The 144,179-nt window shown below is 38.0% G+C and overlaps 1 protein-coding gene, 3 non-coding genes and 3 pseudogenes across 4 annotated transcripts; 2 read left to right on the forward strand and 5 right to left on the reverse strand.

Annotated features, from left to right (window-relative positions):
• Nucleotides 1-42,956: 42,956 nt before the first annotated feature.
• LOC107791902 (YTH domain-containing protein ECT4) lies at nt 42,957-47,883 on the reverse strand. The gene is made up of 9 exons (XR_012704836.1): nt 47,637-47,883; nt 46,869-46,945; nt 46,637-46,778; nt 46,287-46,357; nt 45,541-46,124; nt 44,775-45,365; nt 44,469-44,681; nt 44,146-44,292; nt 42,957-43,767 (listed from the first exon to the last, which is right to left on the reverse strand). It is a non-coding gene; the product is annotated as a YTH domain-containing protein ECT4 (transcript).
• A 1,285-nt stretch (nt 47,884-49,168) lies between these two features.
• TRNAN-GUU (transfer RNA asparagine (anticodon GUU)) lies at nt 49,169-49,240 on the reverse strand. The gene has a single exon. It is a non-coding gene; the product is annotated as a tRNA-Asn (tRNA).
• A 356-nt stretch (nt 49,241-49,596) lies between these two features.
• On the forward strand, nt 49,597-50,465 carry LOC142175829 (putative protein TIC 214 N-terminal part; annotated as a pseudogene).
• A 7,315-nt stretch (nt 50,466-57,780) lies between these two features.
• On the reverse strand, nt 57,781-62,733 carry LOC142176337 (YTH domain-containing protein ECT4-like). Its single transcript, XM_075243526.1, has 9 exons — nt 62,462-62,733; nt 61,694-61,770; nt 61,462-61,603; nt 61,112-61,182; nt 60,365-60,949; nt 59,599-60,189; nt 59,293-59,505; nt 58,970-59,116; nt 57,781-58,591 (listed from the first exon to the last, which is right to left on the reverse strand). Exons 1-9 carry the CDS (start codon nt 62,487-62,489, stop codon nt 58,328-58,330), a joined length of 2,118 nt encoding a protein of 705 aa, XP_075099627.1. The 5' UTR covers nt 62,490-62,733; the 3' UTR covers nt 57,781-58,327.
• A 1,264-nt stretch (nt 62,734-63,997) lies between these two features.
• TRNAN-GUU (transfer RNA asparagine (anticodon GUU)) lies at nt 63,998-64,069 on the reverse strand. Its single transcript has one exon. It is a non-coding gene; the product is annotated as a tRNA-Asn (tRNA).
• Nucleotides 64,070-64,425: 356 nt separating this feature from the next.
• On the forward strand, nt 64,426-65,131 carry LOC142175830 (putative protein TIC 214 N-terminal part; annotated as a pseudogene).
• An 8,329-nt stretch (nt 65,132-73,460) lies between these two features.
• Nucleotides 73,461-78,350, reverse strand: LOC142176338 (YTH domain-containing protein ECT4-like; annotated as a pseudogene).
• Between the last annotated feature and the right edge of the window lie 65,829 nt (nt 78,351-144,179).

Consider the following 144,179-nt stretch of genomic DNA (forward strand, 5'->3'; position numbering starts at 1 on the left):
CTTTGTCCCGAATAACTTCGTTCCTAATCTTATCTCTCATGGTATGTCCACACATCCATCTCAGCTTCCTCATTTCTGCTACTTTCATCCTCTGAACATGGGAGTTCTTGACTGGCCATCATGATTTAAGAGTAAGTTCTACAGAGTGATGGTTAGACCTACTATGTTGTATGGTGGTTAGACCTACTATGTTCTAAAGTATTCATGTTCAATTACCTAATAAGTTTCTCATTCTCAATGTAATCATCCAAATAAAATATTCAAGTAATGAAATCATTATCAAGAAAATACAACAAAGACATAAATAAGGCCAATAAGAAGTAGCAATAGTAAAACTATGTCCAAATATAAAGTATTTTAACAATAAATTAGTAATTAGTATTGGATGTATGAGATAATGTCTAATGGGTAGGGTATTGGACTTATTACTATTGGTATATGGATAATGGACGAAATATAAAGTATAAAAATTACGGATTTTCGGATATCCACAAATCTGAAGTACCAAATTCAATATCCAATCCGAAATCCAAAACAATTAAAAATTAAATCCGCAATCCAATCCGTAATAAAAAATCCAAACCAAAAAATTCGAATTTCGGGTTTGCCCAAACTATGCCCACCCCTAAGTTTCACATTGTTTACTGTATTTAAGAGCAGCACAATCTGGATATTGTTTTCTTGCTCTCGATCATATTCATGTTGCTTAATTATCCGTTAAGGATGTATGTGTGAAGTTGTCTCCAGAGAAAAAGAACTAGGGGTGTCAAATGGACGGGTTGAGCCGATTTTGGGCGAGTCAAAACGGGTTGAGTCAATAATTGGACGAGTGAAAAATTATTTGGGCTAAGATGGACTGAATCAAGATGAGCTAAAATTTGGGTCATAACCCAACCCACCTAACTCTTATCAAAATTTTACTTAATATGTGTTGTTTTATTATAAATTATATAATTACTAAATATAACTTTTCTTTTTTTTTGTTTTGTTATGGTCATATATAACATATCAAACAAAATTTTTTTTATGTCTAAACGATTTTGGAAAAGTTACTCATAGATTAATTTGGACAAAATCAACACAACTTTAAATGAGTTGAGATGAGTTGGTTAAGCTGGGCTAAGTTCAATAAATGGACGGGTCAATAATCAACCCAACCTTGAGCGAGTTGGGCAGGTCATTTGATCTTGGGCCAACTTTGATGACCCTAAAAAGAACAAACATCTAGAGTCTCGACAAGTTCATTGTAAATTCGGATGATGGAGTGATGACGAGCGGGTTAGGCTAAGGTATAATAAAGTTTGGTTGGGTTTGGCTTGACACGATGTTGTTAAATGTTTGGCAAAACTCGGGCTCGGCACTAGGTAAATTTGAAAAAATTGCATGGGGCACCCTATTTGGTCGCCCCTTTTTAACTTATAACCATTTTTGTTTTTCCTTTTGCATCCGTACCCATTTTTTTGTTAAAAGTATTTTAAAAAGATGATATAGCCCTTCTTTAATAAAAGACTATTGACAAATTGCACGACAAAAATTTAAGCATGTTTAGGCTGAAGTTTTAGGAAATAAACTAAAAAATTTCAGCTTGTTTAGACTGAAGTTTCAGATAAAACTCAGGACAAAACTGTAGACTGCGTTACAAAACTTTAGCATGTTTTGGTATGAAATTTTAACAAATGAACTAAATAACTTCAGCATGCATTAGCAAAAACTCTTTAGAAAATCACATACTGCAAGACAAAAACTTAAGCATGTTTAGTATGAAGTTTTAGCAATGAACTAAATAACTTAAGCATGTTTAGTCTGAACTTTTAGCAAATGAACTAAATAGCTTAAGCATGTTTAGTATGAAGTTTTAGCAAATGAACTAAATAACTTCAGCATGTTTAGACTGAAGTTTCGGATAAAATTCATGACAAAACTGTAGACTGCAGGATAAATAACTTCAGCATGCATTAGCAGGAAGTTTTAGCTTCAATGTGAAACAACTTCATGGTATATTAGCATGAAGTTTTAGCTTCAACATGAAACAACTTCATGCTACATTAGCATGAAGTTTTAGCTTCAAGGTAAAACAATTTCATGCAAGTGTGATTCTGAAGATGAATCTGGACAAACTTCTGATTTTTTTATAAAGTTGCTGAGAGGAGGGGAGGAGATCGTTTTATATCTTTTGTCAGGGGTGTAATTGTCATATTATTATAATTTTTTTGTGAGATGGTTACAGAATCAATAATTTTAAAAAATAGGGTACATGTTAAAAGGTGGTACAAATATAGGGTACGCCTGCAAATTCCCCGGTAAATTTGATAAGCTTGACTGGGCTTGGCTCAGCTCACCATCCAGGTCAGGCCTAGTCCTAGTAGCGCTTCTTGCACGTTTTATTATTTTTCTTTAGTTAGATAGATCAAACTATAAGACCCTTTATAAAAGGTTAATTGAAGGTTGGGGATGGTTTGTTGGGTGAAATTCAAAAATAGCCAGATTTACAAGTGGTAATTGAAAAATAGTCACAGTTTCAAAAGTAATCGTAATTTAGTCACATTTTATGTAAAGATCAATTTGAACGAAAACACTGTACAAAATTCAGAAAATATTCCAGTATAATATACTGGATTTCCATCATAATATACCGGACTTCCAGCATAATATATTGGATTTCCAGCATAATATACTGGTCCAACGTAATATGCTGGAAGTTGATACACAGGTGCTCCAATCTCCAATATATTATGCTGAAACTTTTCGTGTGTTGGAGTTCCAACATAATATACTGAAAGTTCATACACATGTGTACCAATCTCTAATATATTATGCTGGAACTTTCCGTATTGCAGTAAAATAATGGATATTTTTCAATGACTTTGCAAACACAGGCTATTTTTCAATTACCAATTCGAAACTGACTAGCCTGTGCTATTTTTACTGGTTTATTGGTACCATTTAATGTTTACCGGATTAATCAATATTTATATCTTCTAATGCAGCAATAAGATCTTATTTGTAATAATTGATTTTATTGGTTGGGATTTTATTTGTAACTATTTTGTGTTAAATGTATTAACATCTGATAAATGTTTTATCGTTCAACACTCAAAAGATCGGTATTCAAAGTAATATTTGGCACATTATTATGTCTAGATAGTTAACTTATATTATACATTTTTAAATATTTAATAAAAGTTTTAATGCATTTTCTGTAACTTCGTATATTTTAATTTATCTTCAATCTTCTTATATTTTTAAAAGATATTCGAATTCAAAATACTTGTTGTATACGGTCAAAATCGGTTTTCGACCTTCGAACAATTAGTCAAGATTGGAGCGTAATGAACCGAAGGCCATCTTCATAATATCGATATGAGATCCGAAGCCAGGTTACCAAGCTCAAGTTTCGAGGAACAAGTAAATACCGAGCTCGATTCCAAATCGAACTATGATTTGAGGCGGTGTTATCGAGCTTAAGAGTCAGAGACCGACCAATTCCGAGCCAAAGTCAATACCGGGCCCCAAGTCAATATCGAGCTCTAAACCTGGAAATCGATCAATACCAAGTCCGATCAAGATCGAGCCAAGAGACAAGAGCCGTTACAGCTGCACTAAGGGAGAGAATCTCGGCGGAAATTAGGGAAAAGCTAATCTATCATGGGATCCTCACTATGTATTTTTAATTATATCTAAAGTAACATCCCTCCACTATAAGAGAGATAGTTATTATTTCTAATGGAGGGAACATTGAAGGCATTCTTATACTTTTATATTATTCACAGAGAAAATATACTGATATTGATATAGAGATTATCCTTTTTGGGCTTAGTACATTGATTTATCTTGCTTGTTCATAAACATCTTCCACTCAGTTTGGTTTGTATTTCATTCCTTATACATTCAATACTCAATATATTGCTACTTATTTTTCTGATTTGTGCCAAGTTATACCACGTACTCTTAGAACTACGTATAAATTCAACTTTATCCGTTTTTCGGGTAAACACTTGTGTTCTTCAAATTAAGTCTCAAATCTCATCAAATGATAGATAAAACAACTTGATAAACGAGTCTTTAATGTGCTGCTTAGACAAATTCAGTCATACTGCCACGAAGATCTAAATCGTACATTCATGAAGAATTAAATTTATGAAAAATTAACCCAAATAACCGCTACTTAACCTAATAATAGTCGGTGAAGGTAAAATAGATGCATAATTTATGCATTATATATATGAGCAGAAAAAATAACTATAAATATGGTTAGCTCTTTGCGTAAAGATCCCATTTATGAACAATCAAGAGGAAGTCCTGACATGTACTATTAGACTTAATACTGGCGAGAATTTGATTATATTTATAGGTTATGCAAAGAGAACGACTGCTTTAAGAGACTACTTTGTGAAAATCTCATAACACTGGCAGTAATTAGGGGTGTACAAAAAAAATCGATAAATCACACCAAATTGATAATTCGAGTCAAATCAAAAATAAAACTCGATTGTGGTTTGGTATTGAAAAAAAAAACCCGACCATAATTGATTTGACTTGGTTTTAACTAAAAAAGTCAAACCGAAACCAAACCAACTCGATAATACATTTATACAATTTTTAAAAATATTTTATACATATAAAAATTTACTGTAATGTAATTTATAAATATTTCTTAAACTTTTTCACAGTTTTTATCCTTTAACGTATTATTTTAAGTTTGGAATTAACATTCTTGAATGGTAAATAAATTTTATAGTCCATAAATGTAGTAACGCAAACAAATTTCAAATCAATACTAATGCTAATAAAAGATATTCAATTCAGCACTAGGAATGCTGATAGTATTGGATATCTATTTTTTAGTTTTAGATTGGTTTATAATGAAAATGCATACTTAGTTTATCCTTTTTTTAGTGCTTAATTATGTAATTAATAGTACTTATTAGCTATATTTAAATGACCTATATAGTATTTTTTAGATTATGTTAATTTTTATTATGGCTTATTACTTAGTAATATTTGATTTATGCAATTTTATTATCTTTGTTATTGAATATTTTAGTATAATGCTATGACTTATCTCATATAATTGTGTTATTTTCTTGAAAAATATATTATATAGTTGTATCTTACTAGGACTAAAGAAATATTTAGAGCACAAGTTACATACTTTGTGTTATGAAGACTTTACCGGAAAGAATCTGAAAACGCGGAAAAAAAAAATCGAAAAACCCGACTTTGTTGGTTTGATTTGATTTATAAATTTAAAAACCCTACACCATTGTGTTTGATTTGGTAATTGAAAAATTCGAACCAACCCGATCTATGTACACCCCTAGCAGGAACTCTTCCGCTTGGTGTGTGACATGCGATTTCAACTGTGTCACTGGAGCACAAGAAAAAGGAGAAGCACTTCCTTTCATCAATTGTATTATGGACAGTGACCTTATTGACTTGGATTTCCTAGCTCAAAATTCACTTAGATTTGAAAGAAATTGGATAGAGTCCTGGTTAATCATCACTGGACGGATGTTTACCCGTAAAAACGATACGGTTAAATTTGTTATGTGGTTTATGAACAAACGAACTGATTTGATCCAAAAATGATAAGAAATAAGATTAAAGATGATATTTAGCAATCGAAATTGAAAGAGATGACAAGCCTGACTCCGAGCGCAATGCCTCCGAGGGCAAAGGTGAGAGCAATGATAAAGAACAAGTAAAGTTATTTAATTGAGAGCAAAAGTAAAATACAACGTATGTTTGCCAAGAATTTTCATGTCTTACAATGGCTACTTAGCCTGCTATTTATAGCTATAACTAGGGAAACAAGATCCTAGGATCAAGCTTCTCTTAAATGATAACAAAAGTGTCATTGATGAATATGTAACGGCAACCATGAATGCAAATATTCTTTGCAACGATTGCTCATTTAATGTTGGAGAATATTCTTTTATTGAATGCTATCCGATGACAAATACTCGATCGGATCCCGTATAACGACCCGATCAGTCGTTTTGTATAAATGCGCCATGTTACCCCTTTTATTGATTCACACACGTGTGTTTATGATTTTATGATTTGCAGGGTTGGTTAGTTTTGTTTCGGGAAGCTTTCGGGTTGATTTGGTCCCTTTATTCTTGACTTAGAAGTTTAAATTAGAAAATATTGACCAAACTTTGATTTTGGTAAAAACGATCCCGGAACTATGTTTTTATGTCCCCGATAGCTTCGTATCGTGATTTCGGACTTTGATGTATGCCCGAAATTGATTTTGGAAGTCCGTAGGTTGATTTATGTTGATTTATCAAAATTTGGAAATTTGAAGTTGAAAAGTTTGACTGTAGGTCGACTTTTAGCTATTGAGCTCGGAATTTGATTTTGGAACTTGGAATAGGTCCGCTATGGTATTTAAAACTTGTCTGCAAAATTTGATGTCGCTTGGAGTTGATTTGATAGGGTTCAGAAGGTTAGTTGTAATTCTAGAAGTTCTTAATTTTTTTTTAAAAAATTCATGCGTTTTAGAATTCAATTCGTAGTTTTAGATATTATTTTTGTATATTGATTGCGCAAGCGAGTTCGTATGATATTTTTAGACTTGTGTGGATGTTTGGTTTTGAGCCTCGAGGGCTCGGATGAGTTTCAGACATGTTCCGGAGTGTTTTGGATAGAAGTTGGCAAGAATCTGGTGTCTGGTGCTCTGGTGTCACAAATGCGAATACAAGTCTCGCATTTACGAAGGTGGCAGAGGAGGGGTAGTTGTCGCAAATGCGACCTACCCTTCGCATTTGCGAAGTCCACAGGAATATAGCACAACTCGCATTTGGAAACAATTGTTCGCTTTTGCGATGACCCTCCAATTCGCAATTGCGAAACTTTCATTGAAATTACGATGTTGACTTGAGTTGTCAGGGTTCGTAAATGTGAGCCCTGGTCCGCAATTGCGTGGGTTCGCAAATGCGAATCCTGTGTCGGAAACGCAACATCTGCAGCTGGTTAAAGGGCTGGGACACGGGATTTTTGAACTCATTCTCTCATTTTTGAACCCTAGACTCGGTAGGAGGCGATTTGGAAAAGGAATTTTCACCTACAAACCGTGGGCAAGTGATTCTAATCCATTTCTAATCATATTCCATCAATATATCTTAGATTTTAACATCAAAATCATGTGAAACTTTGTGAAACTTTGTCAAGCTTTTTAAAAATAAGAAATTGAGTTTTGAGAGTCGATTTGGACTCGAATTTTGAAACTAATCACATATATGAACTCGTGGGGTCATGGGTAGACAAAATCTACCATTGGACCCAGGTTTTTACCACGCGAGCCCCAGGCTGACTTTTGTTGACTTTTTGAGAAAAGTATAAAAATCTTAATTTTATCTATTCCAATTGAATTTCCTAGCATTGTTTGATGATATTAAGTCGATTTTGGTTAAATTTGAGCCTCGTGGAGGCAGATTTTAAGGAAAAAACTATTTTCGAGTGTTGAATTGGCCTAGTTGAGGTAAGTGTCTTGTCTAACTTCGTGTGGGAGAACTACCCCTTAGGATTGTTATTGTTTGATTCAATTGTGCTAAGTGAAATACGTGTACGCAAGGTGACGAGTGGGTACACGGGTTGTACGTGACATTTGACTGGTATAGGCTACTTAGACTATTTTCACGCTTTAATTGAATGCCATATCATGTTTTAATTCTCTTAGTCAATCTATTCTTACTTGTGTTAGTCTATCCTTACATTCTTTAAATGATTTCGTTAATACTTGTTCTACCTCCTAATTGGTAATTTGCTCTCGTGCTTTAGCTGAATTGTTGTCTCTTATAGTGTTACATATTATCCCGTCATTGTTAATTGTAATTATTTGAAGTCATTATACATGTTATCTCTTTTATTATTGATTATCATTAATTGAAGTTATTGTTCATGTTACCTCTTTCATTGTTGATTACCGTTAATTGAAGTTATTATTCATGTTATATCTTTCGTTATTAGGGGAACTACGTGAAGCCACGCGATGTCATAAGGTGGGCTAAAATGGATATAGCTATTTCGGAAAAACTATTTTCAAAACTTATTTCAAATATAAGGCTCACACGACGGTATAAGGAAAGAAAGTGATTGAAATTGAGAAATGTGAATACGAGACGGTACTTTGGTTATAATTTTTGATTTTACGAGGCGGTACTTCGGTTTTGATTTCATTATACACGAGGCAGTACCTCGTTGTGATTCTTGTTGTTATTCATGTTTCAAAGAGTTTTGGTGGGAATACTTCTTGTTGTTTCCTTCTTTATTGTTCTAGCAGTTTTTGTCCGTACATAATCACTGTAGCCCCTTTAGTTGATTCTTTTATGCTATTTCCATTGTTAATTTCCGGTACTAGTTCATGCTATTATCTTGTTTTGTATCAGTTATGCCTTTACTTTTCATTACATATCCATATTACATTTTCATACTGCTTATATATATCCTAGTAAGTATCTTGGCCTGGCCTCGTCACTACTCTATTGAGGTTAGGCTTGATACTTACTGGGTACCATTGTGGTGTCCGATTAAGTGATTTTTCCAGACATGCACCTACCTTAGTTTATACAGTTAGAGAGTGAGTCCGTCGATTTATCGAGGCGCTCAACTATGGTATTAGATTCAGCATGGCTAGAGAGTTGGTGACAAATACTCCATATCAGCAGATGGTTGACATTGCATGGAGGTTGGAGGATATGCGGGGCCGTGAGAGAGATGATAGGGAGTCCAAGAGGCCTCATGGTACGGGAGGATTTAGTGGTGTTCACGTTGTAGCTACAACCCGTCATGGTAGAGGCTACGTGAGCCATCCAGTTCATTCAACACTTCTAGCTTCTAGTGGTGCTCCAGTTGTTCTGAGGTCTCAGGTTGTACACTTTGCTCAGCCACATTCTCGTGCACCTCCTGCACGGTTCCTTCAGCGGTCAGTCCAACCGACTAGGCCCGAGCCAGTCCCAGCAGCGACACCCACTGAGAGCTTGCTTTGAGTATGGTGATACTGGCAACATGGTTAGAGACTGTCGCAGACTCAGGAGGGGTGCGCCTCCACATGCCAGTCAGGCTCCGTGAATTCAGTTAGGTCCACAGACTTCTCAGGCCATGATTGCTGCCCCAGTTGCCGCTCCACCCGCACAACCATCTAGGGGTGGGGGAAAGGCGGGTAGAAGTCGCCCTAGAGGGGGAGGCCAGTCCAGATTCTATGCTTTTCCGAGTAGGACAGAGGCAATTTCTTCAGACAAAATCATTACAGGTATGGTTCCGATTTTCCATAGAGATGCATCAGTCTTATTTGATCCGGGATCCACTTATTCATATGTATAATCGTACTTTGATCTGTATTTGGATATATCTCGTGATTCTTTAAGTTTTCCTGTTTATGTGTCCACGCTTGTGGGAGATTCTATTGTTGTGGACCACGTGTATTAGTCGTGTTTAATTGTTATTGATGGTTTTGACATCAGAGTTGATCTATTATTCCTTAGTTTGGTAGACTTTGATGTTATCTTGGGCATGGACTGGTTGTCGCCCTATCATGCTATTCTAGATTATCATGCCAAGACTGTGACGTTGGCCATGCCAGGTCTGCCACTATTAGAGTGGAGGGGTGCATTAGATTATGTTACTAGCAGAGTTGTATCATTTCTAAAGGCTCGGCGGATGGTTGAAAAGGGGTGTGATGCTTATCTAGCGTTTCTGAGGGATGTCAGTGCTGATACTCCCACCGTTGAGTCATTTTCGGTAGTGAGAGACTTTCTAGATGTATTTCCAGTGGATCTTCTAGGCATGCCGCCCGACAAGGATATCGATTTTGGTATTGACTTGTTGCTGGGAACTAAGCCCATTTCTATTCCACCATATCGTATGGCCCCAGCGGAGCTGAAGGAGTTAAATGAGCAGTTGCAAGAGTTGCTTGATAAAGGTTTCATTCGGCCTAGTGTGTCATCGTGGGGTGCTTCGGTCCTGTTTGTGAAGAAAATAGATGGTTCTATGCGCATGTATATTGATTATCGGTAGTTGAACAAGGTTACAGTGAATAGAAAGTATCTATTTCCACACATTGATGACTTATTTGATAAGCTACAAGGTGACAGAGTGTTCTCAAAGATTGATTTGCGGTCAGGTTATCATCAGCTGATGATTTGGGATCCCGATATTCCGAAGACTGCCTTTAGGATTCGCTATGGTCACTACGAGTTCCTCGTGATGTCATTTAGGCTGACTGACACCTCAACAACATTTATGCACATGATGGATAGTGTGTTCCAGCCTTATCTTGATTCATTCGTCATTGTATTTATTGACGACATCCTGGTGTACTCCCGCAGTCGTGAAGATCATGTGCAGCACTTGGGGATCGTGCCCCACACTTTGAGAGAAACAAAGTAATATGCAAAATTGTCAAAGTGTAACTTTTGGCTTGATTCGATTGCGTTTTTGGGTCATGTGGTGTCGAGTGAGGGGATCAAAGTAGATCCGAAGAAGATTGGGGTAGTGCAGAATTGGCCCAGACCGTCTGCAACCACTAAGATTCATAGTTTTCTTGGTTTGGCTGGGTATTATCGTCGTTTCGTAGAGGGCTTCTCATCTATTGCTGTACCTATGACCAGATTGACCCAGACGGATGCTCCTTTCAGATGGTCCGAGGAGTGTGAGGCGAGCTTTCAAAAGCTCAAGACTACTTTGACTACAGCCCCAGTGTTGGTGTTGCCTACGGGCTCAGGGTCTTATACTGTGTATTGTGATGCATCACATGTTGGCCTTGAAGCGGTGTTGATGTAAGACGACAAGGTGATTGCCTATGCATCTCAACAGCTAAAGACCCATGAGAAGAATTATCCTGTCCACGACTTGGAGTTGGCAACCATTGTTCATGCATTGAAGATCTGGTTGCATTATTTGTACGATGTTCTTTGTGAGGTCTTTACCGAACACTGGAGTCTACAACATCTGTTCAAACAGAAAGATCTTAACTTGCATCAGCGGAGGTGGTTAGAGTTACTTAAGGACTATGATATCACCATTCTATATCATTTTGGGAAGGCCAATGTAGTGGTCGATGCCTTGAGCTGAAAGGCGGAGAGTTTGGGTAGTTTAGCATATCTACCGTCAGTAGAGAGGCCATTAGCGTTGGATGTTCAGGCCTTATCCAACCCGTTTGTTAGATTGGATGTGTCAGAGCCCATTTAAGTTCTTGCCTTCATGGTTTCTCGGTCTTCTCTATATGACCGTATCAGAGGGCGTCAGTATGATGACCCCTACTTGCTTGTCCTAAAGGACACGGTCCAGCATGGTGATGCCAAGGAGGTTATTATCGGAGATGACGGTGTGTTACGGATGCAGGGACAGTTATGTGCGCCTAATGTGGATGGGTTGCATGATTTGATTCTCCAGGAGGCCCACAATTCGCAGTACTCAATTTATCTGGGTGCTGCTAAGATGTATCAGGACTTGAGGTAGCACTATTGGTGGAGAAGGATGAAGAAAGACATAGTGGAGTATGTAGTTCGGTGCCTAAATTGTCAGTAGGTGAAGTATGAGCATCAACGACCGAGTGGTTTGCTTCAGCGGCTTGAGATTCCCGAGTGAAAATGTGAGCGTGTCACCGTGGACTTCATTGTTGGGCTCCCACGGACTCAGAAGAAATTTGACACGATATGGGTGATTGTGGACATGGTGACCAAGTCAGCTCATTTCATTCCAGTAGTAACTACCTATTCTTTAGAGCAGCTGACTTAGGTTTATATCTGTGAGATTTTCTGACTTCATGGCATACCGGTATCCATCATCTTTGATCGGGGTACGCAGTTCACATCATATTTCTGGAAAGCTGTACAGCATGAGCTAGGCATACAGGTTGAGTTGAGTACAATATTTCACCCTCAAACGGACATACAGTTCGAGCGCACTATTCAGATATTAGAGGACATGCTTCGCATCTGTGTTATGGATTTCGGGGGTGCTTTGGATCAAATCTTGTCATTTGCGAAGTTTACGTACAACAATAGCTACCCGCCGAGTATTCAAATGGCCCTGTATGAAGCTCTTTATGGGAGACGGTGTCGTTCTTTAGTTAGGTGGTTTGAGTCGGGAGAGGCTAAGTTATTAGGCACAAATCTAGTTCGAGATGCTTTGGAGAAGGTTAAGATGATCTAGGATCGGCTTTGTACAACCCAATCTAGACAGAAGAGTTATATGGATCAGAAGGTTCGCGATGTTGCATTCATGGTTGGTGAGCGACTCTTGCTTCGTGTTTCACCCATGAAGGGTGTGATGAGGTTTGGGAAGAAGAGTGTGATGAGTTTCGGGCCTTTTGAGATCCTTGAGAGGATTGGAGAGGTGGTCTACAAGCTTGCCTTGCCACCTAGTTTATCTGCGGTTCATCTGGTGTTCCATGTCTCTATGCTCCGGAAGTATTATGGTGATCCGTCTCATGTTCTAGACTTCAGAACAGTCCAATTGGACGAGAATTTGACTTTTACTGAAGAGCATGTGGCTATTTTGGACAGACTGGTCCAGAAGTTGAGATCAAAGGATATTGCTTCAGTAAAGGTTCAATGGAAGGGTCATCTGGTCGAGGAGGCGACATGGGATACTGAGCACGACATGCAGAGTCATTATCCTCATCTATTTACCATTTCAGGTACGTCCTTATACCCATTTGAGGACGAATGTTTATTTTAAGAGGGGGAGAATGTAATGACACGATTGGTCGTTTTGTGTAATTGCTCCCCGTTACCCCTTTTATTGCTTCACACACGTGTGTTTATGATTTTATGACTTGCAGGGTTGGTTAGTTTCATTCCGGGAAGCTTTCGGGTTGATTTGGACCCTTGATTCTTGACTTAGAAGTTTAAATTAAAAAATATTGATCAAGCTTTGACTTTTGTAAAACTGACCCCGTAACTATGTTTTTATGGATCCTATAGCTTCATATCTTGATTTCGGACTAGGATGTATGCTCAAAATTGATTTTGGAAGTCCGTAAGTTGATTTATGTTGATTTACCAAAATTTGGCAATTTGAAATTGAAAAGTTTGACCGTAGGTTGACTTTTAGTTATCGAGCTCGGAATTAGATTTTGGGACTTGGAATAGTTCTGTTAAGGTATTTAGAACTTGTCTCCAAAATTTGGTGTCGTTTGGAGTTGATTTGATGGGATTCTGATGTTTAGTTGTAATTATAGAAGTTCTTAAAAATTTATTTGAAATTTATGCATTTTAGAGTTCAATTCGTAGTTTAGATGTTATTTTGCTGTTTTAATTGCGCGAGCGAGTTTGTATGATGGTTTTAGACTTCTCTGGATGTTTGGTTTGGAGCCCCGAGGGCTCGGATGAGTTTCGAACATGTTCCAGAGTATTTTGGACAGAAGTTGGCTAGAATCTGGTGTCTGGTGCTCTGGTGTCGCAAATTTGAACACTAGGCTCGCATTTGCGATGATGACAGAGGAAGGACAATTGTTTCAAATGCGACCTACCCTTTGCATTTGCGAAGTCCACATGATTATAGCACAGTTCGCATTTGCGAACAATTGTTCGCTTTTGCGATGGCCCTCCAGTTTGCAATAGCGATGCTTTCATCGCAATTGCGATGTTGACTTGAGCTATCAGGGTTCGCAAATACGAGCCCTATTCCGCAATTGCAAGGGTTCGCAAATGTGAACCCTGTTGATCTCGTCCAATTTGACTCCTTTATTTGAGGATATGAAAATGGTCGATGCAATAGTAATACCCAACAAGGCGTCGGGGTCGATTTTCCACAGGGAGCTATGAATGGGTTTTAGGGATATATATTATAGTGTATGAGCTTGAATTATCTCAAATCGCACTTCCACAAACTTGGGTTGTTTCTAGGTCTAATTTAAACTAAGATTACAAACTAAGAATTTAAACTAGGAAAGTGTTTTTGGTTGTTTTTCAAATGATATAAAAGGCCTAGGGCTATGACCTTCACCTAGGTGTTCGTCTAATGGATTGTAAACTTTAATTGTTTGTTTTATTGGTCGGGGTGTATTATAGCTATCAACACCCAAGTACCCACTCAATACCTCTCGGTCAGAGAGTAATTTTTCCCAATTTGGCTTTCTCAAGTCCAAATGGGTATTGAACAAAACAGTTGATGATAAGCTCAAGTCGGGTTTTACTATCTCTAGGTTTAACCCTTTAATTGGGCTTATCAATCTTTCGTTTGACCCAATTTCTTGCTAACCAAGTTTTTCTAGACTAAGTCTCTCTTTCTCAAGTAGAGACCAAGTCAAATAAACTCAGAGAAATTTTGACGCAGTTTGGGTCATTGTGGAAAGGTTGACCAAGTCAGCACATTTTATTCCAGTGGTAGTTACCTATTCTTCAGAGCGGTTAGCTAAAATTTACATTTGTAAGATTGTCCGCCTTCACGATGTGCCCGTGTCTATCATTTCTTATCGAGGTACGCAGTTCACTTCGCACTTCTGGAGGGTTGTACAGCGTGGGTTAGGCACGTAGGTTGAGTTGAGTACATCATTTCATCCACAGACAGACGGACAGTCAGAGCACACTATTCAGATATTGGAAGATATACTTCGCGCTTGCGTTATAGACTTTGGAGGTTCTTGGGATCAATTCTTGCCACTTGCGGAGTTTGCCTATAATAATAGCTACCAGTCGAGCATCCAGATGGCTCCGTATGAAGCATTGTACGGGAGGCGATAGCGTTCGCCAGTTGGCTGGTTTGAACCGGGAGAGGCTCGGTTGTTGGGTACCGATTGGGTACAGGATGCCTTGGATAAGGTCAAGGTTATTCAGGATCGACTTCGCACAGCTCAATCTAGGCAAAAGAGTTATGCCTACCGTAAAGTTCGTGATATTGCATTCATGGTTGGAGAAAGAGTATTGCTCTAGGTTTCACCTATGAAAGGTGTAATGAGGTTCGGAAAGAAGGGCAAGTTGATCCCTAGGTATATAGGAACCTTCTAAATTCTTGAAAGGGTGGGCGAAGTAGCCTACAGGCTTGCAATACCACCTAGTTTATCAGAGGTTCATCCAGTGTTCTGTGTCTATGCTCCGCGAATATCATGGTGATCCGTCCCATGTGTTAGATTTCAGCTTAGTCCAATTGGACAAGGATTTGACTTACGAAGAGGAACCGGTAGCTATTCTAACCCGGCAGGTCCGACAGTTGAGGTCTAAGAGGTATCCTTCAGTTCGGGTACAATGGAGAGGTCAATCGATTGAGATAGCTACCTGGGAGTCCGAGTCGTACATGCGGAGTAAATATCCACACCTTTTTGCCAGCTCACGTACTTTTCTAATTCCATTCGAGGACGAACGTTTGTTTTAGAGGTGGAGAATGTGATGACCCAAACCGTCATCTTTAAATTTAATAATTAATTATGTGTTCTAAGACCTCAAAAAGAACTATTTATCATTTCTCGACTTGCGTGCACAGTCCGTATAATTTTTCAGAAAGTTTTTATGTGAAAAATAAATTAAATTGTGAAATAGAGCTCTAAAACTCAATTGGGTTGACATTGGTCAATATTTTGAGCAAATAGACTCGGATCAGTATTTTGACATTTCCAATAGGTCCGTATCGTGATTTGAGACTTGGGCGTATGCCCAAAATTTAATTTGGAGGTCCCTAGCTTGAATTATCGCTAGTTGACGAAAACTAGAAGCCTACAGGCTTAAAGATTACAAAGTTTGACCACAAATTGACTTTTATTGATATCGGGGTCGGATTCGAGTTCTAAAAATTTTCATAGGTCCGTTATGTCTTTTATGACTTGTGTGCAAAATTTGAGGTCAATCGGACTTGAATTGATAGGTTCCGCATCGTTTGTAGAAATCGGAAGTTTCAAAGTTCATTAGGCTTGAATCTATGTGTGATTTGTGTTTTTTTGTAGTTTGATATAATTTGAGGTTTCGACTAAGTTCGTATGATGTTTTAGTACTTGTTTGTGTATTTGGTTGAGGTCCCGGGGGCCTCAGGTGAGTTTCAGATGGTTAACGGATTGAATTTTGGACTTGGAACTCTGATGGAATTTTTCTGATGCATTGTCTGGTTTCTTTCTTCACGTTCACGATAGAAGTCTCGCGTTCGCGAAGAGGAACCGGAGGCAGGAAAAATTTACTCTTCATGTTTGCAAAGAGGGGACCACGTTCGCGAAGGGGTAGAGGGCAGTGTTTATCGCTAATGCGTGGGAACGTTCGCTTTCTCGTAGAAGGGCGACGCCTGGCCGGGCACCAGGCGATAAGGCTTCGCGTTCGTGTACGGGAGACCGCGTTCGCGAAAGCCAAGTTTGGCAAGGCATCGTGTTCGCGAGACTGACCTCGCGTTCGCGAAGAAGAAATCTGGGGCAGCACAAAAATGTACTTCGCGAACGCGAACGCGAAGAAGAAATTCATGGACAGCAGAACTTAAGTTCTGGAAATGGGATTTCGTCCCATTTTTCATTATTCAAGATTATGAGCTCGGATAAGGCGATTTTTAGTCGATTTTTACGGGAAAAAACAATGGGGTAAGTGTTCCTTATCCTATATTGATTATATTTCATGATTCCATAGTCATTTATATCATGAATCCATTTTATGGAAGAAAAATCGTATTTTTATAAAATCTTTCAAAAATGTAAAATGATGATTTGAAGGCCAATCCGATGTTGGAATTAGATAATTTTTGTATGGTTGAAATCGTATCGTAACGGGTGTTTGGATTTCGTGAGTTTTTTGGGATTCGATACGTGGGTCTGTTATTTGTTAAAATAAATTTCGGATTTAATCCGGAAAATTAGTAAATTTATTTGGAATTAATTCCTACGATTTGTATTGAGTATATTGAATTGTTTATGACTAGATTTGAGGATTTAGGACACGAATTTGCGAGGCAAAGGTTTATTGGATTCTTGAATTTGGTTGCAAAGCGAGGTAAGTGTCGTGGTTGACCTTGACTTGAGAGAATAGAACCCTTAAATTATTTACTATGCGAATTTCATGTGTAACGATATATAGGCAAGGTGACGAGTGCCTATACTTTGTCAAATTAATTGGTTGCTTAATTATTTAAAACATCTTAAATTGTTTAAGACACGAATTAATTGTTATAATAATTATTTCTCTCATAATTCTTGTCAAATATTAATTCTTGAATTCCTGCAATAATTGTTACATGATTATTTGATTTATGTGTCTTAATTGCTACTTGACATTTAGCATATTAAATATTAAACTGCCTATTTTCTCCCTGATTTCCATAATTAATTGCTACTTATCATTGTTGTTTCATAAATAAATTATAATTATTGTATGTCTTGACGCTTAACAGTTTCTCATTGAACGTGGTATTTATTAGAGTATTTTTATTACATTTAAGAGTTGTTAAAATATATTGGGGGATCGGGTTGCACGCCGCAACGGAAATAAAAATAAATATATTGGGGAATCGGGTTGCACACCGCAACAGATTTATTTAAAGTTTATATTGGGGGATCGGGTTGCACGCCGCAATGGAAACAAGTTGAGGAATTGTGACAGCTGAATTATTATTATTATTATTATTATTATTATTATTATTATTATTATTATTATTATTATTATTATTATTATTATTATTATTATTATTATTATTATTATTATTATTATTATTATTATTATTATTATTATTATTATTATTATTATTATTATTATTATTATTATTATTATTATTATTATTATTATTATTATTATTATTATTATTATTATTATTATTATTATTATTATTATTGTGTACAGGTTAATATAAGCGACCTTTCTTAGCCTCATCACTACTTCATCGAGGTTAGGCTCGGCATTTACCAGTACATGGGGTCGGTTGTACTAATACTACACTCTGCATTTCTTGTGCAGATTTCGGAGTTGGTCCAAGCGAAGTACTATAGACTTGCTCGGATTTCAGTTACCCAGAGGAGACTTGAGGTATAACTGCACAACGTCCATAGTTCTGAAGTCCCCGTCTACTTTATTTTAGCTGTGTATTTTCTTTCAGACAACTTTATTTTATTCAGACCCTTATTGTATTATTCTAGAAGCTCGTGCACTTGTGACTCCAGTTCTGGGATAATATTTAGACATCGCGATTAATATGGATTATTCACTATTATTTCAGACCTTATTTGCGCATTTGTTTCTTTGTTATTAATTAATTTAAAACTTTGTTAAAATGGTTAATTATATTCTAACGTTGGCTTGCCTAGCAAGTGAAATGTTAGGCGCCATCACGGTCTCGAAGGTGGGAATTTCGGGTCGTGACAGTTGGTATCCGAGCATTAGGTTACATAGGTCTCACGAGTCACGAGCAAACTTAGTAGAGTCTGAAGGATCGGTACAGAGATGTCTGTACTTATCTTCCAGAGGCTACAGAGTTTAGGGATAATTCCACTTCTTTCATTTCTTATCGTGCGACATTGATTTATCTTGAAACATATATCTCATATTCTTTTTTATCCACTCGTGTATGACATTGCGCACTCAGTATCAGTTGTGTGTCGACGGTTCGTGATGCCTCAGATGGACTACGAGGAAGCCAGAGATCCTCAAACACTGCCTCAATGTGTGATTCCGACTGAAGATGTAGACGTATTGAGTGATCACCCAATGAATCATGTGGGGGGGTGCAACGAACTTTGGCATCTGGTTGATTTATATGAGTTGTGAAGGTTAATATTGTGGATCATCGGATGTGGTGAACTATGACTTTGTACCGAGTGGGGGAGTCTACTATCAATGGATGGATTGTGGGGTCATGTGTTATATCAGTTTTGGCCTGAAATGTATATATGTGGTACTGAAAGGTTCCTTAAAAATTTACACATGTTTAAGGCCTAAGATTTTGTAGAGGATAAGGTTGGGACTTGCGGTATGTCCGCCTACTTAATAATCATATACTTCAGTACCAAAGGAGTTAGTGAAACAACTTTAAATTTACAGAAGGTCTACTCAGCGTGGACATCATGGTTGCGGATTTTGGGGTGCTTCAGAGGAAGTACAGTAGTTGACGAGATTCTGGACTATGTGGTTCGTGCCAAGATTTGTCTGTATGGAGCTCTATTTTTGTGACCGTTGTGTATAAATAGGGGTAAGGGTTATCCCAAAGAAGAATCGAAGAGTATGTTAAGAAATGGGTCAGCTCAACAGTATTGAGTCAGCATAACAAAAGAAGAAATTGGCCTTGGGAGAGATAATTCTCCACAGGTGTTCGTGGCAAGCCTATGAAGATGGTAGACTAGCCAATGCAACACCGCCCACTTGGCTTAGTTTTCAGAAATGCTTTTGAAAGAGTTTGTTTCCCGGACTATCCGTAATGTGTGGTGCATAGGGTTTGAACGGTTGCATCATGTCACCATGACGGTGTCAGAATATGCCATCAGGTTCAATAAGTTAGCCCGTCATATTCCTACTTTTCTTCCTACAGTCAGAGAGCGAGTCCACAGACTCATTAAAGGACTCAATTATGATCATAAAATTTTGTATGACTCGGGAGCTACAGGCTGATACTTCATTTCATATAGTGGTAGAAATTGCCAAGATATTAGAACGTGTTCGGGGTGAGGAAAAAGGAAACTAAGGAGACTAAGATGTCTCGAGGTTCTAGGGGATTCAGTGGATTCTACTCTGCGAGTGTAAATCATTATGGCAGGGGCTCGGGAAGTCGGCCAGCCCAATCCGCACATCGAATTAATCGGGGTGCTCTAGTAAGTTCTTTTAATACATCACAGACATGAGTTTCCTACAATGGTTATTCAAGTTATCTGGCATAGACTCAGTATGAGCAGTCAAACCCGCAAATGGGTTGTTATGAATGCGGTGATACTAGGCACATCATGAGAAAATTATCCCAGACTTGGGAGAGACATATTTCATCAAAGCACTCAGGCTACGTGCCCCATTGCAGTTACTACACCACCCACACGACCAGTTAGGGGTGGAGGACAGGCAGGTAAAAGGCGTCCTAGAGGTGGAGGCCAAGCCGTTGATATATTTGTTTTATGGTGCGGCGGAGGTCGCTACATCAGATGGTGTCGTTATAGGTACGACCTCGATTTAATTTAAAGGAATAATTTCCATAACTTGATTCGGTTCTGAGTATCGATATGAGTCCTCCTATTGTGATCCACTTATGAGTGAGCTTCGTAATTCTATAATCTACTTATGTGTTTACTCATGTTGGGAAATTCTATGGAGATAACTACGCCTATCATTCCGTGTTAATCACTAATAAGAGCTGTGAGGCTAAAGGTGGCTTTCTGTTACTCATTTCGGTAAGTTTTGATGTAATTTTTGGATAATTAATTACAAATTGTGAATTATATGCCCTACCGGTGTGGGGTTTATTATGTGTTGTGATTTTGTGTAACCGAAATTATTTAAAAGGAGAAAATAGAAAATTTCGATTGGCACGATGTGCATATTACTTGTGATTTAGAACTAAGGATGAGATCCTCGCATTTTAATATAAATTGATATGTTTAAACCGGGCTACGAGCTGCGGTGGAAGTTATATAAGGACGAGATCCTTGTGAGGAAAATTCTTGTATTTAAGTTCTCCCTTGTGAAATTAAATTTGTACTATAGTATTAATAGGGAGTCATGCCTGATAGGCTTATTTGAAAATTCTTGTATGAAATTCTCTGTGCATACTTGCCAAATTCGCGTTGTAATTATTGATTTTTAACCTACGAGGTAGGTGCCCGCCCAGGTGGCGTTAAATGTGACTCGTTAATTCAGATAAATAATTATGAGTTCTTCATACCTTGCATCTCGTTATTAGTATTGTGAAGGTTTGAAACGAGATTTTTGTTAACATGAAGTTAATTGACGATTCTATAATTAATTATGAACAACTATTAAGACTAGATTGACCTAGAAGGATGTCCCATTTAGATGGTCAAACGAGTGTGAGTTGAGCTTTCGGAAGCTCAAGACCTCTTTGACTACATCGCCAATGTTGGTATTACCCACAGGTTCAGGATCTTATATGGTGTATTGTGATGCACCTCGCGTTGGGCTTGGTACAGTATTGATGCAAAATGGCAGGGTAATTGCATATGCGTCACGGCGGTTGAAAGTTCACAAGAAGAATTATACTGTTCATGACTTAGAATTGGCAGTCATTGTTCATACACTAAAAATTTGGAGGCATTACCTTTACGGTGTCTCGTGTGAGGTAATTACTGATCATCGTAGCTTACAATATATGTTCAAACAAAATGATCTCAATTTGAGACAGAGAAGATGGTTGGAGCTGTTGAAGGACTATGATATCATTATTTTGTATCACCACGGAAAGGACAATGTGGTGGCAGAAGCTTTGAGTAGAAAGGTTGTGAGTATGGGCAGTCTTGCATATATTCCGGTTGGTGAGAGGCCGTTAGCTGCAAATGTTCAGACTTTGGCTAATCAATTCGTGAGATTAGATATTTCAGAACCCAGTCGGGTTTTAGCTTGCACAGTCGCTCGGTCTTCTTTATATGAGCGCATCAGAGAGCGACAATATGATGATCCTCATTTACTTGTCCTTAAGGACACGGTGCGGTACGATGATGCCAAACAGGTTGTTGTGGGGGAAGATGGAGTTCTGTGAATGCAGGGTTGTATTTTTGTGCCTAATTTGGTGGGCTTCGTGAATTTATTTTGGAAGAGGCCCACAGTTCCAGGTATTCTATTTATCCAGGTGTCGCCAAAATATATCAAGATTTGCGGCAACATTATTGTTGGAGGACAATGAAGAAGGATATAGTTGCATATGTAGCTCGGTGTCTGAATTGTCAACAAGTTAAGTACGAGCATCAGAGACCTGGTAGTTTGCTTCAGAATTTAGAAATTCCTGAGTGGAAGTGGGAGTGTATCACTATGGATTTTGTTGTTGGGCTTCCACGGACTCAGAGAAAATTCGACGAATTTTGGGTCATTGTGAACAGGTTGACCAAGTCAGCACATTTCATTCTAGTGGCAGTTACCTATTCTTCAGAGCGGTTAGCTGAAATTTACATTCGTGAGATTGTCCGCCTTCACGGTGTGCCCGTGTCTATAATTTCTGATCGAGGTACGCAGCTCACTTCGCACTTCTGGAGGGCTATACAACGTGAGTTAGGCACGTAGGTTGAGTTGAGTACATCATTTCATCCACAGACAGACGGACAGTCAGAGCACACTATTCAGATATTGGAAGATATACTTCACGCTTGTGTTATAGACTTTGGAGGTCCTTGGGATCAATTCTTGCCACTTGCGGAGTTTGCCTATAATAATAGCTACCAGTCGAGCATTCAGATGGCTCTGTATGAAGCATTGTACGGGAGACGATGTCGTTCGCCAGTTGGCTAGTTTGAACCGGGAGAGGCTCGGTTGTTGGGTACCGATTTGGTACAGGATGCCTTGGATAAGGTTAAGGTTATTCAGGATCGACTTCGCACAGCTCAGTCTAGGAAAAAGAGTTATGCCGATCGTAAAGTTCATGATATTGCATTCATGGTTGGAGAAAGAGTATTGCTCCGGGTTTCACCTATGAAAGATGTAATGAGGTTCGGAAAGAAGGGCAAGTTGAGCCCTAGGTATATAGGACCCTTCGAAATTCTTGAGAGGGTGGGCAAAGTAGCCTACATTCTTGCAATACCACCTCGTTTATCAGCGGTTCATCCGGTGTTCCATGTGTCTATACTCCGGAAATATTATGGTGATCCGTCTCATGTTCTAGACTTTAGAAAAGTCCAATTGGACAAATTTGACTTACGAAGAGGAACTTGTAGCTACTCTAACCCGTCAGGTCTGACAGTTGACGTCTAAGAGTTATCCTTCAGTTCGGATGCAATGGAGAGGTCAATCGATTGAGACAACTACCTGGGAGTCCGATTCGGACATACAGAGTAAATATCCATACCTTTTTACCAGCTCGGGTACTTTTCTAATTCCGTTCGAGGACGAACGTTTGTTTTAGAGGTGGAGAATATGATGACCCAAACAGTCATCTTTAAATTTAATAATTAATTCTGTGTTCTAAGACCTCGAAAAGCACTATATATGATTCCTCGAATTGCATGCGCAGTCCGTATAATTTTCTGAAAAGTTTTTATGTGAAAATTGATTAAAATGTGAAATAGAGCTTTAAAACTCAATTGGGTTGACTTTGGTCAACATTTTGAGCAAACGGACTAGGATCAGTGTTTTGATAGTTCCGGTAGGTCCGTATCGTGATTTGGGACTTGGGAGTATGCCCAAAATTTAATTTGGAGGTCCCTAGCTTGAATTATCGCCAGTTGACGAAAACTAGAAGCCTAAAGGCTTAAAGATTACAAAGTTTGACCACAAATTGACTTTTATTGATATCAGTGTCGGATTCAAGTTCTGAAAATTTTCATAGATCCGTTATATTATTTATGACTTGTGTGCAAAATTTGAGATCAATCGGACTTGATTTGATAGGTTCCGTGTCGTTTGTAGAAATCGGAAGTTTCAAAGTTCATTAGGCTTGAATCTATGTGTGATTCGTATTTTTTGTGTTGTTTGATATAATTTGAGGTTTTGACTAAGTTCGTATGATGTTTTAGGACTTGATTTTGTATTTGGTTGAGGTCCCGGGGGCTTCGGGTGAGTTTCAGATGGTTAACGGGTTGAATTTTGGACTTGGAACTCTGCTGGAATTTTTCTAATGCATTGTCTGGTTTCCTTCTTCGTGTTCGCGATAGAGGTCTCGCGTTCGCGAAGAGAACTGGAGCCAGGAAAAATTTAATCTTCGCGTTCGCGAAGAGGGGACCGCGTTCGTGAAGGGGTATAGGGCAGTGTTCATCGCGAACGCGTGGGAGCGTTCACGTTCGCATAGAAGGGCGACGCCTGGCCGGGCACTAGGCGATAAGGCTTCGCGTTCGCGTAGGGGAGACCACGTTCGCGAAGGCCAAGTTTGGAAAGGCATCGCGTTCGCGAGACTGACCTCGCGTTCGCGAAGAAGAAATCTGGGGCAGCACAAAAATGTACTTCGCAAACGCGAAGAAGAAATTCCTGGATAGCAGAACTTAAGTTCTGGAAATGGGATTTCGTCCCATTTTTCATTATTCAAGATTTTGAGCTCGGGTAAGGCGATGTTTTGGCGATTTTTACAGGAAAACATTGGGTTAAGTATTCCTTATCCTATATTGATTATATTTCATGATTCCATATTCATTTACATCATGAATCCGTATATTTATGGAAGAAAAATCAGATTTTTATAAAATCTTCCAAAAATATAAAATGAAGATTTGAAAGCCAATCCGATGTCGGAATTCGATAATTTTTGTATGGTTGAACTCGTATCGGAACGGGTGTTCGGATTTCGTGAGTTTTTCCGGGATTCAAGACGTGGGTTTCACTGTTGATTTTTTAAAATAAATTTTGGATTTTAATCCGAAAAATTAATAAATTCATACGGAATTAATTCCTACGATCTGTATTGAGTATATTGAATTATTTATGACTAGATTTGACAATTTCGGACATGAATTCATGAGGCAAAGGTTTATTAGATTCTTGAATTTGGTTGCAAAGCGAGGTAAGTGTCGTGGTTAACCTTGAATTGAGGGAATAGAACCCTTGAATTATTTACTACGTGAATTTCATGTGTAACGATGTATATTCAAGGTGACGAATGCCTATACTTTGTCAAATTAATTGGTTGCTTAATTATTTAAAATATCTTAAATTATTTAAGACACGAATTAATTGTTATAATAATTGTTTCTCTCATAATTCTTGCCAAATATTAATTCTTGAATTCCTGCAATAATTGTTACGTGCTTATTTGATTTATGTGTCTTAATTGCTACTTGATATTTAGCATATTAAATATTAAACTGCCTATTTTCTCCCTGATTTCCACAATTAATTGCTACTTGTCATTGTTGTTTCATAAATAAATTATAATTATTGTATGCCTTGATGCTTAACAGTTTCTCATTGAATGTGGTATTTATTGGAGTATATTTATTACATTTAAGAGTTGTTAAAATATATTGGGGGATCGGGTTGCACGCCGCAACGAAAATAAAAATAAATATATTGGGGGATCGAGTTGCACGCCACAACAGATTTATTTAAAGTTTATATTTGGGGATCAGATTGCACGCCGCAATGGAAACAAGTTGAGGAATTGTAACTGCTGAATTGACTTTAATTATTGATATTATTTACTAGTCTTACTACTATTCTCGTTATTATTATTATTATTATTATTATTATTATTATTATTATTATTATTATTATTATTATTATTATTATTATTATTATTATTATTATTATTATTATTGTGTACAGGTTAATGTAAGCGACCTGCCTTAGCCTCGTCACTACTTCGTCGAGGTTAGGCTCGGCACTTACTAGTACATGGGGTCGGTTGTACTGATACTACACTCTGCACTTCTTGTGCAGATTTCAGAGTTGGTCCCAGCGACGTACTATAGACTTGCTCGGATTTCAGTTACCTAGAGGAGACTTGAGGTATAACTGCACAACGTCCGCAGTTCTGAAGTCCCCGTCTACTTTATTTTACCTGTGTATTTTCTTTCAGACAACTTTATTTTATTCAGACCCTTATTGTATTATTCTAGAAGCTCGTGCACTTGTGACTCCAGTTCTGGGATGGTATTTAGACATCGCGATTATTATGGATTATTTACTATTATTTTAGACTTTATTTTCGCATTTGTTTCTTTGTTATTAATTAATTTAAAACTTTGTTAAAATGGTTAATTATATTCTAGCATTGGCTTGCCTAGCAAGTAAAATGTTAGGCGCCATCACGGTCCCGTAGGTGGAAATTTCGGGTTGTGACATAAACCCATATTGATAATTAAAATGATGAAATCAATATTCAAAAAGCTCAAAATAGCAAAAACTGCTAAAAAGAGTAAAAGAAACGTCTACTATAGCTGCTGATGTCAAAACTTGACCTAAAAAAGTAAAACTCTTCAATTTATACGGTGCTGAAATTTTAGGACAAAAATGCCCTTTCAGAGGTTCAATCATATCACTCCTTGAGTTGGATTTTATCTTGGGGGCTCATTTTCCACTATTCCTGCAATGAAGCATATTTCATCAGTTTTCGAGAACACAATTAAATATTTTTGGACTAAAACGAAAGCAAAAAGGTGCTAATAAGTAGTCAAAATCGCCCACTTATCACCTGTGTCGCAAATGCGACATCTACAGCTGGTTAAAGGGCTGAGAGACGGGATTTTTGAATTCATTATCTTATTTTTTAACTCTAAACTCGGTAGGAGGCGATTTGGAGAGGAGTTTTTCACCTACAAACCACGGGTAAGTGATTCTAATCCATTTCTAATCATATTCCATCAACAAATCTTAGATTTTAACATCAAAATCATGTGAATCAAAGTGAAAATTTATTAAACTTTGTCAAGTTTTTGAAAAAATAAGAAATTGAATTTTGAGAGTCGATTTGGACTCGGATTTTAAAACTAATCACATATATGAACTCGTGGGGTCATGGGTAGAACAGAATCTACCATTGGACCCAGGTTTTTACCACTCGGGCCCCGAATTGACTTTCGTTGACTTTTTAAGAAAAATATAAAGATCTTAGCTTTATCTATTGCAATTTAATTCTCTACCATTGTTTGATGATATTAAGTCGATTTTGGTTAGATTTGAGCCGTATGGAGGCGTATTTTAAGGAAAAAGCTATTTTCAAGTGTTAAATTGGCCTAGTTGAGGTAAGTGTCTTGCCTAACTTCATGTGAGGGAACTACCCGTTAGGATTGTTATTGTTTGATTCAATTGTGCTAAGTGAAATCCGTGTACGCAAGGTGACGAGTGGGTACACTGGTTGTACGTGACATTTGACCGATTTAGGCTACTTAGACTATTTCCATGCTTTAATTGAATTCCATATCATGTTCTAATTCTCTTTGTCAATCTATTCTTACTTGTGTTAGTCTATCCTTACATGCCTTAAATTATTTTGTTAATACTTGTTCTACCTCTTAATTGAAAATTTGTTCTCATTCTTTAGTTGAATTGTTATCTCTTCTATTGTTACATGTTATCTTGTCATTGTTGAATATCATTATTTGAAGTCATTATACATGTTGTCTCTTTTATTATTGAATATCATTAATAGAAGTTATTGTTCCTCTTACCTCTTTCATTGTTGATTACCGTTAATTGAAGTTATTGTTCATGTTATCTCTGTTGTTGTTGAATTTCATTATTTGAAGTTATTGCTATACGTTATCTTTTTCATTGTGAATTATTCTTAACATCGTGGTTATATATTGTCTCTCATTGTTGAATTATTGGTGATGAGGTAGTGAAAGCCGTTATCACGTTGAGGTGAAATTGTTATTGTTGAAACATCTCCCTTTTGAGCATTTTACATTCATTGTTGTTGTTGATATTCTTTAACCCGTTGTGGTGGAGCCGTGGGCCATTGTTGTGGAAATATTGATATTGTAGATTGTTGGAAAATTATAATATATGGGCACATGTGGTGCGAGTTGTTATTATAATGTGATATTGACGCGCCTGCGGTGGTATAAGCCTTGGGGTTGTTGTGCATGCGGCTGTATAAGGTGGGACTAATGTGCGTGTTGCTTGTAGGGAAACTACGTGAAGCCACGCATGGTCATAAGGTGAGATAAAGTGCGTGTAGTTATTTCGAGAAAACTGTTTTCAAAACCTATTTCAAATGTAAGGCTCAAGCAGCGGTATAAAGAAAGATTGAGATTGAAATTGAGAAATGTGAATAAGAGGCGATACCTCGGTTGTAATTCTTGATTATACGAGGTTGTACTTCGGTTTTGATTTCATTATACACGAAGCGGTACCTCGTTGTGATTCTTGCTGCTATTCATGTTGCAAAGAGTTTTGGTGGGAATACTTCTTGTTGTTTCCTTCTTTATTGTTCTAGCAGATGTTGTCCGTACATGATCACGGTAGCCCCTTTAGTTGCTTCTTTTATGCTAGTTCCATTGTTGATTTACGGTACTAGTTCATGCTATTATCTTGTTTCGTATCAGTTATTCCTTTATTTTCCATTACATACCCGCATTACATTTTCATACTACTTATTTATATCCTAGTAGGTGTCTTGACCTAGTCTCGTCACTACTCTATTGAGGTTAGGTTTGATACTTACTGGGTACCGTTGTAGTGTATTCATACTACGCTTCTGCATATTTTTTTGTGCAGATCCCAGTACTTCTGCTCGTTCCGGTCATTAGAGATTATTTGTAGCTGCTTCTTGGGAGACTTCAAGGTATACCTGCTCCATGCCCGCAGGCCTCGGAATCACCTTCTCTTTTATTTTGTTTGTTGTTGTATTTCTTTCAGACAGTGATGTAGTAGTTATACTAGATTTACTCTATAGATCTAATGACTTAGTTCCACCAATTTTTGGGGAGCGTACTGTTTAGATTATATTTTGTATCGGAAGGTTATATCCATATTCAACTTTGTTTTAGTATTTTGTTAAATTGTTTCTGCCAAGTTATTATTATTTGCTTGGCTTACCTAGTCGTAGACACTAGGTGCCATCACGATATCCTATGGAGAGAAATTGGGGTGGTGACATCTGGTTGACTACGCTCCCTTCAGGATTTACCCGACGTCGATTGCAATTGTTTTATTCGGTATTGATTGTTACTACTTGCCTTTTACCTATCTTCGGTTTCACATGTCATTATACCATTGGACCATTTATTATAAACCAATTATACCCCATACAAATAGTCCTCCTGCTTTCCGGTGACATATCTTTGTGCTACCAGGAAGTTGGTGAAGATTCCTTTGTTGGCGAAAAAGTTCTTGAACAGTCTCTGACACTTGAAAGGGCGCACGTCTTCTCTCATTTAATTCTCTGAACACGTGTTGCCCCACGATTCAGGAAATAATTTCGCTGATTTTCGAGGTAATCATGACCACAATTCTTTCCGTATAACTTCACTTCTACTCATTATTTTACTTCTTTACTTCTAAAATTTTCGTAAGTCTTTCTTTTTCTTTACTCTCACTCTGCACCTGCTTAGAAAACTTTCCACCTTCTCCAACTCCCTTAGCAGAAAGTTTTACTGACCTTTTATTCTCATGGCTTCATTCGCTACACTTTTTGGAAACTTATGTCTTCTCTTCGGTGGAGGACCAAAGAAGAACATGGATAAAGAAGCCGATGTTGATTCTGAACCTCCCACTGTAAGCACCATTATACCAAAACATGTCAATACTTCTAATGACTTCCAAGAGAAAGCCCCTTCTGCGTCTTTACAGACTTAGATTGTTAGTAGGTATCCCTCCTCCATTCGCCCTCTAGTATCCCAACTATGAAGGAGGACTGCAACTGCACTAATCTTGAAATCCTCGCTTCTGATATAATAGAGCGAGTTACCTTCACCAAGGAGGGTTTTACGTATATCTATATATATCTCTTTACCTTGGTTCCATTCTCCCTGAGGTCGAATGAGGGGCTCGACCCTGTAATTTTGGAGTTTTGTCACCGATATCGGGTCTACTTAGCACAAGTAGGCCCATCTATATGGAAAACAGTGTCTTGCCTTCGCCAATTATACACAGAGATCGGGGAAACCCTAACCCTTGCACACATGATATATCTTTACTCTCCCAAAACTTTCTGTGGGGGAGAAATAAACTTCAGCAAACGTGGCCACCACGCTTTTCTCACTAGTGTGGATAATGACAATGATCACGGGTGGATGAAGAAATTTTTCATCATCACTACTAGGGACATCATCCCGACCACAACTCTGTCTTTTCCTGAATCGTGGAATTACTTTCGTAAGTTTTTGATTTATTCATTTTCTTCCTTTGTAATAAGATTACTTTCTGTTGTTTCTGACCCTTTTGTTTCTTTTGTTCAGCTACCAAGTGGGAACCACCACTGTTTTTTAAGGCCTGGACCAGTAGGTTCAGAAAATTTTAGAAATTATGACACCAGAATTCTGCCGGTGTAAGAAAATAGCCCTCAAATATGGGTGGAAGGCCAAGAATCATGGTAAACCGAGCCCTTATTCTTTTTATCTTGTATGAATGTAGGTAAGTTCATCAAAAAGTTGCTAACTCTGCCCTTTGCTTGCTTTAGGACTTCCGTAGGACACTGTCATCTGTCCCGAGGTTGACGTTTTAGCTAACCCCGAAGAGGCCAGAAGGGTGTTGCAAAGTGCCCTTTCTTGAAGCATTTCTCGCGGATCTGCTTCCTGTGAGGGTGCCTCATCTCGGAGTCCCCATCCCGAGAACAAACAACCAAAAAGGCGATGTTCTTCCTCAGTTGGGACTCAAAATAAGAAATTAAAGAAAGCAACAACCGAGCCGGCCACAGTGGTTGTTGTGGATGATGGGGAAGCCAGTGATGAAGTGGCTCCCCTTCAAAGGAGAAAAACATCTTCATCAACTCAACCGGATGCTTAGCCGGGAAGGATTCAAAACATGACCGCATAAGAGATCCAAGCATTTTGGGGTGAGCTGGAACTAGTAGATAATGCTGATTATCGCTTTCCAGCCCCCATTGTTGTCTCTGGTCTAAAGAGTTTGGACCCTCGGCCTCTTTTGCCTCCAACCACCGAGCAAGAAATAATCAGCGCTTCCTCTACCACAGCTGCTTCTCATCCTTCCACACCAACAACTTCGTGCCCATCAACACCAGTTGGTCCTTCGCCACCAGTACCAACTACATCTCCTCCACCAGCAACAGATGGACGAGAAAGGGGTGCTTCTCCTCCTCGGTCGCCCGACCACAGGAATTTGGGGCATAATTATTCAACCTCTTCCCTAGATCCTTGAGGGAGGAGAAGTGACACTCTTTCGGTTTCGAAAGAGTGCCATCTTTTATCCAAGCTGGTGGAGCTTGCGAATTATGGCGTTGGCTTCAGAGAAAGATTGGAATAAATTGCGCTCTCTTTCTGGGGAGTGCTTGATGAACAATGCCATGCACAGCGCGGCGCAGGTACCATACTTGTTTTTTTATATCTTCTTTTTAATTTTCATGTTGCAATAAAAAACCTAACTTCAATATTCTTTCCCATAGGCCAACTTTCTTGCTTCTGAAGGCCTGCAGAGATTGATCATGGATAAGCAAGAATTTGATGCTGAGCGGGATCAACTGTTGGCCTAAAGGAACTAACGTGCTAAACGCCTCCCGGTGTTGGAGGCAAAAGCTACTAAGGCGGGCAAGCTTAAAGCCTGATTGCAGAAAAGTGAACAAGATAAGATGGCCCACAACTAAGAAGCCACTCAATTACATGAACAACTTTAAGAGGCTAAGGCTACGTGGGCCGAGCTCCATGATGTTGTGCTTGCTTCTGCCGAGCGCGAGTCTGCCTTCGAGGAAAAAATAAATAATTTGAAGGCAGACTTAAGCTCCAAAACCGAGGAAGCCAATGCTGCCGAGGAGAAGAGGGCCCAAATAGAGGAGGGGATAAAGAGCTCGATGGACCTAAACTGGCTTCATTCGGCTACGAATGTTGAGCGCGATGCTTGCCTTAGTGCCCTGAGATCTGAGAGGGACAACCTCCAGGCAAAAATTGAAAAACTTCACCCAAAGCTCATGGACCAAGATGATTCCCTCGTATTTGAGAAGACTTATGCAATATATCATATGAGGAGGAAGACCTTGGAAGAGGTCAAAGTGGGAATCACTAATATAAATGATTGTATTTCCAGGCCCGAGAACTGGAGTTGTATGCTCGTGAACGCCTAGGACCTTATACCACTGCTCCCGGGAAACCTTTCATGAATGTTGCTCATGCCTCACGTTCGCGAAGCACAAAACGTCATTGCCCAAAGAATAATCTTCGTGTTCGTGGAACCTATCTCGCGAACACAAAACACAAGGATGCCAACCCTCCGCGAATGCAACATTGACTTCGCAAACGCGAAGGCAACTCCACCAGCTCCCAGCTTCCTAACGCGAACGCGACAACCTTATTGCAAACGCAAAGAGGAAAAGTGCCCAACCCAACAAGCACCCTTCGCGAACGCGGTCCCTCACCTGGGAACGCGAAGAAAAAATATTTTCCGGTCCATTCCTTATTCGAAAACGCGATGATTCCCCACGAACGCGATTCACAGCTGACACCAGCAAAAACCATAAATGCATACATGAGAGAAATGGTCTGAAATCATCTCGAAACTCACATAAGCCCTTTGGGACCCCATCTGAACATACCAACAAGTCTCAAATCATAGAATGGACCTACTCGAGGCATCGAATCACACATAACAATATCAAAACCACGAATTGCACATCAATTCAAGCTTAATGAACCATTTCAAAATTCAAAATTCTAAACTTACGCCGAACACGTCAAAACAAGTCAGAATGACTCCAAATTTTGCACACAAGTCATAATTCACCATACAAACCTATTCCAAGGCTCAAAATCCTAAACGGGCATTATTAAGCTCAAAGTCAACTATGGGTCAAACCTATCAACTCTCCAAACCTTCAAACTTCTAACTTTCGGCAATTAGCCTCAAAATCATCTAGGAACACCGGAATTCAAATTCAGGCATACACCCAAGTCCATAATCACCATCCGAACCCAACAAAACCATCAAAATTCCAATCTGAAGTCAAATATAAAAAAGGCAAATTTGGTTAACTCTTCCAACTTAAAGCTTCTAAATTGAGGTTCATTCTTTCAAATCAATCCCATCGAAAACTCAAACCGACCATACATGCAAGTCATAATACATCATATGAATTTTTTCAAGACCTCAAACCGCTGAACAGAATACTAATGCTCAAAACGACCGATCGGGTTATTATAAAAAATCAACCCCAGGTATGCATCTCGGAACCCGAGAAAACTCAGAAATTCCGAACATTCATTCCAATAAGAGTTCAAATATATGTGTTTCATCCAAATCTGACCTCAAATCGAACCCCAAATCACCCATTTTCACTCTGCAAAAACCATGGCACCCCCCCCCCAGTTTCTTATTTAAATTACATAATCTAGGTGTAATAATCCATAACATCAAAATTAAGTAAAGATTACTTCAATTAGTAGAAATCACCTCTAAACGAGCTCCAAAACTCCAAATAATGAAAAATAACCAAACCCTCGAATTACGTATTCTGCCCCAATATCTGTAGAAAACCCATCGCAGATGCAGGAGTCACTTAACTCACATCTATCCATTTTTGCGGACTTCTCATCACAATATGCGCATCAGCTTGGAAGTACCTTCGCACCTGTGACAGCGCATCTGCGGTCCTACCTCATCCAGCCTAACTTTGCTTGTGCGGCCCCAGGTCCGCTTCTTCGGACTCGCACCTGTAACAAATAACCTTGCAGGTGCGATAACACCAGAACAAGACTGCCAAACAACATGGAAATGATTTGAAACTCATCTAAAACACACCCGAGACCCACGGGACCTCGTCTAAGCACACCAACCAGTCCTAGAATACAACATGGACCTATTAGAGGCCTCAAATCACACAAAATTATACGAATTATACCTCGATTTAAGCCTAAGGAACTAATCAACTTTCAACTTTCCAAAACGCAGGCCGAACCATGTCTAATCAACTCGGAATGACCTCAAATCTTGCGCACAAGTCCCAAATGACATAACGAACTAAATCCTTCTCTCAAAACAACAATACGAACCTCATATCAACAAAGTCAACTCTCGGTCAAATCTATGAACCTTCCAAACTTTTAAATTGTCAACTTGCGCCAAATAGAACCAAATCAACCTAGGAATCTCCAAATCCAAATGCGGGAATACGCCTAAGTCCAAAATCACCATACGAACATATTGGAACCATCAAACCACCATTCAGAGGTCTTTTACACACGAGTCAAACCTTGGTCAACTCTTACAACTTAAGCCTTCAACCATGGGTCTAAGTGTTCCAAATCACTCCAAAACCTTCCCGAAATCAAACCAACCACATACGGGGAACATAAAATAGGGGAAACATGCTAAAATACACAAAACGATCGGCCGGGTCGTTACATTCTCCCCCTCTCAAACAAACATTCATCCTCGAATAAGTTTAGAGCCATACCTGAAATGCCGAAAAGGTGAGGATATCTGCTCCGCATATGATGCTCTGTTTCCCAAGTCGCCTACTCAACCGGTTGACCCTTCCACTGAACCTACACCGATGCAATATTCTTCGACCTCAACTTACAAACCTGCCTATCCAAAATGACCAATGGCTCCTCATCATAAGTCAAATCGTTGTCCAACTGCATCGAATGGAAATCTAACCATGTAACGGATCCTCATAGTACTTCTGAAGCATAAAAACATGAAATACAGGATGAACTCCCGACAAGCTAGATGGAAAAGCAAGTCTGTAATCCACCTCACAAACCCTTTCCAAGCCTCAAAAGGACCAATATACCGAGGGATAAACATGTCCTTCTTCCCGAACCTCACCACACCCTTCATGGGAAAAACTCTTAGTAGAACCCTCTCACCCACTATGAATGCCACATCATGAGCCTTCCTATCATCATAAATCTTTTGCCTGGACTGTGTTGTACGAAGATACTCTAAAATAAATTTCACATTCTCCAAAGTATTATGAACTAGATTAGCGCCAACAACCTAGCCTCCCAAAGCTCAAACCAACCAACCGTAGAATGACATTGCCTTCTATATAAGGCCTAGTACAGAGCTATCTGGATGCTTGACTAAAAGTTGTTATTGTAGGTGAACTCTACTAACAGAAAAAATTGATCCCACTGACCCCCAAACTCAATGACAAAGGTTCGCAACATGTCCTCCAAGATCTGAATAATACGCTCGGACTGCCCGTCCGTCTGGGGATGGAATGTCGTACTCAGCTCGACCTGTGTGACCAACTCACGCTGCACTGCTCTCCAAAAATGCGATGTAAACTTATTGCCTCGATCAAAAATAATAAAAGCAGGCACACCATGAAGGCAAACAATCGCTCTAAGATAAATCTGAACTAACTGCTCTGAAATATAGGTAGTCATGACTAGAATAAAGCGTGCAGACTTGGTCTGTCTGTCCATAATGACCCACACAACATATAATCACCTCAAGTTCTATGGCAGCCCAACCACAAAATCCATAGTGATACGCTCCAACTTCCACTTTGGTATATCTAGCCTCTGAAGCAAACCACCAGGTCACTGATGCTCATACTTAACCTGTTGATGGTTCAAACACCGTGCAACATACTCAACATCATCCTTCTTCATCCTCCGCCACTAATAGTGTTGCCTCAAATCAAGTTACATCTTTGTGGCACCCGAATAAAAGGAATACCGCGAACTATAGGCCTCGTCAAGAAACAAAACTCTCAAGCCATCCACATTAGGAACACAGATCTGACCCTGAAGCCTCAATGCCCCATCATCACCAATAGTCACCTCATTGGCATAATTGTGCTACAACGTGTCCCTAAGGACAAGTAAGTGGGGATTATCATACTATCGTGCCTTGATGCGCTCAAACAAGGACGATCGTGATACAACACAAGCAAGAACCCTACTAGGCTCCAAAATATCAAACCTCACGAACATGTTGGCGAAAGCCTGAATATCCAAAACTAACGGACTCTCCCTAGCTGGAATGAAAGCACGACTCCCCACGCTCTCCACCGTCCTACTCAAGATGTCGACCACCACATTGGCCTTACATAGTGACAAAGAATAGAGATATCATAGTCTTTCAATAGTTGCAAGTACCTTTTTTGCCTCAAGTTCAAATCCTTATGCTTGAATAGATGTTTGAGACTCTGATGATCTGTATATACCTCACAAGACACGCCATAAATATAATGCCTTCAAATCTTGAGCACGTGAACAATGGATGCTAACTCCTAATCGTGCACTGATATTTCTTCTCATGGGGCTTCAACTGACGTGATGCGTAGGCAATCACTCTACCATCCTACATCAACACAGACCCAATTCCAACCCGTGAAGCATCATAATAGAATGTATAAGAACCCGATCCCAAAGGCAAAACCAAAACTAGAGTTGTATTCAAGGCGGTCTTGAGCTTCTGAAAGCTCTTCTCACACTCATCAGACCACCTGAATGGGGCACATTTCTAAGACAACCTAGTTGGTGAGGCTACAATAAATGAAAACCCCTCCACAAAACGGCAATAATATCGAGTCAACCTTAGAAAACTCCGGATCTCTATAACGGTAGAAGGTCAGGGCTAACTCTGAAATGCCTCAATCTTCTTTGGATCCACAATCCACTCACTAGACACCACGTGACCCAAGAATGCCATCGAGTCTAACCAAAACTCACACTTGGAGAATTTAGCATATAGCTTCTTCTCCTTTAAGGTATGGAGCACGATCCTCAAATGTTGCTCATGCTTCTCCTGACTGTGAGAATACACTAATATGTTATCAATAAATATAATGATGATGGAATCTAGATAAGGCTAAAATGCATTATTTATCAAGTGCATGAAAATATTTGGGCATTGGTCAGCCCAAATGACATCACCAAGAACTCATAATGCCCAGAACGGTTCTTGAAAGTCGTCTTAGGAATATCTGAAGCCCTGATCTTCAACTGATGGTACTCCGATTTCAAGTCAATATTCGAGAATACCCTAGCACCTTGAAGCTGGTCAAATAAATCATCAATACATGGCAGTGGATACTTGTTCTTGATAGTAACCTTGTTCAACTGCCTATAGTCGATGCGCATCCTTATAGAACCATATTTCTTCTTCACCAATAGTATCGGTGCACCCCAAAGCGACACACTAGGCCTAATGAAACCCTTATCAAGCAATTCCTATAATTGTTCCTTCAATTACATCAACTCCGATGGTGCCATGCGATATGGTGGAATAGAGATGGTTTGAGTACCCGACACCAAATCAATATCAAAATTAATATCCTTGTCGGGTGGCATGCCCGACAAGTTTGCAAGAAACACATCTGAACTCCCCCACTACTGGAACTGACTCAACAGTAGGAGTATCAGCACTAACATCTCTCACAAAGGCCAAATATGCCAAACACCCCTTCTCAACCATCCGTTGAGCCTTCAAGAATGAAATCACTCTACTAGGAGTGCGACCAAGAGAACTTATCCACTCCAGCCTCTGCAACCCCGACATAGCCAACATCATGATCTTAGCATGACAATCAAGAAGTACAAAAATAACATATCTATACGCAAAATCACCTCAAAGTCAACCATACTAAGCAATAAACGATCAACACTAGTCTCATAACCCCAATGGTAACCACACAACACCGATATACATGATCCACCATAATAAAATCACCAACCAGTGTAGATACATGAACAAGAATATCAAGAGAATCACGAGGTATATCCAAATAACGAGAAAAATATGATGACACATAAGAATAAGTAGAACCAGGGTCAAATAACACTAGCGCATCCATGTGGCACACTGAAACAATACATGTGATCACGGCATCGGAAGCAACTATCTCTGGCCTCACTGGAAATGCATAGCAACGGGCCTATCCACCACCTGACCGACCTTACCATCTAGGGAGACCTCAAATCGACTGACCCCCCCCCCCCCAACTGGTTGAGCAGATGATGTAGATAGTGGTACTAAAACCATAGATTGTGTTCTATGATGTGGGACACCACTCAGAATTATGGGGAAATCAATCTTGAGATGACTCAAGTCTCCACACTCGAAACAACCCCTCCTCTGACGAGGTTGTTGACCGTGCGACTGACCCTGATAATCCGAATACCTGCCTATGGAACCCTGAGAAGATTAAGCACGGTAAGAACTCTATGCTGGCATTGCACTAAATGATGACTAAAATGGGCGAGTACAGTATGAATTGTGGATAATTGACGAACTATAGGGAATCTAACGAGTTGCCTGAGTGGGCCTAAAAGGACGGCCTCTGCCATGACTGGCCTCCAAACGAGGCACCACCAAAACCACCTAAACCACGGGGCCTCTTGGACTTCATCTCCTCTCACTCAAGTCCACAAACATGCTCCAAGCGTCTAGAAATCTCAAACACCTAGTCAAATCTAGCATCAATCTCGGCCTCTCGGGCCATACCATATCGAAGTCCATCGTAGAGGCCATCAATGAATCTCTTGATCCTCTCCCTTTTGGTATGGACCAAAAATACTGCATGACATGCCAACTTTGTGAATCTTATCTCATACTGGGTAACAGTCAAGGCCTCCTGACGTAGATGCTCAAACTCCCTACGCAGCTCCTCTCTGTGAGTCTGTGGGATAAACTTCTCTAAGAAGGGCCATGTAAGTGGTTCTACGCCAGCTGGTCTGCCTGACTCATAGGTCTGCCACCACATGTAGGCTGGCTCCATCAGCTGAAAAGTAGGAAAGTCAACTCTATTGGAATCCATAAGCCCCGCTATGTGAAAAATCTGATGACACTGATCAAGAAAACGTTTAGCATGCTCTGACTCTCCTATATTGAACTGGGGTGATGAAGCCTCTGGAATCGCTTTAACCTCTTCTACTCTTCATCAATCAAAGATGGTCCAACCACGGCATGTGCTGAAATAACTGGCTATACTGGCAAAACCCCCAGTGTTTGATAACCCTGAGCTAGTTGCTCCGGTGTACGGGCGACAGGAGTTGGAGCTCCTCCCCCGGTTTGTGAGGTAGCTAGTGCAACTGGTATCATACCTGCCTTAGCCAATCTTGTATACACACTCAAGGTCTGGGCCACAGTCTCCTAAAGACCATTTATAGCAATAGGTACCATCGGTGTCTGAGCTGGTCTAACCGGCTCAACAATATCCGGTAGTGTGTACGTAAAACATACCTCTACCCTGAGAAGGTAGCGAGGCTATTTCTGGAAGAACCTCGGTTCGAGAGGATGAATAGAAACAATCAAATAATAACAACAATATCCAAAAAATGATAACAACAATGTAAGAACTAGAAAAAAATAGATGAAGAAAAGAAATAGCACCAAGTAGCAACCACAACAAAATACTAAAAAATTGAAGCGGAAGATAGTAAGAAATAGTCGTAATATTAGCAATCTAGGAACAATGACAAAATACTACTAGACTAGCCCTAAAAAACCCGGTAAGGATTAGTAAAATACTTGACTACCTGCTACCCTTCTACCATAATTCTCGACCTCTACACCCTCCTTTTAAGGGTCATATCCTCGGTGAGCTGAAGTCGCGTCATGTCTTGCCTAATCACCTCTCCTCAATACTTCTTACGCCTCCCTCTACCTCTTCTCGTACCCGCCAAAGTCAACCATGGAGGCCACACCCACATTTGCTTGAATATCCTCATTCCTATCCTTATCCAACCTAGTGTACCCGCACATCTATCTCAACATCCTCATTTCAGCTACGTTGATCTTCTGGATGAGGGAGTTCTTGACTGGCCAAGACTCAGTCCCATACAGCATAGTCCGTCTAACCACCACTTTGTCGAACTTACCTTTTAGTTTTGGTGGTACATTCTTGTCACACAATAAGCCGGATGCTAGCCTTCATTTCATCCATTCCGCCCCAATGCGGTATGTGACATCCTCGTCAATTTCCCCATTCCCTTGAATAACTGACCCAAGATACTTGAAACTTTCTCTTTTGAGGATGGCTTGTGAGTCAAGCCTCACGTCAATTCAATAACGTTAAATAAAACCATAGGAACCAACCCCAAACAATAAAGTTTTGATCTTGATACAAATACACAAAGTCAATCAAAACGTTAACCCCGGGCTCGTACCTAAATCCAAAAAAATCATAAATTTCGAATATCTATTTCAATACGAGTCCAAATATACGTGTTTCATCTAAATTTGACCTCAAATCGATCCCCAAATTACCAATTTTCACTCTCCAAAAACCATAGCAAAACCCCCCAAAATTTCTCCTTTAAATTACATAATCTAGGTGTAATAATCTATGGGGAAACAATATCTAACATCAAAATCAAATAGTGATTACATAAACTTTAATTAGTAGTGAAAAACTCTTCAAATATCGCCTCTAGATGAGATCGAAAACTCCAAATAATAAAAAATAACCAAACCCTCGAAATAAGTATTCTGCCCAGAAGTCTTCATATTTGTGGACCAATATCCCGCTTTTACGGTACCGAATCTACAAAAAAACCAATCGCAGATGCGGGAGTCACTTAACTCTCGTTCATCCGCTTCTACAGACTTCTCATCGCAGATGTGCATTTGCTTATGCGAAAGTACCTTCGCACATGCGATAGCGCACCTGCGATAGCGCATCTGTGCTCCATGAGCTGCATCTGCGGTTCGTGCCTCATCCAGCTTAACTTCGCTTCTGCGGCCTTAGGTCCGCTTCTACGGACTCACACCTGCGGCAAAAACCTCACAGGTGCGCTAACACCAGAACAAGACTACCAAATAACATGAAAATAATTCGAAACTCATCCGAAACACACCCGAGACCCCCGGGACTCCGTTCAAGCATACCAACCAGTACTAAAATACAACACGGACCTACTCAAGGCCTTAAATCACATAAAATAATATCAAAACCACGAATTATACCTCGATTCAAGCCTAAGGAACTAACCAACTTCCAGCTTTCAAAAATTCATGTTGAACGCGTGTAATCAACTCGGAATGACCTCAACTATTGCGCACAAGTCCCAAATGACATAACGAACCTATTCCAACTTCCGAAACAACAACACGAATCCAATATCAATAAAGTCAACTCTCAGACACTTTCAAATTGTCAACTTTTGCCAAATAAAACCAAATCAACCTAGGAACATCCAAATCCAAATCTTGACATACACCTCGGTCCAAAATCATCATACGAACCTATTGGGACCATCAAAATACAATTCCGGGCTAATTTACATACGAGTCAAATCTTGGTCAACTCTTACAATTTAAGCCTCAAATCATGAAACTAAGTGTTCCAATTCACTCCCAAACCTTCCTGAACCAAATCAACCATCCTCGCAAGTCATATAGCACTAAATACACATACGGGGAGCATCAAATAGGGAAACAGGGTTAAAATACATAGAACGACCAGTCAGGTCGTTACAGTGGTGCTCCTTTCTCTGCTACTGCTTAGGATTTTTTCTTATTCTTATTCTTCTTAATTGTAAAATAATTTTGTTAGATTTGTTGTTATTTAATAAATTGATGATTGGGGTTTGTTCTTTATGATACTTGGAGGTTATGTTTCAAATTTGAGCTCATTTGGAGTAGATTTAGGTGTTGAATTATGTGTTGGTTTGTTAAAATTTGAAGAACAACTTTCTGTTTTTAGTCAATTTGCACTTTAAGCCTATTTGGCCTTAAGTGCATGAAAACATTGGTTGTACTTCAAACCTATTTTGCCTTAAGTGCATCGTAAGTGCAATTTTTTCACTTCAGACCTATTTGGCCTTAAGTCCATGAAAATATTTGTTGCGCTTCAGACCTATTTGGCCTTAAGTGCATCTTAAGTGCAAGTTTTGTACTTTAGACTTAATTGGCCTAAAGTGCATTGTACTTCAGACTAAATTTTATTTTCCTCAAATTCAGACTCGAAGTTTGAAGTTGATCCAAAAATAGGTAGACTTGTAATTTTTGTGCAAAGTGGGTATAACTTCAATGGTGATCTCAAAATTGGGTAGATGCAACTGCCCCTTTATAATGAGTGCCTTGTATTGGGCTTAAAAAGAGCTAGTAAAAGAGAGTGGCTCGCGCACGTTAGAAATAGGGCCAAAGGCAAAACTTATGGATTTTCCTACCATGCGCGCGAGATACACTTGAGGCTTAATCCAAATCTAGTTTTATAAAATTATTTTTAATATTTTTCAGCCTATCAGAAAATTATTCAAATACATACTTACGACAATATATCCCCCCTTGAGATTAAATGTGCCTTAATTCCAGAATTGTCACTGTTGGCTCTTTATGAGAATTAATCGGGCTTATAACATTTAGATTTTCTCCACTCCTATATATATATATATGAGAGATACAATTTCGTTCCTATGAGCGATATACAAACGCAAAAAAATCAATCCTCTTTTTCTTTTGTTATTTTTCTTGTTCCTCTCAATTAATTTCTGGGCAATTATATTTTTGTAAACTCCAAACGTGCAGCCACTCGATCTCAGCTATTTGCACCCTAGTCAAAACAGTAGCTTATCACGACACAATATTATATTCGATAAATTATTTTTGTTCTCCTTGTTCTTTGTCAATATTGTCGTATTTTTCAACAACTAAGATTATCTAAAAAAACAAAAGATTACCTTAAACTGGACACTCTTTACATAACAGTTATTGTATTAGGCCTTATAATATTCATCGCATTAACAATTCCTATATAGTTAATCTGTGAACTAAACGATCTTCGACGGAGCTTTGGACTTGAAGCACATTGAAAAGATTAGTTTAAGCCTACTTGATGTCTTAACCAAATAATTATGCATAATTCATGATATTTATAAATATTTCAAGAATTCATTGTCGAAGGGATTAAAGTTTTAAGTAGTAGTAAGGTGATATAAAATGGGACCTGAAAAATCACTTTTTAGCTTTCGTCCCTAATGTTTTGTCCAAATTTACTACGGAACATGAAAAACTTTATCCATCGTTAAGAAAAAATATCATTTTACCTTCGACTCCTAATAAAGCTCCAACCTGAAAATAATTTTATATTGAAATTTGAGTCGTAAAGTTCACCTTTTTCCTATTGAAACTAAAACAAGTACAAATAGAAAATCTAATATGTAAGAGTATGAACTAACTCTACACGAAGGAAAGAAGTTGAGCAATCACGGTAGTACAAGTTAAATATGGACCTTTTCATTTGTTTCATGTGTCCAGATATTACTTCAATTTTAAGGAAGAAAGACAACTATCCACGGCCGATAATTGGACAATGCGAATTTAAATGAGAGCAACAGCAACAATAACCTGATTGAGTTGCTCTGAATCACACTAAACATGAAATACCAAATTGTCGTTAAAAAAAACATAAAATTGGGAAAAATCGCTGCCAAATGCTTCTTGAATTAACTATATTGCAATGCATTCCCACCTCGCTTATAGCTCTTTCATTAGTACAAAAAAGCAATGTTGGGAACTGCTGCAACAGATTGATCTAGATTTACAAGATAGGATTGGGAGCCAAACTAATAATAACAAGAACCCCACCCTTTAAAACCCAAATAACTTTTAAAAAAAGGGGAAAATTGACCAAAATAAGCCACAAGACGAAAACAAAATTATAAAAAAAATTATCCTAAAACCCAAAGCAAGGTATGAAACCTGTCAGAAGCTAAAACCTGAGGGAAAATGGAGCTTCCATACTTCCTGAACTCTTAGAAACAGATTGAACTAGCCTTGCCACTATTGATTTATCTCCGGGGATTTCTTAATGCAAGAACCAACTCCAAATGCAGCTAGGATAAAAGGGGCAGTCCAATGGTTATGAGATCTAACCAAGCACTGGCGTGCATATCATGTAGTCAACAAGCTCCAATTTAGGGCTTCTTTAACCACAGACCTCCCCCTTCATTAGGTGAAGCTAGCATCCATTAGCAACTCCTTTTGCTATCCCTTTAGCTACAGGTTTCTTTTCCGCTACAGTGACTGATTTAGCACCCTTCATATCATCTCCCTTTGTAACTGATCCATTTTCTGTAAGCTTCACCTCCCCATTAGTCGGAGCAGCGGGTAAACTTTCCTTGTTCAAACCAGCAGGAACTTCTGAAGGTTTCTGGGACTTAGGTTCCACTTTCGTGTTTTCTTTCTTCTTCTCTTCAGTAGCTTTGCCTTCCCATACCTGCGACTGAGACAACCAAAGAAAACAACCATAATTAACTACCAAGTCGAAGATTATTATTATTATGAAGACATCGACCACTGCTAAATACACTAGTGAAAGCACCTCTTCTTGTTCCTTTTTTTAAAAAAAGTTCATTTAATAGGCAGAAATTTAGTAATCTCAATTTATATGAACTCATCTGACTGGACACGGAGTTCAAGAAAAGAGAGAAGACTTTTAAACTTGTGGTGTAAAATGAAGCACATATATTTTGTGTGGCTATAAATCATTGCATAAAGGTTAAATTGTTACAAATAGGTAAAGGAGTCGTTCTTTTTGGCACGGACTAAAAAGGAAATAGGTTCACATAAATTGAAACGGAGGGAGTACATAATAAGCTACCTGCTTCTGGAATAGCTGCTGCTTGACCTTCTTTTCCTGAATTCTCTTCTGACGATCCTCATAGAAGTCAAAATCATCAAGGATGCACTGTTTGCTAATATGATCCTTAAATATCTTAATCACCTGTAGGCCCTGCTCTATTTTGACCTGTACAAAGCAATGAAACTGTTGGTAAAAACCATCTTTTGGAATTGGTGAAACGGTTGGTAAAAACAGTAATCGACAATTATATGAAGGTCAAACGAGCCAAGACAGACTACACAGGATCACCCAAAAATCACTACTCTTCTATCTTGTTCATAATATTAAAACACGCGGCGTACCTCCTGAGTATCTCTACTGTTGGTAACAGGCTTGTTTTCGTTGTTCCCCAGCGTGATGTTTTTCAACAAGCTGTTTGGTACATCCTTCACAATGTGCCACTTTACAGGAAAGCAGCCGATCCACTTGTCTTGCTGCCAATACTCCAAACTCTTGTTGAAATCAACTGGTCCTACCATCTCTGCAACACCAACAAACTGACCACTTGTATTCACCTGGATAAAAAGACCATAAATAACCAATCAAAACAAGGAGAATGTGACTCAACCAAAAAAAGACTTGAGAATGATGTATCTAATAAAGCTCACCGAGAAGAAAAGAAAAACAGGGCAACCACCAGACTTTTGTTTAGCCTCCTGGTAAGCAGAATCAAGCTTCTTGTTACCATTTGGTGTGCTAGCCCAAACATTATATTTGATGCTTTTGTGCACATCATCCTCACTGTAAGACTTGATTATAAAAAACTTGGCATCAGTATATGTCACTGGAAAATCTGGACAGTTGTATTGTTCTCTGTCAGGAATCAGGCTTGGTTTTTCTTTCTCAGCATCATTGGTTAGGGTGAGCGGAATGTTCTGCCCCTTGACTGCCAGCGTTACTGGTGTAAAACCCTTTTGATTCTTGAAACCTTTACCTCTAGGTCCCCTGTTGAGCTCATTTAAACCATCCATGTTCTCATTACCGTAGAAACTATTTCCTCTACCCCTGGGTTTGAACTTGTTGTCAACCGTCATCCACCCACGACCTGTGGTACGGGTATCATATCCATTGGATCCAAAGCCCATGCCAGTACCGAATGTGTTACAATACCGCCCCCCATACAGTTTATTGGGGTACATCCTATACATATACCCATTTGTTGTGTTCATGCCAGAAGAGGGCCTTGGGTGGTGGAAGCCCTGAGAATGAAAAGAGAGTCGGTGTCAACAAGAAAATGAGACCAGAAAATATATGGAGAAAACCCTTACACGCAGCTGCTTGGCTCCAATTACTGGAGTAGCTACTCTAAAGTCTCTTTAAGGAGACAGTAAATATGGAAGAGAAAGAACATATTCATGTTCTCAAATAACATACCATTAGATGCGGATGAACATTCTGATTTTTGATGATGGAACGGCACTGCCATTTGAAAAAGATGTTGTAAAAGAATTGCTCGACACTGGCCTACCTTGCCCGTCAGTGAACATTGATCCATCTATCCATGGAATGGGAGATCGCACACCATCAAAACCTAATCTAGGGTCGTGATAACCTGAAGCAGCTCCTCCAGGCAACGCACCCCGCCCATAAGAACCATTAGCATTTACGGATGGGTTCTGGAATGCAGGCCTCACAAGCGTAGGCCCAGCATTTCCCTTTACACCACCATTGGCAATGCCATTAGAAATTCCATTAGCAGAATCAACAGACAACGATGCATGGTCAGCAGCAGCAGCAGAGGTGGCGATCTCACCTTTTGGCAGGGCAACTGGAGTAGTGTATGAATTACTGGTTGGAGGGAGGGGCTGGAAATACGGATAGTGGTATTGTTGTGATCCATAGAGCTGGCCATCATGCCCCAAAGTTGGGGCAGGGGATGTAGCACGTGAATATGGACTGTAGGGTGCATAACCATAGCCATGATGATAGATAAGCGACCCATTATCCCCATAAACTCCCTGCATTTTAACTCATTTAAAATCCACACACAGACCAATATTTGCTCGAGCTTAAAAGCAACTATAGACAGCAACAAAGAATTTCCATGACACAAAAATTAATACAGCAAACAGATTTAACACATTTAACGTTGTAGCAAGAATTCAAGCAGAATAACTTACAGGCATCTCAACTCCATCCGGATTCAAATATCTTGAATAGTCCTCCCACTCATTACCAGAAGCATCATATCCTAGAGCAGAACAAAAAAAATGTTACCATGAAACAGGTTACCTGTGGTTATAAGATGCCATACCATTTGCATGGTTACATAGTTAAAGAAAGAAACAAAGACTTTTGAACCTTGTGGTCTTAAACATGCCATAACGTTTGTGGTTGTAGTACTTTTGAAACTAGTAAGTCCTAAATTGTTTAAACATCAAGTTAAATTGTTTCCGTATTTAGAAGGTAGTTTTTTTTCTAAACGAACTAAAAAAGAAATAGGTCACATAAATTGGATAAGAGGGAGTACCATAATAGTATGCTGCAGTAGAGGGATAACCATTAGGAAGATAACAAAAATTCGGATCTATGAATTCCGGCAACAGAGGGGTCACAGACCGATTCATGGACTGGATCTGACCATTTCCCACATCTTTTGAGTCCACAGAAGGCTGAAAAGGGAACAAATTTCAGATTAAGAACTGTAGACCAATTGACTGAAACAAAGCATTTAGAAAAAATACAACTAAAAGGAAAATCACCTTCTTTTTTGGCTCTGTAATTTCAAGATTCCTATTCTGAGAATCCAATGACAAATTCTGCAGCAAGCCTGCAGCTTCTATAGCAGTAAATCGTAAAGGAATGCCACTTCTCCATAGAATTTATCAAACGAGTTCATTAACAACTAAAGCCAAGACAAACTTCCACTAATACTTATCAAATTTGGAATCAACAAATAGGTCATTTTAAATTATGTAAATAACAAAATTTACTAAAATTAGGTAAACAATAAATTTACTAAAACACTTAGATATTTTATTTTTTTCATTATTAATTTTATTTTGTAATATTGGCCTGAGACGAGTTTATAGGGAATAACATAGTAACTGAGGATTCATATAGCTGAGACTGAGGCATAGCTGTTGTTGTATTTGTACTAAAATTAGCACAGAATTCTAAACCGAACTAAATATCTGCTGTTGTTTAAAAGAAAATATCAACGTATAAATCGCCAAATCAGCTACTCAATTCCCCAACATATATAAGCTGAATTAACCAAGCATAAAAAATCAAAAAACAGCTGAAAAACACATCCTTTATTATAAAAAAAACTAACAGCCTACACTTAAAACCAGCAACAAATATCCAGATCTATAAAGGCCCAGATAAAAAGTCTACCCCATAGAACATAATTTTAAGCATACATAAATCTACTCATACGTTCACAAACAAGTAAAAATCAAAACTTGGGTCGATTTTAACAGAAAAAACATTGAATAGCCATATGTAAATATATAAGCTAAGGATACGATCAACAGGAGGAGCACCAGCAGCCATAAGAAAAAGATAGATCTCTCAAAAGGAGGAGTAATGAAACCCTGAAGATTTTGGAAAGGGTTTATGGGAGGAGAGAGAAAGAAACCCTAGAAGAGAGAGCGGAGACAACGAATTTTAGAGAGAGAGAGAGTTTCAGCCGCCAACAAAGCGAGGCTAAATATATAAAGAGAGAAAGAGGGTTAGGTATTGGGAGAGAGAAACTATAAAAAGGAGGGGATTTTTTGAACCATAAATGGGATGTGATTCAAATAGCACCACGGGTTTTGCTCTTAAAGGCCCCTTAATTTTTCTCGTATTTTCAGATCTGACCCTATTCTTTTACTTCACCTGCGGGTGATGCTGCCAGCTCATAGCAACTTACGTGGCAGTGTTTCAGTGGTTTGTGAGATAGTTTGGGTACTTAATTGAATGTTTCGCTTTTAGAGACTTTTTTAATAGGACGAAAAAGTCGCTTTTGGGATTCCTTTGGGTTTTACTCGGTGGACTCTTTGCAATTTCGTTGCAGTTGCATTAACCCCTCCCCTAAGGAACCAACAACAAAAAAAGAAAGGGAAAATATTTTTGGTTCTTGAATTACTTTCCATGTCTTGTTTTATTTAGGGTGTGTTTGGTGGGGAGGAAAAAGTTTTTCATTTTTTCCTAAAAAAAATAAGTAGTTTTATCACTTAGTTTTCATATTTAATTAAGAGTATAAAAAAAATCAAAAGATATCTTTAGTATTTGGTTGGTGCCAAATACTCAAAGGTAAGTTGAACAGTGGTTAGACCGGCCATATTGTATGGGGTAAAGTATTGGCCGGTTAAAAATTCATATATACAAAAGATGAAAGTAGCAGAAATGAGGATGTTGAAGTGGATGTGCGGGCACACTAGGATGGATAAGATTAGGAATGAAGTTATTCAGTAGAAGGTGGGCATGGCTCCTATAGATAACAAGATGCGAGAAGCGAAGCTCTGATGGTTCGGGCATGTGCGAAGGAGAAGTTATGATGCCCCGGTAAGAAGGTGTGAGCGGTTGGTTTTGGCAGGTACGAGAAGAGGTAGAGGGCAGCCTAAGAAGTATTGGGGAAAAGGTGATCAGGCATGACATGACGTGGCTTCAGATTTCCAATGACATGACCTTTGATAGAAAGGTGTGGGGTTTGAGCATTAGGGTTGAAGGTTAGGAGGTAGTTGAGCATTTTTCTACTTCGTATCGGGTGTGAGACTAGTCTAATAGGGTTTGTCTCACTTCTCGGGAGAATCGATGACTGCATCTTTGATGCAGTGCTAGTACATCTGAGACTTCTTAATTGGCTAGTTGTAAATAGCCCCAGGGCTATGGAACAAAGGATTATATCGGACCTAGACCGAGGTATTGATGGTGATTTTATAATCTCGCATAACAGAATGTGATACGATGAGATAGAATGCAATAGAAACAAAGACAGGGAACGGGTTACCTACTCTTAACGGGCAAAGCGAGCCCCTTTATTCTGAATTCTTTAATTCAGAATCAATCAAATCTCCCCAAGTAGGATTCGAACCTACGACCAATCGGTTAACAGCCGACCGCTCTACCACTGAGCTACTGAGGAGCAACAGGAGATTCGATCTCATAGAGTTCAATTCTCGTTCCCAACCTATGACCAATATGAGCTCGAAGCTTCTTTTGTAACTCTCAGAACTTCTTCGTAGTGGCTCCCTTACATGCCTCATTTCAGAGGGAACCTCAAAGTGGCTCTATTTCATTATATTCCATTCATTTAATATCCCTTTGGTGTCATTGACATAACATATGTCATTTCTAGTCTATCTCTTTCTATATCTTTTCTATATATGGAAAGTTGAAAAATCATCATATAATAATCCAGAAATTGCAATAGAAAAGAAATAAGGGAGGTTTGTGATGATTTTTCAATCTTTTCTACTAGGTAATCTAGTATCATTATGCATGAAGATAATCAATTCGGTCGTTGTGGTCGGACTCTATTATGAATTTCTGACCACATTCTCCATAGGGCCCTCTTATCTCTTCCTTCTCCGAGCTCTGGTTATGGAAGAAGGAACCGAGAAGAAGGTATCAGCAACAACTGATTTTATTACGGGAGAGCTCATGATGTTCATATCGATCTATTATGCGCCTCTGCATCTAGCATTAGGTAGACCTCATACAATAACTATCCTAGCTCTACCATATATTTTGTTTCATTTCTTCTGGAACAATCATAAATACTTTTTTTGATTATGGATCTACTACCAGAAATTCAATGCGTAATCTCAGCATTCAATGTGTATTCCTGAATAATCTCATTTTTCAATTATTCAATCATTTCATTTTACCAAGTTCAATGTTAGCTAGATTAGTCAACATTTATCTCTTTCGATGCAACATCAAGATCTTATTTGTAACAAGTGGTTTTGTTGGTTGGTTAATTGGTCACATTTTATTCATGAAATGACTTGGATTGGTATTAGTCTGGATACATCAAAATCATTCTATTAGATCGAATAAGTACATTCGATCTAATAAGTACCTTGTGTTAGAATTGAGAAATTCTATGGTTCGGATCTTTAGTATTCTCTTATTTATTACCTGTGTCTACTATTTAGGTAGAATACCCTCACCCATTCTTACTAAGAAACTGAAAGAAGCCTAAAAACAGAAGAAAAGGTGGAAAGTGAGGAACAAAGAGATGTAGAAATAGAAACAGCTATTCCGTTTTTTATAGCACCGAACTTTATTTACTGGTTATTGTTATTGTGTTTCATCTATTTTTTTAGTTCTTATGATGTTGTTATTATTTCTATAGTTTCTGTTGATATGGTACTGATATATTATCTCTTTTCATCTTTTGCTTTTTCTTGAGCCGATGATCTATCGAAAATAACTTATCTACTAGCTCCATCAGGGTAGGGGTAAGGTCTGCGTAGACACTACCCTCCCCACACCCCTCACCTGTGGAATTTTACTGGGGTGTTGTTGATGGTGGTGGTTAGTGAGTGGAAAAATATGGTTTTAAAAAATATATAATTTTGGTAAATACATGGGATGTGGGTGAGGGGGTTGGGGTGCGAGATTGGGGGTAGATGGCGGGGGTGCAAGATTGGGGGTGGGTGGTGGTTTGAGGGAGAGGGGTTGGGGCAGAGGGGGGGTGGTGGAAAATAGGGTGGAAAAGGTTGAAAAAAGGTTTTGAAAAATATTTTTCCTCCTTTTGGTAGGGAAATTATTTTTCTCCAATTTAAAGAAAAGGAGCTCATGAGGAAAATATTTTTCAAAATATTTAAATAAATCCAACAAGAAAAAAAATTAGAAAATATTTTCTTCGTACCAAACACACTCTTAATGGCTATTTGGCCATATAAAAAAAATCACTTTTTCGAATTTTTTTTTATTTTTTTCGAAATCAGTGTTTGGTCATAAAATTTTCAATTTTCACTTGAATATGAATTTTAGAATTTTTCGAAAATTTAAAAAATTTCAAAAAACTATTTTTCAAAATTTCACTTCAGATCACTCACAAAAATTCAGAAACAGCCTAAAATTGTATTCATGTCCAAACACAACTGCAATTATCAAATACCATTTTCACTTTAAAACACTTCACTTTTTTCAAAATTTTACCATTCTTATGTCCAAACGCCCACTTAATCTCTACATTACAGGAATATGAATTAACACATTTACCTGTTGATTAAAGTAACTATTTTTTTTCTATGAACTAATAATTAAGTATTCTTATACTAAAATTTACCAAGTATTATGAAACAATAAAAGATGACGAAGAGTATTATAGAGAAAAGTAGGGAGAGGGAATTCTTATTAATTTGGAGTGAATTATAATTGAATAGAATCTCTTTATTTATAAGGAAAAAGTGACTCAGCCACCAAGTAACAAACCATAAGATCACTCCCCCTTGAATGTCTATCCAACGGATAATGTGCCTCGTTAAAACCTTAACTAAAATAAAATCCAATGAAAAAAAATTATAGTGAAGGAAAAAGAGTACACATGTTTAATAATAGGTCTTCTAGTTGCCTCGTTAAAAACCTTGCAAGGAAAATCCAGTGGGACAAAACCTTGTAAGAGAAAAAGAGTACAACGCGTATTAACTCCCCCCTGATGAGAGCATCGATTCACATCCTTGAGTTTTCGCATCTCAATCATGTGCACTAGCTTATTGAAGGTTAACGTCGGCATAGATTTGGTGAATAAATCAGCCATATTAACTCCAATCAATATGTTGCACCTTAAAAATTCTCGCTATCACATTACTAGGATGTAGTACTTCATGACCACACTTGTGAGGGAAGAATGTAATATATTTTCGTATATAACGTACATCAAACCGATATAGATACATTTGTTCTTATAAGCAATAGTTTAGCTATTAAGTTGAAGAACTCAATAAATTATTTTGCTAAACCAATTGTGATGTAACCCAACTTATCAAGATGAACTATCTTCAATAAAAGATCTGGAATATACTCTAAATTAAATTATTGAGGTTATCTGAGAAACACCGTATTAATCGCACATGTAACCATCTCATAGATGCTTCTTATGTGGTATACATGCAGGTGAATGTGCCCATATTCACCTCTGATATTTTCAAAATTTATGGGATTCAATTCCAATTTTAGTTGGTCTATTAATTAATGAGAACAAGCAACACAAGAGAATTTTAAAGAACTTTCAAGTTCTTTAATGTGTACCCATGTGAATTCTTTTTTATTTATGCACATCATACTTAAAAGAACATGGCTAAAACAATTATGCAAGATGGATAAATTATCAATATTGATAAACTTCAGGTTTACACTGTGACGTGTGCAATTATTAATATACTCCAAGTTTATTATGATATGAGTTTTTATATCAATAAACTTCTACTTTACTATGATATTTTTTTTTATTTATGTAGTACAAATTGGAGAATAAAGCGGGTAGCTTTTCACATACATATTACCCCGCTATAAGTTGTAGTAATAGAAGATATTAAATCTTTTCTTTATTTATAGTCTCAATATAACCAACCGCTTTCGTGAATACTTTAGAAACTAAATAAGTTTCTTTGAGACTTACTACGACATAATACCTTATTGATAATTAATTTTATTTCTCCAAAATAGTATAATTGACTCTTTGAGAGCTTTCAATTAATTTTTTACTACCACATATTCATCAACGTCTATACGGTGAATATCTCTTTCAAGGAGAAAGTTATATCATTATGGTCATGGTCAAAATCATTAAAGACAAGATATGTTGCTTCTATTACTTTTGCCATATAATAATCGCATTGCCATAATATTTTGGCTAATCACAATAGGTACATGACCAATGACCATTCATGTCATAATAATGAAATTATTTTCTTGTTTCATCTCAAACCTCCTTCTAGAGGTGAGTGTGATTTATTCACTACCACTAGCACGTTCATATTCTTGCAAGAATGAATATGTATTTATAAATCACATGTTGTCACATTCACATCATGAATGTACCATAATCATATATATGTGCTTTACAAAATCTCATGTCAAATCGATGACAAATATTACTTTCGCAAAGTGAAGGATTATTTTGAGAATCCTTATTGTTCCCATTACTACAATGATGACAATTATAATTTCGTTTATTGCCACGTCCACATCCATTTATACCTTCACGGTAATAATTCTGTCTTCTTTTAGACTTATCACATGTTGCTACCACATTCTCTTTAAGGGAACGAGAATGAAGCAAATTCAATGGGATGGGCTTCCACTTCTTGCGCTCACAATCGTACATGAATTTGATCATGGCAAGACATAGAAATTTTACCACTTCGGGTGGTTATAATTTTTTACAAACTTTATTAGTGTTATAATCAAAATTTATTATCTTTGGTTGTATTTAAAATCAAATTATAGAATTTCAAGAATTTAAAAGAGAAAAATAGATAAAAATACTTACCTTTAATCCATAATTTATTATTGAAGGAAGTTCAAATATCAATTGACAATCATTATGCTCAATATTATGTAAAGGTTGAGCCCCATACACATATCCCAAAGCCTGGTGACCAAAGCATATGCCTCTACTCAATTGGTTAGAGTCTCGTGCTGATAACGTGTTATGAAACAATAAAAGAAGAAGAAGAGTATTGAAGAGAAAAGTACAGAGAGAGAATTCTTATTAATTTGGAGTGAATTACAATGGAATAGAATTCCTTTATTTATAGAAAAAAAGTGACTTAGCTACCAAGTAAAAAACCCTAAGATTTTTTTAAAATATAGACATTCACCTTATATACAATTCTATTTATAACACCAAGGGCAATTTTAGCTTCTTAAAATTCTTTGAGGTTAAAATGGCACTATGATATCTCTTATGTTGAGGCTATTGTTTCCCGCCCTTTCTTTCTAGTCCGATGATGAATTTAGAACTAATAATTTTTTCAAAAATGAAAATGATAATGCCACTAATGCTAAGAAACTAGATTAATACGGATTCTAAAATTCAAGAGAACTACAACTACTATGTTGACCGACCTTATGCACTTGATTTTGAGATTTTATTAGAATTTTAGAACTACAAAGATTGAGGATCCGCTCCAGTACAATTAGCTTCAGTATTTTTCAATGGCGTTGTGGATGACTGCCATATGCTTACAAGAATTTTAAAACGCCAAAATCTTTTTTTATATTTTTCATGATTCAGTTAGCATTAAATAAATATTTATTTTGAAAAAATATAAAGCAAGATCTTAGCCTTTTAAAGTTCTTTTGAGCATGTGGCAGTTATCCACAGCCCCATTAAAAAATACTGGAGCTAATTGTACTGAAGTTGATCCTCACCCGAAGATGGGTTGAGCTCATTTAGACCTTTGCAAGTAATTTATTGAATTTAATTCTTACTTTTAACTCCGGGTAAGAAACTTCATTTGCTCTCTTACGCGTGAAAATTAGTAGGCATTAAGTCGGCACTGGCTACGAATAATCTCATATTGTGATATTACCATCAAATGAGGAGGATTAAACTATTTGGTGTAATATTGATGACAATTGGGACGACATTTTAGATATATATATTGTGTAATAATGTAAAGCTAGTCATATTTTTCTAGTAGTATATGATCGTGTCTTTTTTAGTGGTGACAATGATTTAATAGTCATAATTATTAGTGATTGATGAAAAGATTACTTTGCTGGGCAACCATCATCATTAGTCAAAGTGAAATATTTTTCCACGTGTGCTAGTTTGGGAGATTTTGGGATAGAGGGTCGTTTGGTACGGTGGTTAAGCAAAAATAATTTGGGATAAAAATTTAGTATCGTCTTATTTCTTGTTTGGTTAATAATTTTGAGATAAGTTATCCCATGATTAAAAATAGTATTGGGATAACTTATACATGTCAGATGGTGAAATAGTAATTCCAAGATAAAGCAATAAAATTAACAATCTCTAGATTAATACAACAAACCAAACAGTCAATAAAAAATAATATTAGGTTAACTAATCTCAGCATAACTTATCTTTCAAACCTAACGATCCATTAGTAAACGGCTAAGCCACACACAAATCTGCTTCTGCCAATTAATAGCCAAATCCATCTCAATCCTTAGCATGACGTTTCTTTAAAACCTTGCTCCAGTCTTTGAACTAGAGAGGTGATGATAATCGTTGAGTACGATTCAGATGTGTGCAGACTTGCTTGCAGTACTTCTGTTTTTTCTTTACAGGCACATGTAAGATTGACATGGGAATACAAGCTAGCATTTGACTCCTCAGTTTATACAGTGAACCCGCTTTCTATTCCAGTAGATATCTACGACTCTAATTAATTATATACTATATTTTTTTAAGACCTAGCCATCGAAGCTCCGTCTTGTATTTATGTTTAGACTTTAGACTATTGTTATTTTATTCGCTAAATTGCCTCTCGTCACGAACCTATTGGGACCATCAAAATACGAACCTATTGGGACCATCAAAATACAATTCCGGGCTCATTTACATACGAGTCAAACCTTGGTCAACTCTTACAATTTAAGCCTCAAATCATGAAACTAAGTGTTCCAATTCACTCCCAAACCTTCCTGAACCAAATCAACCATCCTCGCAAGTCATATAGCACTAAATACACATACGGGGAGCATCAAATAGGGGAACAAGGTTAAAATACATAGAACGACCAGTCGGGTCATTACAGTGGTGCTCCTTTCTCTGCTACTGCTTAGGATTTTTTCTTATTCTTATTCTTCTTAATTGTAAAATAATTTTGTTAGATTTGTTGTTATTTAATAAATTGATGATTGGGGTTTGTTCTTTATGATACTTGGAGGTTATGTTTCAAATTTGAGCTCATTTGGAGTAGATTTAGGTGTTGAATTATGTGTTGGTTTGTTAAAATTTGAAGAACAACTTTCTGTTTTTAGGCAATTTGCACTTTAAGCCTATTTGGCCTTAAGTGCATGAAAATATTGGTTGTACTTCAAATCTATTTTGCCTTAAGTGCATGGTAAGTGCAATTTTTTCACTTCAGACCTATTTGGCTTTAAGTCCATGAAAATATTTGTTGCGCTTCAGACCTATTTGGCCTTAAGTGCATCTTAAGTGCAAGTTTTGTACTTTAGACTTAATTGGCCTAAAGTGCATTGTACTTCAGACTAAATTTTGTTTTCCTCAAATTCAGACTCGAAGTTTGAAGTTGATCCAAAAATAGGTAGACTTGTAATTTTTGTGCAAAGTGGGTATAACTTCAATGGTGATCTCAAAATTGGGTAGATGCAACTGCCCCTTTATAATGAGTGCCTTGTATTGGGCTTAAAAGGAGCTAGTAAAAAAGAGTGGCTCGCGCACGTTAGAAATAGGGCCAAAGGCAAAACTTATGGATTTTCCTACCATGCGCGCGAGATACACTTGAGGCTTAATCCAAATCTAGTTTTATAAAATTATTTTTAATATTTTTCAGCCTATCAGAAAATTATTCAAATACATACTTACGACAATATATCCCCCCTTGAGATTAAATGTGCCTTAATTCCAGAATTGTCACTGTTGGCTCTTTATGAGAATTAATCGGGCTTATAACATTTAGATTTTCTCCACTCCTATATATATATATATATATGAGAGATACAATTTCGTTCCTTTGAGCGATATACAAACGCAAAAAAATCAATCCTCTTTTTCTCTTGTTATTTTTCTTGTTCCTCTCAATTAATTTCTGGGCAATTATATTTTTGTAAACTCCAAACGTGCAGCCACTCGATCTCAGCTATTTGCACCCTAGTCAAAACAGTAGCTTATCACGACACAATATTATATTCGATAAATTATTTTTGTTCTCCTTGTTCTTTGTCAATATTGTCGTATTTTTCAACAACTAAGATTATCTAAAAAAATAAAAGATTACCTTAAACTGGACACTCTTTACATAACAGTTATTGTATTAGGCCTTATAATATTCATCGCATTAACAATTCCTATATAGTTAATCTGTGAACTAAACGATCTTCGACGGAGCTTTGGACTTGAAGCACATTGAAAAGATTAGTTTAAGCCTACTTGATGTCTTAACCAAATAATTATGCATAATTCATGATATTTATAAATATTTCAAGAATTCATTGTCGAAGGGATTAAAGTTTTAAGTAGTAGTAAGGTGATATAAAATGGGACCTGAAAAATCACTTTTTAGCTTTCGTCCCTAATGTTTTGTCCAAATTTACTACGGAACATGAAAAACTTTATCCATCGTTAAGAAAAAATATCATTTTACCTTCGACTCCTAATAAAGCTCCAACCTGAAAATAATTTTATATTGAAATTTGAGTCGTAAAGTTCACCTTTTTCCTATTGAAACTAAAACAAGTACAAATAGAAAATCTAATATGTAAGAGTATGAACTAACTCTACACGAAGGAAAGAAGTTGAGCAATCACGGTAGTACAAGTTAAATATGGACCTTTTCATTTGTTTCATGTGTCCAGATATTACTTCAATTTTAAGGAAGAAAGACAACTATCCACGGCCGATAATTGGACAATGCGAATTTAAATGAGAGCAACAGCAACAATAACCTGATTGAGTTGCTCTGAATCACACTAAACATGAAATACCAAATTGTCGTTAAAAAAAACATAAAATTGGGAAAAATCGCTGCCAAATGCTTCTTGAATTAACTATATTGCAATGCATTCCCACCTCGCTTATAGCTCTTTCATTAGTACAAAAAAGCAATGTTGGGAACTGCTGCAACAGATTGATCTAGATTTACAAGATAGGATTGGGAGCCAAACTAATAATAACAAGAACCCCACCCTTTAAAACCCAAATAACTTTTAAAAAAAGGGGAAAATTGACCAAAATAAGCCACAAGACGAAAACAAAATTATAAAAAAAATTATCCTAAAACCCAAAGCAAGGTATGAAACCTGTCAGAAGCTAAAACCTGAGGGAAAATGGAGCTTCCATACTTCCTGAACTCTTAGAAACAGATTGAACTAGCCTTGCCACTATTGATTTATCTCCGGGGATTTCTTAATGCAAGAACCAACTCCAAATGCAGCTAGGATAAAAGGGGCAGTCCAATGGTTATGAGATCTAACCAAGCACTGGCGTGCATATCATGTAGTCAACAAGCTCCAATTTAGGGCTTCTTTAACCACAGACCTCCCCCTTCATTAGGTGAAGCTAGCATCCATTAGCAACTCCTTTTGCTATCCCTTTAGCTACAGGTTTCTTTTCCGCTACAGTGACTGATTTAGCACCCTTCATATCATCTCCCTTTGTAACTGATCCATTTTCTGTAAGCTTCACCTCCCCATTAGTCGGAGCAGCGGGTAAACTTTCCTTGTTCAAACCAGCAGGAACTTCTGAAGGTTTCTGGGACTTAGGTTCCACTTTCGTGTTTTCTTTCTTCTTCTCTTCAGTAGCTTTGCCTTCCCATACCTGCGACTGAGACAACCAAAGAAAACAACCATAATTAACTACCAAGTCGAAGATTATTATTATTATGAAGACATCGACCACTGCTAAATACACTAGTGAAAGCACCTCTTCTTGTTCCTTTTTTTAAAAAAAGTTCATTTAATAGGCAGAAATTTAGTAATCTCAATTTATATGAACTCATCTGACTGGACACGGAGTTCAAGAAAAGAGAGAAGACTTTTAAACTTGTGGTGTAAAATGAAGCACATATATTTTGTGTGGCTATAAATCATTGCATAAAGGTTAAATTGTTACAAATAGGTAAAGGAGTCGTTCTTTTTGGCACGGACTAAAAAGGAAATAGGTTCACATAAATTGAAACGGAGGGAGTACATAATAAGCTACCTGCTTCTGGAATAGCTGCTGCTTGACCTTCTTTTCCTGAATTCTCTTCTGACGATCCTCATAGAAGTCAAAATCATCAAGGATGCACTGTTTGCTAATATGATCCTTAAATATCTTAATCACCTGTAGGCCCTGCTCTATTTTGACCTGTACAAAGCAATGAAACTGTTGGTAAAAACCATCTTTTGGAATTGGTGAAACGGTTGGTAAAAACAGTAATCGACAATTATATGAAGGTCAAACGAGCCAAGACAGACTACACAGGATCACCCAAAAATCACTACTCTTCTATCTTGTTCATAATATTAAAACACGCGGCGTACCTCCTGAGTATCTCTACTGTTGGTAACAGGCTTGTTTTCGTTGTTCCCCAGCGTGATGTTTTTCAACAAGCTGTTTGGTACATCCTTCACAATGTGCCACTTTACAGGAAAGCAGCCGATCCACTTGTCTTGCTGCCAATACTCCAAACTCTTGTTGAAATCAACTGGTCCTACCATCTCTGCAACACCAACAAACTGACCACTTGTATTCACCTGGATAAAAAGACCATAAATAACCAATCAAAACAAGGAGAATGTGACTCAACCAAAAAAAGACTTGAGAATGATGTATCTAATAAAGCTCACCGAGAAGAAAAGAAAAACAGGGCAACCACCAGACTTTTGTTTAGCCTCCTGGTAAGCAGAATCAAGCTTCTTGTTACCATTTGGTGTGCTAGCCCAAACATTATATTTGATGCTTTTGTGCACATCATCCTCACTGTAAGACTTGATTATAAAAAACTTGGCATCAGTATATGTCACTGGAAAATCTGGACAGTTGTATTGTTCTCTGTCAGGAATCAGGCTTGGTTTTTCTTTCTCAGCATCATTGGTTAGGGTGAGCGGAATGTTCTGCCCCTTGACTGCCAGCGTTACTGGTGTAAAACCCTTTTGATTCTTGAAACCTTTACCTCTAGGTCCCCTGTTGAGCTCATTTAAACCATCCATGTTCTCATTACCGTAGAAACTATTTCCTCTACCCCTGGGTTTGAACTTGTTGTCAACCGTCATCCACCCACGACCTGTGGTACGGGTATCATATCCATTGGATCCAAAGCCCATGCCAGTACCGAATGTGTTACAATACCGCCCCCCATACAGTTTATTGGGGTACATCCTATACATATACCCATTTGTTGTGTTCATGCCAGAAGAGGGCCTTGGGTGGTGGAAGCCCTGAGAATGAAAAGAGAGTCGGTGTCAACAAGAAAATGAGACCAGAAAATATATGGAGAAAACCCTTACACGCAGCTGCTTGGCTCCAATTACTGGAGTAGCTACTCTAAAGTCTCTTTAAGGAGACAGTAAATATGGAAGAGAAAGAACATATTCATGTTCTCAAATAACATACCATTAGATGCGGATGAACATTCTGATTTTTTGATGATGGAACGGCACTGCCATTTGAAAAAGATGTTGTAAAAGAATTGCTCGACACTGGCCTACCTTGCCCGTCAGTGAACATTGATCCATCTATCCATGGAATGGGAGATCGCACACCATCAAAACCTAATCTAGGGTCGTGATAACCTGAAGCAGCTCCTCCAGGCAACGCACCCCGCCCATAAGAACCATTAGCATTTACGGATGGGTTCTGGAATGCAGGCCTCACAAGCGTAGGCCCAGCATTTCCCTTTACACCACCATTGGCAATGCCATTAGAAATTCCATTAGCAGAATCAACAGACAACGATGCATGGTCAGCAGCAGCAGCAGAGGTGGCGATCTCACCTTTTGGCAGGGCAACTGGAGTAGTGTATGAATTACTGGTTGGAGGGAGGGGCTGGAAATACGGATAGTGGTATTGTTGTGATCCATAGAGCTGGCCATCATGCCCCAAAGTTGGGGCAGGGGATGTAGCACGTGAATATGGACTGTAGGGTGCATAACCATAGCCATGATGATAGATAAGCGACCCATTATCCCCATAAACTCCCTGCATTTTAACTCATTTAAAATCCACACACAGACCAATATTTGCTCGAGCTTAAAAGCAACTATAGACAGCAACAAAGAATTTCCATGACACAAAAATTAATACAGCAAACAGATTTAACACATTTAACGTTGTAGCAAGAATTCAAGCAGAATAACTTACAGGCATCTCAACTCCATCCGGATTCAAATATCTTGAATAGTCCTCCCACTCATTACCAGAAGCATCATATCCTAGAGCAGAACAAAAAAAATGTTACCATGAAACAGGTTACCTGTGGTTATAAGATGCCATACCATTTGCATGGTTACATAGTTAAAGAAAGAAACAAAGACTTTTGAACCTTGTGGTCTTAAACATGCCATAACGTTTGTGGTTGTAGTACTTTTGAAACTAGTAAGTCCTAAATTGTTTAAACATCAAGTTAAATTGTTTCCGTATTTAGAAGGTAGTTTTTTTTCTAAACGAACTAAAAAAGAAATAGGTCACATAAATTGGATAAGAGGGAGTACCATAATAGTATGCTGCAGTAGAGGGATAACCATTAGGAAGATAACAAAAATTCGGATCTATGAATTCCGGCAACAGAGGGGTCACAGACCGATTCATGGACTGGATCTGACCATTTCCCACATCTTTTGAGTCCACAGAAGGCTGAAAAGGGAACAAATTTCAGATTAAGAACTGTAGACCAATTGACTGAAACAAAGCATTTAGAAAAAATACAACTAAAAGGAAAATCACCTTCTTTTTTGGCTCTGTAATTTCAAGATTCCTATTCTGAGAATCCAATGACAAATTCTGCAGCAAGCCTGCAGCTTCTATAGCAGTAAATCGTAAAGGAATGCCACTTCTCCATAGAATTTATCAAACGAGTTCATTAACAACTAAAGCCAAGACAAACTTCCACTAATACTTATCAAATTTGGAATCAACAAATAGGTCATTTTAAATTATGTAAATAACAAAATTTACTAAAATTAGGTAAACAATAAATTTACTAAAACACTTAGATATTTTATTTTTTTCATTATTAATTTTATTTTGTAATATTGGCCTGAGACGAGTTTATAGGGAATAACATAGTAACTGAGGATTCATATAGCTGAGACTAAGGCATAGCTGTTGTTGTATTTGTACTAAAATTAGCACAGAATTCTAAACCGAACTAAATATCTGCTGTTGTTTAAAAGAAAACATCAACGTATAAATCGCCAAATCAGCTACTCAATTCCCCAACATATATAAGTTGAATTAACCAAGCATAAAAAATCAAAAAACAGCTGAAAAACACATCCTTTATTATAAAAAAAACTAACAGCCTACACTTAAAACCAGCAACAAATATCCAGATCTATAAAGGCCCAGATAAAAAGTCTACCCCATAGAACATAATTTTAAGCATACATAAATCTACTCATACGTTCACAAACAAGTAAAAATCAAAACTTGGGTCGATTTTAACAGAAAAAACATTGAATAGCCATATGTAAATATATAAGCTAAGGATACGATCAACAGGAGGAGCACCAGCAGCCATAAGAAAAAGATAGATCTCTCAAAAGGAGGAGGAGTAGTGAAACCCTGAAGATTTTGGAAAGGGTTTATGGGAGGAGAGAGAAAGAAACCCTAGAAGAGAGAGCGGAGACAACGGATTTTAGAGAGAGAGAGAGTTTCAGCCGCCAACAAAGCGAGGCTAAATATATAGAGAGAGAAAGAGGGTTAGGTATTGGGAGAGAGAAACTATAAAAAGGAGGGGATTTTTTGAACCATAAATGGGATGTGATTCAAATAGCACCACGGGTTTTGCTCTTAAAGGCCCCTTAATTTTTCTCGTATTTTCAGATCTGACCCTATTCTTTTACTTCACCTGCGGGTGATGCTGCCAGCTCATAGCAACTTACGTGGCAGTGTTTCAGTGGTTTGTGAGATAGTTTGGGTACTTAATTGAATGTTTCGCTTTTAGAGTCTTTTTTAATAGGACGAAAAAGTCGCTTTTGGGATTCCTTTGGGTTTTACTCGGTGGACTCTTTGCAATTTCGTTGCAGTTGCATTAACCCCTCCCCTAAGGAACCAACAACAAAAAAAGAAAGGGAAAATATTTTTGGTTCTTGAATTACTTTCCATGTCTTGTTTTATTTAGGGTGTGTTTGGTGGGGAGGAAAAAGTTTTTCATTTTTTCCTAAAAAAAATAAGTAGTTTTATCACTTAGTTTTCATATTTAATTAAGAGTATAAAAAAAAATCAAAAGATATCTTTAGTATTTGGTTGGTGCCAAATACTCAAAGGTAAGTTGAACAGTGGTTAGACCGGCCATGTTGTATGGGATAAAGTATTGGCCGGTTAAAAATTCATATATACAGAAGATGAAAGTAGCAGAAATGAGGATGTTGAAGTGGATGTGCGGGCACACTAGGATGGATAAGATTAGGAATGAAGTTATTCAGCAAAAGATGGGCGTGGCTCCTATAGATAACAAGATGCGAGAAGCGAAGCTCTGATGGTTCGGGCATGTGCGAAGGAGAAGTTATGATGTCCCGGTAAGAAGGTGTGAGCGGTTGGTTTTGGCAGGTACGAGAAGAGGTAGAGGGCAGCCTAAGAAGTATTGGGGAAAAGGTGATCAGGCATGACATGACGTGGCTTCAGATTTCCAATGACATGACCTTTGATAGAAAGGTGTGGGGTTTGAGCATTAGGGTTGTAGGTTAGGAGGTAGTTGAGTATTTTTCTACTTCGTATCGGGTGTGAGACTAGTCTAATAGGGTTTGTCTCACTTCTCGGGAGAATCGATGACTGCATCTTTGATGCAGTGTTAGTACATCTGAGACTTCTTAATTGGCTAGTTGTAAATAGCCCCAGGGCTATGGAATAAAGGATTATATCGGACCTAGACCGAGGTATTGATGGTGATTTTATAATCTCGCATAACAGAATGTGATACGATGAGATAAAATGCAATAAAAACAAAGACAGGGAACGGGTTACCTACTCTTAACGGGCAAAGCGAGCCCCTTTATTCTGAATTCTTTAATTCAGAATCAATCAAATCTCCCCAAGTAGGATTCGAACCTACGACCAATCGGTTAACAGCCGACCGCTCTACCACTGAGCTACTGAGGAGCAACAGGAGATTCGATCTCATAGAGTTCAATTCTCGTTCCCAACCTATGACCAATATGAGCTCGAAGCTTCTTTTGTAACTCTCAGAACTTCTTCGTAGTGGCTCCCTTACATGCCTCATTTCAAAGGGAACCTCAAAGTGGCTCTATTTCATTATATTCCATTCATTTAATATCCCTTTGGTGTCATTGACATAACATATGTCATTTCTAGTCTATCTCTTTCTATATCTTTTCTATATATGGAAAGTTGAAAAATCATCATATAATAATCCAGAAATTGCAATAGAAAAGAAATAAGGGAGGTTTGTGATGATTTTTCAATCTTTTCTACTAGGTAATCTAGTATCATTATGCATGAAGATAATCAATTCGGTCGTTGTGGTCGGACTCTATTATGGATTTCTGACCACATTCTCCATAGGGCCCTCTTATCTCTTCCTTCTCCGAGCTCTGGTTATGGAAGAAGGAACCGAGAAGAAGGTATCAGCAACAACTGGTTTTATTACGGGACAGCTCATGATGTTCATATCGATCTATTATGCGCCTCTGCATCTAGCATTAGGTAGACCTCATACAATAACTGTCCTAGCTCTACCATATATTTTGTTTCATTTCTTCTGGAACAATCACAAATACTTTTTTTGATTATGGATCTACTACCAGAAATTCAATGCGTAATCTCAGCATTCAATGTGTATTCCTGAATAATCTCATTTTTCAATTATTCAATCATTTTATTTTACCAAGTTCAATGTTAGCTAGATTAGTCAACATTTATCTCTTTCGATGCAACATCAAGATCTTATTTGTAACAAGTGGTTTTGTTGGTTGGTTAATTGGTCACATTTTATTCATGAAATGACTTGGATTGGTATTAGTCTGGATACAACAAAATCATTCTATTAGATCAAATAAGTACATTCGATCTAATAAGTACCTTGTGTTAGAATTGAGAAATTCTATGGCTCGGATCTTTAGTATTCTCTTATTTATTACCTGTGTCTACTATTTAGGTAGAATACCCTCACCCATTCTTACTAAGAAACTGAAAGAAGCCTAAAAACAGAAGAAAAGGTGGAAAGTGAGGAACAAAGAGATGTAGAAATAGAAACAGCTATTCCGTTTTTTATAGCACCGAACTTTATTTACTGGTTATTGTTATTGTGTTTCATCTATTTTTTTAGTTCTTATGATGTTGTTATTATTTCTATAGTTTCTGTTGATATGGTACTGATATATTGTCTCTTTTCATCTTTTGCTTTTTCTTGAGCCGATGATCTATCGAAAATAACTTATCTACTAGCTCCATCAGGGTAGGGGTAAGGTCTGCGTAGACACTACCCTCCCCACACCCCTCACCTGTGGAATTTTACTGGGGTGTTGTTGATGGTGGTGGTTAGTGAGTGGAAAAATATGGTTTTAAAAAATATATAATTTTGATAAATACATGGGATGTGGGTGAGGGGGTTGGGGTGCGAGATTGGGGGTAGATGGCAGGGGTGCAAGATTGGGGGTGGGTGGTGGTTTGAGGGAGAGGGGTTGGGGCAGGGGGGGGTGGTGGAAAATAGGGTGGAAAAGGTTGAAAAAAGGTTTTGGAAAATATTTTTCCTCCTTTTGGTAGGGAAATTATTTTTCTCCAATTTAAAGAAAAGGAACTCATGAGGAAAATATTTTTCAAAATATTTAAATAAATCCAATATGAAAAAAAATTAGAAAATATTTTCTTCGTACCAAACACACTCTTAATGGCTGTTTGGCCATAAAAAAAAATCACTTTTTCGAATTTTTTTTTATTTTTTTCGAAATCAGTGTTTGGTCATAAAATTTTCAATTTTCACTTGAATATGAATTTTAGAATTTTTTGAAAATTTAAAAAATTTTAAAAAACTGTTTTTCAAAATTTCACTTCAGATCACTCACAAAAATTCAGAAACAGCCTAAAATTGTATTCATATCCAAACACAACTGCAATTATCAAATACCATTTTCACTTTAAAACACTTCATTTTTTTCAAAATTTTACCATTCTTATGTCCAAACGCCCACTTAATCTCTACATTACAGGAATATGAATTAACACATTTACCTGTTGATTAAAGTAACTATTTTTTTTCTATGAACTAATAATTAAGTATTCTTATACTAAAATTTACCAAGTATTATGAAACAATAAAAGATGACGAAGAGTATTATAGAGAAAAGTAGGGAGAGGGAATTCTTATTAATTTGGAGTGAATTACAATTGAATAGAATCTCTTTATTTATAAGGAAAAAGTGACTCAGCCACCAAGTAACAAACCATAAGATCACTCCCCCTTGAATGTCTATCCAACGGATAATGTGCCTCGTTAAAACCTTAACTAAAATAAAATCCAATGGAAAAAAATTATAGTGAAGGAAAAAGAGTACACATGTTTAATAATAGGTCTTCTAGTTGCCTCGTTAAAAACCTTGCAAGGAAAACCCAGTGGGACAAAACCTTGTAAGAGAAAAAGAGTACAACGCGTATTAACTCCCCCCTGATGAGAGCATCGATTCACATCCTTGAGTTTTCGCATCTCAATCATGTGCACTAGCTTATTGAAGGTTAACGTCGGCATAGATTTGGTGAATAAATCAGCCATATTAACTCCAATCAATATGTTGCACCTTAAAAATTCTCCCTATCACATTATTAGGATGTAGTACTTCATGACCAAGAATTGTATATGCTTTGAGCAATTTAAATCCTTCATGGATTGTCATATAAGTTAAATCATATAAGCCATATGAATGGACTTTAGATGCATATCAAGTTTTTTATGTCATGCTAGACATAAGATAGATAAAAGTGATTGCACACACTATTGACCTTATACTTTCGAGTGTTTGAACCGCATGTCCAAAACTACATGTCTTTCATATGAAACCAATCCTACTTGAATTGTTTCCTAGACTTAAGATCCTCGTATATATTTAGCGCTATCATAGATGTCGTTGACGAACATTTTATATCTGTTCCAACCTCTCTCTTTTTTCATAAAGACATAACAAAGAGGTCTTTTCATTTATATTTCAGGTGCCTAAACCTCTCATGAGATTTTATGAAGTATTACCTCATGTGATCTTTTAGATCACGTGCCTCCTTATTATGATCATTTAGATCATTTGCTTATCTTCTTTATCAAGAATTTTGAAACTGATTAGTCTATACGCTTCAAGCGTACCATAGACTTTGTCCTTCTACGACTTATTCTGATAGGACCATTTGCAGTGAGAATATAGTTTTTTTTTTTGGGTAAGCAAATGCGGCTGACATGCTTTGCAAATTATCTTTTATGAACTTCAAGTTCATATGATCTTATTCGAGGATCTAGATGTACAAATGATAATTCATTACACGTAACTTTTTCTCAACTTTTATCTTGTCTCCCCCCCATGCTAGAAAAACTAACTTGCTTCCTCAACTTTGAAAACTCACCTTTGTGTGTTATGGTGTTAATCAAAATATACACAACATATTAATAATAATAATATGAAATTATTTGATTCCTAACCCTGAACCACTTGTGAGGGAAGAATGTAATATATTTTCGTATATAACGTACATCAAACCGATATAGATACATTTGTTCTTATAAGCAATATTTTAGCTATTAAGTTGAAGCACTCAATAAATTATTTTGCTAAACCAATTGTGATGTAACCCAACTTATCAAGATGAACTATCTTCAATAAAAGATCTGGAATATACTCTAAATTAAATTATTGAGGTTATCTGAGAAATACCATATTAATCGCACATGTAACTATCTCATAGATGCTTCTTATGTGGTATACATGCAGGTGAATGTGCCCATATTCACCTCTGATATTTTTAAAATTTATGGGATTCAATCCCAATTTTAGTTGGTCTATTAATTAATGAGAACAAGCAACACAAGAGAATTTTAAAGAACTTTCAAGTTCTTTAATGTGTACCCATGTGAATTCTCCTTTATTTATGCACATCATACTTAAAAGAACATGGCTAAAACAATTATGCCAGATGGATAAATTATCAATATTGATAAACTTCAGGTTTACACTGTGACGTGTGCAATTATTAATATACTCCAAGTTTATTATGATATGAGTTTTTATATCAATAAACTTCTACTTTACTATGATATTTTTTTTTATTTATGTAGTACAAATTGGAGAATAAAGCGGGTAGCTTTTCACATACATATTACCCCGCTATAAGTTGTAGTAATAGAAGATATTAAATCTTTTCTTTATTTATAGTCTCAATATAACCAACCGCTTTCGTGAATACTTTAGAAACTAAATAAGTTTCTTTGAGACTTACTACGACATAATACCTTATTGATAATCAATTTTATTTCTCCAAAATAGTATAATTGACTCTTTGAGAGCTTTCAATTAATTTTTTACTACCACATATTCATCAACGTCTATACGGTGAATATCTCTTTCAAGGAGAAAGTTATACCATTATGGTCATGGTCAAAATCATTAAAGACAAGATATGTTGCTTCTATTACTTTTGCCATATAATAATCGCATTGCCATAATATTTTGGCTAATCACAATAGGTACATGACCAATGACCATTCATGTCATAATAATGAAATTATTTTCTTGTTTCATCTCAAACCTCCTTCTAGAGGTGAGTGTGATTTATTCACTACCACTAGCACGTTCATATTCTTGCAAGAATGAATATGTATTTATAAATCACATGTTGTCACATTCACATCATGAATGTACCATAATCATATATATGTGCTTTACAAAATCTCATGTCAAATCGATGACAAATATTACTTTCGCAAAGTGAAGGATTATTTTGAGAATCCTTATTGTTCCCATTACTACAATGATGACAATTATAATTTCGTTTATTGCCACGTTCACATCCATTTATACCTTCACGGTAATAATTCTGTCTTCTTTTAGATTTATCACATGTTGCTACCACATTCTCTTTAAGGGAACGAGAATGAAGCAAATTCAATGGGATGGGCTTCCACTTCTTGCGCTCACAATCGTACATGAATTTGATCATGGCAAGACATAGAAATTTTACCACTTCGGGTGGTTATAATTTTTTACAAACTTTATTAGTGTTATAATCAAAATTTATTATCTTTGGTTGTATTTAAAATCAAATTATAGAATTTCAAGAATTTAAAAGAGAAAAATAGATAAAAATATTTACCTTTAATCCATAATTTATTATTGAAGGAAGTTCAAATATCAATTGACAATCATTATGCTCAATATTATGTAAAGGTTGAGCCCCATACACATATCCCAAAGCCTGGTGACCAAAGCATATGCCTCTACTCAATTGGTTAGAGTCTCGTGCTGATAACGTGTTATGAAACAATAAAAGAAGAAGAAGAGTATTGAAGAGAAAAGTACGGAGAGAGAATTCTTATTAATTTGGAGTGAATTACAATGGAATAGAATTCCTTTATTTATAGAAAAAAAGTGACTTAGCTACCAAGTAAAAAACCCTAAGATTTTTTTAAAATATAGACATTCACCTTATATACAATTCTATTTATAACACCAAGGGCAATTTTGGCTTCTTAAAATTCTTTGAGGTTAAAATGGCACTATGATATCTCTTATGTTGAGGCTATTGTTTCCCGCCCTTTCTTTCTAGTCCGATGATGAATTTAGAACTAATAATTTTTTCAAAAATGAAAATGATAATGCCACTAATGCTAAGAAACTAGATTAATACGGATTCTAAAATTCAAGAGAACTACAACTACTATGTTGACCGACCTTATGCACTTGATTTTGAGATTTTATTAGAATTTTAGAACTACAAAGATTGAGGATCCGCTCCAGTACAATTAGCTTCAGTATTTTTCAATGGCGTTGTGGATGACTGCCATATGCTTACAAGAATTTTAAAACGCCAAAATCTTTTTTTATATTTTTCATGATTCAGTTAGCATTAAATAAATATTTATTTTGAAAAAATATAAAGCAAGATCTTAGCCTTTTAAAGTTCTTTTGAGCATGTGGCAGTTATCCACAGCCCCATTAAAAAATACTGGAGCTAATTGTACTGAAGTTGATCCTCACCCGAAGATGGGTTGAGCTCATTTAGACCTTTGCAAGTAATTTATTGAATTTAATTCTTACTTTTAACTCCGGGTAAGAAACTTCATTTGCTCTCTTACGCGTGAAAATTAGTAGGCATTAAGTCGGCACTGGCTACGAATAATCTCATATTGTGATATTACCATCAAATGAGGAGGATTAAACTATTTGGTGTAATATTGATGACAATTGGGACGACATTTTAGATATATATATTGTGTAATAATGTAAAGCTAGTCATATTTTTCTAGTAGTATATGATCGTGTCTTTTTTAGTGGTGACAATGATTTAATAGTCATAATTATTAGTGATTGATGAAAAGATTACTTTGCTGGGCAACCATCATCATTAGTCAAAGTGAAATATTTTTCCACGTGTGCTAGTTTGGGAGATTTTGGGATAGAGGGTCGTTTGGTACGGTGGTTAAGCAAAAATAATTTGGGATAAAAATTTAGTATCGTCTTATTTCTTGTTTGGTTAATAATTTTGAGATAAGTTATCCCATGATTAAAAATAGTATTGGGATAACTTATACATGTCAGATGGTGAAATAGTAATTCCAAGATAAAGCAATAAAATTAACAATCTCTAGATTAATACAACAAACCAAACAGTCAATAAAAAATAATATTAGGTTAACTAATCTCAGCATAACTTATCTTTCAAACCTAACGATCCATTAGTAAACGGCTAAGCCACACACAAATCTGCTTCTGCCAATTAATAGCCAAATCCATCTCAATCCTTAGCATGACGTTTCTTTAAAACCTTGCTCCAGTCTTTGAACTAGAGAGGTGATGATAATCGTTGAGTACGATTCAGATGTGTGCAGACTTGCTTGCAGTACTTCTGTTTTTTCTTTACAGGCACATGTAAGATTGACATGGGAATACAAGCTAGCATTTGACTCCTCAGTTTATACAGTGAACCCGCTTTCTATTCCAGTAGATATCTACGACTCTAATTAATTATATACTATATTTTTTTAAGACCTAGCCATCGAAGCTCCGTCTTGTATTTATGTTTAGACTTTAGACTATTGTTATTTTATTCGCTAAATTGCCTCTCAGTCACGAACCTATTGGGACCATCAAAATACGAACTTATTGGGACCATCAAAATACAATTCCGGGCTCATTTACATACGAGTCAAACCTTGGTCAACTCTTACAATTTAAGCCTCAAATCATGAAACTAAGTGTTCCAATTCACTCCCAAACCTTCCTGAACCAAATCAACCATCCTCGCAAGTCATATAGCACTAAATACACATACGGGGAGCATCAAATAGGGGAACAAGGTTAAAATACATAGAACGACCAGTCGGGTCATTACAGTGGTGCTCCTTTCTCTGCTACTGCTTAGGATTTTTTCTTATTCTTATTCTTCTTAATTGTAAAATAATTTTGTTAGATTTGTTGTTATTTAATAAATTGATGATTGGGGTTTGTTCTTTATGATACTTGGAGGTTATGTTTCAAATTTGAGCTCATTTGGAGTAGATTTAGGTGTTGAATTATGTGTTGGTTTGTTAAAATTTGAAGAACAACTTTCTGTTTTTAGGCAATTTGCACTTTAAGCCTATTTGGCCTTAAGTGCATGAAAATATTGGTTGTACTTCAAACCTATTTTGCCTTAAGTGCATCGTAAGTGCAATTTTTTCACTTCAGACCTATTTGGCCTTAAGTCCATGAAAATATTTGTTGTGCTTCAGACCTATCTGGCCTTAAGTGCATCTTAAGTGCAAGTTTTGTACTTTAGACTTAATTGGCCTAAAGTGCATTGTACTTCAGACTAAATTTTGTTTTCCTCAAATTCAGACTCGAAGTTTGAAGTTGATCCAAAAATAGGTAGACTTGTAATTTTTGTGCAAAGTGGGTATAACTTCAATGGTGATCTCAAAATTGGGTAGATGCAACTGCCCCCTTTATAATGAGTGCCTTGTATTGGGCTTAAAAAGAGCTAGTAAAAGAGAGTGGCTCGCGCACGTTAGAAATAGGGCCAAAGGCAAAACTTATGGATTTTCCTACCATGGGCGCGAGATACACTTGAGGCTTAATCCAAATCTAGTTTTATAAAATTATTTTTAATATTTTTCAGCCTATCAGAAAATTATTCAAATACATACTTACGACAATATATCCCCCCTTGAGATTAAATGTGCCTTAATTCCAGAATTGTCACTGTTGGCTCTTTATGAGAATTAATCGGGCTTATAACATTTAGATTTTCTCCACTCCTATATATATATATATATATATATATGAGAGATACAATTTCGTTCCTTTGAGCGATATACAAACGCAAAAAAATCAATCCTCTTTTTCTCTTGTTATTTTTCTTGTTCCTCTCAATTAATTTCTGGGCAATTATATTTTTGTAAACTCCAAACGTGCAGCCACTCGATCTCAGCTATTTGCACCCTAGTCAAAACAGTAGCTTATCACGACACAATATTATATTCGATAAATTATTTTTGTTCTCCTTGTTCTTTGTCAATATTGTCGTATTTTTCAACAACTAAGATTATCTAAAAAAATAAAAGATTACCTTAAACTGGACACTCTTTACATAACAGTTATTGTATTAGGCCTTATAATATTCATCGCATTAACAATTCCTATATAGTTAATCTGTGAACTAAACGATCTTCGACGGAGCTTTGGACTTGAAGCACATTGAAAAGATTAGTTTAAGCCTACTTGATGTCTTAACCAAATAATTATGCATAATTCATGATATTTATAAATATTTCAAGAATTCATTGTCGAAGGGATTAAAGTTTTAAGTAGTAGTAAGGTGATATAAAATGGGACCTGAAAAATCACTTTTTAGCTTTCGTCCCTAATGTTTTGTCCAAATTTACTACGGAACATGAAAAACTTTATCCATCGTTAAGAAAAAATATCATTTTACCTTCGACTCCTAATAAAGCTCCAACCTGAAAATAATTTTATATTGAAATTTGAGTCGTAAAGTTCACCTTTTTCCTATTGAAACTAAAACAAGTACAAATAGAAAATCTAATATGTAAGAGTATGAACTAACTCTACACGAAGGAAAGAAGTTGAGCAATCACGGTAGTACAAGTTAAATATGGACCTTTTCATTTGTTTCATGTGTCCAGATATTACTTCAATTTTAAGGAAGAAAGACAACTATCCACGGCCGATAATTGGACAATGCGAATTTAAATGAGAGCAACAGCAACAATAACCTGATTGAGTTGCTCTGAATCACACTAAACATGAAATACCAAATTGTCGTTAAAAAAAACATAAAATTGGGAAAAATCGCTGCCAAATGCTTCTTGAATTAACTATATTGCAATGCATTCCCACCTCGCTTATAGCTCTTTCATTAGTACAAAAAAGCAATGTTGGGAACTGCTGCAACAGATTGATCTAGATTTACAAGATAGGATTGGGAGCCAAACTAATAATAACAAGAACCCCACCCTTTAAAACCCAAATAACTTTTAAAAAAAGGGGAAAATTGACCAAAATAAGCCACAAGACGAAAACAAAATTATAAAAAAAAATTATCCTAAAACCCAAAGCAAGGTATGAAACCTGTCAGAAGCTAAAACCTGAGGGAAAATGGAGCTTCCATACTTCCTGAACTCTTAGAAACAGATTGAACTAGCCTTGCCACTATTGATTTATCTCCGGGGATTTCTTAATGCAAGAACCAACTCCAAATGCAGCTAGGATAAAAGGGGCAGTCCAATGGTTATGAGATCTAACCAAGCACTGGCGTGCATATCATGTAGTCAACAAGCTCCAATTTAGGGCTTCTTTAACCACAGACCTCCCCCTTCATTAGGTGAAGCTAGCATCCATTAGCAACTCCTTTTGCTATCCCTTTAGCTACAGGTTTCTTTTCCGCTACAGTGACTGATTTAGCACCCTTCATATCATCTCCCTTTGTAACTGATCCATTTTCTGTAAGCTTCACCTCCCCATTAGTCGGAGCAGCGGGTAAACTTTCCTTGTTCAAACCAGCAGGAACTTCTGAAGGTTTCTGGGACTTAGGTTCCACTTTCGTGTTTTCTTTCTTCTTCTCTTCAGTAGCTTTGCCTTCCCATACCTGCGACTGAGACAACCAAAGAAAACAACCATAATTAACTACCAAGTCGAAGATTATTATTATTATGAAGACATCGACCACTGCTAAATACACTAGTGAAAGCACCTCTTCTTGTTCCTTTTTTTAAAAAAAGTTCATTTAATAGGCAGAAATTTAGTAATCTCAATTTATATGAACTCATCTGACTGGACACGGAGTTCAAGAAAAGAGAGAAGACTTTTAAACTTGTGGTGTAAAATGAAGCACATATATTTTGTGTGGCTATAAATCATTGCATAAAGGTTAAATTGTTACAAATAGGTAAAGGAGTCGTTCTTTTTGGCACGGACTAAAAAGGAAATAGGTTCACATAAATTGAAACGGAGGGAGTACATAATAAGCTACCTGCTTCTGGAATAGCTGCTGCTTGACCTTCTTTTCCTGAATTCTCTTCTGACGATCCTCATAGAAGTCAAAATCATCAAGGATGCACTGTTTGCTAATATGATCCTTAAATATCTTAATCACCTGTAGGCCCTGCTCTATTTTGACCTGTACAAAGCAATGAAACTGTTGGTAAAAACCATCTTTTGGAATTGGTGAAACGGTTGGTAAAAACAGTAATCGACAATTATATGAAGGTCAAACGAGCCAAGACAGACTACACAGGATCACCCAAAAATCACTACTCTTCTATCTTGTTCATAATATTAAAACACGCGGCGTACCTCCTGAGTATCTCTACTGTTGGTAACAGGCTTGTTTTCGTTGTTCCCCAGCGTGATGTTTTTCAACAAGCTGTTTGGTACATCCTTCACAATGTGCCACTTTACAGGAAAGCAGCCGATCCACTTGTCTTGCTGCCAATACTCCAAACTCTTGTTGAAATCAACTGGTCCTACCATCTCTGCAACACCAACAAACTGACCACTTGTATTCACCTGGATAAAAAGACCATAAATAACCAATCAAAACAAGGAGAATGTGACTCAACCAAAAAAAGACTTGAGAATGATGTATCTAATAAAGCTCACCGAGAAGAAAAGAAAAACAGGGCAACCACCAGACTTTTGTTTAGCCTCCTGGTAAGCAGAATCAAGCTTCTTGTTACCATTTGGTGTGCTAGCCCAAACATTATATTTGATGCTTTTGTGCACATCATCCTCACTGTAAGACTTGATTATAAAAAACTTGGCATCAGTATATGTCACTGGAAAATCTGGACAGTTGTATTGTTCTCTGTCAGGAATCAGGCTTGGTTTTTCTTTCTCAGCATCATTGGTTAGGGTGAGCGGAATGTTCTGCCCCTTGACTGCCAGCGTTACTGGTGTAAAACCCTTTTGATTCTTGAAACCTTTACCTCTAGGTCCCCTGTTGAGCTCATTTAAACCATCCATGTTCTCATTACCGTAGAAACTATTTCCTCTACCCCTGGGTTTGAACTTGTTGTCAACCGTCATCCACCCACGACCTGTGGTACGGGTATCATATCCATTGGATCCAAAGCCCATGCCAGTACCGAATGTGTTACAATACCGCCCCCCATACAGTTTATTGGGGTACATCCTATACATATACCCATTTGTTGTGTTCATGCCAGAAGAGGGCCTTGGGTGGTGGAAGCCCTGAGAATGAAAAGAGAGTCGGTGTCAACAAGAAAATGAGACCAGAAAATATATGGAGAAAACCCTTACACGCAGCTGCTTGGCTCCAATTACTGGAGTAGCTACTCTAAAGTCTCTTTAAGGAGACAGTAAATATGGAAGAGAAAGAACATATTCATGTTCTCAAATAACATACCATTAGATGCGGATGAACATTCTGATTTTTGATGATGGAACGGCACTGCCATTTGAAAAAGATGTTGTAAAAGAATTGCTCGACACTGGCCTACCTTGCCCGTCAGTGAACATTGATCCATCTATCCATGGAATGGGAGATCGCACACCATCAAAACCTAATCTAGGGTCGTGATAACCTGAAGCAGCTCCTCCAGGCAACGCACCCCGCCCATAAGAACCATTAGCATTTACGGATGGGTTCTGGAATGCAGGCCTCACAAGCGTAGGCCCAGCATTTCCCTTTACACCACCATTGGCAATGCCATTAGAAATTCCATTAGCAGAATCAACAGACAACGATGCATGGTCAGCAGCAGCAGCAGAGGTGGCGATCTCACCTTTTGGCAGGGCAACTGGAGTAGTGTATGAATTACTGGTTGGAGGGAGGGGCTGGAAATACGGATAGTGGTATTGTTGTGATCCATAGAGCTGGCCATCATGCCCCAAAGTTGGGGCAGGGGATGTAGCACGTGAATATGGACTGTAGGGTGCATAACCATAGCCATGATGATAGATAAGCGACCCATTATCCCCATAAACTCCCTGCATTTTAACTCATTTAAAATCCACACACAGACCAATATTTGCTCGAGCTTAAAAGCAACTATAGACAGCAACAAAGAATTTCCATGACACAAAAATTAATACAGCAAACAGATTTAACACATTTAACGTTGTAGCAAGAATTCAAGCAGAATAACTTACAGGCATCTCAACTCCATCCGGATTCAAATATCTTGAATAGTCCTCCCACTCATTACCAGAAGCATCATATCCTAGAGCAGAACAAAAAAAATGTTACCATGAAACAGGTTACCTGTGGTTATAAGATGCCATACCATTTGCATGGTTACATAGTTAAAGAAAGAAACAAAGACTTTTGAACCTTGTGGTCTTAAACATGCCATAACGTTTGTGGTTGTAGTACTTTTGAAACTAGTAAGTCCTAAATTGTTTAAACATCAAGTTAAATTGTTTCCGTATTTAGAAGGTAGTTTTTTTTCTAAACGAACTAAAAAAGAAATAGGTCACATAAATTGGATAAGAGGGAGTACCATAATAGTATGCTGCAGTAGAGGGATAACCATTAGGAAGATAACAAAAATTCGGATCTATGAATTCCGGCAACAGAGGGGTCACAGACCGATTCATGGACTGGATCTGACCATTTCCCACATCTTTTGAGTCCACAGAAGGCTGAAAAGGGAACAAATTTCAGATTAAGAACTGTAGACCAATTGACTGAAACAAAGCATTTAGAAAAAATACAACTAAAAGGAAAATCACCTTCTTTTTTGGCTCTGTAATTTCAAGATTCCTATTCTGAGAATCCAATGACAAATTCTGCAGCAAGCCTGCAGCTTCTATAGCAGTAAATCGTAAAGGAATGCCACTTCTCCATAGAATTTATCAAACGAGTTCATTAACAACTAAAGCCAAGACAAACTTCCACTAATACTTATCAAATTTGGAATCAACAAATAGGTCATTTTAAATTATGTAAATAACAAAATTTACTAAAATTAGGTAAACAATAAATTTACTAAAACACTTAGATATTTTATTTTTTTCATTATTAATTTTATTTTGTAATATTGGCCTGAGACGAGTTTATAGGGAATAACATAGTAACTGAGGATTCATATAGCTGAGACTAAGGCATAGCTGTTGTTGTATTTGTACTAAAATTAGCACAGAATTCTAAACCGAACTAAATATCTGCTGTTGTTTAAAAGAAAACATCAACGTATAAATCGCCAAATCAGCTACTCAATTCCCCAACATATATAAGCTGAATTAACCAAGCATAAAAAATCAAAAAACAGCTGAAAAACACATCCTTTATTATAAAAAAAACTAACAGCCTACACTTAAAACCAGCAACAAATATCCAGATCTATAAAGGCCCAGATAAAAAGTCTACCCCATAGAACATAATTTTAAGCATACATAAATCTACTCATACGTTCACAAACAAGTAAAAATCAAAACTTGGGTCGATTTTAACAGAAAAAACATTGAATAGCCATATGTAAATATATAAGCTAAGGATACGATCAACAGGAGGAGCACCAGCAGCCATAAGAAAAAGATAGATCTCTCAAAAGGAGGAGGAGTAGTGAAACCCTGAAGATTTTGGAAAGGGTTTATGGGAGGAGAGAGAAAGAAACCCTAGAAGAGAGAGCGGAGACAACGGATTTTAGAGAGAGAGAGAGTTTCAGCCGCCAACAAAGCGAGGCTAAATATATAGAGAGAGAAAGAGGGTTAGGTATTGGGAGAGAGAAACTACCCTCCCCACACCCCTCACCTGTGGAATTTTACTGGGGTGTTGTTGATGGTGGTGGTTAGTGAGTGGAAAAATATGGTTTTAAAAAATATATAATTTTGATAAATACATGGGATGTGGGTGAGGGGGTTGGGGTGCGAGATTGGGGGTAGATGGCAGGGGTGCAAGATTGGGGGTGGGTGGTGGTTTGAGGGAGAGGGGTTGGGGCAGAGGGGGGATGGTGGAAAATAGGGTGGAAAAGGTTGAAAAAAGGTTTTGGAAAATATTTTTCCTCCTTTTGGTAGGGAAATTATTTTTCTCCAATTTAAAGAAAAGGAGCTCATGAGGAAAATATTTTTCAAAATATTTAAATAAATCCAATATGAAAAAAAATTAGAAAATATTTTCTTCGTACCAAACACACTCTTAATGGCTGTTTGGCCATAAAAAAAAATCACTTTTTCGATTTTTTTTTTATTTTTTTCGAAATCAGTGTTTGGTCATAAAATTTTCAATTTTCACTTGAATATGAATTTTAGAATTTTTTGAAAATTTAAAAAATTTTAAAAAACTGTTTTTCAAAATTTCACTTCAGATCACTCACAAAAATTCAGAAACAGCCTAAAATTGTATTCATATCCAAACACAACTGCAATTATCAAATACCATTTTCACTTTAAAACACTTCATTTTTTTCAAAATTTTACCATTCTTATGTCCAAACGCCCACTTAATCTCTACATTACAGGAATATGAATTAACACATTTACCTGTTGATTAAAGTAACTATTTTTTTTCTATGAACTAATAATTAAGTATTCTTATACTAAAATTTACCAAGTATTATGAAACAATAAAAGATGACGAAGAGTATTATAGAGAAAAGTAGGGAGAGGGAATTCTTATTAATTTGGAGTGAATTACAATTGAATAGAATCTCTTTATTTATAAGGAAAAAGTGACTCAGCCACCAAGTAACAAACCATAAGATCACTCCCCCTTGAATGTCTATCCAACGGATAATGTGCCTCGTTAAAACCTTAACTAAAATAAAATCCAATGGAAAAAAATTATAGTGAAGGAAAAAGAGTACACATGTTTAATAATAGGTCTTCTAGTTGCCTCGTTAAAAACCTTGCAAGGAAAACCCAGTGGGACAAAACCTTGTAAGAGAAAAAGAGTACAACGCGTATTAACTCCCCCCTGATGAGAGCATCGATTCACATCCTTGAGTTTTCGCATCTCAATCATGTGCACTAGCTTATTGAAGGTTAACGTCGGCATAGATTTGGTGAATAAATCAGCCATATTAACTCCAATCAATATGTTGCACCTTAAAAATTCTCCCTATCACATTATTAGGATGTAGTACTTCATGACCAAGAATTGTATATGCTTTGAGCAATTTAAATCCTTCATGGATTGTCATATAAGTTAAATCATATAAGCCATATGAATGGACTTTAGATGCATATCAAGTTTTTTATGTCATGCTAGACATAAGATAGATAAAAGTGATTGCACACACTATTGACCTTATACTTTCGAGTGTTTGAACCGCATGTCCAAAACTACATGTCTTTCATATGAAACCAATCCTACTTGAATTGTTTCCTAGACTTAAGATCCTCGTATATATTTAGCGCTATCATAGATGTCGTTGACGAACATTTTATATCTGTTCCAACCTCTCTCTTTTTTCATAAAGACATAACAAAGAGGTCTTTTCATTTATATTTCAGGTGCCTAAACCTCTCATGAGATTTTATGAAGTATTACCTCATGTGATCTTTTAGATCACGTGCCTCCTTATTATGATCATTTAGATCATTTGCTCATCTTCTTTATCAAGAATTTTGAAACTGATTAGTCTATACGCTTCAAGCGTACCATAGACTTTGTCCTTCTACGACTTATTCTGATAGGACCATTTGCAGTGAGAATATAGTTTTTTTTTGGGGTAAGCAAATGCGGCTGACATGCTTTGCAAATTATCTTTTATGAACTTCAAGTTCATATGATCTTATTCGAGGATCTAGATGTACAAATGATAATTCATTACACGTAACTTTTTCTCAACTTTTATCTTGTCTCCCCCCCATGCTAGAAAAACTAACTTGCTTCCTCAACTTTGAAAACTCACCTTTGTGTGTTATGGTGTTAATCAAAATATACACAACATATTAATAATAATAATATGAAATTATTTGATTCCTAACCCTGAACCACTTGTGAGGGAAGAATGTAATATATTTTCGTATATAACGTACATCAAACCGATATAGATACATTTGTTCTTATAAGCAATATTTTAGCTATTAAGTTGAAGCACTCAATAAATTATTTTGCTAAACCAATTGTGATGTAACCCAACTTATCAAGATGAACTATCTTCAATAAAAGATCTGGAATATACTCTAAATTAAATTATTGAGGTTATCTGAGAAACACCATATTAATCGCACATGTAACTATCTCATAGATGCTTCTTATGTGGTATACATGCAGGTGAATGTGCCCATATTCACCTCTGATATTTTTAAAATTTATGGGATTCAATCCCAATTTTAGTTGGTCTATTAATTAATGAGAACAAGCAACACAAGAGAATTTTAAAGAACTTTCAAGTTCTTTAATGTGTACCCATGTGAATTCTCCTTTATTTATGCACATCATACTTAAAAGAACATGGCTAAAACAATTATGCCAGATGGATAAATTATCAATATTGATAAACTTCAGGTTTACACTGTGACGTGTGCAATTATTAATATACTCCAAGTTTATTATGATATGAGTTTTTATATCAATAAACTTCTACTTTACTATGATATTTTTTTTTATTTATGTAGTACAAATTGGAGAATAAAGCGGGTAGCTTTTCACATACATATTACCCCGCTATAAGTTGTAGTAATAGAAGATATTAAATCTTTTCTTTATTTATAGTCTCAATATAACCAACCGCTTTCGTGAATACTTTAGAAACTAAATAAGTTTCTTTGAGACTTACTACGACATAATACCTTATTGATAATCAATTTTATTTCTCCAAAATAGTATAATTGACTCTTTGAGAGCTTTCAATTAATTTTTTACTACCACATATTCATCAACGTCTATACGGTGAATATCTCTTTCAAGGAGAAAGTTATACCATTATGGTCATGGTCAAAATCATTAAAGACAAGATATGTTGCTTCTATTACTTTTGCCATATAATAATCGCATTGCCATAATATTTTGGCTAATCACAATAGGTACATGACCAATGACCATTCATGTCATAATAATGAAATTATTTTCTTGTTTCATCTCAAACCTCCTTCTAGAGGTGAGTGTGATTTATTCACTACCACTAGCACGTTCATATTCTTGCAAGAATGAATATGTATTTATAAATCACATGTTGTCACATTCACATCATGAATGTACCATAATCATATATATGTGCTTTACAAAATCTCATGTCAAATCGATGACAAATATTACTTTCGCAAAGTGAAGGATTATTTTGAGAATCCTTATTGTTCCCATTACTACAATGATGACAATTATAATTTCGTTTATTGCCACGTCCACATCCATTTATACCTTCACGGTAATAATTCTGTCTTCTTTTAGACTTATCACATGTTGCTACCACATTCTCTTTAAGGGAACGAGAATGAAGCAAATTCAATGGGATGGGCTTCCACTTCTTGCGCTCACAATCGTACATGAATTTGATCATGGCAAGACATAGAAATTTTACCACTTCGGGTGGTTATAATTTTTTACAAACTTTATTAGTGTTATAATCAAAATTTATTATCTTTGGTTGTATTTAAAATCAAATTATAAAATTTCAAGAATTTAAAAGAGAAAAATAGATAAAAATACTTACCTTTAATCCATAATTTATTATTGAAGGAAGTTCAAATATCAATTGACAATCATTATGCTCAATATTATGTAAAGGTTGAGCCCCATACACATATCCCAAAGCCTGGTGACCAAAGCATATGCCTCTACTCAATTGGTTAGAGTCTCGTGCTGATAACGTGTTATGAAACAATAAAAGAAGAAGAAGGGTATTGAAGAGAAAAGTACGGAGAGAGAATTCTTATTAATTTGGAGTGAATTACAATGGAATAGAATTCCTTTATTTATAGAAAAAAAGTGACTTAGCTACCAAGTAAAAAACCCTAAGATTTTTTTAAAATATAGACATTCACCTTATATACAATTCTATTTATAACACCAAGGGCAATTTTGGCTTCTTAAAATTCTTTGAGGTTAAAATGGCACTATGATATCTCTTATGTTGAGGCTATTGTTTCCCGCCCTTTCTTTCTAGTCCGATGATGAATTTAGAACTAATAATTTTTTCAAAAATGAAAATGATAATGCCACTAATGCTAAGAAACTAGATTAATACGGATTCTAAAATTCAAGAGAACTACAACTACTATGTTGACCGACCTTATGCACTTGATTTTGAGATTTTATTAGAATTTTAGAACTACAAAGATTGAGGATCCGCTCCAGTACAATTAGCTTCAGTATTTTTCAATGGCGTTGTGGATGACTGCCATATGCTTACAAGAATTTTAAAACGCCAAAATCTTTTTTTATATTTTTCATGATTCAGTTAGCATTAAATAAATATTTATTTTGAAAAAATATAAAGCAAGATCTTAGCCTTTTAAAGTTCTTTTGAGCATGTGGCAGTTATCCACAGCCCCATTAAAAAATACTGGAGCTAATTGTACTGAAGTTGATCCTCACCCGAAGATGGGTTGAGCTCATTTAGACCTTTGCAAGTAATTTATTGAATTTAATTCTTACTTTTAACTCCGGGTAAGAAACTTCATTTGCTCTCTTACGCGTGAAAATTAGTAGGCATTAAGTCGGCACTGGCTACGAATAATCTCATATTGTGATATTACCATCAAATGAGGAGGATTAAACTATTTGGTGTAATATTGATGACAATTGGGACGACATTTTAGATATATATATTGTGTAATAATGTAAAGCTAGTCATATTTTTCTAGTAGTATATGATCGTGTCTTTTTTAGTGGTGACAATGATTTAATAGTCATAATTATTAGTGATTGATGAAAAGATTACTTTGCTGGGCAACCATCATCATTAGTCAAAGTGAAATATTTTTCCACGTGTGCTAGTTTGGGAGATTTTGGGATAGAGGGTCGTTTGGTACGGTGGTTAAGCAAAAATAATTTGGGATAAAAATTTAGTATCGTCTTATTTCTTGTTTGGTTAATAATTTTGAGATAAGTTATCCCATGATTAAAAATAGTATTGGGATAACTTATACATGTCAGATGGTGAAATAGTAATTCCAAGATAAAGCAATAAAATTAACAATCTCTAGATTAATACAACAAACCAAACAGTCAATAAAAAATAATATTAGGTTAACTAATCTCAGCATAACTTATCTTTCAAACCTAACGATCCATTAGTAAACGGCTAAGCCACACACAAATCTGCTTCTGCCAATTAATAGCCAAATCCATCTCAATCCTTAGCATGACGTTTCTTTAAAACCTTGCTCCAGTCTTTGAACTAGAGAGGTGATGATAATCGTTGAGTACGATTCAGATGTGTGCAGACTTGCTTGCAGTACTTCTGTTTTTTCTTTACAGGCACATGTAAGATTGACATGGGAATACAAGCTAGCATTTGACTCCTCAGTTTATACAGTGAACCCGCTTTCTATTCCAGTAGATATCTACGACTCTAATTAATTATATACTATATTTTTTTAAGACCTAGCCATCGAAGCTCCGTCTTGTATTTATGTTTAGACTTTAGACTATTGTTATTTTATTCGAGAAATTATGTATAAAGCATAGATGGATCCAAGAATTTAACTTTGCGGGTTCAAGATTTAGAACCGTAGGACAAACCTCAAAGTACTATTGGATAGTAATCAAACAAAATATGAGTAATCATATCCAATTTATATCTAACAAATATCGAACCACCTAATATAACATATATTCAATAAACATCACCATTATAATTATGCCCAGTGACTTGTCATATTTTGAAAATGATCAATAATCGCATCATTAAGTACAATTTCAAATACTTCATCTTTTATGTAACAAACTAAACAGCCATTCAAAAATTCATCACCAATTCAGCTACACAAGTTGTTTTTGATGTACTTCATTGGGGAAAAAAATCTCTTTCTACCGTTGCAGTAGCGACATACAATATTAGATTTAACTTCACAAACAAATAAACAAGTCCCCAAGTCTTGTACAAAACTGTTTCAACTAGTGTTTCTGAAAGATCTCTAAGTCCTTTAAAGTTAGAAAAATCATTGTCTTCTCTCACAAAGAGAATATAATTTCATAATTATGTCTTTATAATAATTTACAAAAGAATTATCTAGACTTAAACTAGCCATACCAAGAAGTAGATCACTATTCACCACATCAAAATAACTATGAAGCTCCAAAAGTTGTAAATCAATAACAACGTTAAAAACTTCTACACATAAATGACGAGAAAATGTAATACTTGAACTCCTATGCTTTGACTACCAAGATGATAGTTCTTATCCATTTTAGGGATCACAATACCATGCTTGGCACAAAATGAAGAGGCGTCATCTATCAAAAAATCTCATTAGATTATCTCATCAATTGCAATTGCCTCTTAGCGAAACTAACGAGCTTCATAGCATTTACAATATCTTGATTTTTTTTTTTGCAAAGCTATATTCGAATTATTTATAATTGCCAATACTTTTAACATCAAATTTATCATATGCACCAACTCCAAAGAACTTATGTCATTTAGTAGACCTTTTTGTCACTAATCTCTCAAGAAAATTTTCACCCTCACTTGTAAGAAACTCAAGTACATTTATGATTGACAAGAATAATGCAATAACAAACTTACACAATGTCTTAAATTGAGATTCCCAGCGAGTATAACATGGCCTTTGGAGTCCAGATTCTTGATTTAGTCTACTTCCTGTATGAACAACACCTAGCACTTGTAACTCCTTTAGTTTTTTTGCTCAATTCGCTCGAAGCATATCCCTATGCTTAAAAGAACTTCCAACAATATTCAAGACATTATCAACAATAATATAAAAAAATTGATATGCATCATAATATTTCTTTGTAATGGCTACAAGAGTCAATTGCAACTGATGAGCAAAGAAATGTATACAATATGCTAAAGGATTATCTTTTAGAATTAAAGTTATAAGACTATTGATTTCTCCTTGCATGTTATTGGCTGTATTATAATCTTGTCCCTGTAGTTGAGATGGACTCGATGAATGCTCTAAAAGCAAATCATAGATTGCTTTTTGCAATAACAGTGAAGTTGCAATTTTAACATGAACAATACTAAGGAATCGTTCAATGAGTTTGCCCTCTTTGTTGACATACTGCATCACAAGAGCTATTTGTTCCTTATGAGAGACGTCCTTATATTTAACAACCAAAATTTCAAAATAGTCTCCATTTAGATTTCCAACTATTGCTTTCATTGTTTTTCTCGCACAAGCATTCACGATCTCTTTTTGAATATTTGGAACAATCATCGTGTTATTTTCTGGAGTATTTTGTAGCACAAATTTATTTCATCATCCCTGTTTGCATTTGTAAGAGTTTTAAAAAGTTTTCTCTTTTAGTAGAAGTTCATCCTTCATTGTGGTCCCGAAAAGGCATTTCTTGTTTTAAAAGAAATCTCACCACATCAATCAAACATTCTATCCTTACTAAAAAGATCCTAAAAATCACAAAAATAAATTATATTTTACGTTGTAATTTAAATTTCATCTAATTAAATTGATAATTCAATAACTTAAGTACTTATAAAGATGGAGTTAATATGATATAATATCTACAATTTCTACAGCATAGCAAGAATGTAGTTATCTCCTAAGCCTACCTGGCATAACACATGTACTTGTGAACCTTTCTATTTCAAATTCTTAGAGAGTCATCCAAAAGGAAATAAAAGAAAATAAAATAAAGATTGGTTTAGGCAGGGGATTGACTAGTAACTAAAATGATACAAAAAGGTAAATTTATTCTCACATGCTGAAATACAAAAAACAAATCATAGCAAGTGCAAAAATTCACTATTTGTGTCTTATTATGTGAAACAGAAACGCAAGAGCCAGGAAGGGGCCATATAACTTATAATTAATAAATATTGTGAGCTAAATATGAGTTTAACAATTAAAACAAATGAATCCAAAATAAAGTCTTTCATTAGTAAAGTAATGGAGTAAAATATTTGACCCACTTCTTATTATGTGAAACAGAAACGCAAGAGTCAGGAAGGGGCCATATAACTTATAATTAATAAATATTGCATTATAATAGATAATAACCATAGAAGAAGAGGATTGATTGTAGTTTATATACAAGAAAAAGAGCCTTTGCTTTGATTCTTTTGAAACCCTAGTTTAAAAATTTGTGAAGACCAAGAAGAATAAGAAAGAAGCCTCTATTTTTTTTTTTATAATTATTAAAAAGCCTCATAAGCCAATGAAGTACACAATAAATGAATAAAAATAATTATGTGGTTCCTCATCTTTTAAGGGTAAGAAATGGACCCTCTTTTAAATAGGAAGGGACAAAAAGAGTTCCAAGTGCAGTAACAAATAGGTCAAACAGAACTCAAACCAAATTCCAATAAAAGATGTAAACACAAAGATTCGAACGGCAGTCTTCTCTGAAATGAGCAGAAACTTTGCTCAGTTTTTAGCCCCTGTACCATGACCACATTTGGTCTATAGGTTGAAACATTAATATATAATAACATTTCAGTCATTTTGCACAGTATATTCATGGATCATACGTACATATAGGCATACATCCCACTTAGGGATCATTCCTATATGCATACATCCATACATTATTATTCTCGGTCGACGTGCATCCTATATGATTATCTTTCATTTATATGCATATATCAGTGCATATGGTTCTCGAATATGAAGTTATGAACTGAGGTGATGGAACAGGATTTTGCCGTGCGGATATTGTGGTTTATTATTGTTAGGGCAAAAGGTCTTTGCTATACGCCTATTATTGTGGCACAAGGTATTTGTCGTGCAATTGTAATGATATTGTTATTGGTAAGGCACGAGGTCTTTGCCGTGCATCTATTGTTATACACCAAGTTTTATACCGTGCAACGTGTGGATAAAGATCCATCCTCATAGGATCGTCCTCTCATGTTTCTCTCTTAATGGCGTATATGTGGATTGTGGAAAACTGATCAGTGTTTGATTTTTGCATCTCTTCTCTATTTGCAAACACCTTGTGTGTATATATGATTTTATCGCATATCTTCTCTATATTCCAGTTATGGAATGCATACATGCCTCTTTATGCATATGTTCACTATATGCTGCTTTGACTGAAGGATCAAGGCACAATATCTTCTCTATATGCTAACTCGTGCACATTAACTTAATTATTATTATATCTTCTCTATATGCAAATGTTGATGATTCGTGGGTGATAGTCGTTTATCTACTCTATATGCTCAGCTGTTAAATTGTTATAAGACTTGCACATATTTTCTCTATGTTCACTGACTAGTTATACCAGTATGTCATGCTTAGTTTGGCACCGTTGTTGTATACTTGTATATTTATGTACTGAGCAGGTTGTTAAGTGAGTATCATTGGTAATTCTTGCCATTACTATCTCGCCGAGATTAGTGATAATACTTACACAGTACATGGGATCGACTGTACTCATATTACACTCTACACTTAATTGTGCAGATTTTGGAGTTGGATCTAGCCGAGCTTTGTGAGCAGCAGCTGTTAGCTGTGTTGTGGAGACGGAAGTAGAATTGTTTCCTGATCGCAGTCCCTAGCGTCTCTTCCTATATTTCTTTATTGTTGTTGTTATTTCAGACAATATTTCTATATTTCAGACTTGTATTCGCATTATAGAGCTCGTGATTCAGTGTTATCAATTTCGGGGTGTTGTATTATGACTTTAAACAATATTATCACTTCTAACAATAACAAGCTCATAATCGTCTCATCTCTATTAGTTACTTAGACAATAGAGGCGATTGCATGGGTGAATATGCTCAGGTTTGTATTTTCGCTCATCTAAATCTTCTCTACAATCATCATTAGTATAGCCTTTGAGTCGCAGATCCTTTCCTTGACAACATAAGAAATAATTGTTGTGCCTTTGAGATACATCTGTATCTTTTTAATTGCTTTCCAGCATAATTGTCATAACTCATAACAGATATTAGACATCACGACATATATCTTATTATAGATGCAACTGAAATAAGGAACCATTTTCATTTGTTCCTTCTTTTGTGGAGTCTAAGTGGGCGTTTGGACATAAGAATTGTAAATTTCCATAAAAGAGTGAAATTTTTTCAAGTAAAAATGATATTTGAAAATTAGAGTTGTGTTTGGACATGAATATAATTTTGGGTTGTTTTTAAAGTTTTGTGAGTAATATGAGTGAAAATTTTAAAAAATAGCTTTTTATAGTTTTTCAAAATTTTAAAAAATTTCAAAATGCATCTTCAAGTGAAAATTGGAAATTTTATGAACAAATGCTGATTTCGAAAAAAAGTGAAAATTTTTTGAAAAAAAGAAAAAAATTTCTTATGTCCAAACGGGCTCTAAGTGGGCGTTTGGACATAAGAATTGTAAAATTCCAAAAAAGAGTAAATTTTTTTTTCTAAGTGAAAATGGTATTTGAAAATTAGAGTTGTGTTTGGACATAAATATAATTTTGGGTTGTTTTTGAAGTTTTGTGAGTAATATGAGTGAATTTTGAAAAACAGTTTTTATAGTTTTTCAAAATTTTGAAAAATTCCAAAATGCATCTTCAAGTGAAAGTTGAAAATTTTATGAACAAACGCTGATTTCGAAAAAAAATAAAAAGTTTTTGAAAAAAAAAGAAAAAATTTCATTATGTCCAAACGGGCTCTAAGAATACATCCTCCCACTTAAAACTTCACCTCTAGAAATAGGAGTGTTTAACTACAATACTATCATTAGCCTTGCGCTTGACTTTGAGAATCCACTTATTCCCAAAACTTTTATGACTCATAGGTAGATTAATTAATCCCACGCTTGGTTTGATTTTATTTACTCTATTTTATCTTTCATTGCTTAAACTACTTATCATTAGCAGGGGGCATTTAAAAGCCTCATTCATATTTTGTGACTCTTTTTCATCTTGTAAAGTAACTATATATACTTTCCCTTCGATAAAAAATTGATGATAGGGAATATGTGAACGGCTTATTCGTCGAGGTTGAGATTGACAAATTGATTTATCAATTGATAAGTTATTTCCAATGAGACTAGGGATGTACCGACAAACTATACCAAACCGATAATTCCAGTCAAATCGAGAAAAAAATCCGACTATAGTTTGGTGTTGAAAAAAAAACCCGATCATAATTGATTTGGTTTGATTTTAACTGAAAAAATTCAAACCGCAATCAAACCAACCCGACATTACATGTATAGAAGTTTTAAATATATTTAATAAATAAAAGTATTTATTGTAGTGTAATTTATAAATATTTCTTAAATTTTTTCATAGTTTTTTCTTTTAATGTATTATTTCAAGTTTGAACTTTGAATGCTCCAATAAGTTCTATACTCCATAAATGTTAGTAACTCATATAAAGTCCAAATCAAAATCAAATCAATATTAATGCTAACAAAAGACATTCAATTCAATTGTACTAGGAATGACCATAGTCTTGGATATCTATTTTTTTTAGTTTTTCCATGGTTTAGATAAAATGCATAATTCTTTTTGGTGTTTAGTCATGTAAATAATAGTATTTATTAGTCGTTCTGATTTTAGCAACTTTGTACTTTTAGATTATGTTCATTTTTATTATGGCTTATTGATAATATTTTTTTATGCGATTTTATTATCTTAATTATTAAATATTTTAGTACAATATCACGAATCATCTCATATTTTATGTTATTTTCTTGAAAAATACCTTATATAGTTCTGTCGTACTTGGATTAAAGAAATATTTGGAGCACAAATTTTATATTTTGTGCTATGAAGACTTTATAAAAAAAACCGAAAACCTGAGATTAAAAAATTCGATTTTTATTGGTTTGGTTTGTCTTTATATTTAATAACCCGACACAATTAATTTGGTTTGTTAACTGAAAAGTTCGAACCAACCCGAGTACCCGACCTATCAAATGGTTTCTCTTTTGATGATATATGGGTGGTAATTGGAACAGATCCACTATCACCAAAGACTTCTACTCTGATCCATTTCTATCTATAGCGGAAACAATATGGTCCGTAGTTTCTTTAAGAGACAAGTCTTAACATATCTCACCCTACTTAGGAAATATGAATGTAACATCAGGTGCTTCAAATTCAGTTGTGCCAATATGTTGTTCACTTATGTACTCATTATCTTGGGTTCGTATAGAGTATCACAGAAAGGTATAGTTCCTTCCCCTTGCATCTAATTTTTATGTGGAGAAAAAGTAATTATGATCCAAAATAAAAAGCACAAACCCAAGAGTTCCAAAAGCTCAAATCAGGTTTTATTTCGTCTATAACTCATATGGAGTATAAGTAACTAACTTAGAAGGATTACATTACAGATGTCAGACTGAATTAATTATAGTGGATACTAGCCACTGCCACATCTTATTTGTGTGAAAAGAAAGTCTCGACCATATTTATGGGAGACCAAATGAGTCACTAAATTAATCAACATATGACTAAGATCAAATTCTACGAAGGCATCTATATTCTTTTTTACATGGTTGATGGTGTAAGAATAATGACATATAATATAAACCAAGATCAAATATGATATTAAAACACAAAATAAATCAAGATTAGCAAGAACATATACATATCGCGGATTGACGAAGGACTAGATCTTCCACTCTATTACCTTTTCTTCAATATGGCGGCGTCAATGGGACAACTACCACACACAACAGATGTTCTGAAATAACTCTGACTATGTGTTTATATAAGGGCTAGAGAGCGGACCTAGCTGTAATTAATAAAACTCTGATGGGCCATCTCATTACGAACCTCATCGAGTTGAGCCTATACTCACCGCCATACCCACCCAAGCACATAAAGTGCACATCCTAATAACTAATTATCACACTTATAATTGGACTCACGTTTATGGGCTATCATCAAACCCAAATATTTAAATATAAATAAAATATTTAATAATATAAGCTCATTTTTCTTACAAATGGCTCTTGAGTCTACAATATAGTATCTGATAGAGTTAGGTAAGTAGAACAAGAGTAACTTACATCACGACGTAAATCGATAACAAAACCATATCCCTTTCTTAGACTTGGGAAATCATGAGCAAGGTGTCCCTTGTTCTGGCAGTTGAAGCACTAGAGCTTTAGCCACATTCAATATCTTTTAAGATTAAAAAAAAGCTTTTTTAAATCAAGCTTAGGCTTCTTTTACATTTATCTCTTCTCCTTCTTGCGTAGAGACCCACTATAGACTTATAGTAGCTTTTCCATTTCGAGGCGTTCTTCCTCAAGTTTTAGATAATGCTTAGCATCTTCCATAATTTTAATGCTAAATTGTGGGTCAACTTTGGGGTACGAAATGAAACACAACTTGGACTTGTTGCTCATCGGTCATCTTATGACTGCATTATTTAGTTTGTTCGCCATATGCGATATATGGTGAAGACACTTGTGCATGGTGTTATTAGGGCATTTTTTGTAAGTGTCAAGCTTAATAGTAACTAGTAAGAGACCTTAACTTAGCAATAGAAGTATTTCTAAAGAATTTAGGTTCCTTTCTTTGCAACTAGAGGAAACAAGATTAAAGAAGGGTACAAAATTCTGCTTTTGCAGCTGTCATGTATCTTACGGGACTACAAAGTCCCTATGTTCCATTCTAATTGGTGCAGATCAACAAGAAACAAGAACCCATATCGGATAAAATTGCTTTCTGGATGAAAGATTTAGTATAACTATTGCCATAATTCGAAGGGAGAGTTTTGGAGCAACATTCAAGTTGTGTTTGTGAATTCGAGCCGTGAAATTAGTCACTGAGGCTTGCATCACGGTAGACTCCCTATATTACACGGGTGCGGTCCTTTTCCGGACCCGACGTAAAAAAGGGATACTTTATCCACGAGAGTGCCCTATTGCCAACACCCTGAAACGAAAGAATTTCTTGAACTCAACGCCAAAACAAATTTATAAACTAATGAATTGACTGGTTATTAAACAGTAGAAATAACTCAAATTACCGTTGGTTCATCTGACGCCCAACAACGACTCTTTTTGTGATATGAGCAGTCACGAACCATCTTTGTAAAGGCAGAGTCTTAGCAAATTCTATAGCATCACAAAGTTTACTTGGTTTGAAGTTTTGAAATAGTGATTTTCAATCGTTTGAAAGACACCAACGTGTTTAGGCCAAACACCAACACCTTCAATTCAATAACATTAAAGAGTTTCACCATAGTACATACAAATATTTTAATCTAAAATAGTACTATTGTTTTTGTTAGAAAAAATAACAGAATATAAGATGAAATAATTAAGCCTTGATAGTGTAGTCACTGTCCTTAAGGAATTTAAGCCTCCCAATTTCGTTGCGACAGGAATTGTGGCATAATTTCTCCAGTATTCTACAACGCCTCTGAAATTCGAGTATCAATAATTAACTCGAATTTGCACTAGAACAAACTTTATGAATTGTAGATAGCAGAAAGAGAAAAGATGAAAAACTGTTGTTTTTCTGATGATTTTAGTTGTGGAGAGGAATGGGGTATTTATAAACCCTTTTAGGTGTCTGTTAGAATTAACTAACTCAACCTTTGCCAACATGCAATCTTTTTAAAACCAATAGTCACCTTTTTAAAATTAGTAAAATGTTAAAACATTTTATTATATTAAATAACAAAATTAATAAGTGACTAAAAAAGTAAATTTCGGAATTTTTAATGGTGGCATTAATGGGACAACTACCACACACAACAAATGTTCTGAAATAATTCTGATTATGTATTTATATAAGGGCTGGAGAGAGGACCTAACTGTAATTAATAAAACTTTGATGGGTCATCCCATTACGGACATCATCGAGTTGTGCCTATACTCACTACCATACTAGACCCACCCAAGCACATAAAGTGCATATCCTAATAACTAATTATCACACTTATAATTGGGCTTACGTTTATGGACTATCATCAAATCCGGATATTTAAATATAAATAAAATATTTAATAATATAAGCACATTTTTCTTACAAATGGCACTTGAGTCTACAATATAGGATGTGACAGAATTAGGTAAGCAGAACAAGAGTAACTTACATCACAATATAAATCAATAACAAAGCCATACCCCTTTCTTAGACTCGGGAAATCATGAGCAAGGTGTCCCTTGTTCTGGCAGTTGAAGAACTTGAGATTTAGCCACATTCTGTATCTTTTAAGATAGAAAAAAAAGAAGCTTTTTTAAATCAAGCTTAGGCTTCTTTTACACTTATCCCTTCCCCTTCTTGTGTAGAGATCCACTATAGACTTATAGTAGCTTTTCCATTTCGAGGCACTCTTCCTCAAGTTTTAGATAACGCTTAGCATCTTCCATAATTTTAAAGCTAAATTGTGGGTCAACGTTGGGGTATGAAATGAAACACAACTTGGACTTGTTGCTCGTCGGTCATCTTATGACTACATTATTTAGTTCGTTCGCCATATGCAATATACGGTGAAGACACTTGTGCATGGTGTTATTAGGGAATTTTTTGTAAGTGCCAAGCTTAATAGCAAGAGCCCTTAACTTAGCAACAAAAGTATGTCTAAAGCAATTGGGTTCCTTTCTTTGCAACTGGAGGAAACAAGATTAAAGAAGGGTACAAAATCCTACTTTTGTAGATGTCATTTTTCTTACGGGACTACAAAGTCCCTATGTTCCATTCTAATTGGAACAGAACAACAAGAAACAAGAACCCATATCGGATAAAATTTCTTTCTGGATGAAATATTTAGTATAACTATTTCCATACTCAAAGGGGGAGCTGTGGACCAACATTCAAGTTGTGTCTGTGTGATCTATAGGTCACGGATTCGAGCCATGAAATTAGTCACCAAGGCTTTTATCATGGTAGACTACCTATATTACACCCTCTTGGGTGCGGTCCTTCCTCGAACCCTGCATGAAAAAGGGATACTTTATCCACGGGACTGCCCTATTGCCACAATCCTAACACGAAAGAATTTCTTTAACCCAACGCCAACGACTCTTTTCACGATATGAGCAGTCACGAACCGTCTTTGTAAAGGCAGAGTCTTAGCCAATTCTATAGCATTACAAAGTTTACTTGGTTCGATGTTTTGAAATAGTGATTTTCAATCCTTTGAAAGACACCAGCGTGTTTCGGCCAAACGCCAACACTTTCAATTCCACGACATTAAAGAGTTGCACCATTGTACATAGAATTTTTTTAATCTCAAATAGTATTGTTGTTTTTGTTATAAAAAATAACATAATATGAGACGAAATAATTAGGCCTTGATAGTGTAGTCACTGTCCTTAAGGAATTTAAGCCTCCTTATTTTGTTGCTGCAGGAATTATGGCAGAATTCCCCCAAGATTCTACAACGCCTCTGAAATTGGAGTATCGACAATTAACTCGAAATTTTACTAGAACAAACTTTGTGAATTGTAGATAGCAGAAAGAGAAGAAGATGGAAAACTGTTATTTTTCTGATGATTTTCGTTTTGGAGAGGCATGGGGTATATATAAATCCTAGGTGTATGTTAGAAGTAACAGACTCAACCTTTGCCAACTGACACCTTTTTAAAACCAATAGTTACCCTTTCAATATTTGAAAAATGTTAAAACATTTTTATTAAATAACAAAATTAATAGGTGACAAAAAAGTAAATTTCGGACTTTATAATAGCGGCGTCGATGGAACAACTACCACACACAACAAATGTTCTGAAATAACTCTGACTATGTATTTTTATAAGGGATAGAGAGCGGACCTAGCTGTAATTAATAAAACTCTTATAGGCCATCCCATTACGGACCTCATCGAGTGGAGCCTATAATCACCGCCATACCAGACCCACCCAAGCACAAAAAGTGCACAATCTAATCACTAATTATCACACTTATAATTGGGCTAACATTTATGGACTATCATCAAATTCGAATATTTAAATATAAATAAAATATTTAATATAAGCTCATTTTTCTTACAAATGGCTCTTGCGCCTACAATATAGGATGTGGCAGAGTTAGGTAAGTAGAACAAGAGTAACTTACGTCACGATGCAAATCGATAACAATACAATATCCCTTTCTTAGACTCTGGAAAATATAAAAAGGAGGAGGAAACATGAGAAATGTTGGAAGGAGGAAAGAGTGAAGACTTCTTGTCTGATGCTATTTCTTCAAATGTTTGAGCCTATTTATAGGTACTTTTGCATGAAGGGTAACTTATTGAAAGGCTTGCCACTTGTTGTTGAAAGCCTTGCTATTTGTTGAAGGCCATGCCACTTGGCCATAAGTGTTTATAAAGAACACACCAAATTGTTTATCTTTTCACTTAAAAAATAATTGTTTGAAATAATTTACGCAACAATATCCCCCACATTTCAAAAGATTATTTTATTATTTTAAAAAATAGAAGAATAAACTTGCTAGATTTGTATGGACCAAATGTAGTAGGTTTGGTATCTTTTGAACTATGAACCAAACTTAGACCCATAAAATTTGACTTGCAGAACTAATGGTGATATATTATATTTCTATAAACCAATAATTCTTAGTACTAGATACTAGACAGAGATCTTATCAATCACATTTTGACCCTTACAATTTTGCTGTTCAACGAGGTTTTATGCAAATAGGTCACGCGTGTGCCTGATTATTCATGAGAGCTCTAGAGATTATGCCAAAATCTCATAGGAGCGACCTCACTCCACTCTCATATAGGTGGATTCATCAAGTGTATACTGCTTGTAAATACACCATCCATAAGGAATATGAATTCATTGAGAGTTATAACTCATTCTCTCAATTAGTAGCAGTTAAGCATTCTTTTAGTGCTTGAATGTCAATATCGGCTTGTCATTACCGATATGAACCTTTTACACGAGATCTCTAATCACATAGGTTGGCTTATCATCTCTATTGATAACATGTTGAACTTAACCCTATTTCTCTTGAGGTTTGAAGAATTAATTTTCTTCCCATAGGTTTAGTCAGAGGATTGACCAAATTTAGCACTGACTTCATATAGTTAATGAAAATTATTCCATCTCTTAACAACTATTTTACGATATCATGTCTCAATTTCATGCGTCTACTTTTACAATTATAAGATTTTTCTTTGCAATAGTGTAATGACCCGACCTATGATTTTGAGAAATAACATCCCCTTTGGTGGCTTAAGGTCTCGAGCAGTTTCGCATTATGTATTGTGACTTGCGTATGTTGTCGAGTTCGGTAAAGTTTAAGCGGTAAGAATTGACCGGAGTTTGATTTTTATGTAGACTACTTCGATATTATGTTTTGATGATTCCAACAGCTTTGTATGGTGATTTTGGATTTAGACGTATGCTTAGATTTGGAGTTGGAGGTCTGTGGGTTGATTTGATGTATTTTGGCGAAAGTTGGAAAAGTTGAAGGATTGGAAGGTTGAGAGGTTTGACCGGGAGTTGACTTTATTGATATCAGGCACGGATTGTGATTCCGGGAGTTATAATAGCTCTGTTATGTCATTTGGAACTTTCTTGCAATATTTTATGTTGTTTGATGTAATTTAAGGTCTCGAGCAGGTCCGCATTATGTTATGAAACTTTTTTGTATGTTTGGATGGGTCCCGAGGGACTCGGGTGTGTTTCAGATGCGCTACGAGCCATTTTCTCACATTTTAGATTGTTGTTATGTCATCTGGTGTATCCTTATTCGCGTTTGCGACTATACTTCCGCATTCGTGTAGAGTTTTCTATGGAGGCTGCATTTTGTTCTATCGCGAAGAGGCTACCACATTTGCGAGCTTTGAGGACTTCCCAAGGGTCCAGAGTAACGATATTATGAGATAGCAAAATGTATCCAGGTTGGTAAGAATATAGTATATGCCTTGTAAGTTGCCTTGTTACTTGAGATATACGTTTAGTTGTTTGCTTCAACATTCCTTCATTTGAGTTTTGTACTTATATTTTTTATTATCCAATTACCTTACATATTCAGTTCATCTAGAGGCACTATGTTTCATATCGCAGGTTTAGATAGACTGACTGACTTCCAGAGTAAGCAGTTTTAAAATTCAACAGCTGATTGGTAAGTTCTAGAAATCTTTTATTTTGGTTATGTATATAGATTTATGGGTAGTTTGCGGCCATATCCCGACTACGTTACTTATGTTAGATACTCTTAGAGACTTTTGTAGATGCAGATGTACCAGTGGTCAGTCGTACTAGTTTATGTGGTGTCCTTGTCGGTCTGTGTAGATGTACTTTTTGGAGCTATTTATATATCTATGTAACGACATTCATGGTGGCCTTGTCAGCCTTAAATGGATATCATTTTGGGTTGGTTATGAGCAGATGTCATATGTTGGCCTTGTCGGCCGAGATGTTTTTGTATAAATTGTGGTACATGATTTACAGGTTAGTATGTTCAGTCAAGTTTGGCAACAGGTGCCAGTTGTGCCTTACAAGTTTGGGGCGTGACAAAAATTGAAGAATTATGGTATTATTGGTCAAGAAGAAAAGATAAAGAAGAAGTGGTGAAGAGGCAAATATATCATTTGGAACACAAGAGAAAGAAGTAGAGTCCATTTATTAAATAACATCAATTACGAGGACATGCAGGTAAGACCAAGCTCATTAGGGACATAATATTTTGGAGGAAACTACGTTATATGCCAACAAAAGATAAATTATTTATTCGCTTTTGTCCATCTTAAAACTACATATAATTTTTACCTATAGGGCCCAAATTTATTCCCGCCTATCCAATATCCATCCCCTTCCCCCTATTTTTTCCTAGATTCAATAGTAAAGGTCCTACCCAAATGCAAAAATCCTCATATCATTCTACTCTTTCATTATTTTAATACAACAAATACAAGTTATATAACAGACTAATATTATATTAATAGTGCAAAATATGTTTATATTATTATCAATGTATATAATTTAAATTAAAAATTAAAATCGCTTAAACTTCAAGAATGAGTCAACTATGCAACGCTAACAGTTGATTCTAGTACTGCTGATACATGTATGTGCAATGCGTTGGTAGTTGCATCTTATGTTAAATCTTTAAAGAAAGGGAAATTAGTAATTTATTTTTGCATATGTTTGTAAAATCCTCTTTATTTATTTATTTTTCACATAACCCCATAGATTTCTCCAAATCTCATGTTTGTTCGAATTTCGCATTTTCTTTGTGGTTTGGTAAAATAAAAATTTTAAAGATTTTCTTTATAATCTTTTTTTAAAAAACTTTCAGATCTGAATTTTTGTGTGTTTGAAAATCCATCATTTTTGAGCTTGAAGCTCTTGAATCGAAAAACTTATTTTGAAGATTTGTTGTTTGATTTGAAGTGGGTGTTATAAAATATTTCTTATAATACCTTTGGAAAGTTAATATTGAAATTTGATCGCATTTGGAGCTGATTAGAGGTGATTGGGATTGAATTTTTCAGTTGAAAATTACAAAAAAAAAAACAAAAAAAACATAGTTACCCAACAATATACTACTGCAATATACAATATACTATAAAAGTATATTGTTATATTATACAGCTTACTGCAGTATAAGATTTACTATAAGAAAAATTAAATCCATCATTCAAGATCCTTGAAGCATGAAACTCATAAATTGAGTTTGTTGAATTTGTTATCATTTCGATTCCACCCTGAATGAAGTGTGTTTGATGTGTTGATCGGAGGTTGTTGCTAATGTTTTAGTCAATTTGATGGAGATTTTGAAGTAAATTTTTAAAATTTGGATTGAAATTGAGTTGAACTAGCAAGAAGACAAATTTATATATACACCAAAATTTTATACTGTATATATATATATATATTGGTATACAATGATTAATTCAAGAATAAATAATTAATTATAATAGTATACTGATAATTTTTTTGAAGGAATGAACCAGTCCTATGATGTTATTAATTAGTATTACTATAATATATTATTGCGAAACAGTAAATTTCTGTAACATAAAACAAAAACAAGAAAAACCAAAAATAAGGCAGAAACTGAGATTATCAGAAACCAGAATCAGTAAATATATTTCAGAATAAAATCGAGCTCACTGAATGCACAATGTATCCTTAAGAAAATTATTCCCCTCAAGTACCCGAGGTGTTGCAATATTATCCTCTCAGGATAGAACGATTTAACTCACCAGAGTATCGATACCAAAAACGTCGGTGAAACTGCAAACCACTTGAAGGCTATAAACCACACTGGAATTTAATTGTGTAGAAGAAGGAGAAGAAGCTCAGAAAATTTTGTATGAAAAGATTCTGGGATCAAGGCATATTTATAGCCACTTTTTGGCATTATTTTTGAAAAGTTTGCAACCATTCAGAAATAGCCATGGTTGTTGGAATAGGCGGGAACGATTCTCATTTAAGATATTCTGGAAAAATAATTTAAAATAATCAAGAAAAGAAACGGACCGGGTCGCGTCGTGCCGCAGGTCCTGGGTTATTTCGGCTTGACTTTTCGTTAATTAATTAAATAATTGAAAGAAATTTTGTCCAAAAAAATTAATCAATCAATCTTTGACCAAATCCGAAGCCGAATCCGAAGTCGAAGCCGAGCGAGCGAGCGACGACGGCGACGGCGACGGCGCGAGGCTTACCTTCTTTCCAACCCATTTAACACCAAGGAAAGTGCTTTCTCAATATAAGCGCATTCTCATTTTTTTCCACCACCCATGAGGGGCAATTGCTTTTTGCAAAGCATAAGTGATCTCACTTTTCCTTCACATTTCTTTCCTCCATTTCCCATTCACCAATCTGTTAATCCCAACAACCCCCACATGAATGGGGAATGTCTATAAGACAAAAGGAATGCACGAACAAGTGTGTGATTTACATGCAAGGATTAATTGCATCTAGATAAGTAGGTTTCCTTTTGAACTTTTCGTAGTGAACTTATATCGGATATACTCAGTCAATCGGTAGATTTGATATCTTTGAACCGTCAAACATTTTTGTATACCTAGACAACATATGTCACATAAACAACCCTTAACCATCTATGGTTCTTACGGTTGTGTTCGTTTCAGCCATGAACACCGCCTGGTTTTATGAATGCTTAGAGTATGGGCCTTTACTTTCATTCCCCTTAAAGTGGCTTACACTTAACACTCACATTGCTTATTTCTAAATGTGTAATCCTATAGACACACTATCTGGTCATTTCCTACCAGGCTTAGCAAATCATTAAGAAGCTTTAAGCTTTATCGACTCATCAAAAAGCCTTAATGTTTTACCCTGATTGTTGAACATTTTCTTCATCACGAGAATGGGTTGAATTATTTAACAATGTTTAATCGTCATTCATAACGTTGTTTGATCTCTTTGAACTAACTCTTAGGATCTCCAATCTGCTAGGTAGAGTTACTTCCATGATGACTTGTCCTAGGCCTTAACCCCATTCCCTTCGATGATCTTTCAATTGCCTCTCTCGATAGGCCTTTTGTAAGTGGATCTGATACGTTATCTCTTGACTTCACGTAGTAAATTGTGATAACACCACTAGAGAGTAGTTGTCTAACGGTATTATGTCTCCGTCATATGTGACGAGATTTTTTGTTATACATAACGCTCCCTGTCCTACCTATTGCCGCTTGATTATCACAATATACACATATTCCAAGAAATTCCGGAGCTATTCAGCTTCTTCATCGGCCTTATCTAAATCTATGAATTCATATTCCATTATATAACGGGCGATGCACGTTTGTTTAGATGATTTCCAAGACACTGCTCTACCCCCCAATTGTGAAAACATATCCACTCGTAGATTTAATTTCAGATGATCCGGTGACCCAATTTGCATCACTATATCCCTCAGTCACAGATTGATATTTGTTATAATGCAGAGCATAGTCTTGAGTATCTTTCATATACCCCAAAACTCGTTTCATTGCCATCCAATGTATTTGCTTGGGATTACTTGTAAATCGACTCAGTTTGCTAATAGCACATGCTATATCTGGTCGCGTACAATTCATGATATATATCAAACTTTCCAATACTCTTGCATAGTCCAGTTGTGAGTCATTTTCACTTTCATTCTTTTGAAGTGCATAACTCACGTCAATTGGAGTCTTGGAAATCTTGAAATCCAAATACTTGAACTTGTCAAGTACTTTTTCAATGCAGTGAGACTCTGATAATGCTAGACCTTGTGGATTCTTGTAAATTCTGATTCCTAAGATCACTTCAGCAACTCCTAAGTTTTCATGTCGAATTTGCTAGCTAGCATGCACTCAGTAGTATTTATATTTGCCATATCTTTTCTCATTATCAACATGTCATCAACATATAAACAAACAATGACTTCATGACCTGGATTATTTTTAATGTAAACACATTTATCCCATTCGTTGATTTTAAAATCATTTGCCAATATTATTTGGTCAAATTTAGCATGCCATTGTTTGGGTGCTTGTTTAAGTCCATAAAGCGACTTAACAAGTTTGCACACTTTCGTTTCTTTACCAGGAACCACCAAACCCTCAGGTTGTTCCATATAAATTTTTTCTTCTAACTCTCCATTTAAGAAAGTTGTTTTAACATCCATTTGATGGGTTTCAAGACCATACACGGCCGCCAGTGCCACTAACACCCTAATAGATGTTATTCTTGTTACTGGCGAGTATGTGTTAAAGTAATCTAGGCCTTCCTTCTGTCTATAACCTTTGACAACAAATCTTGCCTTATATTTTTCAATAGTGCTATCCACTTTTATTTTCCTCTTAAAGATCCATTTCAAACCTAAAGGCTTATTTCCTCGAGAAAGATCAACCAATTCCTATGTATGATTATCCAAAATTGATTGAATCTCACTATTGACCGCCTCTTTCCAAAATTCTGAATCAGAAGATGACATAGCTGCTTTGAAAGTTTGAGGCTCATTTTCGAGCAAGAATATCACAAAATCTGGTCCAAAGGAAGTAGATGTTCTTTGACATTTTCTACGCCTTGGATCCTCTTCACTTGGAGTATTTTCCTTTGGTTCTTCCTGTGGTCGTTTAGTTCTTTCACTTGACGACTCGCATTTAGTTTTATACGGATAGATGTTTTCAAAGAATTCAGCATTAACTGATTCAATTACCGTATTAACATGAATTTTGGGATTATCAGATTTATGAACCAAATACCGACATGTTTTACTGTTTGTAGCATATCCAATAAAAACACAATCCACAGTTTTTGGTCCGATTTTTACCATTTTGGGTAAATATACTTGTACCTTTGCTAAACACCCCCCATACTTTGAAATATTTCAAGTTGGGTTTTCTTCCTTTTCCATTTTTCATATGGAATAGATTATGTTTTGTTGTGGGGTACTCTGTTGAGTATTCGGTTAGCTGTAAGGAAAGCTTTCTTTCACGACCCAAAATTTCACCACAGGTATCGTGATGGCATTTAGTCTCTAAGACTAGGTAAGCCGATTACAATTACATTTCGAGCCATTTTTTTGAACATATATAATTTAATACAAATGTCGAAACTAGCAGCGAAAATATTCAAACAACCTCCCAAGATTGGTAATACTGAGTCACGAACTCTAACTGAATACATGCAATGATCTCAAGGAAATTAAATATACAATGTTGTTCGAATAACAATTGACAGTACGATAAAATGGAAAGACTCCAAGGGACCGCGACGACCAAGCAACTCTACTTTGAATCCTTGCGATCACATTCTAACTCTGTCCGAGTCCAATATCTCTAATACCTGACTCTGCACAAAAATGTGCAAAAGTGTAGTATGAGTACACCACAGTCGGTACCCAGTAAGTATCAAGACTAACCGCGGTGGAGTAGTGACGAGGTACAGTCAAGACACTCACTAATCAATTAACCTGTGCAGTGTAGCAGTATATAATAATAATAATAATAATAATAATAATAATAATAATAATAATAATAATAATAATAATAATAATAATAATAATAATAATAATAATAATAATAATAATAATAATAATAAAAACAAATGGCAATGATGGCAACAAGAATAAATAAATTATATAAACAACAAGGCAACAAGAACACCATAAATATTGCTCAAACGAATACGGAACACAAATATAACCAATCAATCAAGTCCCTCAAATATACGTCTTTCCAATGTAAGTACTTCAAGTATAAATCTTTCAAATATAAGTTTTTCAATAAAAGTCCTTAGAATATAACCCTGTCAAATAAATATATATTTCGAATATACTCCCTTCAAATAAATTTCTCTCAACTATAATAATAATATTTTGGAATATAATTCCTTCAAATAAAAGTCATCTTATGACACCTCATTTAATAATCATAAAAATACGGGTTTCAGCCCACTTTCATATTTTTACGACACCTCGTCCCTATATTTTTATCACAAATGTACGGACAACTCACGTGCCAATAATATCAATGTATATAATATCTACATGATCAATTTATTTCTAATAAAGTAAGTTTATTTTTTTTAAAATCAAGTAAGAAATCAACAAAGAAATGACATTTCAATTAAAATGAAGCACCCGATAGCTGCTGATTTGGATGTAAAACTTATTAATTTAAAACATAATAGTAATTTCTTTTATTTAAAACAACCCAATCAGCGAAAATCAGTAAAAAACCAAAAAACAAATATAAATCTTTAGAGTCTCGTACTAAAAAGCCAAAGCCAACACAATACAACAAGGAGCACAAAACACATAATAATAAAGTCAACTAGTACATTGCGGAAGAAGACAAGAATTTACATATTTACATGAAACAAAGTCACCAAAGACAAGAACATAAACAAGAAATATCAACAGGGCACTCCCGCGATACCACCTCGTAGTCCCAAATCATAAATAAATTCACAATATCTCATTTCCTTATATCATCGCGGGAGCCTTCACATTTAATTTTAAAGAAATTATTTTTTTCTGAAATAGCATCCCACGTTTTAGCCACTCTTATCACACCGCATGACTTCTAGTAGTTCCCCTACTAGCGACGCTGTCACGACCCAAACTAACCCCTGTCGTGATGGCGCCTATCGTGAAACTAGGCAAACCGACTTATTTCCAAAACAAATCGATATTTTCATTTTCAAAGATAATTTCAATGTTATTTAACATAAAACCTTCGTAAAGGAGTTCAAATCAAATAAAAGTGCGGAAGGAAAAGCCCGACATCGGGGTGTCACTAGTCATGAGCATCTACTATAATCTGTCTAACAATCTCAAAACTAATTCAGTCTGAAAAATAGCTAAATACAACTAAAGGAAGATAAGAGGGAGAAGAGTAGGGCTGCGATCGCCAGGCAGCTACCTTGCTATTCCTGGGAAAATCTGCAAGCAGAACAATCAACAACCGCTACCATGTCCAGCAACACCTGGATCTGCACACAAGGTGCATTGAGTAACGTGAGTACGCCAACTCAGTAAGTAACAACAATAAATAACGACTGAGCAGTAGTGACGAGCAATAAAGCATATAACGTTCATATCAGGAAATCTCAGTAAAATACCACACGCTTTTAAAATCAGGATTTGAATCAAAACATCTCAATTAAACAAGGTTCCAGTAAAAATCATTTAAAGATAGTTTTTCAACACTTTTTCAAACAGAGGAAAAATGCAAAGGTGAGCAAAATGAAGAAATCATAAACAACCCCTCGGGCAAAACATCACTCATTTACAGCCCCTCGGGAAAACCTCACAGTCACTCGTGCCACTCGGGCATACCTCATAATCACTCTTGCCACTCGGGCATACCTCACAATCACTCATGCCTCCCAGTCACTCAGCACTCGGCACTTGGCACTCGTACTCAGTAGGTACTTGCGCTCACTGGGGGTGTGTACAGACTCCGGAGGGGCTCCTTCAGCCCAAGCACTATAATCTGCACGAAAAACTCACGTGCTGCATGGACAACTCACATGCTATAATAATAAAGTATGCTGCAGGCGGGCAGCCCCAATCCACACTCATCCTCACAAATCAGGCCCTCGGCCTCACTCAGTCATAGACCTCTCAAGCCACTCAGGCATTTCAGTAAAACAGGGCATTCGGCCCAAAACATTTATATGCATCAAAATAAAGTCATAAAACTGAGTTATGCGGTAAACAAGTATAAACATGACTGAGTATAGATTTTTCAATCGAAAACAATGAGAGGATGGTAAGAAAAAGCCCCTAAGGGTCCAAACAGCACTGGCGCAAGGCCCAAACATGGCATTCAGCCCAATTTACAGAAACGCTTTCTAAAATATATAAGTATCATATAGTTTCAATAAAATATGCAACTTTACAGTTGCTACGGGACGGACCAAGTAACAAGTCCCCAACGCGCCCACACGCCCGTCACCTAGCATGCGCGTCACCTCAAAATAGTAGAATGATACGAAATTTGGGGTTTCATACCTTCAGGACTAGATTTACAATCGTTATTTACCTCGAACCTTTCAAATCTCTACCCTGCAATACTCTTGCCTCTGGACTCGGCCTCCAAATGCTTCGAATCTATTCAAAATCAGTACAATACCATCAGTACGCGCTAATGGAATGAATTCCACAAGAAAAGCTACAAAATTAGACTAAAACCCAAAATTGGCTCAAACCCGGCCCTCGAGCCCACGTCTCAATATCCGACAAAATTTACAAAACTAGAAAGCTCATTCACTCACAAGTCTAACCATACCAAATTCATCAAAATCTGACATCGTTTGGTCCTTCAAATCCTTAAATTACTCTCCAAAAATTCCAACCCTAACCCCTCATTTGAACTAATTACAATGATTAAACAATAAAAAATCACCATATATACAAGTATTAGGGCTGAAGTAACTTACCTCAACGAAATCCCCTTGATTCCCTATTCAAATCTCTCCCAAATGCTCCAAAAACCGAATAGAAATGGTGAATAATGCACCAAAATTCGCGAAGTGTGCAATATGTACCCTCTGCCCAGGCTTCTCACACCTGCGGCCATTTACTCGCACCCGCGCGACCGCACCTGCGGTCCAAGGAGCCTCACCTGCCAACTCACTTATCCACCCAGTCTCCGCATCTGCGACAAACTCGTCGCACATGCACTTGCGCACCTGCGCGTGACGTGCTACATCTGCGAAGCCTGTCCAGCATTCCCCTCTCTGCATCTGCGCCCCAGGTTTTGCACCTACGGGCTCACAGATGCGACCTCCAACTCGCACCTGCCCGACCTGCCTAGCCCAGCATTGCTCGCACCTGCGAAGTACCCTCGGGCACCAGCAGCCTCGCACCTGCGACTCTTTCTTCTACAGGTGCGAAAATAGCAGTAGCAGCAGCTTCAACCAAAAATACCAACAAGTCATATGTCAACATACCAACTTAGTCAAACCTTTGAATCACTCAAAACAACATCAAATCATCAAATTACCCTCGGATTCAAGCCTAAGAACTTCTAAATTTCCAAATTCGGCAACCGATGCCGAAACCAACCAAACCACGTCCGAATGACCTCAAATTTTGCACACACATCACAAATGACACTACGAACCTACTCCAACTTCCGAAATTCCATTCCGACCCCGATATCAAATTTTTCGCTGCCGACCGAAATTGCCAAATTTCCAATTTCGCCAATTCAAGACTAATTCTACCACGGACCTCCAAATTACATTTCATATGCACTCCTAAGTACAAAATCACCTAACGGAGCTAACAGAACCATCAAAATTCAAATCTGAGATCGTTTACACATAGGTCAACATCAGGTTGACTTTTCCAACATAAGTTTCTACTTAAGAGACTAAGTGTCTCAATTCACTCTGAAACCACTCCGGTCCCGAACCAACTAACCCGCTATAACATAATATAGCTGAATAACTCAAAAAGAAGTATAAATGGAGAAAACAGGGCTATAACTCTCGAAATGACCGGCCGGGTCGTTACATCCTCCCCCTCTTAAACATCCATTCGTCCTCGAACGGGTCTAGAAACATACCTAGAGTCTCGAATAGGCATGGATATTTGCTCCGCATCTCCCGCTCGGTCTCCCAGGTGTCCTCCTCCACAGGATGACCTCTCCATTGCACCTTCACTGAAGCTATATCCTTTGACCTCAACCTTCGAACATGCCGATCCAAAATAGCCACCGGCTCCACATCATAAGTCATATCACCCTCCAACTGAACCGTGCTGAAATCCAAAACATGGGACGGATCTCCAATATACTTCCGGAGCATGGAAGCATGAAACACTGGATGCACACTCGAAAAGTTGGGTGGCAAGGCAAGCTTATAAGCCACTTTCCCTATCCTCTGAAGTACCTCAAAAGGCCCAATGAACCGGGGGATCAACTTGCCCCTCTTCCCAAACCTCATAACACCCTTCATGGGTGATACCTTCAGCAAAACCTTCTCCCCAACCATAAAAGACACATCACGGACCTTCTTATCCGCGTAGCGCTTCTGCCTAGACTGCGCCATGCGAAGCTGCTCCTGAATCAATTTCACCTTATCTAATGCGTCCTGGACCAAGTCTGTACCTAAGAGCCTAGCCTCACCCAGCTCAAACCATCCAACCGGAGATCTACACCTCCTCCCATATAAAGCCTCGTACGGAGCCATTTGAATACTCGATGTTCATACATAACATGCTGACAGTTGAGACACCGAGGTAAAACCCAATAATATCCTTCTTCATCCGCCTCTACCAATAGTGCTGTCTAAAATCCTGATACATCTTCGCAACACCCGAATGGATGGAAATCACCCTACCCTCCTGCATCAAAACACAACCAATGCCTATCCTCGAGGCATCACAATACACGGTGTAAGAACCTGAAGCTGATGACAGAACTAACACTGGAGTTGTGGTCAAAGCAGTCTTGATCTTTTGAAAGCTCTCCTCACACTCATCCGACCACCTCAATGGAGCACCCTTTTGTGTCAATTTGGTCAAGGGCGATGCAATAGATGAAAATCCCTCAACAAAGCAATGGTAATAACCCGCCAAACCAAGAAAGCTCCTAATCTCCGTGGATGAGGACGGTCTAGGCCAATTCTGCACCGCCTCTATCTTCTTCGGATCCACCTGAATGCCTTCACTGGATACCACGTGTCCCAAGAATGCTACTAAACTGAGCCAAAACTCACATTTGGAGAACTTTACATAAAGCTTCTCCTCCCTCAATCTCTGTAATACAATCTTCAAATGCTGAGCGTGTTCCTCCTGGCTACAAGAGTACACCAGGATGTCATCAATGAATACAACAATGAATGAGTCCAAATAGGGTTGGAATACATTGTTCGTCAAATGCATGAATGCTGCTGGGGCATTGGTTAGCCCAAAAGACATCACCACGAACTCATAATGGTCATGTCGGGTTCTGAAAGCTGTCTTAAGAATATCTGAATCCCGAATTTTCAGTTGGTGATAACCGGACCTCAAATCAATCTTGGAGAACACCCTCGCTCCCTGAAGCTGGTCGAATAAATCATCAATACGAAGTAAAGGATACTTGTTCTTGACTGTGACCTTGTTCAACTACCTGTAATCAATACACATTCTAATGGAACCATCCTTCTTCTTCACAAATAGAACCGGTGCACCACATAGTGACACACTAGGCCGAATAAACCCCTTATCAAGGAGTTCCTAAAGCTGTTCTTTCAATTCCTTCAACTCCGTCGGTGCCATACGATACGGTGCAATAGAAATAGGCTGAGTGACCGGCACCAAATCGATACCAAAGTCAATATCCATGTCAGGCGGCATGCCCGACAGGTTTGTAGGAAACATAATCGGAAAAACACGTACCACCAGAACAGAATTAATGACAGGAGTCTCTGCACTAACATCCCTCAAAAAAGCCAAATGAGATAGGCAACCCTTCTCAACCATGCGATGAGCCTTCAAATATGAAATCACCCTACTTAGTACATAATCTATAGAATCACTCCACTCAACCCTCGAAAATCCCGACATAGTCAACGTCACCGTCTTAGCGTGACAATCTAGAACAACATGACATGGAGATAACTAATCCATACCCAATATCACATCAAAGTCAACCATACTGAGCAGTAAAAGGTCCACTTGGGTGTCCAGACCCCCAATAGTCACCACACACGACCGATATACGTAGTCCACAATAATAGTATCGCCCACAGGAGTAGATACATGAACAGAAGAAACTAGAGACTCACGGGGCATATCCATAAAATGGGCGAAATACGAGAAAACATATGAATACGTGGAACCAGGGTCAAATAATACTGAGGCATCTCTGTGACAAACTAAGACAATACATGTAATCACAACATCTGAAGCAATAGCATTTGGTCTGGCAGGAGAGCATAGAAACGGGCCTGACCACCCCCTGATCTGCCTCCCCTCTAGGGCGACCCCTAGCTGACTGACCTCCACCCCAAGCTGACTGGACAGGTGGTGAGGTAACTGGTTCTGTAGTTGGAGGCTGACTCCTCTACTGAGATAGACCTCTATGACGATGAGGACACTGCCTCCACATATGCCCAAGCTCCCCACACTCAAAATAACTCCCTGGTGCTGGCGGCGGAAACTGAAGGGAACCCCTAGCACCGGGATAACTGGTAGAAGAACCTAGCATAGAAAAGCCCTAAACAGGTGGAGCACGGGACGAACTCTGAGCTGGAAGGGCACTAAGTGATGAGTGGCCCTGATGAGAACTGCGAGAACCATGGCCAGATGATGCACCACGGTGAAATGGCCGAGCTGACTGAGCCTGTCTGAAATGATGACCTCTACCGTGCTGGAACTGACCCCCAAAAGGAGCACCGCTGAATCCACCCTGACCATGAGGCCTCTTGGCCTCCCTCTCAAACCCTCTCTTGACCGCGAACCATCTCAATCTGTTAAGCAATGTCGACAACCTCATCAAAAGTACCACCCGAAACCTTCTCTCTGGTCATGAGCAACTGTAGCTGATAAGTGAGACCATCAATAAACCTCATGATCCTCTCCCTGTCCGTGGGAGCCAACTAGATCGCATGACGGGCCAACTCAGAGAACCACATCTCATACTGCATCACAGACATATCACCCTGGTGAAGCCGCTCAAACTGTCTACGCAGCTCCTCTCTACGAGAACAAGGAACGAACTTCTCCAAAAAGACCACGGAGAACTGATGCCAAGTAAGGGGTGCTGCGCCAACAGGCCTACGCCTCTCGTAAGTCTCCCACCATCTGAGTGCAGCCCTAGAAACCTAAAAGGTAGTGAATGAGACCCCACAAGTCTCCAAAATACTAGTAGTATGGAGTATCCTCTAACACCTGTCCAAAACGTCCTGAGCATCCTCTCTCTAAGTGCCACTGAAAGGTGGTGGCTGGAGTCTCCCAAACCTCTCCAACCTACGCTGATCATCCTCAGGCATAGCAGGAACCACATAATCCTGAGCAACTACAATCGGCTGGGCTGGAGGTGCCTCTGGTGTCTGAAGTCCCTGAATAACCTGCTTGGGTGTGCGAGTGACGGGAGTCTGAGTGCCTCCCCTGGCCTGAGAAGTGGCTGCGATCGTCGAAATAGAGACCGCCTGAGCAAGGCCAGTACACGCTGTCAGAATCTGAGCTAGGGCCTCCTGAAGGCCTGGAATCACAATAGGCACAGGTGGTGCCTGAGCTGGTGCATCAACAACTGGAACCTGGTCCTGATCTGGGACAACCGGTGGATCTGCAGGTACTGCCCCAAGTACTGTACGGGCTGCACCTCTGCCCCTCCCACGGACTCTTCCGCGGCCTCGGCCTCTCGCGGCCCTGGCTGGTGGTATTGGTGGTTGGACTTCCTAACCGGCAGTACGAGTCCTCACCATCTGTGAGAGAATGAAACAACAGATGTTTAGTTAGTAGAATCAACAGATTCGCATGACAAGAATTCAAGAATGTGGAGTTTCCTAAAGGTTCTGAAGCCTCTCGAAGATAAATACAAACATCTCCGTACCGATCCGCAAGCCTCTACTAAACCCGCTCATGACTCGTGAGACCTATGCAACCTAGGCTCTAATACAAATCTGTCACGACCCAAACTAACCCCTGTCGTGATGGCGCCTATGGTGAAACTAGGCAAGCTGACTCATTTCCAAAACAAATCGATATTTTCATTTTTCAAAGATAATTTCAATGTTATTTAACATAAAACCTTCGTAAAGGAGTTCAAATCAAATAAAAGTGCGGAAGGAAAAGCCCGACATCGGGGTGTCACTAGTCATGAGCATCTACTATAATCTGTCTAACAATATCAAGACTAATTCAGTCTGAAAAATAGCTAAATACAACTAAAGGAAGATAAGAGGGAGAAGAGCAGGGCTGCGATCGCCAGGCAACTACTTTGCTATTCCCGGGAAAATTTGCAATCAGAATAATCAACAACCGCTACCGTGTCTAGCTACACCTGGATCTGCACACAAGGTGCAGGGAGTAACGTGAGTACGCCAACTCAGTAAGTAACAACAATAAATAAAGGCTAAGCAGTAGTGACGAGCAATAAAACATCTAACGTTCATATCTGGAAATCTCAGTAAAATACCACACGCTTTTAAAATCAGGATTTGAAACAAAATGTCTCGTTTAAACACGGTTCCAGTAAAAATCATTTAAAGATAGTTTTTCACCAGTTTTTCAAACAGAGGAAAAATGCAAAGGTGAGCAAAATGAAGAAATCATATACAGCCCCTCGGGCAAAACATCACTCATATATAGCCCCTCGGGCAAACCTCATAGTCACTCGTGCCACTCGGGTATACCTCACAATCACTCTTGCCACTCGGGCATACCTCACAATCACTCATGCCTCCCAGTCACTCAGCACTCGGCACTAGCACTCAGTATGTACCTGCGCTCACTAGGGGTGTGTACAGACTCCGGAGGGGATCCTTCATCCCAAGCGCTATAATCTGCACGGACAACTCACGTGCTGCACGAACAACTCACGTGCTGCACGGACAACTCACGTGCTGCAAGGACAACTCACGTGCCATAATAATAAAGTATGCTGTAGGCGGGCTGCCCCGATCAACACTCATCCTCACAAATCAGGCCCTCGGCCTCACTCAGTCATAGACCTCTCAAGCCACTCGGGCATTTTAGTAAAACAGGGCATTCGGCCCAAAACATTTATATGCATCAAAATAAAGTCATAAAACTGAGTTATGCGTTAAACAAGTATAAACATGACTGAGTATAGATTTTCAATCGAAAACAATGAGAGGATGGTAAGAAAAATCCCCTAAGGGTCCAAACAGCACTGGCGTAAGGCCCAAACATGGCATTCAACCCAATTTACAGAAACGCTTTCTAAAACATATAATTATCATATAGTTTCAACAAAATATGCAACTTTACAATTGCTACAGGACGGACCAAGTAACAAGTCCCTAACGGTGCACGCCCACACTCCCGTCACCTAGCATGTGCGTCACCTCAAAATAGTAGAATGATACAAAATCCGGGGTTTCATACCCTCAGGACTAGATTTACAATCGTTACTTACCTCAAACCGGTCAAATCTCTACCCTGCAATGCTCTTGCCTCTGGACTCGGCCTCCAAATGCTCCGAATCTATTCACAATCAGTACAATAAGAGCAATACGCGCTAATGGAATGAATTCCACAAGAAAAGCTACAAAATTAGACTAAAGCCCAAAATTAGCTCAAACCTGGACCCCAGGCCCACATCTCGAAATCTGACATAATTTACAAAACTAGAAAGCTCATTCACTCACGTGTCTAACCATACCAAATTCATCAAAATCTGACATCGTTTGGTCCTTCAAATCCTTAAATTACTCTCCAAAATTTCCAACCCTAACCCCTCATTTTCATAATATCAATGATTAAACAACGTAAAATCACCATATATACAAGTATTAGGGCTGAAGTAACTTACCTCAACAAAATTCCCTTGATTCTCTATTCAAATCTCTCCCAAATGCTCCAAAAACAGAATAGAAATGGTGAAGAATGCACCAAAATTCGTGAAGTGTGCAATATGTACCCTCTGCCCAGGCTTCTCGCACCTGCGGCCATTTACTCGCACCCGCGCGACCGCACCTGCGGTCCAAGGAGCCACACCTGCGCAACTCACTTATCCGCCCAGTTTCCGCATCTGCGACAAACTCTTCGCATATGCGCTTGCGCACCTGCGCGTGACGCGCCGCATCTGCGAAGCCTGTCCAGCATTCCCCTCTGCGCATCTGCGCCTCAGGTTTCGCACCTGCGGGCTCGCAGATGCGACCTCCAACTCGCACCTGCACAACCTGCCTAGCCCAGCATTGCCTGCACCTGCGAACTCCCCACGCGCAGACTCTTTCTTCCGCAGGTGCGAAAATAGCAGTAGCAGCAGGTTTAGCTGCATTTTCCAACTTGGAAAAATCCGTTCACCACCCGAAATCACCCCGAGGCTCTCGGGACCTCAACCAAAAATACCAACAAGTCATATATAAACATACCAACATAGTCGAACGTTCGAATCACTCAAAACAACATCAAATCATCAAATTACCCTCAGATTCAAGCCTAAGAACTTCTAAATTTCCAAATTCGGCAACCGATGCCGAAACCAACCAAACCACATCCGAATGACCTAACATTTTTCACACACATCACAAATGACACAAAGAACCTACTCCAACTTTAGGAATTCCATTCCGACCCCGATATCAAATTTTCCGCTGCCGACCGAAATTGCCAAATTTCCAATTTTGCCAATTCAAGACTAATTCTACCACGGACCTCCAAATCACATTTCATATGCACTCCTAAGTCCAAAATCACCTAACGGAGCTAACAGAACCATCAAAATTCAAATCCGAGATCGTTTACACATAGGTCAACATCAGGTTGACTTTTCCAACATAAGTTTCTACTTAAGAGACTAAGTGTCTCAATTCACTCTGAAACCACTCCGGTCCCAAACCAACTAACCCGCTATAACATAATATAGCTGAATAACACAAAAATAAGTTGAAATGGGGAAAACGGGGCAATAACTCTCCTAACGACCGGCCGGGTCGTTACACATACGTTTCAAGCCACCCTTATCTCACCGCATGCATTTCAACACCCTGACCTTATATCACCGCATGCGTATCAATATCACAATATTTCACAAATTGCACCTCAAGTGCCCAAATATCACAACAATACAACTTGCACCTCAAGTGCTCACATACCACAACATATCACAAATTACACATCAAGTGCTCAAATATTACAACATATCACAAATTGCACATCAAGTGCTCAAATCTTACAACATATCACAAATTGCACATCTATTGCTCAAATATTAAAACATATCACAAATTGCACATCAGGTGTCCAAATATTACAACTTGTAACAGAGGAAAAATGCAAAAAATGAAGAAATCATAAACAGCCCCTCGGGTAAAACATCACTCATATACAGCCCCTTGGGCAAACCTCACAGTCACTCGTGCCACTCGGGAATACCTCACGATCACTCTTGACACTCGGACATACCGCTCAATCACTCATGCCTCCCAGTCACTCAGCACTCGGCACTCGACACTCGCACTCAGTAGGTACTTGCGCTCACTAGGGGTGTGTACAGACTCCGGAGGGGCTCCTTCAGCCCAAGCGCTATAATCTGCACGGACAACTCACGTGCTGCACGGACAACTCACGTGCTATAATAATAATGTATGCTGTAGGCGGGCAGCCCCGATCCACACTCATCCTCACAAATCAGGCCCTTGGCCTCACTCAGTCATAGACCTCTCAAGCCACTCGGGCATTTCAGTAAAATAGGGCATTCGGCCCAAAACATTTATATGCATCAAAATAGAGTCATAAAACTGTGTTATGCGGTAAACAAGTATAAACATGACTGAATATAGATTTTTTAATGGAAAACAATGAGAGGATGGTAAGAAAAATCCCCTAAGGGTCCAAACAGCACTGGCGCAAAGCCCAAACATGGCATTCAGCCCAATTTACAAAAATGCTTTCTAAAATATTTAAGTATCATATAGTTTCTACAAAATATGTAACTTTACAGTTGCTACGGGACGGACCAAGTAACAAGTCCCCAATGGTGCATGCCCACACGCCCGTCACCTAGCATGTGCGTCACCTCAAAATAGTAGAATGATACGAAATCTGGGGGTTCATACCCTCACGACTAGATTTACAATCGTTACTTACCTCGAACCGGTCAAATCTCTACCCCGCAATGCTCTTTCCTCTGGACTCAACTTCCAAATGCTCTGAATCTATTCACAATCAGTACAATACCATCAATACGCGCTAATGGAATGAGTTCCACAACAAAAGCTACAAAATTAGACTAAAACCTGAAATTGGCTCAAATCCAGCCCCCGAGCCCACGTCTTGAAATCAGACAAAATGTACAAAAATAGAAAGCTCATTCACTCACGAGTCTAACCATACCAAATTCATCAAAATCCGACATCGTTTGGTCCTTCAAATCCTTAAATCACTCTCCAAATATTCCAAGCCCTAACCCCTCATTTTCACTAATTACAATTATTAAACAACAAAAAATCACCATATATACAAGTATTAGGGCTCAAGTAACTTACCTCAACGAAATCTCCTTGATTCCCTCTTCAAATCTCTCCCAAAAGTTCCAAAAACCGAATAGAAATGGTGAAGAATGCACCAAAATTCGCGAAGTGTGCAATATGTACCCTCTACCCATGCTTCTCGCACTTGCGGCCATTTACTCGCACCCGCGCGACCGCACCTGCGATCCAAGGAGCCGCACCTGCGAAACTCACTTATCCGCCCAGTCTTCGCATCTGCGACAAACTCGTCGCACATGCGATTGCGCACCTGCGCGTGACGCGCCGCATCTGCGAAGCCTGTCCAGCATTCCCTTCTCCGCATTTGCGCCCCAGGTTTCGCACCTGCGGGCTCGCAGATGCGACCTCCAACTCGCACCTACGCAACCTGCCTAGCCCAGCATTGCCCGCACCTACGAACTCCCCACGCGCACCAGCAACCTCGCACCTGCGACTCTTTCTTTCGCAGGTGCGAAAATAGCAGTAGCAGCAGCTTCAGCTGCATTTTCCAACTTGGACAAATCCGTTAACCACCCGGAATCACCCCGAGGCCCTCGGGACCTCAACCAAAAATACCAACAAATCATATATCAACATACCAACTTAGTCGAACCTTCGAATTACTCAAAACAATATCAAATCATCAAATTACCCTCAGATTCAAGCCTAAGAACTTCTAAATTTCCAAATTCGGCAACCGATGCCGAAATCAACCAAACCACGTCCGAATGACCTCATATAATGCACACACATCACAAATGACACTACGAACCTACTCCAACTTCCGGAATTCTATTCTGACCCCGATATCAAATTTTCCACTGCAGATCGAAATCGCCAAAATTTTAATTTCGCCAATTTAAGCCTAATTCTACCACGGACATCCAAATCAAATTCCGGACGCACCCCTAAGTCCAAAATCACCTAACGGAGCTAACGGAACCATCAGAATTCAAATCTGAGATCGTTTACACATAGGTCAACATCCAGTTGTCTTTTCCAACTTAAGTTTCTACTTAAGAGACTAAGTGTCTCAATTTACTCTGAAACCACTCCGGTCCCGAACCAACTAACCCGCCATAACATAATATAGCTGAATAACACAAAAAAAGTTGAAATGGGGGAAAACGGGGCTATAACTCTCAAAACGATCGGCCGGGTCGTTACACACGCGTTTCAAGCCACCCTTATCTCACCGCATGCGTTTCAACACCCTGACCTTATATCACCGCATGCGTATCAATATCACAATATTTCATAAATCGCACCTCAAGCGCCCAAATATCACAACATAATACAACTTGCACCTCAAGTGCTCACATATCACAAATTGCACATCAAGTGCTGAAATATTATAACATATCACAAATTGCACATTAAGTGCTCAAATCTTATAACATATCACAAATTGCACATCAAATTCTCAAATATTACAACATATCATAAATTGCACATCAGGTGTCCAAATATTACAACTTGCCATAGAAATCAACAATACATTAATTTTCCATAATACGAAGCACATGGCTCGACCATAACGTGCACAAAAAGCTTAACAAAAATATCCAGGAGCAAACAACTCAACAAAATAATATTTTACAATTTAACATTTTGCCTCAAATATCATTTACGATCTTTATAACTCAATATCAATTGCAACAACATGAACTAGAAAGTAATTCATCAAGGAACAACGCCTTCTTTAATCCAAATTTTTGGCAAATAGATTATTGCCTTCTTTTAAACTTACATAATAAATTATTTGCAAATGAATAATCCATAATGAAATTATCTCCAGGAAATATCAACTCAACATAAACATGGGATTCACATAAAAGTCAAAGTGAAAATCACACCAAATTATCATATAAAAACAAATTAAACAACCAAGGATTTATGCATGACAAATAAAGGATTTACTATGTTCCAAAAAATTTCCAATTTAATACATAAGGGCGTCTACGAATTTCAACCAATGTAATTTGCACATATAAACCAAGTACGTACTCGTCACCTCGCGTACATGATTTCAATTACACAATTTCCACATAAGACTCAATGCCTAAGGGGTAATTCCTCGACAAGATACTTACCTCGACAAAACTAAGTCATTTCTTTAAATGATCTTCACGAGTGAATCCACCTCCGGACGGCTCAAATCTAAAATTCGCCCCTTAATAATACTACGTTGGTCCGCCACACTAAACAAATTTCAATCTACAACAATGCAACACAATTGGTCATTTAGGCATTTTATCAAATACCTAGAGTGCATAGCATTTTACTACCTCTAGTAATGGTGTTTCTTCATCCAACAATACCTACTTCCCACCAACAAGAGATACTAAACCATCCTTTGTCTACCAACAACCTTCTTTAACACCATTAAAATCATCAATGAACTCACATCCACCCAATTGTTGCTAATTAATTCGTTACAAAATCTCTATAACACCCAATAATCTAGTTTAAGTATTTATGGCTTCCAAGCACCATCCAATAAGTGTTAATACTTATTTATTGCTCACATACTCATAATAAATCCATACATGTAAGTCTAAGGGTAAAGGATTACCTTTTCGGAAGAAATCTTGCAAAACCCTCCTTTGAGTTCTTGAAGAAATATCTTGAAGATCTAAGTATTTTATATGTAGATTTCATCAATACTAGTGGAGAAATGATGGAATTTCATACCAGGATAATGGGGATTGCGTCCCTTGAAGAAGAGAGGTGTTGGTGGTCTTGAGTGAGTGGAGAAGAGCTCCAAAATTCGTCCAAATGAAGTGAGGATAATGAACCCCGAAATTGTATCTATAGGCCCAGATTTCTGGGTTTCGGATGGTGCCTCGGATTCTATGGAAGCACTTCACTGCCAGCCTTTCTTTCGGATGCGGCCCCGGATGTTTCGCATCCGTAGTCTCCTCTGCCATCCTTTGGTAATTTGATCATAATATCTTGTAGGAATGTCCAAATTATGAACTGTTTGAAGCGTTAGAAACTAGACTCGAAGCTCTTTCATTGTCCATCACATAAATCCTTACATATATGTAGATACTCTCGTCCTAAGATAGGTCTTGTGCCAAAACATAACAAATCAATTTGGAATGACCTCAAATTTCGCACACAAGTCGTAAATGACATAACGAAGCTATCCAATTTTCCGGAATCGAAGTCGAAGGCCGATACATCAGGGTCAACTCCCGGTCAACATTTTTCTTAAAATATTCTATTTTTTTTCAACTTTCGCCAATTAGCACCGAAACCTTCTAAACCTATCCAAATGTAAATCCGGGCATACGCCCAAGTCCAAAATTACCATTCAGTCCTAACGGAACCATCAAAATTCCGATCCGAGGTCGAATACTAAAATGTCAAATTTGGTCAACTCTTTCAACTTAAGGCTTCCAACAAGGAATTTATTCTTCCGAACAAATCTCGAAATATTTGAAAATCAAAACTGACGATTCACACATGTCATAATACATCATATGAAGCTATTCAAGACTTCAAATTATTGGAAGGAGCGTAAATGTTTAAAATGACAAGTCGGGTCATTACATTCTCCCCCACTTAAACATACGTTCGTCCTCGAACGTGCCAAGAATCTTTCTGAGGACATTAAATTTCTAAGTGTATTATTACACACATACTCGCAGGTGATTCTACATCATCGCAAATTTAACATGGATCTGACAACGCCATCTCAGTTGAAGATTAGTTCTCTCATCCATACTTATTAAAACCAAATGTTTTACACTCCAAACATTTTCAGAAGGCCTATTTTTTCACATCAACACACGGTATTAGTCTCAACCGGTTGTAGCAACTCTTTCCTACGCACACATCAACTTCCTTAATAGCGCATAAGTACTTTAAAATTTTCCGGGGTGTTACATTATCCCCCACTTAGGATCATTCGTCCTCAAGTGAGAAGTAGTGTCCTCCCTCAAACACATAACATAACTTATCTCTTCTTTCGCACATCTCAATCTCCCAAATTTTTCTAACTCCCAAATTTTTCAGAAATTTCGGCAGAGTCTCCCCTATAATTGGGCCTATCTACCTGCCAGAGTAACACCAAAACAACTCCTAACAACACATCCGCAACCCAACAAAACACCACAATATATATATCAATAACACTAATCTCAACATTACAAGCACTGCATTATCATAATGATATCTGGACATGAAACACATCATATGTATGCCCATAACCACATCTCTGGTCTTAATAGTTATTTATAATCGATTACAACATCACCAATTAACCTAATGTTAACAAATATCTCATTTCAAGCCTCCACTTTACTAACAACGAGACACGAGACATGAAGACCTCATAATTATTTACCCGAATTAACGCGTCACATTTTACGCCACTTGGGCACTCACCTCATAGGCTAAAACTCAATAATTACAATAAGAATTTGGCAAATTATGCACAGAGAAATTCATACAAGAATTTTCAAATAAGCCTAACAGGCATGACTCCCTATAAGTACTATAGTACAAATTTAATTTCGCAAAAGGAGAATTTAAATTCATAATTTTTTTTTCACCACAAGGACCTCGTCCTTATATAACTTTCACCGCGGCTTGTAGCCAGTTTAAATATTTCACATCATATAAAAATGCGAGAATCTAGTCCTCAACTCCGAATCGCAAGTATTTTGCACATTGTGCCAACAGAGATTTTCCATTCCTTTTCTTTCTTCTTTTTAATAAATTTTGTAAATAATTTTCACAACACATAATGAACCCCCATACCAATATGGCATATACTTCATAAAATTGAGATCAATTATTCCAAAATCACATCAAAACACACTGTAGTGAGTAATAGAAAGTCATTTTTTTTAACTTATAGCCTTCAATAGTGAACAAAAATAAAAATGATAGGCACGAGCTAACATCAACAAATCTCCCAACAGGGATAAACACGTGAGTGGTGTACAAAATCACTAACTCACTATACATGGAGCATGATAGGAGGTCTCACCCCGATAATCAAAATTAAATCAAATAAGAACAGTGGTCCTCTATTACAAATTAAATCATACCTATAACAACACAATCTGGTGTAGCGGCCTCAACCATACCATATCAATTATATCAATGGGTCGGGCCTCCCTTCTAGGGTGCCCTCTACCCGCCTGTCCTCCACCCCTAATTAGCTGTGCACGTGGAGTATTAACTAGAATAAAGCCTGTAGCTTGAGTATTCTGATGAAATCCGCCTCTCCCAAGTCTGGGACAATCTCTCATGATGTACCTAGTATCACCACACTAATAACAACCCCTCTGCGGGTTTGGCTGCTCATACTGAGTCTATGCTGGATAACTGGAATAACCATTATAGGAACCATGTGCCGATGGTGCATTAAAAGAACTTACTGGACACCCTGAGTATTCTGAAATTATTTCCATGACCCTACTGATATTGTAAAGTAGAATTATTAAGGATGTGGGAATACCGCAAGTCCCACCATCATTCCATACCAATCACAACGCTTAATCATATACAAGTTTTGGAGAACATTTCAATACCACATATATATATATATCTCAGGCCAAAATTGATATAACACATGACCCCACAATCTGATCGTTGATAGTGGACTCCCCTCACTTGGCACGAAGCCATGGGACACAATCCGATGATCCACAATACTAACCTTCACCGCTCGTACGTCACCAGTCAGAAGACACATCAAGCCATTTATTAGGCGCATGTCATCCTCGTGACAGTCAAAATTGGTTCCTCGAGTGCCTTGACTGCTAGTATGTACCTTCACTAAATGGAAATCCCATACAAAGTACATAATCTCTAATACCACCAACTATCTTCAGATCTACATCCACCTCGTGACCCTACAACGATTGTGACCATTAGGTAATTAATTAAACCTTCTTAAGATAATACTTATCAACCAGATGTTAGAGCCTGCTGCTGTTACACCCTATATTTTCGTATGTAAAAATGCGTCGTAAGCAAACTAATGTAGGACAAAAAAATGAGATAATATTTAAAAGTATATAAAGTAAGTTAATCATGTTACCTCTGAGGTTACAAATATTGAAGATCATTAACAACAAGTACAAAGAGGGTTAAACAGTTCAGAAGCTAAAGCAATTAAATAAAACAATGTTTCATCGAAAGTCGACAAGTTGGGAATGTTATAACATGTACCTTTGGGGTGAGACTAGGGTGATTAACATGATAAAGAGATTATGTTATGATTTATATTAGTCGTATTACATCCGTGTGTTATGTTTTTAAGTCAAGCGAGTTGTGGAACAAAAGTCGATGAAAGTCATCACAAGTTACATTCATAAGTTTTACTGAAACTTTGGGTCAACTGTAACTGCAATTTTCTCCCAATATACTTAGAGTTATGGTGTGTTCCACCCATCAAATTAAATATCTATGAGTCTATTTTCCAACGCATTAAACCATTTGTCAATACGACATCGGAGTAGAGAGATATGTGCATTTTTGCGATACTGCGCAAGCTGCTAGGTGACAAGTAGGTGTGTCACCTACTTGCTTAAATGAAAGCCCAAAAATGGGCCATTTCGGGTCGTCCAAAGAGGCCTTTTAAGGGCCTATTTTCTTCATATATTAGACTTAAAATAGAGCATAATAACCAGACATAAGCTCTGCAAAGAATCCTCCCAAAAATTTCCCACAAACCCTAATTGATTTTCTCTCCCTTTCAAGTTCCAATTGGAGGTAAAACTTAGAGTTTGAAGAACCAAGATAGGAGCTGAGTTATCCAACAAATAAGGTGAGTTTACTGCTCTCTTTCATCCATTTTTTCTTCTGTAAATTCATGGTAAGTCGTTCTATACTTGTAAGAACTCACGGGATGGTGATCGGAAGCCGTGAGTTCGAGTTATTCACTTGTAGCGGACTGTTTTGTGGACTGTTTTGTGTTGCTGTTGGGCTGCGTGTTTTATTACTATTTTGTGGAGTTTTGGAGGAGGAAGGGGGTTTATAAACACCATATAAATGTAGGGTATTTGGCTGATCGTTCGTCATAACATTTTCGGGTCGTTTGACACTACTACGGTGGTCGTTTTGTGTACGAAGAGATTGGGGTGTGTTGGGCTGTTTTGTAGTATTTGATGGTGTATATAGGGCTGGAAAATGATGTATATATGTTGTTATTGTTCTGTCCTTGTATTGTTGGTGTTATCTTGAAGTTGGAGGAAGGGCATATTATAGGGGAGATGCTGCCCGTTTTAATACAAAATAGGTTTGTCGTTCGTTGTGCGATAGTTGTACCTTTCGTAACTTAACGATAGTATTATTATCATTCTTGTAGATTAAGGTGCGAAGAGGTGAGTTCAACTTGGTGATTGAAAAGATTGTGATAAGGTATGTTAAGGCTAAGCCTTCCTTCATTTTGGCATGATCTCGTAGCTACATGTGTTAGTAATGAGACAAAAGAGAAGTTCATATTCATGAATTTATTCACACTATTCTAGTCTCATAAGTTACAATATTATTCCTTATCGAGACTCTATATTCAATTTTAGTATTGTCTTCTTTCAGTCAAGAGAGCAGCAAGCCTATATATACAGTATTACAGTATTTTCATTACCATCGAGCTATAATCGATGGGCAGGCCCCTATTGGGCAACCTCTGATCAGATGGAAAGTTATATACCGAGCCTACTGTGGCCGAGCGCCTATGAGCGAGCCCAGCATGGTCGAGATACATAGCCTAGTATGGCCGAGCGCCTATAAGCGAGCCTACTATGGCAGATCAGTTATATATACCGAGCCTTATAAGGCCGTACAATTATTTTACTTACTATATTGAAGGAGTTGAGTCAGTATCAGCAGGTAAGTATATCTCCAGATCATCTTTGACTCCCAGTTAATTTCAGTTATCATATTATCAGTTCAGTTTCAGATTTCAGTTATTTTATTGCCTTACATACTCGATACATTATTTCGTACTGACGTCCCTTTTTTGGGGGCGCTGCATTTCACGCGTGCAGGTTCAGACAGACAGACGGGTAGACCTCCTCAGTAGGTGTTTTCCGAGTTCCGCCTGATCGGTAAGCTCCACGTCTTTCGGAGTTGCCAGGACTAGAGTTTTGTGTACATCTTATGTATATCTGTATATATGTTATGGGTAGGTCGGGGCCCTGTTCCGATCACAGTACATCTATCAGTAGAGGCTTGTAGGCATATCCTGTTGGTTAGTGCAGTATGTTGGGTTTGTATAAATTGGTGGTTTGTCAGCTGTAGTAGCTATGACGGCCTTGTCGGCCTAGCTTTATATTGATATTTAGTTAGTGCTAGTTTCCATTCAGTTTTATATTTTGCTTCGCAAATTGTCTTGCAAGGTGGCCCCATGGCCAAAGTATGACATTATGTGTTCAGAGTCCCTTAGTCGCAATTTGGTACGCCAGGTTAGGTGAGGCACGGGGTGCTTGTCTCGCTCCTAAGTTCGGGGCGTGACAAACTTGGTATTAGAGCAGTTCTGTCCTAGGGAGTCTACAAGCCGTGTCTAGTAGGGTCTTGTTTATAGATGTGTTGTGCACCACATTATATAAGCAAGGAACTACAGGGCATTTAGGAGTTGGTTACACTTCTTTGAAATCTAAATCGTGCTATAGAACTGAGTTATAGGAAATTTGAATTAAACTTATGTGTTGGTGTTTGCATGCACAGATGACGGTGACTAGGAAGACTACGGCTAGCCAGAGGAGAGATACAGTAGTAGGTGAGGGGACCAACAGGGTACCCCCAGTAGATGGGGCCCAGTCTGAGGCTCAAGGGGAGACCCCTACTCAGCCATTACCGGCTCCTCCACCAACTACGGAGATTCCTAGGGAAACCGCACATCCAGTTCCCCCTCCACTTCCATCAGATCAGGACTTAAGGAGTGCGGGGCATTTGTTGACACAGTTGGTAGCTACCCAGCAACATGCTAGGGCATCAGCTAGTGCAGGAACTTCTGAGGGGTCTGGGAGTTCAAGGGTCCGAGAGTTTATTGCTTTGAGTCCCCCAGAGTTCACGGGGACAGATCAGAGGGAGGACCCGCAGGATTTCATAGATCAGCTTCACAGGATCTTTCGTGTTATGCATGCCACGGAGAAAGAGGCAGTTGAGCTAGCAGCTTTTCGACTCCGAGATATAGCCATCCTTTGGTATGAGGGATGGGAGAGGTCCAGGGGACGTGATACACCTCCAGCTATTTGGGAGAATTTTTCAGATGCTTTCCTTGACCAGTACTTACCGCGGGAGATCCGACAGGCTCGAGTCGATCAGTTTCTAGCCCTCAAGCAGGGTAATATGAGTGTTCGAGAGTATAGTCTCCGTTTTGACTCATTGGCCAGATATGCACCATCCATAGTTTCTACTATGCGGGACAGGATTCACAGGTTTATAGCAGGGTTAGCCCCAGAGTTAACCGAGGCATGTGCCACCGCTGCATTGCAGGATAGTATGGATATCTCCCGGATTCAGGCATTCGCCCAGAATATAGAAAGGGGTAGGCGTCGGCAGCAGGGTACAGAGAGGGCTGAGCAAGGGCAACGTAAGAGGATGAGATTTCCCAGGTCTCAGGAGCAATCTCAGGGTAGTTATAGGACCCAGTACTTCGGACGGCCACCTAGGCCTCCGCCACCTCAGTTACAGGGTTACGGGTATGACCGCTATACTCAGTCAGGACCAGGTGAGAGCTCACGGGCGTCGGGTTTGCAGCGACAACGAGGTTCTGCGCAGACATGGTCATTTCCTCCGCGGTGTGACATCTGTGGTAGAGGACACTTGGGTCAATGCCGAGCAGGTTCTGATGCTTGTTATACATGTGGGCGTCCGGGGCATATGATGCGAGATTGCCCAAATAGAGATTCTGGGGGAATGGCACAACCAGCGAGTTCAGCAACAGGATCGTCTATGTCCGTGCATCCTTCAAGGCGTGAGTCTCAGTCTTCGGCTGGTAGAGGTCGAGGCAGAGGTAGAGGTTCCAGTTCAAGTGGTAATCAGAACCGTATCTATGCTTTAGCGGGTCGACAGGACCAGGAGTCTTCACCAGACGTTGTGACAGGTATATTAACCATTTTCTCTCACGATGCTTATGCTTTGATAGACCCAGGATCTACTTTATCGTATATTAACCCATTTGTCGCGAGGAAGTTTGGTATAGTGCCTGAAATACTAAGTGATCCTTTTGCGGTATCTACACCGGTCGGAGAATCGATTATTGCTAGACGGGTTTACCGAGGTTGTACGGTGACAATTTGTAGTCGTCAGACCTCAGCTGACCTAGTTGAGCTAGAGATGATGGACTTTGATGCTATCATGGGCATGGACTGGTTGGCAGCTTGCTATGCCACAGTTGATTGCCGAGCAAAGGTAGCCAAATTTCATTTTCCGGGTGAGCCAGTCCTTGAATGGGTAGGTAATACACCAACACCCAGAGGTAGGTTTATTTCCTATCTGAAGGCGAGGAAAATGATCGCAAAAGGGTGCATTTATCATATTGTGCGAGTTAGAGATGCAGATGCTGAGATACCTACACTTCAGTCTATTCCCATAGTCAAAGAGTATGCAGATGTGTTTCCAGATGAGCTTTCAGGTATTCCTCCAGAGCGAGAGATTGATTTTAGCATCGATTTGCTTCCAGGAACTCAACCAATATCCGTCCTTCCGTATAGAATGGCACCTGCCGAATTGAAGGAGTTGAAGGAGCAGTTAAAAGATTTGCTGGAGAAAGGTTACATTAGGCCCAGTACCTCACCTTGGGGTGCACCGGTACTATTTGTGCGGAAGAAAGACGGCTCGCTGAGGATGTGTATCGATTATAGGCAGTTGAACAAGGTAACTATTAAGAATAAGTATCCACTTCCAAGGATCGATGACTTGTTTGATCAGTTGCAGGGAGCTAGATGCTTTTCCAAGATTGATTTGAGGTCGGGGTACCACCAGGTCAGAGTTCGGGAAAAAGATATTCCGAAGACAGCCTTCAGGACCCGATATGGCCACTTCGAGTTCCTTGTCATGTCCTTCGGGTTGACTAATGCACCCGCTGTATTTATGGACTTGATGAATAGCCTATTCCGGCCATTTTTAGATCTGTTCGTGATAGTATTTATTGATGATATTCTGGTTTATTCCCGTTTAGAGGATGAGCATGCGGACCACCTGCGAGCGGTACTCCAAACCCTCCGTGATCGTAAGTTGTATGCTAAGTTTTCTAAATGTGAGTTCTGGTTGAAGTCTGTAGCATTCTTGGGGCATATTGTATCAGATGAAGGGATAAAGGTGGACACTCAGAAGATTGAGGTCGTGAAATCTTGGCCTAGACCTACCACTCCGACAGAGGTTCGTAGCTTTCTAGGCTTAGCAGGATACTATCGGAGGTTCGTAGAGGGTTTTTCTTCCCTTTCGGCACCATTGACGAAGTTGACACAGAAAGAAACTAAGTTTCAATGGACAGAGGCTTGTGAGCGGAGTTTCCAAGAGCTTAAGAACAAGTTGACCTCAGCTCCAGTTCTAACACTTCCAGAGGGTCTAGAGGGTTATGCCGTGTATTGTGATGTATCAGGTGTCGGGTTAGGATGTGTCCTGATGCAACATGGGAAGGTAATTGCATATGCTTCAAGGCAGTTGAGGAAGCACGAGAGGAATTATCCGACCCACGACCTCGAGTTAGCTGCGGTTGTCCATGCACTTAAGATATGGCGGCATTATTTATATGGTGTTCATGTTGATATATTTACTGATCATAAAAGCCTACAATATATTTTCAAGCAGAAAGAGTTGAATTTGCGACAGAGGCGATGGCTTGAGTTATTGAAAGATTACGATGTTAACATTCTCTACCATCCAGGGAAAGCTAATGTTGTAGCAGATGCCTTAAGTCGCCGATCTATGGGTAGCTTAGCACATGTAGAGCCCGAGAAAAGACAATTAGCTAGAGATATTCATCAATTGGCTTCGTTGGGGGTTCGGTTAGTAGATTCTGAGGATGGTGGAGTTGTAATCCAAAACACTGCAAAATCATCCCTCATAGCTGAAGTCAAGGAAAGGCAGTACGAGGACCCAGAGTTGGTCGAGTTGAGAGAGCGAGTTCCGCAGCAGAAGAAGCCATTGTTAGAGCTCAAGGGAGATGGGGTTCTCAGATACAAGGGTCGTTTGTGTGTTCCAGATGTAGCAGGGCTACGAGACAGGATTATGTCAGAGGCACATTATTCATGGTATTCCATCCACCCTGGATCGACGAAGATGTATCATGACATTAAGGATATGTACTGGTGGAATGATATGAAGAAGAACATTGCTGAGTTTGTCGCCCAATGTACTAGTTGCCAGCAAGTGAAGGTAGAACACCAGAAGCCCGGAGGGCTAATGCAGACTATAGAGATCCCGACATGGAAATGGGAGGCGATAAACATGGACTTTATCATGGGTTTACCTCGTTCTAATCGTAAAGTTCGATTCCATATGGGTGATAGTCGATAGGCTCACGAAATCAGCTCACTTCCTACCGGTCAGATCTACATATACAGCAGAAGATTATGCAAAGTTATATATTAAGGAGATAGTGCGGCTACACGGAGTACCAGTTTTTATTATATCTGACCGTGGGGCTCAGTTTACAGCACATTTTTGGAGGTCATTTCAGAGAGGTCTAGGGACTCAGGTGAATCTCAGCACAGCTTTTCATCCACAGACTGATGGACAAGCCGAGCGCACAATTCAGACACTCGAGGATATGTTACGAGTATGTGTGTTGGATTTTAAAAGAAGTTGGGATGAACATCTACCTCTTATCGAGTTTGTATATAATAACAGTTACCACTCCAGTATCCAGATGGCTCCGTACGAGGCTTTGTATGGGCGTAAGTGCAGATCTCCTATAGGGTGGTTTGATGTTGGAGAATCTGGGTTACATGGGCCAGACCTGGTTCAGCAGGCCGTAGAGAAAGTAAAGGTTATCCGGGAGCGACTGTTGACAGCTCAGAGTCGTCAGAAGTCATATTTTGACGTGCGGCGACGAGACTTAGAGTTCAGGATTAATGACTGGGTATTCTTAAAGGTATCACCTATGAAGGGCGTGATGAGGTTTGGAAAGAAAGGAAAGCTTAGCCCATGGTATATTGGGCCTTATAGGATCATTCGGAGAGTGGGCCAACTAGCTTATGAGTTAGAGTTGCCCTCAGAATTGGAGTCTGTCCATCCGGTTTTTCACGTATCTATGCTACGGAAGTGCATTGGCGATCCTACCCGAGTGGTGCCCACGGATGATGTACAGATTACAGAGGACTTGTCATACGAGGAAATTCCAGTTGCCATCCTAGACCGACAAATCCGCAATCTACGAAATAAGGAGGTAGCTTCCGTAAAGGTTTTATGGAGGAGCAAGAATGTAGAAGAGATGACGTGGGAATCGGAGGAAGAAATGAAGTCTAAATACCCCCACCTATTTCAAAATGAAGATATGGTTCGAGATGGGACGCTACAACATAGCTCTATGTAGGCTAGCAGGTCATCAGGTAAGCTTTTATTTTTCACTTTCAATATTTATGATTTACGGTCGGTGAGGCAAATTGCTGCTATTTATAAAGATTGGCCATGTGTGGCATGCATAGTATGTTTCTGGCTACGTGCAGGTTGGTTTTAACCTAGTGTACGAAGGATACTCTGGAAAAAGTTTCCAAAGTCTCCAAGAGTAAACATTCGAGGACGAATGTTCCCAAGGGGGAGTGATGTTACACCCTATATTTTCGTATGTAAAAATGCGTCGTAAGCAAACTAATGTAGGACAAAAAAATGAGATAATATTTAAAAGTATATAAAGTAAGTTAATCATGTTACCTCTGAGGTTACAAATATTGAAGATCATGAACAACAAGTACAAAGAGGGTTGGACAGTTCAGAAGCTAAAGCAATTAAATAAAACAATGTTTCATCGAAAGTCGACAAGTTGGGAATGTTATAACATGTACCTTTGGGGTGAGACTAGGGTGATTAACATGATAAAGAGATTATGTTATGATTTATATTAGTCGTATTACATCCGTGTGTTATGTTTTTAAGTCAAGCGAGTTGTGGAACAATAGTCGATGAAAGTCATCACAAGTTACATTCATAAGTTTTACTTGAAACTTTGGGTCAACTGTAACTGCAATTTTCTCCCAATATACTTAGAGTTATGGTGTGTTCCACCCATCAAATTAAAGATCTATGAGTCTATTTTCCAACGCATTAAACCATTTGTCAATACGACATCGGAGTAGAGAGATATGTGCATTTTTGCGATACTGCGCAAGCTGCTAGGTGACAAGTAGGTGTGTCACCTACTTGCTTAAATGAAAGCCCAAAAATGGGCCATTTCGGGTCGTCCAAAGAGGCCTTTTAAGGGCCTATTTTCTTCATATATTAGACTTAAAATAGAGCATAATAACCAGACATAAGCTCTGCAAAGAATCCTCCCAAAAATTTCCCACAAACCCTAATTGATTTTCTCTCCCTTTCAAGTTCCAATTGGAGGTAAAACTTAGAGTTTGAAGAACCAAGATAGGAGCTGAGTTATCCAACAAATAAGGTGAGTTTACTGCTCTCTTTCATCCATTTTTTCTTCTGTAAATTCATGGTAAGTCGTTCTATACTTGTAAGAACTCACGGGATGGTGATCGGAAGCCGTGAGTTCGAGTTATTCACTTGTAGCGGACTGTTTTGTGGACTGTTTTGTGTTGCTGTTGGGCTGCGTGTTTTATTACTATTTTGTGGAGTTTTGGAGGAGGAAGGGGGTTTATAAACACCATATAAATGTAGGGTGGTTGGCTGGTCGTTCGTCATAACATTTTCGGGTCGTTTGACACTACTACGGTGGTCGTTTTGTGTACGAAGAGATTGGGGTGTGTTGGGCTGTTTTGTAGTATTTGATGGTGTATATAGGGCTGGAAAATGATGTATATATATGTTGTTATTGTTCTGTCCTTGTATTGTTGGTGTTATCTTGAAGTTGGAGGAAGGGCATATTATAGGGGAGATGCTGCCCGTTTTAATACAAAATAGGTTTGTCGTTCGTTGTGCGATAGTTGTACCTTTCGTAACTTAACGATAGTATTATTATCATTCTTGTAGATTAAGGTGCGAAGAGGTGAGTTCAACTTGGTGATTGAAAAGATTGTGATAAGGTATGTTAAGGCTAAGCCTTCCTTCATTTTGGCATGATCTCGTAGCTACATGTGTTAGTAATGAGACAAAAAGAGAAGTTCATATTCATGAATTTATTCACACTATTCTAGTCTCATAAGTTACAATATTATTCCTTATCGAGACTCTATATTCAATTTTAGTATTGTCTTCTTTCAGTCAAGAGAGCAGCAAGCCTATATATACAGTATTACAGTATTTTCATTACCATCGAGCTATAATCGATGGGCAGGCCCCTATTGGGCAACCTCTGATCAGATGGAAAGTTATATACCGAGCCTACTATGGCCGAGCGCCTATGAGCGAGCCCAGCATGGTCGAGATACATAGCCTAGTATGGCCGAGCGCCTATAAGCGAGCCTACTATGGCAGAGCAGTTATATATACCGAGCCTTATAAGGCCGTACAATTATTTTACTTACTATATTGAAGGAGTTGAGTCAGTATCAGCAGGTAAGTATATCTCCAGATCATCTTTGACTCCCAGTTAATTTCAGTTATCATATTATCAGTTCAGTTTCAGATTTCAGTTATTTTATTGCCTTACATACTCGGTACATTATTTCGTACTGACGTCCCTTTTTGGGGGCGCTGCATTTCATGCGTGCAGGTTCAGACAGACAGACGGGTAGACCTCCTCAGTAGGTGTTTTCCGAATTCCGCCTGATCGGTAAGCTCCACGTCTTTCGGAGTTGCCAGGACTAGAGTTTTGTGTACATCTTATGTATATCTGTATATATGTTATGGGTAGGTCGGGGCCCTGTTCCGATCACAGTACATCTATCAGTAGAGGCTTGTAGGCATATCCTGTTGGTTAGTGCAGTATGTTGGGTTTGTATAAATTGGTGGTTTGTCAGCTGTAGTAGCTATGACGGCCTTGTCGGCCTAGCTTTATATTGATATTTAGTTAGTGCTAGTTTCCATTCAGTTTTATATTTTGCTTCGCAAATTGTCTTGCAAGGTGGCCCCATGGCCAAAGTATGACATTATGTGTTCAGAGTCCCTTAGTCGCAATTTGGTACGCCAGGTTAGGTGAGGCACGGGGTGCTTGTCTCGCTCCTAAGTTCGGGGCGTGACAGCTGCACCCCATGTGCATAACTGAATGATCTCTCAATACTTCTGCATCCTCGATCTGGACGACAAGTTGTAATAATGGTTGAGCAACCCTGGCTCCCTTATAACCCCTCTGTAGTATCACGAACCGTTGGCGCATAGTTGATACCGAGTGCACAATTTCATACACGACTGGATGCAAAAGAACATAAGATATATGCTTCAAGCTGAATGAATACCGCACGATAAAGAATGAAAGAAGTGAAAATTTTTCACACTAGCTCTGTAGCCTCTCAAAGATAAGTACAGACGTCTCTGTACCGATCCAGAAGACTCTACTAAACTCATTCGTGACTCGTAGAACCTATGAACCTAGAGCTCTGATACCAACTTATCACGACCCAAAATCCCACCATAGGCGTCGTGATGGAACTTAGTCTCTAAGACTAGGTAAGTCGATTACAATTACACTTTGAGCCGATACAAATGTCAAAACTAACAGCGAAAATATTCAAACAACCTCCCAAGACTGGTAATACTGAGTCACGAACTCTAACTGAATACATGAAATGATCTCAAGGAAATCAAATATACAATACTGTACGAATAACAATTGACAGTACGATAAAATGGAAAGACTCCAAGGGACTGCGCCGACCAAGCAACTCTACCTTGAATCCTTGCGATCTGTCACGACCCAAAATTTCCCACCGACGGGACCGTGATGGCTCCTAACATTTCACTTGCTAGGCAAGCCAACGTTAGAGAATCATTAAACTAATTCATTATTAAAATTCAGTAAATAACAATAATTAACTAAGGTGAAATATAATAAGTGCAGAATATTATAAAACTGCATTAATTACTACCACCCGGATCTGGAGTCACAACTCACGAGCATTCTAGAATTTACTACAAGTAATAGTCGGAAAGAAATACAACTGTCTGAATGAAAGAAAACAGTAGGACATAAAAGATAGATGGGGACTTCAAGGTCTGTGAACGCCGACATATCTACTTGAGCCTCCGGACAGCGGACCAATAGCAAAATCTCGATCAACCTGAGTCGGTACCAAAATCTGCATAGAAAGTGCAGAGTGCAGCATCAGTACAACTGACCCCATGTAATGGTAAGTGCCGAGCCTAACCTCGGTGAAGTAGTGGCGAGGCTAGGACAAGACACCCATATATAACCTAAACAGTATAATCATGCTAGTGGCAGGAACAGTAAATAAAAAAATAATGCAGAAATAATAGGAAGGGGACATACAGTGGGGAGGGGGGGGAGATACAACATAAAGAGTGAGAATAATGAAAAGACAGAATTAAACAGAAAATCCTTAAATGAATTGAGCAATTAAAACAGCAAAGAAAAACTGCAAGGCAACACCCTTCGTGCTTTTACTCGCAACCTCACCAAATAAATAAATAGAATGGCACGACATCATCCTTCGTGCAATAAACCTCTCATAATATACACGACATCACCCTTCGTGCTTTATCATTCACAAATCATGGAACAACATCACCCTTCGTGCATTAATACTCACATATCATGACACAGCATCACCCTTCGTGCATTAACACTCACATATAACGGCACGGCATCACCCTTCGTGCTTTACACTCTTCCTCAAAATATAAATAATGCATGCACGGCATCACCCTTCATGCTTTATACTCCTCCTCACAAATCACAAAATAAATGACAACGGATAGATATGAGTATCACAAAGAAACCAGTATTTTACCCATAATCATTAGCACAATGTAACCTCAACCTTGAATCAATATTTGAAAGTTACCAAATCTCAGTGAAACCAGATTTAAGTCACCCAACATTTCAAATAACCCGCTAAGAATGGATAATAGAGTTTAAGGCTACAAAACAGACAAGAATAGAATTTCACTCGCATGCTATGACTCGACAACGATGCATAGACGCTCGTCACCTCACCTATACATCGTATTTAACAACCAAACACATAGCAAATAAACACATAATACCTATTCCCTCAAGCCAAAGTTAGACACGACACTTACCTCGCTCCGAAGGCCACTTAATTCTCAATCACAGCTTTTCCTTTGGAATTCACCTCCAAACCACTCGTATCTATTCAAAAATGACTCAATAATATCAAATATTACTTAAGGAATCAACTTTCATGAATAATTACAAATTTCCCAAATTTTCCTCTAAAAAGTCAAAAAATCAACCCCAGGCCCGCTTGGTCAAAACCCGAGGTTCGGACAAAAATTCATTTACCCATTCATCCCTGAGCCCGAATATATAATTATTTTTGGAATCCGACCTCAAATTGAGGTCTAAATTCCCAAATTCCAGAAATTCCTAGTTTCCACCCTAACCCCTAATTCTACCATGAAAACTCTATATTTTAGGTTGAAAATTCAAGAAATGTAATGTGTAATTGAAAGAAAATGGCTTAGAATCACTTACCAACACTTTGGGGAAGAAATGACTCTTGTAAAACCGCCTCACACCGTTTGGTTTATGAGAAAAATGAATTTTTGGCTAAATCCCGTGTTTGGATTCTGTTAAGTGCTGGGCGACAGTGTTCATCGCGTTCGCGAGAGCACTGTCACGTTCGCGAAGAGTATAGGCTGCCAAGACTTCGTGTTCGCGAGACAGTGCTCGCAATCACATAGACTACCCTTCCCTGGTCTTCGCATTCGCGAGACAGTGTTCGTGTTCGCGATGAAAAAAAGGCTGACTCCCCCTCCCCGGTGCCTAATACTACGTGTTCGCGATGGGCTTGTCGCGTTCGCGAAGGGTAACACACCCATCACTGCACGTTCATGACCAAGCCTTCGCGTTCGCGAAGAAGAAATCCCCGCCTCATCAGTTTACTCTTCGCGTTCGCGAGAGGACCTTCGTGAACGCGAAGAAGGACATGCCAGAACCCAGACTCTACAGAAAAAACCAGATTTCCCAAGTCCAAAACATCCCGTGGCCTATCCGAAACTCACCCGAGCCCTCGGGGCTCCAAACCAAACATGCACACAAGTCTAAAAACATCATATAGACCTGCTCGCGCGATCAAATTGCCAAATGAAATTCTCAAGAACACTTTAATGTTACTGTTTTCTCAGCCGAAGGTCCGAATTACGTCAAATCAACTCCGTTTCTCAGCAAATTTAACAGACAAGTCTTAAATATCATAATGAACTTGTACCGTGCTCTGGAACCAAAATACGGACCCGGTACTCACAATGCCAAACATCAATCAATTCTTAAAAATAATTAATTTTCAGACTTTTAATTTTCATCAAAAATTCATAACTCAAGCTAGGGACCTCCGAATTTGATTCCGGGCATACGCCCCGGTCCCATAAATCAATACGGACCCACCGGGACTGTCAAGACACGGATCCGAGCCAGTTTACCAAAAATATTGACCGAAGTCAACAAAAATTAACTTTTAAGGCAAAACAAATTATTTTCATTAGTTTTCAACATAAAAGCTTTCCAAAAATATGCCCAGATTGTGCACGTAAATCGAGAAGGGTAAACATGAGATTTTTAAGGCTTAAGAGTGCAGATTCGAGTTCTAAAACATAAGATGACCTTTTGGGTCATCACATTCTCCACCTCTAAAACAACCGTTCGTCTTCGAACGGCCATAGAAAAGTACTCGGGCAAGTGAAAAGGTGGCGATATGTACTCCGCATAACGGACTCGGACTCCAAGTAGCTGCCTCGATAGGCTCGAACTGAAGGGTAACTCTTTGATCTCAACCGGTGAACTTGCCGGGCTAGAATTGCCACTAGCTCCTCCTCGTAAGTCAAATCCTTATCCAATTGGACCGAGCTGAAATCTAACACATGGGACGGATCACCGTGATACTTTCGAAGCATGAACATATGGAATACCGGATGAACAACTGCTAAACTAGGTGGCAACGCAAGCCTGTAAGGCACCTCTCCTACCCTCTCTAGAATCTCAAAAGGTCCAATATACCTAAGGCTCAACTTGCCCTTCATTGCGAACCTCATTACACCCTTCATGGGTGATACCTGGAGCAACACTCTCTCTCCAACCATGAATACAACATCACGAACTCTATGATCGGCATAACTCTTCTACCTGGATTGAGCTATGCGAAGTCGATCCTGAATAACCTTAACCTTATCCAAGGCATCCTGTACTAAGTTTGTGCCCAACAACCGAGCCTCTCCCGGCTCGAACCACCCAACTGGCGACCGGCACCGCCTACCATATAATGCCTCATAGGGAGCCATCTGAATGCTCGACTGGTAACTGTTGTTGTAGGCGAACTCTGCAAGGGGCAAGAACTGATCCCACGATCCTCCGAAGTCTATAACACATGCGCAGAGCATATCCTCCAAGATCTAAAAAGTGCGTTCGAACTGCCCATCCATCTGAGGATGGAATGTTGTGCTCAACTCAACCCGCGTACCCAACTCATGATGTACTGCCCTCCAGAAGTACGAGGTGAACTACGTACCTCGATCATAAATGATAGACACGGGCATCCCGTGAAGATGGACGATCTCATGAATGTAAATCTCTGCCAACCGCTCCGAGGAATAGGTAACTGCCACAGGAATGAAATGCATTGACTTAGTCAGCCTGTCCACAATGACCCAAACTGCATCGAACTTCCTCTGAGTCTGTGGGAGTCCAACAACAAAGTCCATAGTGATACACTCCCACTTCCACTCAGGAATATCTAACCTCTGAAGTAAACCACCAGGTCTCTGATGCTCACACTTTACCTGCTGGCAATTTAGGCACCGAGCTACATAGGAAACTATGTCCTTCTTCATTTGCCTCCACCAATAATGCTGCCTCAAGTCCTGATACATCTTGGCGGTGCCAGAATGAATAGAATACCGGAACTATGGGACTTCTCAATAATCAACTCCCGAAGCCCATCCACATTAGGCACACAACTACGACCCTGCATCCTCAAAACTCCGTCATCTATAATAGTAACCTGCTTGGCACCATCGTGCCGCACAGTGTCTCTAAGGACAAGTTAATGAGGATCGTCATCCTGCCGATCTCTGATGCACTCAAACAAAGAAGACCGAGCAACTGTACAAGCTAGGACACGACTGGGCTTAGAAACATCTAACCTCACGAACTGGTTGGCCAGGGCCTGAACATCTAATGCTAGTGGTTTCTAACCAACTGGAATATAACCAAGACTGCCCATACTCACAGCCTTTCTACTTAAAGCATCGGCCACCACATTGGCCTTTCCGGGGTGATACAAAATGGTGATATCATAGTCTTTCAATAACTCCAACCATCTTCTCTGCCTCAAATTAAGATCTTTTTGTTTGAACCGGTACTGAAGGCTACGATGATCAGTAAATACCTCACACGAGACACCATAGAGGTAATGCCTCCAAATATTCAGCGCATGAACAATGGCTGCCGGTTCTAAGTCATGAACAGGATAATGTTTCTCGTGAACCTTCAAATGCCGCAAAGCATATGTAATAACCTTGCCACCCTGTATCAATACCACACCCAAACCAATACGATATGCGTCACAGTATATTGTATAAGATCCTGAACCTGTGGGTAACACCAATACCGGTGTCGTAGTCAAAGCTGTCTCGAGCTTCTGGAAGCTCGCCTCACACTCGTCTGACCATCTGAACGGGACACCTTTTTGGGTCAGTCTGGTCAATGGGCTTGCTATAGATGAAAACCCTTCCACGAACCGACGATAGTAACCTGCTAAACCCAGGAAACTCCGGATCTTTGTAATTGAAGTCTGTCTAGGACAATTCTGAACAGTCTCAATCTTCTTAGGATCCACCTTTATGCTTTCTGCCGATACAACATGCCCCAAAAAGGCAACTGAGTCTAACCAAAACTCACATTTTGAAAATTTGGCATATAACTAATTATTCCTCAAAGTCTGAAGCACACTCCGAAGATGCTGCCCATGCTCCTCTCGACTGCTGGAGTGAATCAAGATATCATCAATGAATATAACCAAAAAAGAACCCAAATAGGGCTTGTACTCCCGATTCATCAAATCCATAAATGTTGCTAGGGTGTTGGTAAGACAAATGATATTACTAGGAATCCGTAATGCCCATACCGAGTCCGAAAATCTATCTTAGGGATATCAGATGCCCTAATCTTCAACTGATGGTAATCAGACCTCATAATTATTTACCCGAATTAACTAGTCACATTTAACACCACCTGGGTGGGCACCTATCTAGTAGGTTAAAACTCAATAGTTACAACACGAATTTGGCAAGTATGCACAGAGAATTTCATACAAGAATTTTCAATTAGACCTAACAGGCATGACTCCCTATTATTGCTATAGTACGGCTTTAATTTCACAAGGGAGAACTTAAACACAAGAATTTTGCTCACAAGGATCTCGTCCTTATATAACTTCCATTGCAGCTCATAGCTCGATTTGAACGTATCAATTTATATTAAAGTGTGAGGATGTCATCCTCAATTCTGAATAACAAGTAATATGCACATTGTGCCAATCAAAAATTTCCATTTTCTTCTTTAAAAAAAACTTTCGGTTACACCAAATCACAACGCATAATGAACCCCACATCGATAGGGCATATAATTCATAATTTATAATTAATTATCTGTAAATTACATCAAAACACAGCTCTTATTAGTGACCAATATGTAATGGTAGGCGTAGTTATCTTCATAGAATCTCCCAACAGGAGTAAACACATAAGTAGATTATAGAATTACGAAGCTTTCTCATACGTGGAGCACAATATGAGGACTCGTCTTGATACTCAGAACTGAATCAATTTAAGGAAATTATTCCTTTATTTTAAATCGAGGTCATACCCATAACGACACCATCTGATGTAACGATCTCCGCTATACCATAAAACAAATATAACAATGGCTGGGTTTCCACCTCTAGGACGCCTTCTACCAGCCTGTCCTCCACCTCTAACGATCTGACCTCCACCTCTAGGTACCTGACCCCTGCCATAAGTACCCTTTCCTCCAGACGACGCACCACCGAAACCACCAAACTGACGAGGCCTCTTATCAGACCTCTACCCTCTCTCCTATGCAAAAACCATCTTGATCCTCCTCACGACATTACCAGCCGCCTAAAAAGAAATATCACTTCCGGTCTCCTTGGCCATCTGAAGCCTAATAGGGTGAGTGAGTCCCTCCATAAACCTCCTTAGTCTCTCACCCTCAGTATGTAGTAAAAGGAGAGCATGACGGGCCAAATACACAAAACGGGACTCATACTGAGTAACAGTCATACTGCCCTCTTCATAGGCTTGCCACAGACACCTGTGGAGAATTATCTCTCCCAAGGCCAATTTCTTCTTTTGTTATGCTGACTCAGCACTGTTGAGTTGACCCATTCTTAACATACTCTTCGAATCTTCTTTAGGGTAATCCTTACCCTTATTTATACACAACGATCACAAAAGTAGAGCTCCATACAGGCAAATCTTGGCACGAACCACATAGTCCAGAATCTCGTCAACCATTGTACTTCCTCCTAAGCACTCCAAAATCTGCAACCATGACGTCCATGCTGAGTAGACATTCTATAGATTTCAAGTTGTTTCTCTAACTCCTTTGGTACTGAAGTATAGGATTATTAAGTAGGTGGACATAACGCAAGTCCCAACCTTATCCTCTACAAAATCTCAGGACTTAAACATGTGTAAATTTTTGGGGAACCTTTCAGTACCACATATATACATTTCAGGCCAAAACTGATATAACACACGACCCCGCAATCCATCAATTGATAGTGGACTCCACCCATTTGGCGCGAAGTCATAGTCCACCACGTCTGATGATCCACAATATTAACCTTCACCGCTCGTATAAATCAACCAGATGCCAAGGTCCGTTGCACCCCTTACATGATTCACTGGTTGATCTCTCAATACGTTCACATCTTTAGTTGGAACCACACGTTGAGGCAATGTTGAGCATCTCTGGCTCTCTCGTAGTCCACATGCGACATCACGAACCGTCGATGCACAACTGATACCGAGTGCGCAATGTCATACATGAGTGGATACAAAGGAATATGAGATATATGTTTGAAGATAAATCAATGCCACACAATAAGGAATGAAAGAAGCTGAATTATTCCTAAACTCTGTAGCCTCTGGAAGATAAGTACAGACGTCTCCGTACCGATCCTTCAGACTCTACTAAGCTTGCTCATGATTCGTGAGACCTATGTATCCTTGTGCTCTGATACCAACTGTAATGACCCGAAATTTCCCACCGACGGGACCGCGATGGCGCCTAACATTTCACTTGCAAGGCAAGCCAACGTTAAAGAATCATTAAACCAATTCCTTATTTTCATTCAGTAAATAACAATAATTAACTAAGGTAAAATATAATAAGTGTGGAATATTATAAAACTGTATTAATTACTACCATCCGGATCTAGACTCATAATTCATGAGCATTCTAGAACTTACTACAAGTAATAGTCTGAAAGAAATACAACTGTCTGAATGAAAGAAAATAGTAGGAAATAAAAAATAGACAGAAACGTCAAGGTCTGTGATCGCCGATAGATCTACCTTGAGTCTCCGGACAGCGAACCAATAGCAAAATCTCGATCAACCTGAGCCGGTACCAAAATCTACACAAAAAGTGCAGAGTGCAGCATCAGTACAACCGACCCCATGTACTGGTAAGTGTCGAGCCTAACCTCAACGAAGTAGTGACGAGGCTAGGACAAGACACCCACATATAACCTGAACAGTATAATCATGCTAGTGGCAGCAACAGTAAATAAAGAAATAACGCAGAAATAATGGGAAGGGGACATACAGTGGAGGGATACAACATAAAGAGTGAGAATAATGAAAAGACAGAATTAAACCGAAAATCCTTAAACGAATTGAGCAATTAAAACAGCAAAGGAAAACTGGACGACATCACCCTTCGTGCTTTTACTCTCAACCTCACCAAATAAATAAATAGAATATCACGGCATCACCCTTCGTGCATTAAACCTCTCAAATATACACGGCATTACCCTTCATGCTTTATCACTCACAAATCATGGCACGACATCACCTTTCGTGCATTAACACTCACATATCATGGAACGGCATCACCCTTCGTGCATTAACACTCACATATCACGGCACGGCATCACCCTTCGTGCTTTACACTCTTCCTCACAATATAAATAATGCATGTACGACATCACCCTTCATGCTTTACACTCCTCCTCACAAATCACAAAATAAATAACAACGGATAGATAGGAGTATCACAAAGAAACTAGTATTTTACCCATAATCAATAGCACAATGTAACCTCAACCTTGAATCAATATTCGAAAGTTACCAAATCTCAGTGAAACCAGATTTAAGTCACCCAACATTTCAAATAACCCGCTAAGCATGGATAGTAGATTTTAAGGCTACAAAATAGACAATAATAGAATTTCACTCGCATGCTATGACTCGACAACGACGCATAGACGCTCGTCACCTCACCTATGCATCGTATTTTACCACCAAACACATAGCAAATAAACACATAATACCTATTCCCTCAAGCCAAAGTTAGACACGACACTTACCTCGCTCCGAAGGCCACTTAATTCTCAATCACAACTTTTTCTTTGGAATTCACCTCCAAACCACCCGTATCTATTCAAAAATGACTCAATAATATCAAATATTGCTAAAGGAATCAACTTTAATCAATAATTACAGATTTCCCAAATTTTCCTCCAAAAAGTTGAAAAATCGACCACGGGCCCGCTTGGTCAAAACCCGAGGTTTGGACCAAAATCCATTTACTCATTCATCCTCGAGCCCGAATATATAATTGGTTTTGGAATCCGACCTCAAATTGAAGTCTAAATTCCCAAATTTCTGAAATCCCTAGTTTCTACCCTAACCCTTACTTCCACCATGAAAACTCTAGATTTTAGGTTAAAAATTCAAGAAATGTAATGTGTAATTGAAAGAAAATGGCTTAGAATCACTTACCAACACTTTGGGGAAGAAATGACTCTTGTAAAATCGCCTCACACCGTTTGGTTTCTGAGAAAAATGAATTTTTGGCTAAATCCCGTGTTTGGATTCTGTTAAGTGTTGGGCGACAGTGTTCATCGCGTTCGCGAGAGCACTGTCGCATTTGCGAAGAGTATAGGCTACCAAGCCTTCGCGTTCGCGAGACAGTGCTCGCGTTCTCGTAGGCTACCCTTCCCTGGTCTTCGCGTTCGCGAAATAGTGTTCGCGTTCGCGATGAAGAAAAAGCTGACTCCCCCTCCCCAGTGCCTAACACTATGCGTTCGCGATGGGCTTGTCACGTTCGCGAAGGGTAACGGCCCATCACTTCGCGTTCACGACCAAGCCTTCGCGTTCGCGAAGAAGAAATCCTTGCCTCATCAGTTTACTCTTCGTGTTCACCAGAGGACCTTCGCGAATGCGAAGAAGGACATGCCAGAACGCAGACTCTGCAGAAAAACCCAGATTTCCAAAGTCTAAAACATCCCGTGGCCTATCCGAAGCTCACCCGAGCCCTCGGGGCTCCAAACCAAACATGCACACAAGTCTTAAAGCATCATACGAACCTGATCGCGCGATCAAATTGCCAAAATAACACCTAGAACTCTAAATTTAGCACCAAATCAAATGAAATTCTCAAGTACACTTTAAAGTTACTATTTTTTCAACCTAAGGTCCGAATCACGTCAAATAAACTCTGTATCTCACCAAATTTCACAGCAAGTCTTAAATATCATAATGAACTTGTACCGGACTCCGGAACCAAAATACGGACCCGATACTCACAATGCCAAACACCAATCAATTCTTAAAAACAATTGATGTTCACACTTTTAATTTTCATCAAAAATTCATAACTTAAGCTAGGGGATCTCCGAATTCGATTCCGGGCATATGCGCAGGTCCCATAATTCGATGCGGACCCACCGAGACCGTCAAAATACGGATCCAGGCCCGTTTACCAAAAATATTGATCGAAGTCAACAACAATCAACTTTTAAGGCAATTTTTTTTTATTTTCATTAGTTTTTAACATAAAAGCTTTCTGGAAACATGCCCGGACTGTGTACGTAAATCAAGGAGGATAAAAATGAGATTTATAAGGCTTAAGAGCGCAGATTCGAGTTCTAAAACATAAGATGACCTTTTGAGCCATCACACGATCACACTCTAACTCTGTTCGAGTCCGATATCTCCAATACCTGACTTTGCACAAACATGTGTAGAAGTATAGTATGAGTACACCACAGTCGACACCCAGTAATTATCAAGACTAACCTCGGTGGAGTAGTGACGAGGTACAGTCAAGACACTCACTAATCAATTAACCTGTGCAATGTAGCATAATAACAGAAACAAATGGCAATGATGGCAACACGAATAAATAAATGATATAAACAACAAGGCAACAAGAACACCATAAATATTGCTCAAACGAATAAGGAACACAAATACAATCAATCAATCAAGTCCCTCAAATATACGTCTTTCCAATATAAGTACTTCAAGTATAAATCTTTCAAATATAAGTTTTTCAATAAAAATCCTTAGAATATAACCCTGTAAAATAAATATATATTTCGAATATACTCCCTTCAAATAAATTTCTTTCAACTATAATTCTTTCAAATAATATTTTGGAATATAATTCCTTCAAATAAAAGTCACCTTGTGACACCTCATTTCATAATCATAAAAATATGGGTCTCAGCTCACTTTCATATTAT

The sequence above is a fragment of the Nicotiana tabacum genome, chromosome 22 (assembly GCF_000715075.1).
Source record: "Nicotiana tabacum cultivar K326 chromosome 22, ASM71507v2, whole genome shotgun sequence".
Lineage (NCBI taxonomy): Eukaryota > Viridiplantae > Streptophyta > Magnoliopsida > Solanales > Solanaceae > Nicotiana > Nicotiana tabacum.

Coding starts and splice junctions, on each gene's coding strand:
- LOC142176337 (XM_075243526.1), bottom strand. CDS start 62,489: ATGGCTGCTGGTGCTCCTCCTGTTGATC. Junction 61,771..62,461: donor TGGTGCTCCTCCTGTTGATC/GTATCCTTAGCT, acceptor TTACTGCTATAG/AAGCTGCAGGCTTGCTGCAG. Junction 60,190..60,364: donor ATGTTCATCCGCATCTAATG/GTATGTTATTTG, acceptor TTTCATTCTCAG/GGCTTCCACCACCCAAGGCC.